Source organism: Sminthopsis crassicaudata, chromosome 3 (assembly GCF_048593235.1).
Source record: "Sminthopsis crassicaudata isolate SCR6 chromosome 3, ASM4859323v1, whole genome shotgun sequence".
Classification (NCBI taxonomy): domain Eukaryota; kingdom Metazoa; phylum Chordata; class Mammalia; order Dasyuromorphia; family Dasyuridae; genus Sminthopsis; species Sminthopsis crassicaudata.
Window position 1 is genome coordinate 572227185 of NC_133619.1, and position 144179 is coordinate 572371363.

General features: G+C 39.5%; 1 protein-coding gene and 1 non-coding gene across 3 annotated transcripts; one reads left to right on the forward strand and one right to left on the reverse strand.

Annotated features, from left to right (window-relative positions):
- The first annotated feature begins 17228 nt into the window (after positions 1–17228).
- TUSC3 (tumor suppressor candidate 3) lies at positions 17229–89190 on the forward strand. Of its 2 annotated transcripts, none has more exons than XM_074304820.1 (10): positions 17229–17579; positions 40807–40976; positions 42014–42131; positions 42960–43100; positions 43222–43362; positions 52813–52902; positions 68811–68874; positions 74562–74636; positions 76738–76828; positions 88733–89190. In XM_074304820.1, the coding sequence occupies exons 1-10, from the start codon at positions 17397–17399 to the stop codon at positions 88746–88748; spliced, it is 1089 nt and encodes a 362-aa protein (XP_074160921.1). In that variant the 5' UTR covers positions 17229–17396; the 3' UTR covers positions 88749–89190. The 2 variants fall into 2 exon arrangements, with proteins under 2 accessions (XP_074160921.1, XP_074160922.1); XM_074304821.1 differs by lacking the exon at positions 17229–17579 and adding an exon at positions 36957–37062.
- LOC141565198 (U6 spliceosomal RNA) lies at positions 39007–39108 on the reverse strand. Its single transcript, XR_012488885.1, has one exon. It is a non-coding gene; the product is annotated as a U6 spliceosomal RNA (small nuclear RNA).
- Positions 89191–144179: the final 54989 nt, after the last annotated feature.

A 144179-nucleotide genomic window follows, 5' to 3' on the forward strand; every position in this document is an offset into this window, starting at 1 on the left:
TTCCTGCTGTTCTTCAGTGGTGATCTTTGTTAAAAGATCTTCCATCTGGCTCTTTAACCTCTTTATATAATAAGCATTATGTTCAGCTGTGTCCTTGAGTCTGATCCCAGATTTACCTGGGTCCATATTGCTTCTCTGTCTTCCCTCTTAAGTGGCGTTTCTACCGGATCTTTCAGAATCTTAATTCTGAATATTAAATATTTTCAAAACCTGATAATTCCTGATGCGTCCACGTTGAGCGCCATTTGTAACGTGCTCTCCTGGCAGTTACAATTACTAGTCTGTCCTAGACCCACCAGAGTACCTTTGACCACTGTCCTTTGCAGTGTGAGCTCTACCCGGCTCGCCTCCTCTGAGGCCTTCTAAGGTCTCTGGCCACAATCTCTTGAATCTATAGCTTAGTAACCGGTAGCGCACTCAAGAACAACCACGTGTAATCTTAAAAGCCTTTATTATACCTACTCACATAATGCCTTAACTGATGCCCTGACTTGTTGGTTCCCTAGTGAACACCTGGTCAGAAGACCCATGTGTTCACTACCAAAACCCTTACCTCTTTCGGCTACCCATCTTGGCTTGGCCACCCAGGCTGGTGAGCCAGGGTGAACAGCAGGAGATTAAAGAGATGAGTTGGTTTTTAATTAATATCTTTTGTTTTTAAATCACTTGCATTTCATCCTGTATTTTTCTCCATTCCCTTATAACAAATTTTAAAAGAAAAAAAAAGTATCAGTAAAACAAATGAATGCATCTCTCCAAAATCTCACATTGTATGTAACATTTTACAACCATGCACCCCACTTCTGCCAAGGATCATAGGGATGTGTCTTTTTTTAAATCTCTTCTATGAAGCCAAGCTTGGTATGGAGAATTTTGTAACATTCAGCTTGGATTTTTTTGTGGTTGTTATTCTTTTCATTTACTTTATTATAGCTATGTTTGCAGTTTTCCTTGTTCTGCTTACTTCATTTAGCATCAGTTCATATGTCTTCCAGTGATTCTGTGTATTCACCATGTTTACCATTTCTTATAGTATTGTGACATTCTTTTGTATTCCTATACCATTATTTGTTTAGCGGATTCCTGATTGATAAGCACATCCTTTTTTCCCTCTGAGGCAATTGGGGTTATGTGATTTGCCCAGGGCCACACAGCTAGGCCGTGTTAAGTGGAGATCACTTCAGGGCTGGTGCTCTATCCACTGCACCACCTAGCTGCCCCTGAACACCTCCTTTGCTTTCCGTTTTTTGCTACCACAGAAAGTATGGCCATCAATATTTCACTGTGTATGGGGCCTTTCTTTTTCTCAGTGATATACTTGAAGGTCCTTTTTCCATTTTCATTACTAAATGTCTTTCGGATGACTATGTTTAGTTAAGTGCCACACATTTTTATATTATTGTTCTTTTTAATTCTCCATGACTTCTATCTGCTTTATGATCATTCTTGGTTTTGGTTTTAAATATTTTTTAAAATGAGCATATCTCTTTGATTGAACCAAATGAATCAAGTACTGAAATGGATAAGTCTTTTTGTTGCAGGAAATGAATTACTTTGATTAAACTTCTGCATAAAATTGATATAATTGTTACAAAGGTTGTTTCTGTTGTTCAGTTTACATTTTCCATAATTGCTTATTTAAATAGTTCAGCATTTAATTATTTAATTGTCTACCATACCTTCCTATCATATTGTTATCATTATTATTTCTAGCTTTTTACCCATTTCAATCTTTTCTCTGATAAGTTGGTTATATGCTTATAAAGTCAATTGATTCAGGATAAATCCCATACATATCAATAATGAGTCTTTTTCTATTTCTAAATAGACTACATCCCATCTATTTCCTTTCCTTTCCTTTCCTTTCTTTCTTTCCTTCTTTTTTTTTTTTGAAGCAATAAGTGTTAAGTGACCTGTTCCATTCATTTCTCAATATATCCCAATCTCCTCCAACACATTGTACTTTTCCCCAAACCAATGGATTAAAAAAAAAAAAAAGTCAGTAAAGACGGCTAACATGAAAAACCTATTTGGCAGCAGATATAACACTCTCTAGTTCCCAGTCTCTACAATGAAAAGCAAGTGAGATCTTGTCTCCTCTATTCTAGGGAGCCAACCTTGGTTTTGAATGCACACGGTGTTCAGTTTAATTGTATTTCTCTTCCTCTTTATATTATTGTAGTTGCTATGTATGTGATTTTGATGGTCCTTTTTATTTTGTTCTTCATGCAATCATGTGTCTTCCCATGTTCCTCTTATTTTTATTGAGTATTTATTGAGTATAGCAATATTCCATTATTCTTCTTCAACAGATTTGCCCCCCAAAAAAGAACAATATGTTTTCAGTTTAATAGAATTAAGATTAATCCTTTAATCTGCAATATGTTTTCAATTTCACATCAATTCAACAAAATTGAGCAAACATTGCATAAAATTTTGGTCAAGGCAGTAGGGATAAAAAGATGAAAAATACCACAATATTAGCCCTCAGGGACCATACAGTCAAATGGGAGAAGGCATACATATAAAATATACTGATTTGAATATAGCTTAGAACAGTATGTGAGAAGCCAAAAGAAAGAGTTAAACTCAAAAAACCAAAAAAAGTAATTGAGAGAGAAAACTTTTAGAATACAAGGCATATGCAGATATGGGGGAGAGGTGAGGTGAGTTCAGTCAGTCAGTTGCTAAATATTTTGCTATGTCCCAGTCATTAAATTAAGTGGTGGGAAAGCAATAAAAACAAATAGCCCATGCTCTCAAGGATCTTATGATCTAAAACTAGAAAGGAATAGTGGAGAAGGGTTGAAGGGAAGGTATCTGGTACAGAAGCATGATGAAGATTCCAAAGACATATAAAAACAAAATATCTGGCGGGAAATGGGGGAAAGACCGTGTTGAATCCCCTCTTTAAGGATTCAGATACAGATACCACCACAGTTACATATGGGCAAGGATTACCTGATTAAATAGCTTTCATCTTTGTGACCATTAGCATAAATATAAGAATATAGGAGAGTAAGCCATTTGCATCTTATCAAGATGATTAGTTTTAATAGGATGGCTATTCCTTGAAGGCCTGGAGGATCTAGATGTACTTTTTGCTTGCTCTTCCTATTAGATTACAATTGATTCAAGACTGTTTCCAAGGGAATTGTTCAAACAATAGCTCATCACGATAAGCATTTAGGTAGCAGTAGACTAGGATTTCTGAAGCTTGGAAATATAATAGAATTTGCTTCTGCTCTATGTGTTAAGCTTTCAAAGATATCTCTAAAATGTTTTCTTCAAGTACTTTTTCCCTATCTCCTTAAACTTTCATTCTGTTCAAAATATTTCATTTTTTAAAGTACCAAAATGTAGCTTATATGTACCCAGGAAAAAGAACATGTAATAGAGTGCTTTTATACTTTTAATGGAGAAAAAAATCCATTTTAACAGGGTGGAATGGGGGGTGGAGTTGAACGATAATATTGTTTACTTCACTGTGAGACCTCTTAGAGAGGCCCAGTTATTATTGAGAAATACTCTTCGTCCTACCAAATATCCCTTCTTTTATAATCTTTATTCTTTTGTATACTGTTCTATCTAATTCAAATAGAATAGTGGGTGTTTCCAGAGGTTATATGGCACTTTTCAATGCTGTAATTCTTTTTAAGTATTTGTACAATTAAATTTGTACATGTAATTTTCAGTACTTCCTTTGAAATTTTCCTCTCGTGCTGCCCTCTAGAGTACAGGTTATCCTGGACAAGAAAGCTAAGCCAGTAAAGCTCCAAATATTTCAGGTTCTACTAGACAAGAAGACATTTCCAGATGTTGTCCAAGGACTAACCTAGGTAGGGCTTGACTGAATGAATGAATATTTTGACTACATTGGCCATGAATATAACCTACTAACATATGAGAAATTATAGGCATTCATAAAAGAAGCACATACAGTGAGGAAATAATGAATCTTAAAAAACTGGAGGTTACTCCTGGTCTAATTCTAGAAATAAAGTTAGAAATAAATCCTCAGACCTCAAAATGTGAAGTCTGACTTAATATTTTCTCTCTCTCTTTTGTAAACTGTTTTTATTTCATTAAATATTTTCCAATTATATATTAAATTTTTAACTATCATTTTTTTTTCAGATTTTGAGTTCTTTATTCTCTCTCCTCCTTGAGAAGATAAGCAATTTAATGTCAATTATGTATGTGAAGTAATGCAAAACATATTTACCTACTAACCATGTTGCAAAAGAAAACACAAGAAAAATAAATATATAGAGAGTTTTAAAATAGCATATTTTAAGTTGCATTTAGAGTTCATTAGTCCTCTTTCTGGAGATGGATAGTATTTTTCATCATGAATCCTTTGGAATTGTCTTGGAACATTGACTTAATCACAGTAGTTGCCTTTTGCAGTTACTATGTACAATGTTCTCCCAGTTCTATTCACATCACTTTGCATGAGTTCCTTTAAGTCTTTCCAGGTGTTTTTGAAGCCATCCCATTCATCATTTCTTACAGTCCAATAGTATTCCAACATGATCATATACTACATCTTGTTCAGCCATTCCCCTCTTGATAGACTTTTCTTCAATTTCCAATTTTTTGTCACCCAAAAATGATCTGCTATAAATATTTTTATACAAATAGGTCCTTTTACCTTTTTTTTTTTCTATATATCTTTGGAATACATACCCAATATGGTATTGCTGACTCAAAGGGTATGCAGTTTTTATAACCCTTTGGATATAGTTCCAAAATGTTCTTCAGAATAGTTCCACCAACAAAGTACCAATAATCTTCTAACCATTAAATTAATATTCTTGACCTTTCTATAGTTTTAACCATCTTTTCCTCTTAGACATCATCTTTTCCCCTGGCTTTTATGACACTGTTCATTCTTGATTCTTCTCTTTCCTCTTTGCTTCTTTTCAATGACTTTTACTATTTCATCAGCCATTTCTCAACTTCTCTCCATGGATTCCCTCTAAAATAGATTCTTTCATAGACCTTTCTCTTTAGATTGAATATTCTTTTTCTTGGTTATCTCTCTAGCCTCTTTGGGTTTATTTACTAATTCTATGCAAATGTTCCCCAAATCTATATTCATTTCCCTAATATCTCTCCTAAACTCTGAAGCATGATTATCAGCTTCCTCATTCACTTCTCTGCCTGGTCATCCCATCAGCATTTCAAAATCAGTTGGTCTAAAGTGCTAAACATTATGTTCTTTTCACTCATTTATTTTTGTACATATTGTAACTACCTCACCCTGTCCACAGTAGAATCTAAGCTCCTTGAGAGTTGGAACAGTTTTTACTTTGTCTTGTTTTTTTCATCTCCAAGGTCTAACAGAATGTATAACACACTTGAAGTACTTGATAACTACTTGTCAATTGATTATTTGGAGACACATTTTAGTAGGCCTTTAATATTAGGCTGAGGAGTTTGTACTTTCTAAGACAAGAGAATCATTGAAGACTTTTGAATAGGGTAATAGTATGATCAGATTTGACTCTGATGCACAAGCCTAGCAAAGATGTGCATTGGAAGAGATAAGAAACATCTAGCAGTCCACTAATCTATTACATTTTTTAACTCCACCCCAAAAGCAAATACCTTATTTGGGATAGCTGAACAGATATACTATGTTCACCTTGACCTTGAACTACCCACCAACTCACAGAAAATATTTTGTTTGGTCCTTCCTTTGAAGCATAGTTTGATCATTCTCTTCTCTGAGAAACATTCCATTGTCTCCTTCTGAATGTCCAAATGTTGACTTCAGGGACTCTTGAACAACACAGTCAATACCAAGGCTAGAAATGTCAGAATTTCTGTTTACTAATGTATTCAGAATAGGAAACAGAAAGGTAGGAAAAGGCAGCTAGTACCTGTACAGTTGGGAAACTTGAGACAATTTCTGGCAAGAACACATCTCCAGAACACTGCTATGGGCTTTGGCTGCTGGGTATGGAACTGGTAAAGTGTGAGAAATTCTCTTCATTTGCTGAAAATCAAAGAATATGAAAAGGAATAATGGATTCCCAACTTCCTCTTTTAAAAAACAAACAAACAAAAAAACCCAAATAGCTGTTTTTATATCCACTGTTCCACGCCATAGGGTGGTATTGATCTTTGATTCTCAGTCATCAATCCTCTTAGATTCAAGTGCAATCAGGGGAGTTAACTTTGTCCATTACCCATTGCACATCCATGGGAAGGGTCTCTTTGTTCAAGATTTGTCTTTTCATCAAATGGATCGGGGGATATGGATTGAATCAAGATTCATCTAATTAGTTTTTTGTTATATATTTTAAACCAGCTTGGAGGAGATCATTTGTGACTCATCTTTGCCATCTCTGGAACTCAGTTGTCTTTATTCTTTCCTTAGGAAAAGTTGCAAGTCTCTGGAAAATAGGATCATAGAACTAAAAGGGACCTTGGGGATCATTTTACAGATCATATAATTGAGGCCCCAAAAGGCTAAGTCACAACCATATAGGCTGAAAATGTCAGAGGCTAGCCTTACACTCATTCTCTGACCCCTAACCCAGCAATATTTCTACTATATCACTTTATCATACATTCCCAAATCTCTTTTCTCTTGTGTTAAAATCATCCCTTTACAGACCAATCTACCTTATTTCAAGGGTAGCCAGGAATCAGTTTCTGGACCTATTAAGCAAGAATTAATGGAGGATTGGGAAAACAATCCTCACAGCTTCCCTTAAACCCCCAGATGTCATCAGACTTTACATCTTTGGTCTTAAATCAGCTTTTATCTTCTTTCACTTAAATCTAACTTTTGACCATTATAGAGGCCACTCAAGATCCCTAAGTCTAACACTTGATTTATATAGCAGAGGCCACCCTGTATGGTAGCAGAGTAGAATGAAGTTGGTAATAGTGCTGAGTGTTTTCTTAAGAATTCAATATTTACTGATTTGAATACCACCCTGGAATTTTCTCAAAGACATCCAATGCAGAAAGTTCTTCCCAAACATAATCTTTTCTCTCCTCTTGTAGTAGAAAAGCCCAGCATAGAAATGAAAATGTTGATTGGAACAGCACCATCTGACTTCAACTGTATAACCACAAACCATGCTCACCACTACCATGGCTATTTTTTACATTAAGATGAGGAATCTATGGGAAGGACTAGATCAGAATTTAGCATTTGAGATAGGTGGGGAAATGCTTTGTTAGGATTTTTTTGAATTTGCTTGGACTTTAAGAAAATGTTTAAAGTATATTTTATTTAAAACTTTTACATCATGGTCATTTATGGATATAAAGGGTTACATTTTTAAAAATCCAAGTTGCAAATTTTGTTTTCAGTTTGTTTTTGGTTTGCTAGAGAAAAAATGCAGATGAACATAAATGATAGGCAAAGGAAATTAGAAGCATTCATTTCTTTTCATTTGGTCAGTGGCAGATGACTTGGTCTGAAAGAACATGGATAGAAATGTAATCAAAGGCATCCATGCATAATTAGACAGTGACTCACAAGAAGCTCATAAGAAATGACTGTTGAGCAAGGGATTGTATAGCTATGAACATTTCACAGAAGAAAATGGTTAAAGAAGACAAAAACAGCTAAAGATATCACTGTCAAATGGCCTCTGAAGTGTGTTTTTTTCAAATATTGGCCAATGGGCCACTTCACATTGATTTCATTTTGTCAAAAGTGCTAAAAACCTTTACAGCATCATCATCAGTCCTTCACATTATTTGGCATCAGTCTATATAACTAGAGAATGGAGTATAAGGTTTATGATAATTTGATTCAGAGGATCCCGTCAAAGTAGTCATAGAATATCTTTGCTTCATCTATTACAGTCCTTAGGACCATTGCAAATTGGAATGGTCCACATTCCTGACAAATTATATGAATTGGGTTTTGTTATCATCATCCATGAGGAAACTAGTTCCTTGTATCACTACCCAGAGGAGAACTTTAACTTTGTATTCCCAATACTTACAGGTATTTTGTCTGGTTCAAAGTACACCTTTCATCAATCCTTTCAGAATGAATAAAACAACTTGAAAGTTGTATTTCCATTTTGCTGCAATTTCTTTATGTCTTTTTGTTTTGTGCACAGTGGGAATATCCACATGGTTATAGTTCTATTTATCTAATAATGTCTCATTTGATTAGTCATTGGATAGCATTTTCACCAACAGTTAAATGTTTATTGTATGAAACCTGTGGTTTCTAGCACCCCCCTCCAGATTTTAGGATTAGAGTAGTGAAAAAAGATTATACAGAACCAAAGGCCATTTTGGATTTGTACCTTTTCAATGGATCACTAAGACCAAAAAACAAAAACAAAAACCCACCATCACCTAGTGGCCTATTTGCTAGTGAGAGCCTCTATTTATCATTAAGCTATTATCATTAGGTAAGATAGAAATATATTTTGCATGACTTCATATTATAATGGATATTATATTTTTGTCCTCAATACATGGAGGATTGATTGAAACAAGGGATAAAATTCATAATTTTAAATAATTTTAAAGGAAAAACCAGTTTTATGTATAAGCTAGGTTGGTTTGCAGAAGCAGACATTGTCTTTGCCAAAACCTTACCTGCAAGTTTTCCCAGCTTAATAAAATCCGATAGAACTTGTATTCCATTGGCTTCATCATTGAGCACTTATGACTGTTTTCATATCATGATAAGGCTATTTATTGAGGATAGATAGATGATATTTTGGATCAATGAAGGCAGTATCCACATTAATGATACCTTAAGCCCACTGAAATATCAAAAAAATTGCTCAATGGCTTGAAAACTACTAAAGATGGGAGCTATCACAGAGCCATCAAGTTTATCCCCAATTATCTTATCCAACTAGTACGTGGGGCATGAGTCCTTTTGACACCATCCCTAGCATCCTAAATACCTCTTAGTCAGTTGATTTGGATTCAGGACATGAGTTGACTTTGCCATTTGCTGTCTTTGTGACCTTAGGTAGGTCCCTTCAATCTTTTGAGCCTCAGTTTCCTTATCTGCAAAATGAGGGAATTGAAATGTATAATTTCCAAAGTCTCTTCCATCTGTGATCCCAAGCTCCTATGAAATAACTATAAAAAGTAGGTATTGAAAGCTATGGAATGCACCAATATCAGTCATAGATAATATAATTGTGCATTATATATATATGTATATATATACATATATATATATTTGTACATTCTAGGGAAGAAGTCTATAATATGTACAAGTTTAAAAAATTTTAGAGCAAAATTAAAAAACCCACTAAAGTAGCTGCACAAAATATGCATTTTTTGATATGCACAACATTTCCCAGGTAATACTTTATTTTTGGAGGGAAATATGAAGTGACTTGCCTATGATCACACAGCTAGTAAGTGTTTGAGGCTGAATTTGAATTCTGATACCAGGGCTGATGGTCTCTAAGAGCGCCATCTATCTGCCTCTCCACCCCCCCATTCAATATTTTAGGAGAAAAAATGTGACTTGCATCCAAATTCTCATAAAATCTCCTTTCACACATCATGTGAAACACAGTGGAAAGCTGAATTTGGAAAAACAACATTCCAGGTAAATGTAACTGAGTCATAAGAGTTTTCCTTTATCATATTTCTTAGTTTTTTCAATAAGTATCTGAGTTTATGCATTGGGAATTTGATGTTACTATGTTAAGTCAACAAATTTTAAAATGCACAAATATTAAGTACATACTATATGCCTAGCACTGTGCTAAGATTGGGAATGCAAAGAAAAGTAAAATACAGTCGCTATCTTCAAGTAGTTCATATAGTCCAATAAAGGACTATAATATTTAACCACATCGCTGGAAAAAAATAATTCCCAACACACATTGAGATTTAGTCTGCATTATAAATACATTCCCCACCATTTTATTTAAATTTATAATCTCATCTCCCAAATTGGTAAATAGCCAAAGGATGTGAACAGCAGCTTTTAGTAGAAGAAATCAAAGCTATCTATAGTCATATAAAAATATCCTGAGTCATTACTGATTAGACAAGTGCAAATTAAAACATCTATTCATTATTGGTAGAGTTGTCAACTAACCTAACCATTCTGGAAAGCAGTTTGGACCTATGTTCAAAAGGCTATCAAACTATGCATACCCTTTGATCCAGATCTTAAAATCTGAATTCCAAAGAGATAAAAAAGAAAAGAAAAGGACCTCTGTGAACAAAAATATTTGTATTAGCTTTTTTGTGATGGCAAAGAATTAGTAATTGAGGGGATGCCCATTAATTGGGGAGTAATTGAATAAGTTGTGGTATATGATTGTAATGGAATAAATAGTATGGTGCTGTACAAAATAACAAGATGCTTTAAAAAAAAAACTGAAAAGACTTACATGAACTGATACAAAGTAAAGTAGGAAGAATCAGGAGAACTTTGTACACAGTAACAACAACATTGTATGATCATAAATTGTGAATAGTAGCAATTATCAGCAATGAGATGATTTAAGACATGATTAAAAAATGCTATTGACCTGTTGAGAAAGAATAGTCTGAATGTAGATTGGAGCATACTCTTTTAAAAACTTTATTTCTTTGTGTGTGTGTGTGTGTGTGTGTGTGTGTGTGTGTGTGTGTGTGTTTTGTTTTGTCTTTTCTTTCACAACATGGCTAATATAGAAATGTTTACATGACTGCATATGTATAATCTATATCAAATTACTTGTCTTCTCAAGGAGGAGAGGAGGGAGGAAATGCATTTGGAACTCAAAAAATTTCTGTGTTAAAAATTGTTTTCACATATAAGTGCAAAAAAAATTAAATGAGCCAGGAAAAAAGTTTATGTAATCAACACAATAAAATAAACCTTTATTTGTAGAGTATGTAAGTGTTCACCTTAGACTTTTTCACTGAAAATTTTAACAATAGGCAGGGACTATTGAAACTGGTTCTAAACTTCACAAGGAAAACAACGTTCAACTTGAAATGTATTTTTTATCTAGCCAGCCCAGATGTCAAGAGTTTACCACATATTAATAGGGATAATAGAAAGCGATAAAAATAGGTCTATACTTGTGATTTCTTTGGTAGGAATTCACAGATGAAGATACTCCCTATACCAATTCAGGTTAACACCTTCTCTGCAAAATATAGTTTTATAGAGTTATCTAGACTTCGGAGAAGCTAAGTGATATGTGGGATTTATACCCAGGTCCTCTTTGCTGGTCCACTGCACCATGATGCCTCTCAGAAGACACACATGTTGAAATACAATAAAGCAAAGAATAAGGAAGGGAAACATGGGTCAGGATTGTTTTTGGAAGAGGGGGAAGGAATTGGCCCAACGGAGAACAGATCAGAATTCATTCCTAATTCTTTGTTTAATATAGCTGATGAGTTACACAAATAAAAATTCAAATAGCTTTCATTAGCCTCTTGTACTAGATTGGTGAGGGCTTTTTTCTGAGAAGAAAAATCACAAAAATTCTTTGATAATTGGGGGATGGTTAAAATTGCAACTTTTTCAATATGCATGATCAATTAAACAATCAATCAACAAGTATTTATTAAGTGACTACTAATTGCCAGATCTACGGGTAGGCATTTGTGTACAAAGGAGGCAGGCAACATTACTTGATCTGTGCTTCAAGAAAATCCTTTGGCATCTGAGTAGAAAAGGGATTAGAGAGGAGAGAAATTTGAAGAGGGAAATGATGTAGGAGACTGTTGCAATAGCCGATGTGGGAAATAAGGTCATGAACAAAGATGGTTGCAAGGTATGTAGAAAGGAGGACACAGAGGCAAGAAAGGTTATGGAGCAGAAATGACAAGACTTGGCAGCTGATTGGAAAGAGAAGACAAAGGAGTGAAGACTGGAAATGTCTGCTATATTGTCAGTCTAAGAGATCAAAAATTTGGTGGTATCCTCAAGAAAAATGAGGAATTTGGAAGAGAGTGGGGCTGGGAAAGAAAATGAGTTATTTTGAATGTATTGAATATGAGAAGCCTCTAGGACAGCTGGTTTGAAATGTTAAATATTCTGTTGATGTAAAACATTCTCACCCTTAAAAATTGATGACATGAGAGATTTAAGCTCATGAGAGACTAGAACTGGATATATCTGTGCAAGATGTGTGACAAAGCTATCCCTCTCAAGTATATAATGGGAAGAATGGAGTGGACATAGTATTTTGTAGACATTGTAGGCATTTTCAAATGTAGCACTCTTACTTTGCTCCAAGTGTCTATTTTCCCTCCATCATTTACATTGTTTTTATAATAAAATAATTGACAATATAGAATAGGGACTGCCCTTCTTGGAGGCAAGTATAGGCCAGATATCCCCTTTTCAGAAAAGCTATAGTGGGGATCACAGGATACTTGGTTCTGTGAGTCCCCTTAATTGGAATTTTGTGTTGAAGGTCTATGGACTCTTGAGAATTAGAGTACTCTTATGAAACCTCCATCAGAGCCGTGGCTCCTCTCTTTGGGTGATTCTCTTTGGGGAATCCTTGAAAATACCTTCTTTCCCTCTTTTTTTCTCATCCAGAAAAGAAGGGGTTTATTGCTCTTTACACAAGTAGCAATGGTAGCCATAGCACACAGCAACAAAAACAGCCTAGGCTGTTGTTTTCTGCCTTTTTGTTTCCTTTCCTAAAGGAGGTTAACAGTAATCCAGAGAAACAAACATTTCTTGCTTAGATGGCAATTCTGTGTCAAATTTGAGAGATCCCAAATCAGTTGTTGACTGCTCAGAGAGAGGTGATTTCCATAAAAACAGGATACTCCTTGGAGAAGATACCTACCACAGAGAATTCTATGACTGAAAGGTGAAAGCCAAACAAAGGCTAGCCAGGCGTCATGTACCATGGACAGTTCCGGTTATACTGTCCTATAAAGCTAAATTTGCACTCCAGGGGGAGCATGGTGAGTATAATGGACCCTTGGAGATCTGGGTTTGCTATGTTTGTTAATATGCGCTTAGGAGTCCTTTAGACTTTATACAATTTTTATGGCAGAGGAAAAAAAAAACCAAAAAAAAAAAACCATTGTTCTGCACCTGGTATTCACACAGTATACAGAATACTGTTACTAGAAGGGATGCCATTGATCACACTTTGGGGACCCCTACCAAGAGAGACATCTAAGAGATTTTGGGAGTATAGTGGACAAGAAAGGATGGCAGGCCCTCTTTTTTCTGGGGATCAGGAATCCTCAGAATTAAACTCAGATCAGAACTGAATGCAGCCTTTTCTGTGAGCTCCAGGGGCATGGGTTACATCTGCGAATTCACAGTGCAAAGTATTTTAGGGGTCTGGGGAAGGTAGCATTATTAATAAGGGGGATTAGATCCTTCCTCATATAGGGGGTGGCATTTGAGCTGAACTTTAAAGCCAGCTATTTATTCTGAAGAGTGATGGACAGGAAGGAATTGCTTGTCTGGCATGGAGGATAGCTTATGCAAAGATACTTAGAAAGGATGTGGAATGTAATGCATGGGAAATAACCAGAAGTCACCATGACTAAAAGTAAAATATATGAAGTAGGATAAGCTACAGTAAACCTGGAAAACTAGACTGGAACCAAATCATGAAGACTATAAATACTGAGTAATTTATATTTTAACGGAGAGGTAAAAGGAAGGTCATGGGAACTTCTTGAGCAGGGGAGTGACAAGGTCAAAATTGTATTAGCTTTTCAGGAGTTATGGGAGGATGGATTGGAAGCAAGGGGGATGAGGCATTATGAGGGGATTACAATGGCCTAGGTGAGGTTTGAAGATATGAACTAGTATAAAAAGAGTGTTTGTGTGATAGGACTTGAGCTTTAGGAAGGTCACTTTGGAAGCATGTGGGAGATAAGCTGAAGTGGAGAGTCTTGAGGCAGGAAGGCTAAGAAGGAAGCTTCTGAGAAAGGATGAGAGCCTACACAAGGATTATTGTACCCATCTCAGTGGAGATAGGGAACGTGTGTGCTTGAGATGATCAGCCACTGTCTTAGAATTTCTACGGTCCCTCTTGAAGGCAGTTAATCTGAGGATTGTGATACTTTGATTTGCATATTTATATTTTTCAATCTTGCTACATGCCTAGTATGGGCCTGATAAATTTTCTAGAAATGAATTACCATTATTATGAATGTTATGGAATATTATTGTTCTGTAAGAAATTATTTCAGAGAGGTCTGGACAAACTTATATGAACTGATGCTACATGAAATGAGCATTATACACTTATACACTTCAACAACAATACTGTATGAGGATGTATTCTGATGGACGTGGCTCTCTTCAACAATGAGATGATCCAAATCAGTTCCAATTGTTCAGTAATGAAGAGAACCAGCTACCCCCAGTGAAAGAACTATGGGAAATGAGTGTGGACCACAACATAGCATTTCTGCTGTTTCTGTTGTTCTTTACTTGCATTTTTGTTTTCCTTCTCAGGTTATTTTTACTTTCTTTCTAAATCCAATTTTTCTTGTGCAGCAAGATAACATATAAATATGTATACATATATTGTATTTAACATATACTTTAATATATTTAACATGCATTGAATTACTTGCCATCTAGGGGAGGGGGTGGGGGGAAGGAGGGGAAAAGTTGGAACAGAAGGTTTTGCAAGGGTCATTGTTGAAAAATTACCCATGCATATGTTTTGTTAAAAAAAAAAAAGCTATAATAAAAAGATAAACAAATAAAATAAAAATAACAACAACAATAAAATAAATTATCATTAGTATCAGGTGTGCTTATGCCTTTAAAATGAATGGTACATCCTGATCTTTCAGGGATGTTTGGCTGGCCAGTTAAGGCTCTGGTGGGGGGAAGAGAGGGCTTTCAGAGTAGAAGGGTGTACCTGTCGCTTGCCCCAGAGGCTGACAAAAGCTTTTTTTGGAGATGGTTCTGAGATGATGTGTTGGGGGGAATGGAAGGGGGTGACCAGAAGTGGCGCTACAAGAAGTCTATGGCCAAAAGAACTCCATCCATATAGCATTGTTATTGCAGCTGTGTGTAGGCTGCTGACTCTTTTCTTACAGACTTTTATCATTTAGCTGTCTTTTCAATGCTTAGCATAGTGCCTAGCATATTTAATATGACTGATTTCTGAATGAACTTCTCACCCATAATACTTTGACACTCAATTATTTTAATGTTAGCATGGGGATGAGACCAAAAAAGGAAACCCCTCAACTTTCTTCCTTACTAGTTGAGCTCTTCAAAACCATGAGTGGAAGAGGGAAGAAGCCAAGGAGTGCCATCTATTAGAGTGTATGCTATTCAACTTCATCATTTGTCTCATCTTGTGAGCTCATAAAATTTCAAAGACAGAACACCAAGAGTGCATGGACAAAATGGCAGATGGGTGAGGAAGCAAACAAAAGCAGAAAACCTGCTAGGAGAAGATGGCAATATTCCAGGTAAGAGGTGACTGAGCCTGGGTCAGGTAGAATTGGAGAATTCTAGAACTGGAGACCTGAGTAATCAATCACTTAGATGATTCCATCTATTTCAGAGAAAAATAACAGAGGCTTAATAAGGTCTAATGACATTGAAAGTCACTTAACCCTTTGGGAGGCAATAAGAGTGAAAAGAGTTTTTAAGTTCTAGGACCTGGGGGTCAGGTTCCACCTCAGATTCACACTCCTGAATGACCTCTCTGAGCCTCAGTTTCCTTATCTGTTGGACTAGATGATCTCTGAAGGTCCCTTCTAGTAGTGTCATGGTCCATCCCATTCCTCTAGAGCTTCCTTTCCTTGGTCCTGTGCAGATACTTAGCTGGAGCGCGCACGTCCCAGGAGTCTTCATGGCGCTATGCCTGAGCTGGGGGATGATGCTGAACAAGTCACAGCATGGACTAACTTAAGCGTTCACAAGACCTCATCTCCCTGGGTCTCTGACTAAATGCACATAAAATTTGATTCGCCCCCTCATTGACCCTCCTACTCCCCTCAGCAGCAGAGCTAAACCTCTTCTTTCTTCAAGGCCCTGCGCCTGCCCACCCACTTTTCCCAGGCAGAGAACTTCATCTCCTATCTTCTGCGACACCCGAAGCTCTCTCGGCCCTTCTCCCACGTGCTCATAGCCTTCTTCCCTCCTGTATTTTGGGGAGGAACGTTCTCCCTCCATTATTCATTTTTTTTTTCTATATCCACTGGTTTTAGGCATCCACCTCCAAACAGCTCTAGGTCTTTCTTACCCTAAACAAACAATAAACAAAAACCCAGAAAATAAAAAATCAACTTGGTACCCCTCGAGCTACCATAACCCCCCCTTTTTCATATTTACTCTCACTAAAAAATCATCGATATTTTCTACCTCACCTACGTCTAGACATAGGATACTTTCTTCTCCTTCTCCCCCCCTTGTCATTGCAAGCTGGCTTCTGACGCTACCACCCAACTAAACTGTTTTCTGGGGGTTAATCGAAAACTGCGCCGCCAAACAGAACAAAACCCCCTCATGATCTTCCTTCTCCTTTGTCAGCCCCGCCCCAATCCGCTTCCCATTGAGTGTACCCTCATTCTCCCAAGGCCCCTCACCTCCGATTCACTTAACTACTTCTCTCTCCCTCCCACTTTCTCCTCCCAATCAATCATTGCCAGATCTTGCGGATTTGACGGTTCCTTTGAACTACATCCGTCTCTTCACTCACAAGACCACGCCCTTATCTCTTCTGGCCCAGACTCATGGTAACAATCTGCTGATTGGTTGATGGGCTACACAACCTTTCTTCCCGCTTCTGCCACTGGTCTGGGTTTAGGTCCTTCCAGAATTGGGCTCCAACCAATCTTTCCAAACACCTTCCATTCCTTCCCTGTGGGCATCCCGTGTTCCGTAAAGTGCACTGTATTTGAAGCAGTTTAGGGGGTTCTTGTCTCCGATGCCCCCAAGAACATAGCTCTCGGACTGGAACGGTCAGAACTGGAGGGAGGTGAAATCAATTAGTGAGAGCCACACCCAAGGGATGGGGGAGGAGTCATCCAAAGACTCAGGCCCAGAGGTCTTTCTCTACAAAAACGTGGGAAGGACAGACCTAAGGAGCCACACCTAAATTGGGGGAGGTCCACATAAGGGGTGGAGTCAGAATTGGAATGATGGGGGCAGGAGGGCGGAGCCGGAGGTGAAGGGGCGGGGGCGGGGGCGGGGCCGTAGAGGAGGGAAACGAAAGGGGAGGAGTCAGAGAGCAGCGGGGTCTCAGGAGGCGGAGCCGGGGAAGAGGCACATTCTCAGGGGGCGGAGCGGGAGAGAAGCCAGGGCCGGGGGCGGGGCTTGGGTGTGGACTGCGCAAGTGCAGTTCCTTTCCTTCAGTGGCGCGGCGTGGGGCGGGGCAGCGGCTGTCTGTGCCGGGTGTTGGTCTGACGGTCAGTTCGGGACTCTCGGGGAAGCGGTTGGCAGCAGCGGGGGCACCGGAGCACGGGCGATGGCGGTGTCCAGGTCAGAGGCGGCGGCAGCAGCGGGACGGGCCCCGCGAGGCGGCGGCGTGAGCATGCCTTCCCGGAGCCGGTGGCGGTGGGGCCTGGCGGGCGCGAGCTGCGCGCTCTTGCTGCCGCTCCTGCTGCTGCTGTTGTGCGCGCCCCCGAGCGTGGCCCAGAAGAAAAAGGAGGTACGGGTGCGCGCGTGGGGGCGCGGCTGGGCTGGAGGGGTGCGAGCTGCGCGTGCGCAGAGAGGGCTCGGGGAAGCAGCAGGTGCAGGAGCGGTGGGGGTGGGGTGTCTGGCGCACCGGGGCCGCGTTGCCGGGCAACGCCACGTTTGTTTCCGCGCTTCGACCTCATCCTCCTGTTCTCATGGCAACAGCAGCGGACACCCCCGCGCGTGCCCACACATACCTTTTCGTTAAGCCCCGCCCCGGGGCGGGACCTGTTTTTCCCTAGCTGGGAAATGAGCGGGAAGAACTTGGAGAAAGTGGGTTAGGGTGACTTATCCATCCGTCTCTTGAATGCAAATTAAGACCACTTGCTGCCCTGGTCTCGGGGAGCTACCCTGGGGTGGGGCCGAGCCGAGGAGCCTGCAGTGGGCTGCGGACCAGAGCGTGGCGGCTGGGACTGCCTCACAATCTGCCTAGTCTGTAACCTAATTGGGGTGAGGAAGGGGACGTCCAAGGCTGCCTAGAAGAGTCTCGTGTCATTTCACAGGCCCTGGGATTTCCCTCCAAGGATACCTGACTCTCCTGCGGCCCCCTTCCCCATTTGGCTTTTCTCATTGGATGGACTGCCCATCCCGACCTCCCTCTCCCACAGGAAGTGTCCTTCTGTGGCTTTTCATACACCCTCTGATGCTATCATTACGCCACTCCTGGCCACTGCTTTGTAAGAAAGTGTCCAGCTTGTTCAAGGGCGCCAGCGTGCTGGTCATTTCTGCGGTTGGTTACTGAAACTAGTTGGAAGTTATTTGTGGATTTGTTACCTTTCCCCGTGAAATTTCTCAGTGGCAAAGATACAGAATGTTACCCACCAGTCAGCGAGCATTCATTCAGGGCCTACTGCGTGCAGTCCCTCTGCTAAGCCCTGGAGATAGAAAGAATGACATTTTCTCAGAAGGAGCAGTGTGTGAGAGGGGAAACTGCATGGAAACAGCTTGTTCATCTATTCCCAAAGAAAGTGGTCAAGAGAAGGCACTAGTAGTACTAGATGGTGAAGAGTCCAGGGGGACTCTTAGGTTGTGGACATGAAGGACTGGGAGGATTGGGGTGCCTTTGACAGTAATAGGGAAGGGAGAGATGATGGGGCAGCTCAGTGGTACAATGGATAGAGCCAGGCTCTGGAATCAGAAAGACCTGGTGAGTCAGTTAACTCCAATTGCCTCCCCCCACCAACCCCCAAAATTAAAAGAAAAAAGGAAAGATGAGTTCTGTTTTATTTTGGATGTCTTGAGCTGGAGTAGTGGGATATGGGAAATTAGAGGTTAAACAGATTGGTGCAGGAGGGGTAGATAGGAGAATCATGGGATGAAAATGAAAGCATTGGGAGCTGATGAGATCACTCCGGTAAAGCAGTAGAAGAAAAGAGGATCCAGGACGGAGTCCTGGGGGACACTGTAGTTAGAGAGCATGGCCTGGGTGAGGATGCAGGAAAGGAGCCTGAGAAGGGCTTGGCCAGAGAGGGAGAACGGGGACAGAGGGGGTGTCCAGAAAGCCTAAAGAAGAGCATAGCAGGGAGGAAGTGTGATTAACAGGCTCTTCCCCGTTGTGTTGATCAGTTTGAAATGATTGTATATAGCATTTAATTCTTTACACAAAAAGTCTGTTGTTTCATCTTTCTGATTGTGAGATTACGTTTAAAAAAAAAAAAAAAAAAAAAAAAAGAAAGAAAGAAAGAAAGAAAGAAAGAAAACCTTAAAAAAATTTTAACATTGCTGGAAACAGCCACATGATAGCAATAGAGAAAGGTCCTGGCAAGGTTGTTTTAGGCTGCCTGGAGCTGGGGACACATTTGTGGGCAGATGCAGAGGAGTCAGGAGTGAAGCAGTAGTGAAGATAGTGAAAAAAGGAGAGATGTTGGTACAGCCAGTGCTGGGAGAGGCAGAAGCCCTGCTGTGGGCCAGGCCTGGAAGGGAGAAGGCTTGGCCTTAGTAGGGAATAAATACATCAGGAGAAAGGGGGGCAGGGGAATGATGCAGAGAAAGGAACTCATTTTATATGATGTCAATGAAAATGCAGGCTCTATCATGTGCTGGGAGGGGATCCTGCCAACAGTTTGGTTAGGTTTTTGTACAATTTTTTTTTTTTTTAAAGAACTCTTAACTTTTTAATTTTTATTTATTTTTATTAATTTTATAATTATAATTTTTTGACAGTACATATGCATGAGTAATTTATTTTTTTTTACATTATCCCTTTTATTCACTTTTCCAAATTTTCCTCTCCCTCCCTCTACTCCCTCCCCTAGATAACAGGCAATCCCATACATTTTACATGTGTTACAGTATAACCTTGATACAATATATATGTATAAATACCATTTTCTTGTTGCACGATAAGAATTGGATTCCAAAGGTATAAGTAACCTGGGTAGATAGACAGTAGTGCTAACAGTTTTTTGTACAATGTTTTAATTCACCTTCAGCATTTAGTGCTTGTGACTCAATGTTAGATCATTGAAACGTGTGTGTATATGAGACGGAGACACACACACACACACACACACACACACACACACACACAGAAATATGTGTGCAAGTGAAGTGAATCTTAAAGACTGAACAAAATAGAGAAAGCCTAACACTAAATGTAAAACGTAGAAGCTGCCAGGTTAAAATATAGTCTGCATTCTTGTCCTTAGATGGTTCCTTCTCCATCAAGAGGATTCCCTTTGTTTTTATGTTACCATACATCTGGGCAGTTTACTTCTAGAGGACAAAAATGGGGGTCTTGAAATTTACTGTGATGTGTCTAAAAAGTGCCTTTCCAGACCTTAGGAAGAATGTTTTTACTTATTTCAAATAACATTTAATCATTCTCTACTCTTCCTTTAAGTTCTTTTCATCTAAATCTCTTGTTTTCCTTGGTACCTTGCTATTGGCAATGTAGCACAGCCCTGTCTGTGCCAAGCTTACAGAAGCCTGTAAAGACTCAGCTTACAGTAATAAGGACACCTCCAAATAAACCAAATAGAAGATGGATGGTAATGGAGGTCAGAGTTATACATGATGAGAAAGGAACGAGTCAATACAGTAATCGCAGCAACCACTAATGACGATGTATTCCTACCCCAGCTTGTTATCATGACCGTCGACTAGAGATACAAGTCATTTTCTCCATTAGGATGTAACACAGATATCTTATAGTTTGGCTCTCATTTTACAGAGAAGGAACCTGAGGCCTAAGTTGTGAATAAGCTGAGCAAGGTTACTCATGTGGTCAGAACTCAGATTTGAATCCAGAGAACAGAGATTTCCCTATTGCACTGTTGCGGGTGAGGGGGTGGGGGTGCATGTCCCTGAGCTCCCCAGGATTGTTTTTTTGGGCAGACTACAGTTAGGGGCTCTTACTGCAGGGTTAAAGGAAGGCATTTACCAAACTGAGGAAGAAGGGGCAGTGCTTTAGGGTGGCCCACTCTTTTAACTGGGCTGTGTGTACAGTTAATCTGCCCTGCTATAGATACTTAATCCTCCTGTTGTCCTCACACTTCTCAACGAACTTCCTCGGTCTAAAAGAGAATTTAAGTACATGAAATCAATGACTTCATTCTTGTTATAGTCATTGGGGGAAGGGGAGAAGGAAGGGGACAGATGGAAAACACCTTTCTTCTGTAGACTGAATCCTTCCATGTAAGAAAAACAATGGAGCAAAAACCCCACACAAAGTGATTCTATAAGATGATGTATGCTATATGCTATATTGAACATGTATTGGTCAACCTGCTATCTGGGGGCGAGGGGGGGAAGGAGGGGAAAAATTAGAACAAAAGATTTGGCAATTGTCAGTGTTGTAAAATTACTCATGCATATATCTGGTAAATAAAAACTATTAAATTAAAAAAAAAATGATGTATGCTATATTCTGTCCCAGTAGTTTCCCTACCTCTGTTGTAAGGGAGGGCACATTGTATTCCATTCTTTGTTTTCTAAGTCCATCATTTGTGTATATTGATATTCTTATTCTGCATTTCTATTCTATATTGATTTATACAGCTTTTAGGCAGATAGATAGTCCCTTGGTCCTGGAGTCAGGAAGACCTGAATTCAAATCTAATCTCAGATGCTACTACTTATATGACCCTGAACAAGTCACTTAAACTGATGTCTGCCTCAGTTTCCTCAGCAGTAAAATGGATTTAATAATAGCTTCTCTGCAGGGTTGTTGTGAAGATCAAATGAGATAATATTGTAATGTACTTTGCAAACTATAGAAGTGCTTACTAGCTGTTATTTTAAAGAACCTTTCTATGTTTCCTTCTACACAGTAATATTCCATCACATCTGTTTATCCTAGTTGTTCTTTCTCTTTCAGCCATTATCCAGCTGATGGGCATCTGGCCCACTTTGTTTGCATTTGATGCAGTCACTAAGTGCTGCTCTGAATAATTTGGCATGTTCTTTGTTTCCAGAATGATCTCTCTTGGAGGTCTTTGCCGCAGAGTACCAATCATCACCTTCAGTTTACTGGCTTTTGGCTCATTTAGGGTCTGGAAGCTATAGAACTGGATTTGAACACAGATCCTCTTGACTTTAAACCCAGTGGTCTCTCTCTCCTGTCATCCATTCTTTGGTATTTTAGTGCTTGCTGGTGTAGCTAATAGGCCTTTACCCTGTCCTCTGCTATTCTTGTCCCTGTCTTTCTGGCAGTCCTTCCTTGGGCCAGTGCCCTGGAGGCCTTTCTTTGATACTTTTTTACTACTCAGTGAGTCCCTATGCAGCACTCAAGCTGTGTACCTGTCACCTCATGGGATCCTTACTCTCACCTTGCTAATTGTTCCTCACCAGTCAGGACACAAGGATCATCTTTGATGTTTTCTATTTGCCTCCCACTTTTCTCATATAGTTTGGATTTTCTGAGGTTGTGTTTGTTCCATGACATCAGGGTATGGGCACTCCAACCATGTACTAGTAGTGCTAAGTATTGCAGACTACTATTCATTAGTCTTGTAGCTGTTGGTTTTAGTTAGAAATAGGGATTCTGCAGTGAGTTGATTACATTACATATGCTGCTGTATGATTGCTCTTCAGCTTTGGGAATTAGAAGGGTCTGTAAAGGGCCCATCTGCCATCTTCAGGGATCTCTCTCCCAGTTTGTCTTGATAAATTCAGGCTGGCTCTTTGTAAGAACATCTTTTGGGTCTAGAAAGTCACTGCTGGTTTCTTTCTACTCTGCTGCTGATATTATGGGGTCCTGGGTTTCTTTGTAAATCATTACATCCTGCTGGCTGCTTCCTGGAGTCCTTGAATGCCCTGTCCTCTCTAGGAAGTGAGGGACTTTCCCCAATTGTTCTGCCCCCAGGAGAAGGCAGCTGGTGGCTGGCATGGACTGGGAAGAAGTCTAAAAGATTCCCAAAGAAAATCACCTGCCCTCTTCTTTGGCCCCTCTTTGTGGAGTGGGCCATTGCCCATTATCCTGACTTATGTCTTTCCACTGTGACTGAGAAAGTGACACCAATGACTCACTTAAATCCAATTCACACCCCAGGCAAGACCTTTCTCTCCTGATGTCATTGATCCTCTCTGAGAACAAAGAATACACAACAACAACCATAATAATGGGCAAATTGTGACTGGGGAAGAAAAGGAACTTTACTTTCTCAGTTCCTGAGCCTGGGAACTCCTAAATTCAGGGCTTCTTTTCTTCTGCACTGCTTAGCACTGGACCTGTCACAGGATGGTTATTGTTCTGTATTAAAAGTAGTCATTAAGGGCTTGTTGACTGACTGAGAGTATAGTTTCAGGGTTTGCCTTCTAATCTTGACTTTCAGTATTTTTATTTGGAATATAAATTTTAATAAGGATGACTCAGTCACTTAAAAAAAATGCTTTACCTTCCTGCTGTGCTAAGCATAGGGGGATGCAGAGACAGAAAGGACACTATGAAGGAACTTGCACATTATCTTCAGAGAGACATAAGCTCCTGGGATGAGCTGGGCCTTGGGGGGCAGAGCCACTGCTGCTTTGTTGGACCTAGGCAGGCTGGGCTGGGCTCTTTCTGGACCTACTTCTCTGCCTGTTTCCCACCTCCCTAGCTTTTTCATAGGCAGATGCTATCTTTACCTTGCTTGGCTTAATGTTGCAATGCCTGGTTATAGTCTAAACCAGGGTTTTCTCAAACTATGGCCGGCGGCCACATGCTGCCGCCGAGGACGTTTATGTGGCCCTCCGGGTTATGGCAAATGGGCTGAGGGGCGGAGACAGAATGTGAGTTTTTGTTTTTACTATAGTCCAGCCCTCCAACAGTCTGAGGGACAGTGAACCGGCCCCCTATTTAAAAAGTTTGAGGACCACTGGTCTAAACTCTCTTGTTTGACTATCTAGGAGGCGTCAGGCAAAAATTGGGAGAGATCTGGCTTCTTCTGATGGACCATCCAGTTAATCTTGGTAAAGAGCAAATGCCTTCAGTTTGGAGTAGTTTGCATGCATGAGCATTGCACAGCATATTTAAAGCCTTAAAGCCCTTTGACTGTATCCCTTCCTTTGGTTCTGACCTACATATATGCAGAAGGCTTCTATTACTATTGATTTTCCAAATAGACATTCCTCCCAAGAAGTGAATAGTGTATAAGGCCAGAAACTATCCTGTAACTAACTACTGTTACTAACTTTTAGAAGAGCTCCCCTTTTCCTTTTGGCTGTCAGCTTGTTATTCTTTCTAGATTCCCTTTGGGTCCTTGGGATAGTGACTAGAGCAAGGTCATTTATCTCACATATTAACAACTAATAGGCTTCTCCCAGGCTGTGGGGTGAGTGGTTAAGCCCACACCCTTTCTGAGTTGGAGGATTTTTTCTTTGCTTCTTATAGAGAATCTAGCCCCCTTCACCCTATGTCTTAACAGACAGCCTTACATATGACATTCTTAAGATGGAGGTGTTAGGTAATTGTGTTTGACAATGATTGTTGATGTTCTCAGTTGCCATGTGTTAAATTTTTTTCTTGATATGGACCTGGACCCTAACCAAGTTAGTGTGAAGTGGATCTCTCACCCTCCCTCTCCTGCCAAGTTAATAGGCATCTCCAAATCATCTAAAGGCATCCGACTTTTTCCTTCCCTCCCTCACCCCCTCCCCTAGATGGCAGGCAGTCTTATACATGTTAAATATGCTATAGTAAATCCTAGATACAATATATGTGTGCAGTACCATACAGTTCTCTTGTTGCACAGGAAGAATTGGATTCAGAAGGTAGAAATAATCTGGGAAGAAAAACAAAAATGCAAACAGTTCACTCATTTCCCAGTATTCCTTCTTTGGGTGTAGCCGATTCTGTCCATCATTGCTCAATTGGAACCGAGTTAGATCTTCTCTTAGTTGAAGATATCACTTCCATCAGAATACATCCTCATACAGTATTGTTGTTGAAGTGTACAGTGATCTCCTGGTTCTGCTCATTTCACTCAGCATCAGTTCATGTAAGTCTCTCCAAGCCTCTCTGTATTCATCCTGCTGGTCATTTCTTATGGAACAATAATATTCCATAACATTCATATACCATAATTTACCCAACCATTCTCCAATTGATGGGCATCCGTTCATTTTCCAGTTTCTAGCCACTACAAAAAGGATTGCTACAAACATTTTGGTACATATAGATACCTTTTCCTTCTTTCATTCATAACTCCACCAACAATGCATCAGTGTCCCAGTTTTTCTGCATCCCCTCCAACATTCATCGTTATTTGTTCCTGTCATCTTAGCCAATCTGACAGGTATGTAGTGGTATCTCAGAGTTGTCTTAATTTGTATTTCTCTGATCAATAGTGACTTGGAACACTCTTTCATATGAGTAGAAATAGTTTCAATTTCATCATCTGAAAATTGTTCATGTCCTTTGACCATTTATCAATTGGAGAATGGCTTGATTTCTTATAAATTAAAGTCAATTCTCTGTATATTTTGGAGATGAGGCCTTTATCAGAACCTTTACCTGGAAAAAAATGTTTTCCCAATTTGTTGCTTCCCTTCTCATCTTGTTTGCATTAGTTTTGTTTGTACAAAGGCTTTTTAATTTGATATAATCAAAATTTTCTATTTTGTGATCAATAATGATCTCTAGTTCTCCTTTGGTCACAAATTCCTTCCTCCTCCACAAATCTGAGAGATAAACTATCCTATGTTACTCTAATTTATTTATTTTTGCTTTTTTTTTTTTTTTTTTTTTAAATTTACAAGATATATGCATGGATAATTTTTCAGCATTGACAATTGCAAAACCTTTTGTTCCAACTTTTCCCCTCCTTCCCCCCACCCCCTCCCCCAGATGGCAGGTTGACCAATACATGTTACATATGTTAAAGTATAAGTTAAATACAATATATGTATACATGTCCAAATAGTTATTTTGCTGTTCAAAAAGAATCAGACTTTGAAATAGTGTACAATTATCCTGTGAAGGAAATCAAAAATGCAAGTGGACAAAAATAGAGGGATTGGAAATTCTGTGTAGTGGTTCATAGTCATCTCCCAGTGTTCTTTCGCTGGGTGTAGCTGGTTCAGTTCATTACTGCTTTATTGGAACTGATTTGGTTCATCTCATTGTTGAAGATGGCCACATCCATCAGAATTGATCATCATATAGTATTGTTGTTGAAGTGTATAGTGATCTTGTCCTGCTCATTTCACTTAGCATCCATTCATGTAAGTCTCTCCAGGCCTTTCTGAAATCATCCTGCTGGTCAATTCTTAATGAATAATAATATTCCATAACATTCATACACCACAATTTATTCAGCCATTCTCCAATTGATGGGCATCCACTCAGTTTCCAGTTTCTGGCCACTACAAAGAGGGCTGCCACAGGTTCCTTTCCCTTCTTTAGTATCTCTTGGGGGTATAACTCCAGTAGTAACACTGCTGGATCAAAGGGTATGCACAGTCTGATAACTTTTTGAGCATAGTTCCAAATTGCTCCCCAGAATGGCTGGATGTATTCACAATTCCACCAACAATGCATCAGTGTCCCAGTTTTCCCACATCCCCTCCAACATTCCGCGTCATCTTTCCCTGCCTGTCATTTTAGCCAATCTGACAGGTGTGTAGTGGTATCTCAGAGTTGTCTTAATTTGTATTTCTCTGATTAATAATGACTTGGAGCATCTTTTCATATGGCTAGAAATAGTTTTGATTTCTTCATCTGAGAATTCACCATTTATCAATTGGAGAATGGCTTGATTTCTTATAAATAAGAGTCAGTTCTCTATATATTTTGGAAATGAGGCCTTTATCGTAACCTTTGATTATAAAAATGTTTTCCCAATTTGTTACTTCCCCTCTAATCTTATTTGCATTAGTTTTGTTTGTACAAAGGCTTTTTAATTTGATGTAATAATTTTTTTTTTTTGTGATCATAATGATCTCTATTTCTCCTTTGGTCACAAATTCCTTCCTCCTCCACAAGTCTGAGAGGTAAACTATCCTATGTTCTTCTAATTTATTTATGATCTCATTCTTTATGCCTAAATAAATCATGGACCCATTTTGATCTTATCTTGGTATATGGTGTTAAATGTGGGTCCATGCCTAATTTCTGCCATATTAATTTCCAGTTTTCCCAGTAATTTTTGTCAAATAATGAATTCTTTGGATTCTCTTAATTTCAAGTAAATAAAAGTTAAACAGAATTCAAATAAATTTGCTTTATGAAAGACAGATTTTTGTCCCCAGATGGCAGAACTGAATGCAAGTAAAGCAGGACAGACTGTGTATGCTTTTGTTCGCAAGAAGGTGACAAAAAAAAGACTGAACAAGTTCTGTCAGTCAGCAAATATCTGTTAGGCACCTCCTGTGTGCCAGGGACCATATTGGATAGTTGGTGACAGAGACAAAACTGATACCTTCCATTGCTTTCATTCAATGGTGTAGACACCATTAGGGAAGATATCTGGTACCTAGACAAAATAGATAATAAGAGGTCAACTTTTAGAGGTGATAATTTTATTCACTATAAGCAGTTCTAAGTTGTAGTTGTGGGGCAGACAGGAACATTAGTATTTTTGGTTACCAGAGAGCAGGGGCTCTTCCTGAGTAATAGTCAAAGTGCAAAACAAAAACAGTGACCATATCTTCCTCCAGATCACACCAGCTTGGAAACACTGAAAAGCTGCAGAGCTTTAGAACTGACTTTGAAAACAGGAGCATAAATATTCAATGAAGAAAAGAACTCCTTAAAAGGCAGGCCGACTTAGAGGATTCTGGGGAAATGATGGAGAAGATCAGAAAATTTCAAACTCTCCAGATTTCCACAAACAAGACAAAATAGTGCCTCAGGACAATGTAGAATGGCTAAAAGCTAGAGATGGGACATAGCCATGAACCTCCTGGGAACCAGTAAAAAGATCTGAAGAAAGATAAGACAGAAATTTGGCTCTTGTGAAGGGTAAACACCTCCAGGCTAGTTACAGTGAAACAGCAATCTGTGAGCCGGGAGCTAGCTGTACTGGGAGATAGCCCCTGTCCCAGCCACAGGAATTTTCATCTCCTGGACATTGTGGGGAGTTTGGCATGGGAGCCTGGAAAAATTGAGGGAACTTATGCTAATAAGGCCCAGCTGTTCTGCTGAGGAGTGGCCCTGAGTGAGAAGAAACCAGTCCACTGTGTGTGTGTGTGTGTGTGTGTGTGTGTGTGTGTGTGTGTTTGGAGTGAGGATGTTGCTGGCCTACAGGAACTTATAGGAAAGTGGAGTTCTCCTTCCTCATCATAGAACTAAAGGTGTTTACACTAATAAATTGCTATAAATTTGAAAAAAAAAAAAAAAAAAGCCAAAGGAAGAAGAAATTTACTATAGGAATAGAGAAGGTTGGTTTTTTGACTATCTTTATAGGAGGATATTGAAGTAAAAAAAAAATATATATATATATACACCCCAAAGAGTAATATCAAACCTGCCTAAAAAAAAAATTCATGGATCTCAAAAGAGACTTTAAAATTACAAGATATGTAGGAAAAACTTAAAACAAGAGAACACCTAGAAAAATAAGGTTATGGAAAGAAAGTCAAACAACTAGAAAAGGAGATCTAGAATCTTAAGGATGAAAATGATTCTTTGAAAAATAGAATTGGGCAAGGGGAAGCCAGCAAAGTTGTGAGAGGCAAAGAAATAATAAAACAAAATATAGAGAATGAAAAAATAGAGAATGTGAGGCATCTCTTAAGAAAAACAACTGGTCTGGAGAATAGATCAAGAAGAGAAAACATAAGAATAATTGGATTACCTGAAAGCTGTGATTAAAAAAAAAAAAAGAATCTTGATATAATACTAAAAATGATTAAAGAAAATTGGCATCACCTAAAAGAGATCCTATGCAGGGAAAACCTACAGGAAAATTATAGCCAAATCTAAAACTGTAAAGTCAAGGAGAAAATATTAAGATCAATAAGGAAAAAAACAAAAATATAGTGGAGTCACTATTAGAATTATACAAGAACTTAGTAGCAGCCATGTTAAAAGACTGTAGATTTTGGAATGCTGTATATTGCTGGAGTTGTGCTCAGAATTGTACCCAGCAAAGTTAAGTATAATCCTGAATTTAGGGGAGAAGGGAGAAGGTGGTATACCCTTCAGTAAATTTCCAGACTTTCAGGATTTTGTTGTAAAAGAAGGCCTAAATGTAATAGAAAATTTGGCATGTAAGATCTGAGAAAAATATAAATATCAAAGACTTAACTGCAAGGGATTTATTGATGACAAACTATGTTTTTACACATGAAAAAGCAAAGTGTATGTCTAAGATTGTCATTAGTTATTGGGTAGTTTTAAAGAAAGATTGGGTTAGAGTTGAGAATGATGTGATTCTAAAGAGCAAAACTGTTGGAAACAGAGGAATTAGATGGGGGCAGAGGCCTGGTAGTTCTGGAACCCTATCTTATCTTAAATTATTAAGAAAAAAAGATTTAGCTAGCTAGGAAGAGAGATACAAAAGCTCTTATCTGGAATGGGTTAAAAAGGGAACAATACATATATAGAAGGGTATAAAAGTTTTCTAAATTCAGAGACAAATAAGGGGGAGGGAAGAGATGATTAGGGAGGGATTTTAGATTTTTACTCTCATCAGATCAGGGTTAAAAATTGAACATATACATTTAGAAGGGAATAAAAGTCTTATAAAGAAATAAGAGGGTGAAGGAATAGGATAAGGGGGCAGGTAGAGAAGGGCATGTAAATGAACAGGAATGAGATAAAAAGGAAACAATATGTATATAATATATATATATACACACATTTGAAGGTTATGAAAGTCTTCCAAATTAAGATAGAAACAAAAAGAAAAGTGGAAAGAGTGGGAAGAGAGATACAAAAGCTCATTGAAGAAAATAATTGCTTAAAAATTTGAATTGGGCAAATGGAAGCTAATGACTCCATTGTGACATGAAGAAACAATAAAATAAAGTCAAAAGAATGAAAAAACAAAACAAAACAAAATGTGAACTATCTCATTGGAAAAATAACTGACCTGGAAAATAGATCTCAAAGAGAGATAGTTTAAGATTATTGGACTACCTGAAATCCATGATCAAAGAAAGGGCCTAAAATCATAGTTCAAGAAATTATCAAGCATAGCTGTCTCAATATCTTAAAAGACCCAGAGAGTAAAATAGTAGAATTGGAAAGAATCCTCAAATCACCTCCTGAAAGAGAATATGAAAACTTAGAAATATGGCCAAGTTCAAGAGCTCACAGGTCAAGTTTGAGAGAAAATATTGCAGGCAGCCAGAAAAAAACTGCAAATATTATGGAACCATGGTCAGAATTACACAGGATTTAGTGATTTCCACATTAAAGGAGTGGAGGGTTTGGAATATGATATATAGAAGGCAAAGGAGCTAGGATTACAATCAAGAATAATATGTCCAGCAAAACTGAGTTTAATTTTTGGGATAAATGAATATGTAGTGAAGTAGAGTTCTTTCAAGCACTTCTGATGAAAAGATCAGGGCTGAACAAAAAATGTGGCATTGAAAAATGAGATGTACAAGAAGCATAAAAAGGTGACCATGAATAAATCATAAGAGATTCAATAAAATTAAACTGTTAATATTACTAGAACTTAGAACTCTGAAGAACTTTATTATAAAGCCTCCTCTTTTATATAGGTCCTATTATAAAGGTCCTCTGTGTAGGATCATAACAGAGGACACTGGTTATGAGTTGATTATGATGGGATAATTTTTTTTTTTAATTAAGGGATGAGAGGAAGTCACTGGGAGAAGGGGAGGGAGAGGTAGAGTGGGGAAAATTTTCAAATGTTTTTTGTACTGGAGGAGGAAATGAGAGGCATGGCAGTCAATGCTTGAGCCTTACTTTGATCTTATGTATATACATTACATATACATGCATACACAACAATCTCTTTCCCTCTCTTCCTCTCCCCCTCTTTCTTTTTTCAATAGGGTATAGAAATTTTATCTTATACCCAAGGCCACTTCATGTTGAAACCTTGGAATTGGGTTCTGTAGCAGATGAATGCTTATTTGTCTTTAAACAAACAAACAAACAACAACAACAACAACAACAACAACAACAACTTCAGTTATCTGTCTCAAATAGATTGTAAAATAGGAGGATCTTTTTTATGTCTTCCTCCTCCTCCCCAGTGTTCTATATACAGTAGACATTTGATACAGCTGTATTGAATAAAAACTATCACCTTGTCATTTTAAATAAAAATCTATCCTTGAGACTAACAAGAAAAAAAAGAAAATGTTACCCAATAGGGAAACAGGAGAGGGAAACATAAGGTGGATGGGGGGCAGTGATAAAAGGGATTGAGAGAGGGAGTAAGTAGTCAGAGATGAAATAGACTTTTGAGAGAATAAAAAGACAGGTAAAAATAATAATTATAACTGAATGTGAATAGGACAAATTTATCCATAAAATGGAAGGAGATAGCATAATGGATTAGAAAACAGAATCCAAAAATATGTTGCTTACAAGAGATACACTTGAAACAGAGACATAGAATTAAAATAAGAGACTGTAGCAGAATCTGCTTTGCTTTTCATTGTTGATTATTACAACATTGCTGTTACTGTGCATAGTGATCTCCCAATTCTTTTCACTTTACTTTGTATCAACTTAGATTTTGCCTTTTTTTCCCCTGAAATCAAGTAAAAAGAAACAAGTATGAGGTAGTAAACGTGATTTCAGATAAATAAAAACAAAATAAACCTAAAAAGAAATAATTAGGGAAACTTCATTTTTTCAGAAGTGTCATAGACTATGATATCCAAAAAATGGATAGCATATTTCTTTGACAAAGTTCTTATTTCTCAAATATATAAAAGAGACATTTAGTAAAGGATTGATGATCAAAGGATAGAATGCAATTTTAAGAAAAAGAAAAATCTATCAAGTCATGGGAAAAATACCCTAAATCACTATTGATTAAAGAAATGCAAATTAAAAACAGCTATGAAGTTTTATCTCACATCTATCAGAAATGATTAGTGCTAGAGGAACTGACCGAAGATAGGTACCCTAAAAAATTGGGGAATTGTGAATTGATTTAGCCATTTTGGAATTTGAAACTGTAGCCAAGGATCGATAAAATTGTGCATATCTTTTGATGCAGCAATACTACTATTAGTTTTATATCCCAAAGAGAACAAAGGAAAAAGAAAAGGACCTATATATACCAAAAAAAAAAAAAAACAAAAAAAGCCAAAAAACTTAGAGAAGCTTCTTCTTTTTTTTTTTTTTTTTTTTTTTGTAGTAGCAAAGAATTCAAAGATTGAGTAAATACTCATCAAATGGGGAATAGCTGAATAAGTTGTGGTAGATTATTGGGATGGAATTCTATTATGCTATAAGAAATTATTGAGGTTGGGAAGGGGACCCCAAAAGTTTGGGGTCACAGACCAGTGTCATGAGGTATCTCAAAAAGATTTGCAGGCTTGAACCCATTTCCTTGTCAAGGGTCAGAGTTTATTGTAATTGTAATGCCAATTACAAGCTGAATAAATTCCAGGAGAATTTAGCAGAGAAACAGAAGCAAAGCAACCCCTTTATCCAGCTTTCTATCATTGGCATGCTAATTCTATGGCCCAGTGGGCTCTGGAATTTGGTTTTCACTGACCAGATTATCACTGACTAGATTATCAATCAGCAATAAATTGAGGAGTGGTTTATTCACAATCAGACAGAAAGGGTTTGGGAGTTTTCTAAGGTAGACTCCAAAGCCAGAAGATTTAGGATTACTGATTTATTGTTAGAACAGAAACCCCCCCTAAAGTCAGGGGACCACAAAATCATTGCTGTATTACATTATTTTCCCCTCTCAAGCAGTTTGTGCCCCAAATTTATTTGGACAAAGGGATGGAGATATCATCTTCTGGAGCTGCTTTATGCTGACCGGGGGTGTAGAGTTGTTCCTACTCAGTGGTGCCATCAGAAGGATGCTCGGTGTCAGAATCAGCCAATGGTATTCAGGATGAACAAAAAATTGGAAGATCATAGCTTGAGCCTGGAGGAAACAAATCTTACTAGTAGGTTAAAAATGCAGGGGCCAAATATAAGCAAAAATAAAACTAATTAAAATTGAAATTCAGTAGGGACAATAGCCAGGAGGAATGGAGGGGGGGGGGGGGATGAGTCTATATCATGAATGCCTCTTGTTCAAACAGCTTTTCCTATGATAAATACCAAAGAATGTTCCCCCCCCCCAAAAAAAAAATTGATTAGGGGAAGGAATGGTTTCAGTCAAAAAAAAAAAAATCATGGTTAAACCCATATAAGCTGATATAAAGTGAAGTGAGAAGAATTAGGAAATTATTATGCACAGAAACAGCAATATTATAATGATTATCAACTGTGAAAGACAATTCTGTAGAACTCATGATGCCCAATGTTACTATCCATTGCCAGTGAGAACTGAAAACCTTTGAGTGCAAATTGAAATATACTTTTTTCCCATTTTGGGGGGCGAAATGGCAAATCATAATTGTTTTTATGATTTCACATTAATATTTTGTTTGCCTCATTGGGTGAAGGAAAGAATTTTGAACTCCATTTTAAAGAAAAAGAATGCTAATAAATAAACTAGCAAACAAAAGAAAAATCTCAGAGGGATTTATCATCCTGAAAGTTAGCTGTAAGGAGAAAGACACCTGGAAGCATAGCGAGGTGATAGAAAAGACACCCTGAGGCCGAGTGCAGTGGGAGGCTATAATCAAAAGGGGTTCAGCAAAGATGGTATAGGCCATAGAGTTATTTAATCTCAAGGGTTTGACAAAGTAGGATTTCTGATGGAATTTAGCAAAGTGGGGCTGCCCACAATCTCCATTTGGGACTTTAAGATAGAACTAATCCCCATCAGTGCCCTTCCCTACTTGCCTCAGGGAGTAATTTTATCAGTACTTCTGGCTTTCTCTATGAGCCCCACCTAGTTAATCAGGACCTCTTCACTTACCATGTTTTTGCCTGGATATATTTGACTAAGAAAGAGTTAAACAGAAATGCAGTTGTACCCTTAGAATTAAATTGTTTAACCATTTTCTGCCTCAGAGATTCCCTTTGACCTCTTCAAGAATAGAGGCTAGATTAGCAGTTTAATTGTCTTCCTCACTCTTCTTTGACAGTACTTTTCCCTCTTTTCAGTGGCCTCTTCTAATCTATCCTCTATCTCTCTGCTTGAAAAGAATTATTTAGTTTCATACAGTTTAGTCACTTCATATCTGTGTTAAAAACCTATTTCCTGGCTTTATATCACTCATCAAATCCAGTTCAGAGTCTTTGACCTTACTCAGGCCCCTCCAGTCTCTATTCTATCCCTCTCCAATTTGTCTCATGGTGTTCCCCTGTCCACCCACTGGAGCCAAGTGAGCCTGCTGATTTTCCCTAAAAGAGCCTTGTGTCTTTTCTACCTCCTTACCTTTGCAGTCCTTTTGTCCTCTTTGTGTGATGAGTTCTTGCCCATTAAAAACAAAACAATTTTCCTGATCTCTCTCTGCCAGTAAACCTTCCCATATGTCCCTCAGGGCTTAGTACAGAACTTGGCATAGAGTAAGAAGTGCTTCATAAATGACATTTGATAGGGAGAGATTGAAAATTTGAGAACAAGATGGGGATAATTGAGAATAGCAATCTGCTAGGAAAAATATAGGTGCCTTGTAGAGAGAGGGGTTGATTTTAGGAAAAAGAATAATCACCTCTTTGTCAGAGAATAGAAAGAGGAGAGAAAGGAAGATGATTTCAGAAGGTTTTGAGATGAGAATGAGAAATCACATTGAATGGTCTCAATTTTTTCCCCCTGGAATAAAAATTGAGGTCCACAGCTGGGAGAAGGGGAAAGCAAAGGGGAAGGTGGAGAAGTTTGGAATAGTGGAATAAGGGGAGTGAACTAGGGAAGCAGGAAGGAGAAATAAAAGGCCTCTTGTTACTGCAATGATCCACTTGAGATTGTTTGGCACTTAATCAAGAATTATTGTATGTCCTGCTTTAATATGAGTGAGAGTGGAGAGGCTGGATAATAGGGGTTATTGGGAGATGAGGCTTCACAAGGTGTACTGGTGGAGCGATCAAGAGGACAAGCAAGAGATTTGATAGTAAAAGACATTGTAGACTTGAAGGTTGAAATTGGAGAGAGGGAAATGAAGTTAAAATGAGGATAATGGCCTGAGAAAGTCTTGGGTAAAGGAAAGTGTGAATTGGTTGGAGGGTTGGTTTCCATAGTTACAAATAATTAAATTGGAGAGTTGCTTGCAGAGAGATAAAACTTAAATTTCAAAAGTGAGGTTGAAGCCTAGGAAATGGAGGCTGGGACAAGGAACAAGGAAACAACACGAATAAAAGCAAAATTTATTCGTGTGGGGGATTTGGACTTGAAAATGGAGGGAGATTTATTATAAGTAACACTGTGGTAAAATGTAATTAGAAGGGGGGGGGAAGGGAGATATAATGATGTAATTTGGAGGGGAGACTCCTGGGAGAATCAGACTCCTTAGGCCATAACCTTTATAGTACTCAAGGCAGTAGGGAATCAGGTGAATGCCAAGGGAAAGTGTAATGGTGGATGTAGTCAGGGGTAGAGATTCAGGTGATATTATGAGCTCCAGATTGGTTGAGACCTCTCTGGTCCTCTGTCAATTGGGTGTTGGAGGAGGGACTTGTGTTTTGGGTATAAAAAAAAGGTTAATTCTAAGTGTTCCTGTTATATAGTATGCCCACTTCTGCAATTGTCTAATTAAAGAGACTTATCCCTCCCAAGTCCAATGGAGTATTTTGCATAGGAGGGACTGGATGTCCCTGACGCTAAAGGATGGGGGCCATAAAGTGGTGGTCATTTGGAAAATATCAGAGCTTTTATTTGGGAAGTAGATTTCTTGTGTGTGTTTACTTATGCATTTTCTGAAGTGGATTGAAGGAATGAATCATGAGATTTTTAAGAGGTTAAAGAATTGTTAGGTTAGGAAATCTGAAGGAGGGTTTATGTGAATAGTAAAGCATCTTCATATGACGAAGTAGTTGGAGAGAAAAGTCAGATACTAAACTCCTTGAGAAAGTAGGGTGTATAACTTGGGATTTGGTATATTCTAGCTTCCATAATTTGGATTAGGTGAATTTTTTTTTTTTAATGAATAGAAATCAAAGGAAAAAAATGAAAATATAAAAGGAGAGTTTTGAAGTGACCTTGGGGAATAGGGAACATTCTGACTATGGATGTTGCTTTGATTATTTATATCAATGGAAGTTACAAAGTTGGAAAACTGGTTTTGACTGTGGAAATTGTTTGTTTGCCACAAATATTTACCATGGTGATGGAAGAATTCCAGAGAGCATTCCAAGGTGAAAAGAGATTTCCTATAGATGGTGCAGTCATTCAGATGCATCTCTTTGCACTTGACATGCTGATGGTCTTAAAGCTCAGAACACTGTAGAACATCCTGGATGATGCCCTCTATCTACTCAAAAAGGTTTGATTTAATCTCAAGTGGATGAAAATGGCTCTTATCCATGCAGTGACATTAATTTAGATGGGAAATGTATATTCAGTCCATATGTGCATATAAAGATCCATCCATCTAGCCTGCTAGCCCTCTATCTCTCCCTCAGATGCTGCAAATGAATAACCAGCTGTCTATCATTAAAGAGGAGAATAGTGGAGTAAATGATCTATGGGAAACTGTCATTCCTGTAAAGACTCCAGACATCTCCTTGGAATGAGGGAATCCAAGGTTCCTTTGGTGGTGGCACTCTGAACCACTACCCCCATCAAAGAATTAAAGAACACCTTATTCAAAGGACTGGTGTGAGCGGCCTGGTGAGTGTGAGCCAGCAGCTACACACAACAAAGAATGAACTTGTGACTATTGGGTGCAAAAGCTTTCTTTGTCGAACAGTGAGGTAGAACAAGGTGTGGTGCTGGTCACTTGGGGAGAGCTGGAGAGGAATTTGATGGTGCCTTCCTCAAACAGAGGACAGAAATGGAAAAGAAGGTGGCCAGCAAGTGTGTGCAGAGGTAGCGAGCCTTTTTCTTCTTGTTTTCCAACTTTGTAACTTTCAGACTCATGCCATATTTGGTTCATTTATCCTAATGAGATTTCAGATGACTGTTATTTTAATTAACACAGTTTCCAGTCCTCTGCTTCAAAAATGAAACCATTTTCCCCAGGTAATTGTTTTGTGGTGGCTGTTCCTGACAGAATGCTTGTAGAATCAGAAAAGCTTTTTTGAAGTCAAATAAATTGTAGGCAGGAAACAGTGGAGTTTACTGCTGCAGAGGCCCGGAGTGCTTCCTTTGAATCCTGCTTCATGCCCTTGCTGGTTGTGTGGCCTTTGAGCGGGTTTCTCACTTGGACTGAGAAGGAGCAGTGAGAGAGAGGAGGAAACTAAGAGATCAGTGCCAGGAAAAACTCAAGCAGGATCTAGTGCTCAGTGGTGCCAGGCATGGCTAGGGGGTCCATAGATGAGGCCCGAGAAAGACCATCCATCAATCAAGTTTGGCCGTGCCAGTGGTGAGATCAGAAGAGGAGTTGTGGGATGTTGGCAGCAGATTTTCTGGGGAGTCTGCATGAATCTCAATTAATGAAAGATCTGAGGATTGCTTAGCTCCAGAATGCCCAGGTGAGGTTTGTTGACATAAATTAGCAGTTTGCCCAATTATGTGATTTCTTCCACCTTCATTTATCAGCATCACTGATTGGCTTTCGAAAGTGCCAGGCCTGTGATCTTCATTTTCTCAAGAATTTATTATTTATAAAACTGAATGATTTGCCAGTTCTGCACATACTTCTCTCCACTTTTCCTGTGCTGCTTGGGAAGGTTCAATTAGAACTAAATGCCAAGCACTTGGTTTCTAAATAATTGGAAATTGGCTAATGAAATTGCTGACATATCCTTGGTTTGGAAGTTGTAGAAAGGTAACACCAGTCTTTTGAGTCTCACAGGTTTTTTCTTTACTTATGTGTTTGCTTTTATTTATTCAAAAAAAAAAAATCTGCAGACACAGCATAGAACTAAATTGGAAGAGCCATTGCACTCTAAGGTGAGTGCTTTGGCTAAAACCCTTGGAGTGAAAAACTGAAGCAGCAGGATGAATCTTGGCACAGCTCCTAAGGAAATAGCCTCTCCCCATTGATTTCTGATAAAATGTATCTGTTCAGTGATGAGAGAAGCTAAGTACAAACAGGGATTCTTCCTTGAATCTCATCCTTTCATCCTTGCAGGACTAAGAGTTTCCAACTGTATGGGTCCCTCTTTCCTGGCATCCATTTCCAGCCTGCTGAACTTGGGGAGATGGACCTATAAATCTCTGTACTGAGGCTGGTTCCCAGACCATTCTGGAGTCCCTAGCCTTATCCACTGTGTCAAAATGACAGACAGGGTTTTCCTCAGAGAGGCAGTAATTTTAAATATTAATAATAAATGAAATAAATGAAAAGAAGGCTGAAATAATCAGTGTCATTTGTATGCCAACTACATTAGTCTTGTGTTGGACTATAAAATACATCATCACTGGGTAAAATTGGGTATAATTGGAGAAAGAATATATTCTGGAGCAGTGTCCTAAACTTGTTGATAAGAATAGATTGTTCTAAGAATAGTCACAGATCTGTGCCATTTTATTCAATAGGTCATGCCAGGCATTGTGCAAAGTGCTTGAAACAAAGAACCCTTCCCAATACAAACTACAATATTGTTTCCACTTAATTTTTTATTTATGCTTGAAAGACTTTACTGAATATAATTTTACATTATGGTGAGAAAAAGATGCATTTAATATTTCTGTCTTTCTTGCATTTGTTTGTGAGGCTTTTATGCCCTAATAATATACAGGCAAGTTTTGTGAAGGTGCCATCATGTCTGAGAATAAGTATACTTTTTTTTGTTCCCAGTTTTCTTCTGAGATTTATCATTATCATTATCTATTCATTTCCATAATGTTCTTATTTTATGGGTAAATGAAAATATGGGATACTTTAAGAACTTACATGTCATTCTTTTTCAGGGCCATCTTAATCTCTGTATCTTTCCTATTTTAATAGATATGTTGCTGAAGGAACACTTAGTCATTTATTTCATTCATGCCTAGTTATTTACACATCTCTCACAGGAGACGGTGTGCTCCATGAGGGGACGATATTTGTGCCATTCTTTGTATTTCCAGCACTTAATAGTGTCTGGCACATAACAGCTTAATAATTGCTTGTTGACTAACTGACTGAAAGTAGAATGTAGCTTTATGGCTATAATTTGAGATTTTTCTGTTATGTTTTATTTTATTTATGAGTGAGCCTTTCCCTTTCACTCCTTCCTTAAAATATTTCTTGACATTAAAAAAAGTAGTTGCAAAGTATATATAATTTCAGCATCTAAATATGTTATGGTAACACATGGGAACAAGTTACTATATTAAACATTATTCAGATTAAGTTTAGATTTTTTTTAATTTTGAAAGATTTCTACATTATTGTTAGCAATCTAATTTTTACAATACTGTTATATAAATGATTTTTTAAAAAATGTTATTTAGACCCTCTAAATAGTGAGAAACCGTTTGTGTTCTGAGAACATGCTTTGTTGGCCTAGAACACCATTCTCTATTTAATTGGATGTAATTTACCAGAATGAGTGAACATTCATGTTGGATCGATGCTGATTGCACAAGCATCATGATGGCCCTCTTGGAAGCTGACCTGGTTTCTGATTTTGGCATTCAGGTCATTCACTGAAAGCATGTGGGGAAGCTTGTCTTCTTGTTCTTTCTGGAGTTCTTGCATCATTATTTATCAAAAAGCAAATGTGATCTTGACTTCAACGGGGCTAAATTACCCCCCAGTTTGATAGAAAAATCTAAATATTTGAATTATGTTGTTATTAATAAAGATTTGATTGTGTGGAACACCGCGTGTAGAACTCTTAAGGCCCAAGTCAAGTTGACTGCAATGAAAATTCTATAAGAACAAGAACACAATTTCTCCTTGAATACTTAGATAACTTAGAATTGGGTTGTTGGGTATAACTCAACTGAGAGGAGGTGTGACTTAAAAGATGTTCCTGCAGGATTGCTATGGCTAAACCCTTCTTTGAGCTCCTTTTTGGTGTGTTATCAGTCATCAATCGACAGATGTTTATTAAGCAATCCCTTGTGGCAAGCATTGTGCTGGTCAATTTTGGGGATGCAGACAAAGGTCCAAATAGCACTTGCTCTCCAGCAGCTCCCAGCTCACACATAAATCAATGTAACATTAACAGTGATTTGAGAATGCGATCACTTTAAAGAGTTGGGAGCCAGGGGCACTGTCTTTGGAGGGGTAGACAAAGGCCTTTTGAAGCAGGAAGCATTACACTGAACTTTGATGGATACGAGGACTTCGAAGAAGCAGAGGAGAGAAGGAATATTGTAGACTTGGAGGGGGTCAACCTCTAGGCAAAGGCATGGTGATTGGAGAGGTCACATGGGGTGTGAGAACAGTGTGCTAGCCAGGTTAGCTTGAAATAGAGTGATGGGCCCTAAACTTTGGAAAAGGAGGCTGGGCCCTAAACTTTGGAAAAGGAGGCCAGAGGGAGAAGGCCAAGTGCTTTAAACGTAATAGAACAAGTGAGTATTTTGTTTTGGAGGGATGGAATGACATAGTCAGCCCTGAGCATCAGAAATCTCACTGGCAGCTGGAAGATGGTTTGGCTGAGCCAGAGATCTGGTGTGAGGGGGCTAATTGTGTTATGACATTTCTTAGAGTCGAATTCCTGCATTTAATTTCAGAACCTCTTGGCTGAAAAAGTGGAGCAGCTGATGGATTGGAGTGTGAGACGCTCCGTTATCAGAATGAATGGGGACAAGTTTCGGAGGTTTGTGAAAGCGCCTCCCCGAAACTACTCAGTCGTGGTGATGTTCACAGCCCTACAGCCACAGAGGCAATGCTCCGTGTGCAGGTAATATTTTCTAAGGTCATCCATTTTTCATGTTCTTTGAAGATTGCTTATTCTCTATCAAAATTCTTAAATGAAGACACTCTTGGGAAAGAAGGTGGAATGTTCTGAAATCACTTCCATGGGAAATACATGCACCTCTCTTGAATTCAGTAGATAACTGTTATAATTCCATTAAATTAAATATTTGTCGAGGGTCAGACAATAGGTTATGGTATGCATCAGATAAAAATGAAATGGATCCATGCTTAAAAAGTGTAGTATGCTTACTGTGATTTATATTACATTGATGTCACCTGTCTGAACTACCAATCTGAGTGTTGGAATTGTTCAAGCAAAGCCGCTTCACTCATGCTTGTCTTCTATTCAGATATTTCTGGCAGAAGACAAATTAGATCCCTGAAGTTAACATTTTAAAGTGCAATTTACCCACTTTAAGAGGAAAAAAAAAAGTTTGATTTTTAGAAATTTGCTATAGGTATCCACTAAAAGGAAAGTTTATATACCTGGATATAATAATATTTGTGGATCAGGACCCTCAGTTCTCCTAGGCTAAATTGTGGCCATACGTAGAAGGACACCAGACAGTTACGTTAGCCTGTCAGTATTAAAAGGGAAGACATCCTTGATGGTATATGGAAAGCATATTTTATAGAAGAGAACCTGTGTAAAAATAAGCTTACTAATTCTTTGCACTAGGAACAGCAGCTTAAGGAAAGTAGTTGGGATGATTTAGTTTAGTTTTATAAAAAAACAGCCTTTTGCTGTAGTATCAGATCCACAAGCATAAAGTATGCCTTTCTGTGCAGGCATCTTTAATTGTGGTGCTAGTTGGTGGATTCTCCATGAGGAAATCCATATCCTGCTATCTCCTGGGACTAAGAGGATATTTGTGGGAGTGGGAGGTTGTCAGTGATGAGCCACTTTTCTCTAGGACTTGGCTGCAGGTTTCTCTTTGGAAAAAAGGGCTCCCTTCTGTCCTCAAGCCCCACTAGGTGTCATGTCGCCCTGTTCTCACATCAGTGCCTTGTTTCTCACAGGCAGGCCAATGAAGAGTACCAGGTGCTGGCCAACTCCTGGCGCTATTCCTCGGTCTTCTCCAACAAGCTCTTCTTCAGTGTCGTGGACTATGATGAGGGTGCAGATGTTTTCCAGCAGGTACCTGCACCTAGTTACGCTTTCCATTGTGTCTAGCCCACTGAGTCCCAAAATGGGAACAATTCCCTTGTGATGTAGGCAACTCAAGTGAGCATTTTAGTTCTTGTGACATGAATGGTTGCCAACAGTGTAGGACCTGTTATTGTAGCCTTTGGCTGTGGCATTGGGGTGACTTGAGGGCCACAGCACATTCGAAGTTTATCCACCCTTCAGACCCTAGGAGATGCAAGAAGCATCTGCCTTTGGCTTTGTTATTCATTTTAAAGTAAATGTTTCCTGTTGCATTCATTCTGTGTAGAAACCTGGTCCCCCATCTGTTCCCAGGTGTAGGCATTTTAATAATTGTGACATGCTACCTTAGCCAGTACCCACCTGCCCCCCCACTTTGTATTCCCAGAACTTTCCAGGGTATCACTGAGGGGAGGTCAGGCTTGCTTTGGCTGGCAACCAGTGTGGGAGGGTTAGAATGAGATAGAATTGAAGTCTGAGAGAATCTTCAGGGACCCAGTTTCATCCTTATAACAGTCTGATGTCCTCCCCCTGCCTCCTTGGATTTCTTGGCTTTTTACTTCCCAGACTGTCCTGGTCAGCTACAGTCTGAGACTGGGTCTTTTGGATCTTTTTATTCTCTTTGTCCAGGCACTGACCTGACAGGTATGTGATTGCCTTTAAAGCCCGGTTTTTGATCAAGGGTTTCCAGTTGTAGGCTATACAATTTAATTCATTAGTTTTGCCTTGTGTGCCACAGTTTAATGCTAGCTTCGAAGTCTTTGTTTCATATCCCAAAGGGTAGCTCTTCACAGAATGTAACTGTGCCCTCTTTTGCAGCTCAACATGAACTCAGCGCCGACTTTCATGCATTTCCCTCCAAAGGGGAAACCCAAGCGTGCTGACACTTTTGACCTACAGAGAATTGGGTTTGCTGCAGAGCAGCTCGCCAAGTGGATTGCTGACCGGACAGATGTTCATGTAAGTTTCTGGGGATGTAGATATGGGGGAGAGAACTTCCTGGGGAGGGAAGGTATCAGCAGTGCATTTGGAACCTCTTCATGGACCACTGATGGGTGGTCTGTGTCCCTCTCCTTTTCAGATCCGCGTTTTCCGCCCCCCCAATTACTCAGGCACCATTGCCTTGGCCCTACTGATCTCTCTTGTTGGAGGGCTGCTCTACTTGAGGAGAAACAACTTGGAGTTCATTTATAACAAGACGGGCTGGGCCATGGCTTCCCTGGTAAGTGAACATGTGTGTGCATGTGTGTATGTGTGTGTGCCTGTGCATGCACATCAGTTCATGTTAACAGATCAGGACTAGTAAGGACTAAGATCTTCCCCAAGGGAGAATCTGACCATGGAGAGCCTTAAGCAGGGTTTCCCTGCTAGGACATCCACCCTTATAATCCTGTCCCAGTAGGGCTTCTGGCCTTCTATGCTGCTTAATGTCTTTCTGTAATGATGCTGTGCAAATAGCTGAAAAAAACTTAAAATCAACCTTATATGGAGCCTTTACCTTTAGGAAAGAGAAAGAAGGGAATAAGCATTTATATGTAATAAGCATACAATTACTGTGCTTGGGGCTTTTTATAAATATAACCTCATTTGATCTTTGCAATAACCTTGTGAAATAGGGACTGTGTATGATACTCATTTTATAGTTGAGGAAACTGAAGCAGACAGAGGTGAAGTGGCTTACCCATCCTGTGAGGAAGTATCCAAAGTCAAATTGAACTCAGCACTTCCTGACCACAGGGGCCCCAGTTCTTGCTTTCTGGTTGGTGCTTCTGGTGACCATTCTCTTGGGTACTTGGGTCTAGCCTAATAATTCAATAACCCCCAGAGATACAACTCAGTCTGGATTCTGCTCAACAAAGTCAGTTTGCTCACAGTAATATCCAAATAGTTTGTGTTTTTCTTAGATTTTGACATACATTTTGTGGCATTCATAAATGTAAAATAATAAATACAGTTTTAATTTTGAAAATAAACATTGTTTCTATTTTAACTTACTCTTACTGGAAAATGTGCCCCATAATCAAAAGTTATTTTGTCATAAGTTTGATTCTCTGAAATAAACTTTTGAAATATTTAGATTTGGTAGCTATATTAAGAGACATCTATATCTACATTTGGATCTGTATGTATTTCAATAAATACATGTTCACAAAAATCATATCCACATAAAAATGTCCATAAAGGACATAGAAACTCAAAAAGGCAGAAATTTTAAGCATTTCGTTTATATATCATACTTCAGTACAAAATAAATAAGAGGAATATAATTTAAAAGATATAGATATAAATTCTGACTAAAAGCAACTTGCTCATTAGAACCTAATGTGTATCAAAATTAAGATTTTTTAAAAATTAAAGATTAATATAAATATAAAGCCCAAATTAAAGAAATCTGAGAAAATGTTCAGCAGCAATTAGAAATCTATGGATTCAGTGGCATTTATGAATTAAGTTGCAATTAAATTAAAAATAACTTGCTCTTTAGAGCCTAATATGCATCAAAATAATATTTTTGAAAAATTAAAGATTAATATAAATATAAAGCTCAAATTAAGGAAATCTGAGAAAATCAATATTCAGCAGCAACTAGGAATTTAGGAATTCAATAGCATTTATGAATAAGTTTGCAATTAAATTAAAAATGCACAAATTCATATACCAAAGGAAGCACAAATCAGCCAAATAAGGAATATTAGGAAGAGAACAATATAAATGATAAACCTCTAGCAAATTTAATTTTCAAGAAAAGAAAAGAAGAAAAAGTTAAATTAAAAAAACTTTAGAAATCAAAATAAGACAAAGTGACAGAAACAAAAACTTCCTTCCTTCCTTTCTTCCTCTCTCCCTCCTTCCTTCCCTCCTGAAGAGCTCACCATGGGCCTTAGTACTTTGCAAAATTCTGGGCAGATAAATATAGAAAAAAACGACACAGCCAAGAAGTTTACAATCTAATATGGGAAGACAGCCCCCCCAAATGAAGCTTAAATGGGGTGGGCAGGAAAGATATTTATTATGGAGATATATTAAAGATTTATATGCCAAGAGAATGAGAATCTTGAAAAAAGTTGTTATTTATAGAAACATTAAATACTTACATTGAATAGATATGAATCATATAATCTATGCAAATAATTACAAATATTACATAAATTGTTTTCAGGAGCATGGAAATAAGTCAAATAAAGACTTAATATCCATACTTGGTAGTGATATGCCAGAAAAAGAAATGCAGATCAGTATAAGAGTAATTTCATTAATAGAAATAATCTAGTATTTAAAAAGTTTGTTGGAATTAGAGTCAGGTATACTTGGGCCCAAATATCAGTTATTTATAGGTTGTTTGAGCCTTGGCAGATCTTAGTTTCCTCATCCGTAAAATATATATATTAGGGTCATTTAGGATTTGTACACAGAATGTAAACATGGCTCAGTATTAGGAAACTAGTAAGCAAAATAAATTGCATTTTAAACAAAACTGTTAGCATCTCAACAGATGCATTTAAAAAAGTTTGGAAAAATATAATATCCACTTAGAAACCAGAACAAAAGGTGGTATAAGATTAAGAAAATGTCATTTAACTTTAAAAATGTGTAATTGAAGATAATAAGAACCCTTCAGGGTGGACTCCACTTTCCACTATTCTTAACTGAATAGTTTTGGGAAGACCTGCTTTGATAACTTTGAGAAAAAGAAAAAAGAAAAAAAGCCAAACCTAAAGGAATCAGCTTAATCAAATAAGAGTTTAAAAGCTTTCTCTCTCTCTCTGAAACTGAGGTTTATGATGGTTTATTTAGAAAACTCAGGAGGCTTACCTAAACAATTAATTAGGAGAATAAATACTCAGATGCACCTGTGATCTTGTCCATCTGGATCCTTGCCTACTCAGCCCATGGGACTCTTTTAATGTCTTTCTGTAAGCTTGTTGCAAGGCTCACCTGCATGCGGATGACCTCCTATACTTAACTATTGGCCACATAATACCAAAGAATGGTTGGCCTTTCACTTCTCTTTCACTTCTCATTTTTATGCTAATAGACATTTTCCTCCTAGCTTTTTCTCCTGTTTTCTTTAGAGATCCTCACCGATTCTGTGTGGTAGCTTACTGACATTCCCTCTAGCCTCTTTCTCTTACTTATTAATTGTTCATTTTCTCCTCTCCTCTCCTCTCCTCTCCTCTCCTCTCCTCTCCTCTCCCCTCCCCTCCCCTCCCCTCCCCTCCCCTCCCCTCCCCTCTCCCTTCTCCCTTCTCCCTTCTCCCTTCTCCCTTCTCCCTTCTCCCTTCTCCCTTCTCCCTTCTCCCTTCTCCCTTCTCCCTTCTCCCTTCTCCCTTCTCCCTTCTCCCTTCTCCCTTCTCCCTTCTCCCTTCTCCCTTCTCCCTTCTCCCTTCTCCCTTCTCCCTTCTCCCTTCTCCCTTCTCCCTTCTCCCTTCTCCCTTCTCCCTTCTCCCTTCTCCCTTCTCCCTTCTCCCTTCTCCCTTCTCCCTTCTCCCTTCTCCCTTCTCCCTTCTCCCTTCTCCCTTCTCCCTTCTCCCTTCTCCCTTCTCCCTTCTCCCTTCTCCCTTCTCCCTTCTCCCTTCTCCCTTCTCCCTTCTCCCTTCTCCCTTCTCCCTTCTCCCTTCTCCCTTCTCCCTTCTCCCTTCTCCCTTCTCCCTTCTCCCTTCTCCCTTCTCCCTTCTCCCTTCTCCCTTCTCCCTTCTCCCTTCTCTCTGGCTGGGGTTAAGTGATTTGCCCAGGATCACACAGCTAGGAAGTGTTAAATGTCTGAGATCAAGTAAGAACTCAGGTCCTCCTGAATTTAGGGCTGGTGCTCTATCCACTGTGCTACCTAGCTGCCCTGTTAATTGTTCATTTTCAGTCTTTCAGTTATACAACTGTAGAAAATAGAATGTTAGTATTAGAAAGATATCCTTTTGTCTGTGGGAAAAGCTTGGGGTCATTAAAAGTGCCTAACCTGTCCATCTACTTTCTAGTCCAGATGTATTTACTAATGGACAAAGTTGCCCATGGGATAGATTAGATGACCGTGTGTGTGTGTGTGTGTGTGTGTGATAATCTGGGTCACAGAAAGTTTATGTTGAGGGACTCTTAAGTTTGACACCAAAACTGAGAGTATAATGCTATGGAGGCAAATGGACCTTTAATGAAATATAAGACTTCCAAGCATTTCTGATGAAAAGCACATTGTTGCAAAGGAACTTTGGAGTTCAGACACAGGAATGAAAAGAAAGGTAAACATGAATGAAAATGACAAAGGACTAAAAAAAATTATTAAAAAACAAAACAAAACAAAACAAAAACCTGATAAATACCAGAGTAAGAAAAGAGAGTACTGTGTGATAAGAAATGATGGAAATTTTAACTGTTAAATAAAAGCAAAACATAAGTCCTTATGCCATTAGAGAAAAATATTTCAAGATCTGTGTATGTTTTCCATGGCATATCACATTCTGTGTTTTTCTAGTCCTTGTTGACTCCTGTGAACAATACCTTAACTTTATGGTCCATTATAATTCTTGAAAAATACCTATCTTATTCTTTAGAAAGGTTGGGTAGAAACAAGTATGTCTAAGACATACTGTTTTTGTTAGCCTTGAGAAGCAAGGCAAATTAAATTTCAAGACTGAATTTTTAATGCTTTTGTTATGTAATTTCTATCATGATGTTGATGGTGAGGGACCCTTTGATGTATCTTCTTAATCTCTTCTTGTAGAGGAATTAGAAGTCATTATACTTCATTTGTCTGAAGATAATTTTTGGTTTTATAACTTAAAAGTGGGCCTTATAGCTCCCAGTGATAAAAATAGGCTGGCTCCAGGTGATCCCTGTACCTTATTTTGTGTAAGTTTGGTTTCTCAGTGTAGAGGAGCTCAGGTAGGACCAATAAACCTCCTCCAGGCTTTGGAAAAGGTTTTTTCTTTTGTCTAACAGCTGTTTGCAGAGCTCTTGTCTCATGGAATTATACCTTCCACTTGTCCAGTTCTGGCTTTTAAGCAGTTGTGTTTTTTTTTTTTTGTTTTGTTTTAGTAAAATTTTATGCCGCCTTTAGCAATTTGTTAATTCTGTTTTTATAACTTTCTTGCATAGTTCTCATTTCTTTTCCCATGGCTTCCTCTGTTGCAAACCTCCTCCAGGCTTTGGAAAAGGTTTTTTCTTTTGTCTAACAGCTGTTTGCAGAGCTCTTGTCTCATGGAATTATACCTTCCACTTGTCCAGTTCTGGCTTTTAAGCAGTTGTTTTTTTGTTTTGTTTTAGTAAAATTTTATGCAGCCTTTAGCAATTTGTTAATTCTGTTTTTATAACTTTCTTGCATAGTTCTCATTTCTTTTCCCATGGCTTCCTCTGTTGCCTTTTTTTTTTTTTTTTGCTCTTTTTAAAATCTTTTCTAAGACTTCTTGCTGGGGTTTTGTGACTGCATGTTTCTTTATGACTTTGCTTGTAGAGATATCTTCAGGTTATTGTCTTATTCTGAGTTTGTATCTTGGGCTTCCTTGTCCTAAGAATAGCTCTTTGTTTTGGGTTTTTTTTTTTTTTTTCTGTTGCTTATTTTTAACAACCCACTTACTCACTTTGGACTTTGTGTTGGACTCAGCTGGCCTCTGAAGGGGGATGCCTTAACTTCGGCTACTTTTAAAGCTCAGTTGAGGCCTGCCGTCTTGGTCTGTGTTCTTCAAGTTCCTGACCTGGTTCAGATCTGTTTGCTTGTCTGCTATTGAGGCTACTGCTGGACTTAGTCATTATTAGCCCTCTGGAAGGTTTTGCTGAGTCAGAGAGACTGAATTGCCAGCTCCCATTGATCTTTGTTTCCTTCCCTGGTTAATTTTTTTGCAGCCATATATAGAACTTATGACTGGAATTGAGTACCGTGTTTCCCCGATAATAAGACCTATCCTGAAAATAAGACACCCACATACTCTTTAATATTCCGCTAAAATAAGCCCTCCCCCGAAAATAAGCCCTATCGAACTTACTATGAAAACGGTCATCATGGTGATCCCCTGCGCTATATGCTGCGTAGCGGTACCTTCAGTAAGCAGCGCCGCCCTCCCCTCCCGGGTGAAACGCACGTCGCGCTCCGAGCTGCATCCAATCAGAGCTGCAGCAGTGAGCGCGTCATCCTCTTCTTCCCTGGTGATTTGCTTGCTGGCGCTACTGAGAGCAGCGCCGCGGAGTAGAGCTGAGACCGGACCATCTAAAAACTCGGTAAGTTCAGTAAGCGATGGAGAATAAAATAAGCACTCAGGGGGCATGATGGAGGCTAAAAGGGGCATGATGGAGGATAAAAGGGGCATGATGGAGGATAAAATAAGCCCTCCCCTGAAAATAAGCCCTCTGGTGTTTTTTAGTCCCAAAAAAATAATAAGACAGTGTCTTATTATCGGGGAAACACGGTATTTGCTCTGCTCTTGGACCTCATAGCTATAGTTCTGAGACTTTTTCCCCTGCTCCATGCATAGGTAGGACCTCTCACAATGCAACTGTGACTTCTCTACCCTACCCTGGAACTGTGACCTTTGGTAATGGGGGTTAGAGATATCAGATCTTGTCTCTGTACTGGATCTGGTGACTGGGAACTGGCTAAGATAAAAACTGTTAGATGGTACCTGTTCCCACTCCAGGTCTGGCGCAGAGGTCCCATGGAATCTTCTTTTGCCCTCATGCTTCTTGCCCTGTTGTTCAGTCTCAGGCCTGCACTGTTCCCTGGAGCTACAGTGCTCCTTACTGTTGTGCTGCTCTCCTAGTACCCTCTTCAGTGTCCACAGATGTATCTGTTCTTCCCAAGTTTCCATGTGCTGGAAAAACAACTCCTGTGACTCTATTTGTTTTACTAGAGTTTGGTGTGGTTCATTTTTTGGGTTATTGCAGGGGGTGTGGAAGAACTGGACAGAAATCTTGACTTGCTGCCATTTCGATTGTTCCAAAACAGGGATTATCCATGTCCTTCTCTCCTTTGAGATTCTGGTGAAGCCTCTGGTTACTTCTCAGGAGTAATATTTTAGTCCATTGCAGAGTATTGGTTGGAGAGTGAGGCTTTCCGCATATTCTTGTGTATAGATGGGAATGGAAGTTGGCTTTAGCTCCAGAACTTTGTAGAGTCTATGGAAGAGATCTAGGATTGTAAAAAGTTTGCCTAGTCACAATATAGAGGCTAAATGGATAAGGAGTATCTGTGCCCCACATTGGGATGATGAACTCATCTTTATCTGGGAAAGTGCAAATGATGACAGATTGGGCCCAGGATTAAACAGGGCAGGATGGTTATATTATATGAAACTTCTTTTTTTCTTAAGGAATGGAAAACTTCCCCTTCCCCTAACTTTGGGGAGAGCATGGAGGTGAATAGCACAGTGGACAGAGTACTAGCTGGAGTCAGAAAGATCTGAGTTCAAATGCAACCCCAGACACTTTCTATCTTGCTAAAGTCACTGAATCATTGTCTACCTCTGTAAAATAGGGATAATAAAGCATCTACTCCCCAGCGTTGTGATTTTCAAAAGAGTACAGTGTCAGGCATATAGTTAAGTTCTGTAAGATTATTGCTACTATTATCATCATAATCCATATCAATAGTAGTATGATTATTATTTAGTGAGCATCACTGGATTGTGATGGATGTTGTTGGAAGAAACATCTAAATCAATGCTGTCTAATCATCTGGATCATTTCATTAGGGCATATGTATTCTAGGGTTTTAGAGACTGTATTTGGACCCTGTGACAAGACTGACTTTTGGAGGTAACACACTGAAAGACAGAGAAGATGCCAGATGTGTCTGGTTCTTCAACATGGACATGGAAGATAGAACACAAGTTAGAAGAGCATAATGAAGTTAGAAAATAATGTTCAAAGGCAAAAATGATGGGACAAGTAAGATTGAAACTATCTCATTTTATAAAGTCTTGTTCTTTTGGTCAGTTCTTTGTTTTAGAAGCTGCCTGACTTCCCAGTAACTGGTTTTGTGAGATGAATTTAGAAGGCAGACTTCTAGAATATGAGGCTTTATTGACCTTTGCTTTGTATGCTTTTTTCTCATTGTGTTATTCCTTGGTTTGTGTCTTCTTGATGCTTCCAGCTTGGATTTTTGTGGTAGATTTTATAAGACCAAGGTTTTGATTTGTGTTTGCTATATGCATTGATGCCTCCTGAAGCAATATGAAGCCTTCACTGGTACATTCTGGAAACAGTGAAGATCTCTTCCTGTAGGGACAGCAGAAGGTGGCAAGTATGTGGATAATTTTTAGAGCTAGTATCACTGAGAATATAGACATTTGATCCTTTTTGCTTCAACTAAACTGCTATGTTCCATCTCCTATCTTTTTTTCCAGATGTTCTCCTAGTCCCTTTCTGCCTAAGTCAACCCTCCCTTTCCTCATCTTCTCCTTCTTCCCTTCCTCCCCTCCTCCCCCAATCCTTCATTGGGATTGATGAAAGAAAACCTGGCCACCATTGTCTTTCCTTCCTTAACCTTCAGAGCCATTGCCCCTTAATCATGCATTTCCTTGTAGCCTCTCCAGTGGCTTTTGCCCATTTTCTCTCTCAGTTCCAGACTCAGGATCTACTCATGCAGACTCAACTCTTATTCTTTAAGGATTGTCAGGCCTGTCTGTCTGTTGCCTTCTGGTCTGTGTAGCTGTCCTTTGCTGCTCATATCTGCTCTCCTTGAGGGATCTTGGGCCATCCTTTGTGGGAATGCCTGAGTAAGCACCATGCTGAGGATGCTCAGGGCCTTTGTGCATTTTCGCATTGCTTTGGAATCAATTATTTTAATTATAGTGAGATCATGGGGTTCTTTGAAGGGAAGCCTTGCAGTCCTACTGGGGGAATACTGCTATCCCAATAATGAGTTTTCGAGGCAGTGAGCAGATGGCAATCATGAGTAGCCCTGGACAGTCCCAAATGTGATCTAGCATAATCAGTCCAGCCAAGTGTGCAGAAAGTTGGCCGCTGTCATAATTATTCCGGTCATAGCATCCCATGAAACAGACGAATATCCCATCATCCCACATCTTCTCTTTAGCTTGGTCAATGACAATGATGGTACTTCCAGAGATGGGGCTATAAATTAAGCTTAATATTGTTACTTAATGTCCATTCTTTTGCTGTTAAGCTGTACGTTCTCCAAGGGCATGTATCCTCTAATTTGTATTTTATTCATCATAAGTCAAGTAGAATGTAGGTTGGTACTCATTTAATGTTATTTACTTGGACCACTAAATCTATCTTTGCCAGAGAATTCATAAGTAGAAAACCTGACGTAAGTCTGTTAGTTCCTACTCTTGACAGATTTTTAGATCTAAAATTCTTTTTTTTTAGGGGGGAAAAAAAAACCACATTTATTTTGTGTCTTATGTACCTTGAGAAGGCCCTTTTCTCACCCCTAGAATTGCAGAGACATAAATAAAATGATTCCTGCCCTCTCATGACTGACATTCTACTAGGAATGGAGACACTTTTTCACATGGTCATGCTGCCAAGTCAGTTTAGTCCACATGATCTTATAACTGCTTTGAAAGGTAAAAAGTTAAAGAATTGTGATTGTCTTTAATAAGTAGTATCTTAAATCTTTTATGGATTTTAAAAAACTTAGTGTGCTGGATAAACTAATTGAATTCAAGTAACATTTGTCTTTTATATTCTCTGCATTTCGGTCATTTGAATATATTCTATTTTTCAGTGTGTGGTCTTTGCTATGACATCTGGACAAATGTGGAATCATATTCGCGGACCTCCATATGCTCATAAGAACCCTCAGAATGGACAAGTGGTAAGTTCCTGTCCAATGATTCACAGATTCAATTTGTATTTAGCCTATAGGAAAAAAATGAGTTCTACATTTATTATTTAAAAATGTTCATCTGACCATTTTCCCTCCCTCCAGTATCCTGGTTTGATTGGTGATGGTCTAATGTTATAGAGGCATGGCTATGGTCATTGAGCCCAAGAGGAGACACAGATACTGAAGGACTCTGTTGCCCATTTTCTCATAAGGTTCCATCTCTTGATCCCAGCATGGAAATGAAGGTTTATCCAGAAAGGGATATGCTGCAGAGTAGATAACTCTCTGTGTCAGGGGGCACCATTTTGTATTGGCTGGTCTGATTTCCTCTCTAGGGAAGAGAAGCTATTCTCGGTGCCATGACTGGGGAGGTTTTTTGCTGTTTCGAGCGTCAGAGGCTCAGCTGTGAAGGAGTTTGTGCTCCTGGTTTGAGGGGAATGCTTTAGCCTTTGCAAGAGTGATTTTCTGGCCTTCTGTGATTTTAACAGTGACACTTGCTAACATTTGTATGGCACCTGTTCCGGGCTGGGCTCTCTGCTGAACACTTTACAAATAAGATCTCATTTGATACCTATTGTGAACCCCATTTGAGGAACCTGCTGCAAACAGAAGGTGGTGACTTGCCCAGGCTCCTGTAGCTAGTGAGAGTCTGAGGCCAGACATGAATCAGGTCTTCCTCGCTCCACTCTGCTTGCCTGTGCACTCAGGTTTGCCCTGAGTCTGTCCTTATATCTTTTTCAGGTCTTATATCTGTTCAGGTCTGTCCTTATATCTTTTCTCTTGTCCTCTTTGCCCCTATCCTAGTGAAACTCTTGGCCTGTGCCCCAGCCTTGGCCATTGCCACTGTTCTCCCCCCCTCCCCTGCTGAGTGAAGAGGGGCTGACTGGGGACTCCCCAGATTTATGCCACGTCACTTTGATACCTTCATCTACCCTCTCCATCTTCACTGATCTCATCTTCTCTTTGCCAGAGCCAACCCCTTTACTTGCACAAGTGACCCTGTTCCATCTCTGCTTCTCCAGTAGATTGCTCTTACCTTCTCTCTGTCCCTGTCTGCTGTGGTTTACAGAAATACCTCCATATCTCCCACATCCTCCATCTGTGCATTCTCCCTAGCCATCTTGCTAAATTAAATCTCTTCCCCCATTCTTAGCTACTCTGAAGATGTCTGTCTGCTGCAGGAGCCTCTAGCTCCTCTCCTTTCACTTTCTTCTGAAGTCTCTGCAGCCTGCTTCTAACCTCCTCATGTGCTCCCTCCAGATTTACCAGTGGTCTCTTAATCACCAATCCCCGGCCTCTTCTTTGTCCTCATTCTCCTTGACATCTGCAATCTGTGACACCGCTGAGCATTCTCTCTTTCCTGAGAGCCTCTTCCCTCTGATTCTCCTGCTGCTTCTCTGACCATTCCTCCTCAGACATCTCTTCCTGATCAAGTCCTCTGACCTTAGGTGTTCCACAAGTCCCTGCCCTGGGCCCTCTTCTTTGGACTGTTTTTATTACTTCACTTAGGGCTGAGCTCATCAGCTCCCACAATTGGATTGCCCTTCTATTGTCAGGTATGAGATTAAAGAGTGGCAGCAGCCTGTGCCCAGGGACAAAGATTGTGCCTGAGATTCCCTGCACCTTCTTTTTTTCTTGGCCTCCCCACCTGTGTGTGCTGTCTTCCCCTTTTAGCTCCTTGGGAGAAGGGACTGTTTATTCCTAGGGCTTAATGCAGTTCCTGGCGCAAAGTCAGATCTTGATGCATTTCTGTTCATTTGTTGGCACACATCCCCCCCTCCTTTTTTGAGTGTAGAACAATTTTTATTAGTTTTTGACAGGACATTTGCCAAATCTTTTCTTACCAGTCATTGTTGGGTGGGCTTCTTCTCAGGCCACAAATTTGTCAGCCCTGTCTTTAATAATGATTAGTGAATCCTATCCTCTTTTCAAATACCATTTCCTTAGCTAGATGTTCATTTCCCAGAGCAGTTTTTCTTCTTCCATCTTTTTTAATTCAAGGAACAGACATGTGGAAAACTGTGGGCTTCAGTTCATTACCCCAAACTTCATCACTGTGGCTCCTTGTGACATGATCATTTGCACCTGTGGGGATCTGCCTGAAGGGGCTGCTGGTACCTTCCGTGTATCATTACTTCGATGGTCTCCTGACTCACAGTGGGGTTCCTGCCATGCTGGGTTTTTAGTTAGCCAGAGTACAGATGCTAGCACTAGCTCTGAAGTAGACTGTGCTTTTGCTTACTCCTACCACAACAAGTTATCAAAAGCTGGGTAGAGTGGCTCCAGATGAATTCTGTTCTCATGGACTCATAGGTCTCATGATCCAAGTCCTTGTTAAGTCTGGAGGTCCTAACCTAAAGTCTGCCTCTCTTCTTCACCCCAATTATAAATGATTTTGAGCTAGACAACAGGTAACCTATGGAAGAAAGGTCCTTGTCCTCTCTTCCCGTGATCCAAATGCCTGCCTTTATTGTATTTGCTAGTCTCCAGCCAAATCTTCTTGTTTTGATCTGGGAAAAGCCTTAATTTCCTTACATTTTTAAATAATGGTATGTTACTGTAGCTGTGGTCAGGAGTTCAGTAAGTACCAAATTAGCCCCGACTAGCCTCTTGATTTTAGGGAAGTGGGGACTTCATGGGGATCTCTACATGCCCTGACCCAAACTCAGTCTTAAAATTCAGCTCTGAATCTTTCTTCAATACTCACTTCTTGAAATGTTCTATTCAAAGGAATGAGCTGCAGTGGTTTTGCTACAGCTGAGATTATTCTTGAGTTTTGGCTCCTCTCCAAAGTAAAATAGGAGAGTTAGGAGTGGGGTACACATAAGAGGGAGAGCCACTTCACCTGGAGCAGAGCTCTTCATTCTTTGAAGTCATGGGAATAAGAGGTGATTGTTTTTGACAGTCTGGTAGATATTTTCATATGTTGGAGAGGCTTATTTGGGGAAGAAGGACTTTTTGAATGTTTTCACCCTTTTTCATTCTCTATTTTTGTGCTCTACATTTACTGGCTGAAAATGATAGGACTCCTGGGTAAAGGGGTATGGATGGCACTGAGTGGGGGAGGGACCCAGCTTACTCTTGTCTGTAAAGGAGGGAACTGCTGTTCATGAATACCCTTAGGAATTTGAATGGGGCCCTTTGTAAGTCTCTTTGTAGTGATGTGCACATGATGCAGTCTCAGTGGGCCTCCTCTGCTGACAAATTGACTGAGCCTTTTGGGGCTATTGGATGGAATGGAAGCGGTCAGAAATGTATACAAATTACATTAACGAAAGAATTTTTATAGTTTAGAAGGCAGAAATGTTGGTGTAGAAGACCACCCAAATATTTCAGCAGAGCCAGTGTGAAGAGCAAGCATCTCCATTGTTTGTTTTTTACCAAGTGGATATGGCTGAACTATGATGGGGGTTGTGTGCCTGTGCACACATATACTGAAAAGGGTAAGCACACTATTGTGCATGAACTTTAGGACGTCTCCTAGTCATATATATAAAATACTGGAGTCTCATTCTTTTGAGTTTGGCACTGACTTTCCTACTGTGACAGGAGTAGAATAGTTCTCAGAGCTTTCTTTGCTGTAATTGGCCCTTCTTTTGTATACTCTGACAACTTAAAGGTTAAAAAAAACAAAACAAAACACAGTCTATTTGGATTTGGATTTTGCCTCACTGATTTAATTTGAATAACAAATAATCTTTTCTCCCTCCCCTCCCCAATATATAAGCAATAAAGTATGGGGTTTAAATTTTTTTTTTTTTTTTTTTTTTTTTTTGTAAATATGGATGCAGAATTTCTATTCGCTTTAATTGCTTCAAAATAGCAGTTACCTTTTGAAAAGTCTAATAGAGGTTGTTTTCTTCATCACATCAATGAAATTTAAAGGTATAGCTTGGAAAATAGGAATCCCCTTAGGTGGGACTGGTGCTAGACCCCCTTACCCAAATTAACTAATCAGAGACATTTTCAGATAAAAAGAGAAAGCATTTATTTAGTCCCTGCGGGGAAAGGCCCAAGTACACCCAGGAGACATCTCAGCTCCCAGCATGTGCTTGACCTGGCAAGCCAGAAATAGTAAAGCTGATTAAATAGCAAAGACCAAGTCTTTTCATTAGATGGACTAAAAAGGAAGTAATCCTTATTGACCAATGGTCACCAGTATTGTTTGCTTCCTGGGAGTCATATCACTTCTTGTCACTTCTTAAAGCTTAGATTTAGGTTTTGACTTTTCTTGCCCCAGAGACCTCTAGGTCTCTGTAATCTAGACCTAAGGTCGGACCTTCTGTCCCTGGAGATCTCTGGGAATAGGGATCAGATAATTTAGGCCTAAGGTATGACCTACTCCATCTCAGGGATTTTTTGAGAAAACTTCACCAGGTCTCTTTCACCCTTTATATATATTTTTTTCAGTTCTACATATTTTAATTGCCTTAAATTTTTTCCTTTATTTAGTGTTTTAGTTTTCCTCAGTTACATGTAAAATAGGTTTAAGTTTTCATTTTTAAAACTTGAAATTCCAGATTCTCTTCCTTCTTCCTTCCCTACGCCCTTTACTGAGAAGACAAGCAATTTGATGTAGGTTATACATGTGTATAACTGCCTTTTTAAAAGAAGAATCACTGCAGTTTGTATTTTATATATTCGACAGTAATGAGGACATTTAGCCCTTTTCTAATGTGCTGAATACAGTGACAAAAGAAATATTTTATGAATATAAATAAAAGCTTTTGTACCTTTTCATGAAGGCAATGCTGCAGTGACTAGCCCTAAGAGGTTTTGTAACTTATCATTGAGCCTGCTGTGTATGTTCATAAGGTACTTTGGATTTGCATTTCCCTTCTTCTTTTCTTCAGCTGGCACCCAATGAGATTCCCCTTTGGAAGACAATTCATAAAGTTTCTTTGATTCCCACTTGGCTGTAGGAGAAAATATAAACTCCTCCCCTTAGTGTGGAAAGCTCTGCCCATTCTGGCTCTGCTCTGTCACTCCCAGCTCCTTGGACATTTCTTTGCCTCAGATGCTCTGTGTTCCACCCAAATGGCCAACCCATTATTTCCCATAGGGGCCTTTTTTCTTCTATCTCTGTGCTTAGTATCTTCTCTGGGCTTCTTCTTGATGGAATCTTGAGCTGTTTTTCTAGTTTGATTCAAGTGCCACCCTTAAGTGCCTTCTTTCCCACCTTTTCTTGGACATTCCTTGCCATAGTTTAGAATTCATTTACCTGTGTTGCTCTCCTCCCCAAAAGAGCAGAGACTTTTGGCTGGAGAAACTTGTTCATTTTTACCTAGCCACAATACTCAGCCCACAGGTGTTGTTGAATGAATGATTGAGAAAACATGCCCTCATGGAGGTTGGAGGGCAGTACCCACTTACCCAGACTGCTCCCATGCCTGTAAAGGGGGTGTGCTTCTTAAGATTATGTGATCTCTGACGGCTTTTTTGGTTCTAATGGGCAATTAGAACTTGAGTCCTTAAAGGAATAGATGGGAAGTAATCCAAGGTATCCTCTGGAGACCCTGGGATGTACAAGAATGATTATGGCTTCATCTTCTCTGTAGTACATTCTGCCAACATTTTCGATGAGAGTTGTAGAACTGGGGGTATTGGGGTGGTCATAGATAATGACCCTTTGTGTTCCCTCAGGGCTAGGTGGGGTGATGAGACTATCCAGATATGTAGTAAGGCATCTATCAGAAATCTGGAACCTGAGCAGTTTTGGAATTGAGTATCTGGGAGAATCAATCACTCTACTTGATGTTGAGTGCTTTGAGGACCAGGACCTAATCATCTAAACTTTGAATCTGACTCCAAGCAAGGCACAAAGTCTTACAGTCTTATATGGTTACATAGTTGATGCTTAGTAAGTATTTATTGAAATAAACTGGAGGTCATATAGCCTAGGGGGGTATTAAGCTTAAATAGAAACTCTAAATTTGCCTACACACTTTGACTTAAAAAACAACAAATTAGCATTCATTCACAAAAACATAAGGATAAACAAATGTGAGTAACAGTCTCTCTTCCCTTTTTTTAAAATTAGATGACTTTTTAGTATTAAAGTCATTTATTATTTGGAGCTTATTGTAATGTATTATGTGAGAAATTGATCTATATTATTTCTGTTTTTTTTTTTTTTTTCCAACACTTCATTGTCCAATGGAGAGTCCTTCCGTAATAGTTTTGTTCTTAAATTTATTGGACGTTGAAGTTCATTTTCTACTGGTTCTACCTTACCTAGTGAGATCTTAAAACTTTTTCAGTTTTGCAGCCCTATCAGTTTGAAAAACAAAAGAAAAGAAAAAGAAAAAGAAATTGAGCACCAGCTCACCCCAGTACTTTAGTAGGTTTATTTTTTAGATACATGCATTACGGTATATGTTATATGTGTGATAAACTATATGCAAAAATAAACATGGAAAAGAATGAGATAAATATTAAAATAACCAATTTAAAAATGTTATTATCATTACAAAACACTTTTTGGTCCCACTAAAAATATTTTTCATTTAGAGTGTTGTGGTGTATGTGATTTAATACTTTGTTTTAATGGCTATTGAAGTTGAAAAAGACATTCCTTCCACACAGGAGTGTAGTACTGATTGGTCTTACCAAGTTAGGGTCCTCATTTTTCTATCTCATCAATTCATTATTCAGAGGTTTTTGTTGAAATTTAAAGAGTAGATGAGCGGCTTCTGTGATGTCTGTGAGCGGATTGAGAGGTGGACTTTGCAGCTCAGACACAGCATCAGGAGTTGCCTATTCCAGGGGGAAAAAAGGGAATACCGGCGGGGGAAAGGGGAAGATTGAGGAGGTAGGAATAAACATTTGTGTAGTACCTGTTATAAGCCAGGGCCTGAGCTAAACGCTTTCTAGCTGTTATCTCATTTGATCTTCACTACAATCTTAGGAGATAAGTTCTACTCTGGTTCCCATTTGATGTCCTGGGTCATCCAGGTTCTAAGTGTCTTAGGAGCTTTGAACTCGGCACTTTCAGGATTTCCTGGCTCCAGACTAAGTGCTGCTTAGTGCCATGGCTGCTTGCTCCCTCAGATACTTCTTTCTGCATTTTCCCCTGGGCCCAATATAAGAAAAATCTCCCTTCTTGTGAGAGTAGGAGGGTGGAGAAACATCCCAGGAAGAAGCTGGCTGCTCCTGTTCTCAGGAGGGCCCCCTTCCTGAGCAAGCCCCATCAGTTTTGGACTGGAATTGGTTAGAGATGTAAATAGGGATGGAGTTAGAGAAAGATTGGTGTTGGAGTGGCAGGAGTCCAGAAATGATTGACCTTGCCTGCATGCCTCCTCCCATAAAGCACAGATATTGGGAAGCCAGCATCAAAGATGTCACCAGCCTGGTGAACTCAGCACCTGGTCCAGTTGATTCCCATCACCATGACAACGGCCACAATGCTGGGGTTACACACATTAAAACTGCAGTGATCAATAGAGGTTTTGAGTAGAGAGAAAAACTGAGAAAGAGAATTGTGCCACAGGCAGAGCAGAGCCCAGAGGATTGTTAGCAACTGTTGAGAAAAAAAAACAACAAAAAAAAAAAACACTTAAATTTGTTTGTCCTTGGAACGTTCAAAAATTTTTTTTTGAAACATAAGGAATATAATTCCCTTGTAAATTTATTTGAGTTTTGTCTCTCTCTCATTCTCCCTCCCTCCCTTTTCACTTTTTAAGTTCAGTTTTGACTCACTCAGTTTCTCCTTCTGATTGGAGTTGTTTAGTGTGTTGCTTGTTTAGTTACTTTGGTTATTTTAAATATTTTATAGGCAATCATCTTTTCCTTTAAATTAGCAGGGGTGGATTTTTTTTTTTTTTGGCATATAATGATCTGTACTTGTTGACAGTCTTTGTAATCACTCTATTCATTGCTAATTTACCTTGTTCAGGTAATTTAAAAAATTTCTCACTCTTCCTTACCCTTTTCCTCCTTGCCCTTTTTCTACTCTCTCCCCCATTCCCCAATTTTCTAGATATTTATTTTGTACATGTTCTGGGGTTTATTTTCCATTTTAATTTTTAAAATTGCATGTTCAATAAATTAATCATTTTTTTCTTCTCTTTCTTTTTTAGAAATGTAAATTTTTCTCTGGGGATTCCTTTTGCTGAAACCCCAAAAATATTTCTATTTTTTCATTGTTACTACTCCATTTTTTTCCCTATAATTTGGTTTTTGCTATACTCATTATTGTTTGGACTCCAGGTTATTATCTTGATTTTCGTTTCTTCTACTCCAAGAATGTTGATTTGTGATATTATAGTCATTATTCCTTGGACTAGGATTAGGTCATCATCTTGAATTTTGTTTTTTGTACTTTATTTGCTGGTTTCATGGACAACATAGTCCTTCAAAAGTAAGCCCCAGTTCTATTGGTTCTATTGGTAAATAACTCGGATTGTACAGGAACAGTACAACTCAGAATTAGGAAGGATAGTAGGGGAAGGAATCAACAAGGGAATAATGATCCCTCCCTCTTAAAAGAAACTGCAGAGGGGTCATTTAATTGCAATTGTTGGACTTTACGCTGGAGAGCTGAGAAAAACTCCAAAGAAAAGTTCAATACTTCACCAGCCTTCATTAGTTGTAATTGTTCTTCATTTACTTCAGTCATATATAACTCTCTGTGATCCTGTCTGAAGTTTTCTTGACAGAAATACTGGAGTAGTTTACTGTTTTCTTCTCCAATCTTTTTACAGATTAGGAAACTGGGGCAAACAGGGTCACATAGCTATTAAATAGCTGATGATGGATTTGAACCCAGATCTTCCTGATTCTAGACCTGCTACTTTATTCACTGTGCTGCTTAGCTGCCCTTCATGAACATAGGCAGGTTATGTTAGGGAAGGATTAAATTCTTTCATCACAGAGAGAAATCTGAAGACTCTGAGTGAAGAACCTTGAGGGCTAACAGCAGAGAGGACAATAGAAGAAAACAAGGCTAAAAGGTTACAGAGAACCATAGAAAATTGGAAATCGGAGTGGGAGATCAGCAAAATTTTTATTTATCATAATATAGAAACATTGAACAGAATCTTAAGCTGAGAAATACCAAAGGTACCTGTGACTTAAACAAATTTATTTTTTAAATGCATTGTCTTTCAGAGTTGTTTTAATTGAAACTTGAGAGAGGGTGTGTGTGTGTGTGTGTGTGTGTGTGTGTGTGTGTGTGTGTGTGTGTGTGTGTGTGTGTGTGTGTGTGCTTGTTAATAGAGGACAAGATTGCTCCCACTCATAAAGAATCCGTTACAGAATAGTCTGTAAGGGAAAACCTCAATTCAGATTATCTGATAGTGAAGACTTGAACCCCTTGCAGCAGTCAGGCAAACAATTTGGCTGATTGGAGAGCCATCTATAAAGCTCTCTAGAGTATTCTTATTTTCCACTAAGTATATAGTTTCTCTTTCTAAAAGAAGTGTTTTATTCTGAATATTTATGCGCACAATCTTACGAAGAAGATATATTTTTTAAAATCATAAATCTTATTTGAACAATTATAATTCAATGGGGGAGGCAGCCATTAAGGGTCTTCTGTTTCCAAGGTGCTGTGGTTTTACAAAGCTTGATGGCTCTTTATTTTTTGTTTGTTTGTTTTTTGTTAATTTTTATAATTATAACATTTTCTTTGACAGTACATATGCATAAGTAAAAATTTTTTTTTTACAACATTATCCCTTGTACTCCCTTTTGTTCCGAGTTTTTCCCCTCCTTCCCTCCACCCCCTCCCCTAGATGGCAGGCATTCCCATACATATTAAATATCTTATAGTATATCCTAGGTACAATATATATGTGCAGAACCGAATTTTGTTGTTGTTGTTATTGTTGCAAAGGAAGGATTGTATTTGCAAGGTAAAAATAATCTTGGAAGAGAAACAAAACAAAACAAAACAAACAAAAAAAAGCAATGCTCACAGTTTACACTCATTTCCCAGTGTTCCTTTTCTGGATGTAGCTGATTCTGTCTTGATGGCTCTGTATGATGTGAGTGTTTCTCAGAAGGTTTTGTGCACTTGCAAACTAGCATGTGATTGCGATACTGAGGCTAGAAAGATGAGGCTTGTGGATAGAAGGTCTCTTTCATTTTCATTTGTTTCCATCCTTTAGACTTTAATTTGTAGATGTGGATTTGGTAAATGAATGGTTTACCCTCCCTACTGTAGCCCTCATCTGCTGCTCCATTATGACCCCTCCTGGACAGTGGAGTACTGGTGCTGATAAGGCCAAAGTGAGTCAGACAGGGTCAAGGCTAAAAGGATGAGCCAAGCCTGTACCACCATCTCAATGAGCTCATAGATCCTTGATGTCTTGAAGATTCATCTGTCCTTTAACCTGAGAATGAGGTCTAGCTTCTTCAATTCATCATGATTATTAATATCCTTGTCCACATAAACTTCCATTGTTAGTTGTCTTATAGTTTATATTTACTCAGCAGTTATACTTTCAAAACAAATATTCTTAAAGCATTTACTATGTGCAAATGTTGTGTTCAGTTCCCTTTTTGTCATAGTAAAGGCTGTTATATTGAATACATAGTGAGGCAAAACAAATTCCTGCATCAATCATGTCTAAAATATTTGTTTCATTCAGCATCTATGGGCCCTCATCTATCTGTCAGGAGGTGGTCAGCATGTTTTGTTCAAGGATCAGAGATCTAGAGTCTCACAGGTGACTACCATGTAGTGATCTAAAGACCAAAAAAATGAAGCAATACATTGATTCAGAATTTTAAAAATACAAAGTGGTTAGGGAGGGGGAAGGCATAAGCATTTCGGGGAATCAGTAAAAGTAGTGCCGGAGCTGAGGTTTGAAATAACTGAGGGATTATGTGAAGTTGGAGGTGAGGATGGAGGGTATTCAAAGTCTGGAGAATGACCAATGCAGAGAGATGGAGATTGGAGATGGAGTGCCATATGTAAAAAACATAGAGAAAAGTTGTTTGGATGCATTAGAATGTAGAAAAAGAAGACTGGAATGATGGGTGTGAAAGGCTTTTTAAAGGAAAAACTTGTGTTTGATTCTAGAGTCAATAAGAAATGACTGAAGTTTCATAATAATATTAATAGCTCACTTTTATATAGCGACAGAAGTAGAAACTCCAAGGCCTACCAGAAGACTTAATGTCACCAAATTAAAGAGCTTCTTCATGTGTGAACAGTTCACTGCAGCCTAGAAGAGAAAGTGGAGCCAATGCACGGTTGGCAAGAAAGTAGCAGAAAAGAAGTGGGCAGCTCTCAGAGATCTGGTGTATAGCACTTCATTTACTCATCTACGTCAGAACACTTGCAAATATCAAGATTGGGTTGAAGAAAATGATGGGAGAAATTCAGAAGCTGCTAAATGAAAAATGAGAACTACACAGAGTTTGTCAGCAGGATAATTTATCCATCTCTAAGAAGGCAGTGTTTATCTCCATCAAAAATAAGATGCAAGTGAAACTCGGAAATTGCAGGATTTTTGGCTCAGTAAGAAGGGAAATGAAATTCCATTTTATGTGGCTACTAATAATCTAAAACACTTTTATAATGCTCTGAAGGCTATTTATGGGCCAAAGCTCTATGGTGCATCTCAGCTATTCAGTGCTGATGGAGCCACATTGATTAGTGATAAGGACATGATCTCTTAGAGATGGGCTGAACACTTTGATTGTGTTGTCTACATAATGTTATCAGTCATGCTGAGTCTTTGACTATATGTCTTAGGCGGAAGTTAGTTCTTTACTAGTCAAGCTGCCAACTCAAGAACTGGTTTTGAATGCCATCAGACTCCTCCTTTGTGTTGAAGAGTCTGGAGCTAGTTCTGTTCCAGCTAAGATTTCCCAGGCTAGTGCTCATACAAAAGCTAACTAAAATTTTCCAGGTTATATGGGAAGAGAAAGTTATTCCTCAAGGGTGAAAGGATGTTTCCATTGTCCATCTCTACAAAGGAAAAGGAAATAGGTTGCCCTATGACAATCACAAGGGGAATCTCCTTAAACATTGATAGAAAAATTCTTACTAGAGTCTTCCTTAATCAGCTGATCCTTCACTGGGAAGATGGTCATCTACCTGAGAGCTAGTGTGACTTCAGAAAGGGTCAAGCAATGGTCAGTATGGTTGTTCACTCCCCAACAACTTGAAGAGAAATGCCAGGAGCAGAAGAGAGAGGGGTCTGTAATACAGTGTTGATTTGACCAAGGTCTATGATACTGTCGGTTATGAGAGCTTGGGGGTGAGCACAGTAAAATGTGATGGTTTGGCATCATATTTTTGTTTTAAGATGAGAGATTGTGACCAACAGTTGTGTTACTAAAATAATTCCTGGAAAAGCCTGATTGATGTATATCCCAATGTTCATACCTCCTGGGGGAAACCTAACTAACTTCATACATCAATTTGTGTTTGCATGCATATGCATGTATATATGTATGTATGTTGAGCAATTGTTAGATCCTGGGGGCAGGGAGAAATCAGAACAAAAACACTGACTAATTCTATGGGTGTTCCCAATGACCTTCTCTTAACAAACTCAGTGAAGATGCCAGTTTTCAAATATTTTGTCATGGTTCTAACATGATGCTTCTGGATCAATGTGTCTACCATGCCCATGAACAAATAGTTGTTGATAATGAGATTCTTCTCTCCTTTTCCTGATCCCTGTCCAGATCTCTCCGGTCTTTGATTCTCATATTAGGGGGACCAGTTTAAAAGCCCCAAACAACTGCAGCTAATAGAGATACTATTGCATCTCTACATTCCCCAGTGGGGAATGAGGAGATGGGGTGGTCAAGGTCCTTGAGAGCATTGTTGGGGATTCCCGTTCTTCCACAAAGATCTTCATCACAGCAGCCCTGTTTCAGTCAGCTTGAATTCGGTTCAACCCTTTGCTTGCTCCTTCAGATTATTGCAGTCTTTTAAGTTTTTATATTGTTTGTAGTTTTCATATTATTGACAATGATAATAAAGGTAATGCCAATCTAGCTTTAAATTTTGCAAGGTATTTGACAGATAATATTTAGAAGCTCATATTTTTGAAATCTAGGCAAGTGCTCTTTGATTTAAAACCAAATATGTTTTATATTGGAGGCTTCCTAGCTTTTTTTTTTTTTTCATTTTCATTTTTGTAGATTGTTGGGACTTGGGGGAAGAGAGACCCTGAGGGTGTGTAATGTGTCACCTCTAATTTAGTTTTTTTTATCTGTGAGTTTAGAGGTTTTTTTCAAAAAATAACAAATAGAAAATGCTGTGGTTATTTAAGCAGTGCATTGATGGGCCAGCATCTGGGATTCTGTTTGCCCTACCTTCTTTAGACAGGTGTCATCCATCTACCTAATGCCCTATGATTCTCTCTCTAAAAATTCACTTGATTTTTATGAATGGCTAACCAGATGTCCCTTGTGGGGAGGGGGGTGCAGCAGAGAGAAGGAGAAATCATCTAGATGGGGGAAAGGGGAGCGAGATATACTTGGGCTCCTTTGTTAAAGGAATCCTTAGACTGTAGGTATTTCTTGAGAATAATTATCTTGGCATCTTAAAGTTGATGTTACGGTACTTTGCTGATCAGAACTCTACAGTGGTATAATTTGTTCTTATCTTCCTTTGATCCCTGATAGCTAGGTCCCTGCTGGGAGCTCCTTTGGCTCCAGTGTCTTCTGCCTTCCTGCCTTTGCTCAGCTGTCCAGTCTTCTCCCTCTCTTTGGGATTACCATTAAAGGGCTAATTGCTAAAGTTAATTTAGAAGTTGAGTAATGGTGACTCTGTTAAACATCTCTTAACTTTCAAAAGAAATGTTATAAACTCGTTGTTTCTAAAGTCCCATCAATTTTTTTTTTTTTCTTTTTCTGTCTTTTAAAAGTATTATGCATTCCAAAGATCAGGAGTTAGGAGCAGAAAGTAGACATTCACTTCCCTAGGCCTGTATGCAAGGCCCTGCTCCAGCTGTTAACTATATTAAAACAGAAATGGAAACCAGTTCTCTTCCTCAAGGAGCTTATATTCCTGTGTGAATTACAACAATGAATAATCAGTCCCAAGATACCTTGAGGAAGAAGAGAGAACCAAGAGCGAGGAGGATCAGGGAAGGTTTTCTTATGAGTTGTCACCTGAGGCAGTCAGGGACTTCAGAGGATGGAGCTGAGAAGTTAGTGAAACCTAGGAGCAAGGAATAGATACAGATCTTGACTGGGCTATGTCTAGCAACTGAATTTGAGCTCACTATTGGGCTAGTGAGAAGTCTTCTCTCTTGCTGGCCAGACCTTGAGGGAGGCCTTTCCCAGGGCCTCCCCTCTCCTGAGTCAGCTCCCAGCTCTGCCCTAAATGGAAAAGGGTTTTCCTTTCAAACAGGCTGTGGGAAGACATTGGGAAAGAGGAATTACCCAAGATGGCTGCCTCGGCAGTCCCAGCTCCTGGATCTCTCCCAGCCTTCTTCCCTTTACCCTAAAGGTTTCTGTTCTCATTGCTTAGGAACAAGTATGGATCCCCCTTTATAAACTAGAAGCCCATCATTCTTTCTTTGGTTCATTTTGGAATCGCCATGTCAGGAAGGTTCCTAACACTTACCTGAGTGTTTGTACAGGGTACACACAGATCAGCACTTTAGGACTTAACAGCTTCATTCTACAGAATCCAGGCTCTTTGGTGGCACTTGGGAGAAGAAAACCAGCTCTTCAAAAACAGGGGAGAGCGAGCAAGGGGGGCAGAGGCTAAGATGGGTAAGAGGCCTCAGTTCTGTTCTCTTCAGCATACATGACTGTGGTGGGGCCCATTGGCCTTTCCTGGTTACTCCCTCAGCTTTCTATTTCTCTTTCCTGGGGGGGTAGGGGGGTTACCATTATCATGGACAGTAGCCATGGCATCTTGCTTAGCATTTCCTCTTTTTTCCCCAGGTCCATGCACTCCCTCCAGCCTGTGCCTCCTCCCTCCCCCTTTGGAATGGAGGAGGGCTTTTTATCTGTCATGGGGGCTCTTAGTGGGTCCACACTTAGTCCCCAGCAGCTCTTGTTTTTGTGTCCTTGGTATAAATAAAATAGTAATTTGAAGTCTGGAAAGGAAGTGGCTATCTAACAAATACAAGATGTGAAAGCTTATCAGCCAGGCCCCACTGCCCTGAGAAACAGGGTCCAAGGTATGGGGAAGAGACAGTGCAGGATGTGGGACGAGCACCAGCTGGCTCCTGTGTCAGAGGACTCTGCCCTTTCCTGTAACCTTTGTGATTTGGCCTGATTCCCCTTTTGTAAAGGAGTGGAGTTAATCTAAATGCCCTTTCAGGAGTCCCACTTTGTGAGTCTTGAAGTTCTTGATGAAAAAAAAGTGCACTATTCAGAAAAGCCAGAGGAACTTCTCTGAGTGCCTGTAAGTGGGCCTGTAGGGCACTTGGAGAAGCCTAAGGCCCCAGAGCCTGGGCAACATCCAGTTGTGAAGCCAGCCCTAGCTCCCAGTCTGCCAATGAGGATTGAGAGTCTGTCTCTCATTCCAGCTCCAAGCCCAGGTAGGACTCACTCAGACTTAGCAGCAGAAAACGTGCCATGTGGCTCTGCTCCCACATCCAGGAATGTGGGAAGGCTTGAACCTGGCTTTGGCCCAGCCATAAGGCCTCTGCTCATGCTAAAAAGAGTAGAACTGATTATGTAATCAGAAATAGTTGGCCATTGTGGCATAATAATGTCAAATCGTCGATCCCTGGGAAATAGCAGTGGACTAAGGCCCTCTCTTGGGTAAAAGGAAGTGAGCTTGGTTCTCCCCAGGATGTTTGCTTGACAAGCTCGATCGTTGTAATGTACCTATTAATTCTCAGAGATTGGGTATCTCACCCTTCTGGAATTACGAGCAAGCAGCCTTCTCTGGCAGGGCGCTTTCCAGGTTGTCTGTGTGGCTAGGAGTTTTCCTCTGCTCTAACCCTCTGTCCTCTCCTTTTCAGAGTTATATCCACGGGAGCAGCCAGGCTCAGTTTGTGGCTGAATCACACATCATTCTACTGCTGAGTATCCTTTAAATTACCGATGGGGGAGGAGAGACAGACCGAAGCAAGGAGCCTGATGGGGAGGGAGAGCCCTCAGCTGGCCTTGCAGTCAGGAGCCCTGAATTGGGCAGCTTGGGATCCAGCTGACCCGACCTCAGTCAAAGCCTTCCAGTCTCTCATTGGTGAGTGAGGGAAAATGACTACACCTGCAGCTCCTTCCTGCCCTCCTGCCCACTAAGAGTCCCCTGGGCTGAGACTGGTAATTTATTGCCCCTACCTTAGACACACACATGACTCTTTTCAAGTACTGTGTCAGAGTGCCCATCCTTTTGTGAGGTGTGATCCTGGCATCTGTCTCTTTGCTGTTTTCTTTTTTTGGGGGGACCAGGTCATTTCACTCTGCCTTCTTCAATAGTGGTCTTCCAGAGTACTCTATTCTCAGATTTTAAAAGTGTTATTCCTCCTTAGGCTGGGCTGCTAAGGAAATGCAGTGGAGTAACAGATGGGAGAGTGGTTTAGGCAGGAACAAAGGAAATGGGCATTTATATACAGTCTGCTATGTGCCAGGCACTGTCATAACCACTCTACAAACACTATATTGGTTGATCCTCAGAACAACCCTGTTATGTGTTTGCTGATATTGCCCTTACTTTACAATTGAGGAAACTGAGTCAGGCAGATGACTTGCCCAGGACCACAACTGGTCAATGTATCATGACAGATTATTCTCAGAGAAAACTTTTTTTTCTTTAATGTGCTCCTCCCATGGGTAGACATACTGTAAGTTAATATGCAACTTGAAATATTTTTTTTTTCACTTTTAGTCTCCCCATAATGGTCTAGTGTTGTTTTAACACTTAATTTCATTTATCTTTAAATTGACAAAATCTTTTCCCCCTTGTCTGAGAATGTAACCTCTTAACTGGCACAGTTGACAATAGTGCTGTGTGTAATGTTGACATATTTGTTACCAGTTCAGGAGACTGTTCACAGCTTCTCGATATTGTTATTAGTTTATGCAAATAAGAGCAGCTTTTTTGTGTGTGTAACTCAAATTTGTATAATGCAATTTTTATTTATGTAGTAGGGAAGTGATGGATAAGTTAAAAGTGAAACTATGAAATGACATCCAAGATTTGAAAACATTGGAATGAAATTATTGGAGTATTTGGAGCTGCCCATGAACTACAGCTGATTAGACTGATGTGGGAACATTAACTACATTTCTGTCCGAATGTTAATGATTACTTTTGAATCAAATGAGTTCAACTAACAGTTTATTTTTTTACTTAGAAAAGAAGAAATGGTAAAATGAAATTGAGTTTTGCCAGTTTCCTAACCGAGGTAAGGAGAGAGAGAGAGAGAGAGAGAGAGAGAGAGAGAGAGAGAGAGAGAGAGAGAGAGAGAGAGAGAGAGAGAGAGAGAGAGAGATTTTGAGTTGTTTAAGAAGAAAGAATCACAAGGGAAGATGATCAGTCTGGAGAAGTTTGAAATTGTGAAGAAGCTAGATTGATTTTAGGGAGAAGCTTTAGGAGAGATGGAAGAAAAACCCCAAAGATTGGGTTATTCTAAAGGAGACATCCAAAGAAAAAAGAATAAGACTGATGTGGAGAGAAGGAAGAGAGAGACTCGGGCAGAGGGACCTGAGGAGGAGAAGAATCCCAGAGAGCAGGAGAAGCTGCTAAAGGACAGGGCCGGGGTGGGAGGTGAGATGGGAGGGTGGGGGTGGAGAGAAGAAAATGGCTTCGGAAGAAGGTGGGAACTGAAAAGAAGTGAGAGGTAACTGTCCAAACGCCAAAAGGGAGAGAGGGAGAGGAAGCTCTCTAGTCTTTCAGGTTTTTGTTTCTTTAGGGATTGGTCCCTTCTACTTCCTCCTTTCCATTAACCCAACTCTAACCCCATACTATCCTACCCAAGTTCTTTCTACCTCCCTTGAGGCCTCTGGGTGATGCATTGGATAGAGTGCCGGGCCCGGAGTTAGGAAGCCTTAAGTTCAAATCTTGCCTCAGACACATCCTTTCAGTGAAACTTTGGACAAGTTACTTCACCTTTAATGGGGCTAATATGAGCAGCTGCCTCTCAGGGTAGTTTTGAGGACCATTTGAGCCATTGGCATGGTGACCAGCCCATAATAGAGACTTAATAAATGCTTTTTCCTTTTCCACTGTGCCCTCTGAAACTCTTACTCCTCACGTAATAAATTTCCTCATTCCATAATTAATAAAACTCCCTTTTAAGTTTCTTCCCTCCTCTGGCTCTGGCTCCCCCTTGTGGCATCCCTGACTGCCCGGTCCGGCCCTGGACTTAATATCTCTGATTGATTGATCAGGTTGGGGGTTAGGATACAGCTCCCTTCAGCACATCACTCAGAAGCCTTACCTTGAAGCTCATTGCAGCCCAGTTGGTCTCTCAGCCCTGTCCTGGGGACTGTTGTCTGCTGACCCCTGAGCTATTCTGTGTCCTTTCTCAACATGTTCTGTGCCTGGGCCTTGTTTTTGTCACCACCTTTCCTCTGTAGATGGGAAGTTGCTCAGGAACACTCTCATCTTTGTAATCCCTTTGCCTGGCGCAAAGCAGGTGTCTCAGAAAGATTTTCTTTTTTTTTTTTTTTTTTTTTTTTTTTTTGGTGCTGAGGCAATTGGGGTTAAGTGACTTGCCCAGGGTCACACAGCCAGAAAGTGTCAAGTGTCTGAGGCCAGATTTGAACAGAGGTCCTCCTGACTTTAGGGCTGGCGCTCTATCTACTGTGCCACCTAGCTGTCCCTTCAGAAAGACTTCCTGAGTGTCATGTCTGAGTCAGAGCGCCCCCACCCTCTTCTCCCCTACCCTGCTGATTGCTGACTCAGAACCAGGACATGGACACCCATGTATCCTATTCCTTCTTGGGAAGATGCCAGGGAGATGACCTCACACAGGGACTTTCGGGCCCAGACACCCAGTGGAACACCCAGGGTATAGGGAAGAGGTGGCAAGAATGCCAGTTATAGGCCTTTTCTGTACTGTTTGTTCCAGGACTGGGAAGGTGGGTACTTTCTCCTGTGGCCCTCTCTGGTCCCCCCAACCCTCCATCTCTGTGAGTCAGAGCCATCTCCTGCCTAGAAGGGGGAAAGGGAAGCAGTACAAAATGTCCTTTTCCTGCTGCTTCTTAGCTCAGTCCCACCCATTTCCATGCCTTCCCCTCTTGTGCCCTCTGGAGCCACTTCCCTATTAAAAACTGCTCTCTCTGTCACTCTCTGCAATGCCTTCTCCCCCTCCCCCCTGGGTCCCTCCCTTCATGCCCGTGCACACTTGGCCACTGCCTTCCTTCCCACCCACAGCTATTCTGCTGCTGCGCCCCTTAGGTTCCCTCCCTCTGCCTCTGCCTCGATCAAGATGCTTGCTCTCATTCTGGTCCCTTCCATTCTGTCCTCTTCCCACCCCCACCCCCAGCCATTCTCTTGAACATTTGTCATGGAGGCATATTGGCCTGGCATCTCATACAAAGTGGCACCTGACAAGACTAGAGAGAGACCAGAGACTCAGAGAGGTGGGAAAGATGAAGGAGGGGACCCCAGGCTTGGGCACCACAAGTGCAGAGACACAAAGATGGAGAACCTTCTGGAGGAGACGGGCCCCCTAGACTTCAGGAGGGAATCAGATGTAATAAGGAAGGACCAGTGGGTTGGGAGCTTCCCCAGCACCTTCCATCCCCAGCACCTTTCATGTCTCCATTAAAGCCCCACATCCTACAGGAAGCCTTTCTTGAACCTCCACAGTGAACCTCATTGCCCATGCCTTCCATCTGTACAGAATTCTTTCCATGATTGGGAACTCTTCAGGAACTGGCTCTGCCTTTCTTTGTATCCCCAGTGTTTAGTACAGTCCTGGCACAGTGTCCTCTGCAGCAGTAGCAGCATCCAACATCTGCTCCTTTGACCTCTCCCAACCTCTGAATCAAACCTCTTCCATACTTGTGATGCGTTTTCATCTACCTCAGCTCTGGGCTCTTGTCAAGCTCCAGAGCCACATCATCAGCGCCCATTTGGACATTTCAGATGAAGTTTCCCAGAGACATCTTGGACTCTTTTATCTTTTTCCAAAAGCTCGCCCATCTTCCAAACTCCTCTCTTTCTTCAGGGACATCATCTGGGTTTGTGGCCTTGACCTTCCCTCAGCTCGACCCCCTGTCAGTGTGAAGTCTTGCCGTTTTTAGTTCCATGATGTCTCACTGTCTTGGGTCTTCTCCAGGCTGTCCGCCACCATGAGTTTAGACCCACATTACCTCTCTCTTGAGTGCGTCTGCATCCTGGCTTTCCCTTCTCAGTTCTATTCCTTACACCTTTGGCTAACTTTGTCCTGGTGCTCCCCTGCTTAGCCAACTTCAATGGCTCATTATTACCTCTAGGTTCAAATAGAAAGCTTGCTCTTTGAAGTTCTTCATAAAGTGGATCCAACCTATTGGTCCTTCCTTATTACATATGATTCTCCATAACAGATACTAGGGGCCCTGGCTCCTTTTCAGAAGGCTCTCCGTCTCCATTTCTGTGTCTGCACTAGGTGGTTCTTGTGTCTGGGGTGCCCTCCTTCATTTTTCTCGCCTCTCAGAGTCTCTGGTTTCTCTCTAGTCTTGTGTCGGAAGCACTTTGTACATGAAGCTTTTCAGGATTCCCCCCAGCTGCTGTTTCTGCCCCCTCAGTTCTATTCACATGTTGTGTGTTCTTACGTTCTCCCCATTGGATCATCACCTCTTTGGGGCTGGGAGGGGCTGCCTAGTTCACAGAAGGTTCTGTTAATCAATTGAGTGTGAGCCCTGAATCCCTCCTCTCAGAACATGCTCAGTCTAGTACTGTCTCCTGATGGTTTTTCTTCTGTTCTCACACAGCCAGGAGGGAAGCTCTGGTCTGCATCCTGGCATCTGGTCCATGGAACTCCCTGGGGGTCCTCATTTGCATCTGTAAAGCTTGAGAGGAGGCCCCAAGAACCTGAGTCCTTGTCCCATGCCAGGATCTCCTTCCAGGAACAGACCCCCAGGGCCTGGAGAGTTTCAGAATCTCAAAGGCTTTGGGGCCAAGTCTGGGGAAGAGGCATCAGGCTGGTCGTGTGATGAGAGAGTCTAGCCCTTTGTTAGTCGCCAGAGACCACCCTGTATTTATTTGCTGTGGCTTTGGGAATACGGCCATCTGTTTGTTGTTTTGGAGATTTCTTTTGAAGGAGAGTGTCATCCATAAGCCCCCTTTTTATGAATTCTGAGGGATGGATAATATGCACATGTCTGGCTGAGGATCTTGCTGGAGGCCCAGGACATGGTTGTCTTTTAAAAATGTTTTTAATGCCCATAGTATAGCATCACTTTTTGTTGTTGGGTTTTTTTTTTTGTTTTTTTTTTTTTTTTGTAATCTCCTTTGTTACATATCCCAAAACATGATTCTGAGGAGGCGTCTGCGGGCTTCTCCATTTACTGGATTGATGGGATCCATGACATTAGAGGCTTCAGAAGCCCTGATGTCCAGACAAATCCAGGTAAGCTGATCAGAAGAGAGAGAGAGAGAGAGAGAGAGAGAGAGTGAGAGAGAGTGAGTGTGTGTGTGTGTGTGTGTGTGTGTGTGTGTGTGTGAGAGAGAGAGAACATTTCAGCCTCTCATTCTGGGGCTGGCAGGGAGAGTCAGTGACACATAGGCGTGGCTCTTCCTAGTCTCTGCTCTTCTGCTGTTTCCTTGACAACAGCCCTAGATGCTGCCATCACCATGGGGATGGTCCTCCTCAATGAAGCTGCCACCTCCAAAGGGGATGTGGGCAAGAGAAGAAGTAAGTAATCTCCCACAGAACTGGTTGGTCCTTAGAAGCCTGGGTGGGGGAGGGGGATCAAGGCTGCTTCCTCTTCAGGGTAGTTGGGGACAACAACTAGGAGCCGAAACATCTTCAGCAGAGCCTTGGCTTAGCCTTGGTTTACCCATTTGCAGAAATGAAGGATAAGAGTGTAAGTGTGGCCTGAGAGAGGCCCTGTGGGAATGCATCTTAGCTAGAATTCCTGGGGAAATTGAATCTACCCTGCCGGCTTGTATGAGGTGACACAATTGATATCGGAATGTTGGGTGACAGCAATAGAAAGCCCATGGCCCTCTGAAGTAGTAATGAGTCACAATAACAAAGCTGGGCTGACAGCTCACTAGGGCATTGCAGGCAGGCCTGTGGGGAAGAATGGATCAAGAAGCATTTATTTAGTGCCTCCTGTTTGCCAGGCACTCTTCTGGGCACTGGGAACACACGGTCCCTGCTTCCCAGAAGCTCACAGTCAAGGGTTGGCCATGTGCCAATGACTTATACACACCAGCTATGGATAGTGGACCTCGGAAGTCTGGGATTGGGAGATGCCGGGTCTCAGGAGGCCAGTGTCCCTGGCCACAGAACACGTGAAAGGGAGTGGCTTCATGCCATGGTTTGAGACTCTTAAGGAAATGGGCCTTTGCCATTCTGGGGGAGTTTCACAGAGACTTGAACTGATTCCTAATAGAAGTTCACAAAAGAAATCCTCACAAAGTAGTCATTTGTTCTTGAGTCAGCGATATTAGTTGTTGACAACTTAGTCTCTTAAGTCGGATGAAGACAAAGGTGAAGGTCCACAGTGACAAAGAAACTGAACCATCTCCATTCTCTTCAGTGAAGTTTCTTTGTTGTCTTTGGATCTCCAGTGTCTGACACTGCGTGGCACACAGTAGGTGCTTACTAATGCTTTGGTTTACATCACTGATCATACATATATGTCGGCACTTCTGCTCATTACATGAAAGCTGAGAGTCCACCTCTGATATGATCGATTGTCCTGGAAGAAAGATATTTTGGCTTAGAAATCAGATTTACCGAGAATCTCACATTGTGTCCCTCGGTAAGTTATGTAGGGTCCTCCATGAATGGTAAGAAACAAACCTCCATCCACTCATGGCCTTCTGGGATGGGCAGCTAACTAAAGCCAGTAAACCCTCAGCAGCCCTGGCACAGTGTATGGGCAGAGAAGGGGCTGAAAGGGGCAGTTGGTTCTGTTCTGGCCAGGTGGCCAGTGGCTCATTGTCACCTCTTCTTTAGAAAAGGGGGCTCTTCCTGTCACCATGAGCAGGTCACTATCCCAGTGCTTAGTTCCCTTCATCTTTAAAGTAAAGCTAATATTATTTGTCTTATCTGAAAGAACTTTTTGGGATAAAATGTAGAATGTAATTGCTCATAAGATGATAGATGTAAAGCTGAGAGGGACTTCATAAGCAGCCTAGTCCTGTAACTCTGTTTAGGAGATGAGGATCTTGAGGCCAGAGAAGATTAAATGACTATCCTTGGTCCTACAAGTCACGAACATCAACATCAGGGTTTGAAGCCAATTCATCTGATTGAAGTCTGAGTTCTTAACTTAATGTCTGCACTTTAAAAACAGTTTGATAACCGCACTTCAGTATAATTTGTTTCCTCTGTAATCCTTTGTCTTTTTTTTAATTTTATTTTATTCATTGAAAAACCTTATTCTGAAAAATCCAAGCTTCACTTGGCCGCCAAAGGGAGGAGTGACAACAGAAACATAGGTTAAGAATCTTTATTTATCTAAAGACTTTGTAAACCTCCCATGAAATGTTTTGTTATGAGGAGGTAATTTGGATCTTAAAATGTTGCATTCATATCATATTATATTTCCAAACAAAATGTGGTTGCTCCCTTTTGTGTAGATCTGTCTTGGATCTTAAATGCTTGACAAATAAGTCAAGAAGAAATGTCTTAAATTAAAAGAAAGAAAGAAAAGAAAAAGAAAAGGGGGCTGTTGTGGGCCTGGCTGCCCTCCAGATCACTCCACCCCTCTTCTTTCTCTCTCTTTCCCCCTTCTCTCCCCACATGTCCACCTGCACTTATCTTTTCTCTCTCTCTCCAGTTATCTGCCTGGTGGGCCTGGGCCTGGTGGTGTTCTTCTTCAGCTTTCTGCTGTCCATCTTCCGCTCCAAATACCACGGATACCCCTACAGGTGAGCCTCATGCACTGCCCACCTTCCCCCTTCCAGGGCCCCGGCTTTGCTTTGAAGCACAAGCTCCTCCAGTGAGACATTCAGATCTGCTTGATCCAATGCCAAGCCAGCCTCATTTCGGCTCCTTCAGCAAGCGCATGTGCTGGATGTTACAGACGGTGCAAATCCCTACTCCCCCAACACACCCCACTTCCAGCAGCACCCCTGCCTGCACAGTGCCCACATCAGGGTGGGTGTACACACGTGCGCATGCACACACACACCAAGAGGCACCCGGCTCTCTGAAAGTGTGTGTGCCCACTGCTTTACCTTGTAGATAGCTATGGCTTGATATTTGGACAATCTGTGATTTCCTGAGTTTTACTCTGCCAATGAGGGTTGCACCTCCTTTGCCTATCGTCAGCATTTGTTGGACCTGAAACAGTCTCTCCCCATGCCCAGATTTTTGGTCACAAGCCTCTCCACGAGTGAGCTCGTTGGAATTGAAAAAGAGTGAGCAAGAGAGCGAGAGATAGAGATTGGGGGGCGGAGGGGGGGAATGGAGATAGACCGTGATCCAGATGGACAGAGGGCCTTGTTGGTAGAACAGCCGGAAGGCTGGTGTATCTGGATTAAAGAGTATGGATTGGGGGTTGAGGTATAAGAAGGCTGGACAGGTAAGAGGGGATAGGTTATGAAGGGCTTTAAATACTCAGCTGAGCATTTTGTATTTGATTCTGGAGGCAATAGAGATTCACTGGAGTTGATTGAGTAGGGGCAGTGACAGGGTCAAACAAATCACTTTCATGGATGTATGGAGAGGGGACTGGAGTGCAGGAGTGCAGGTGTGAGATGATGTGGGCCTGCACCAGGCTGGCGCGGTGCCAGAGAAGAGAAGGGGGTCTCATGGACAGGTGTTACAGGTGAGATCTGCAGAGAAGCAACAGCCCCTGCTTTGAGTGTCCTGAGATACTGGAAGGATGGCAGTGTCCCCCCAGTAAGAAAGGAGACAAGTGTTAGGGGGAGAGAAAATATGCTCTGTGAGGGTATTTATTGAGAGTAGACAAGTTTTGGTGAGTGAATTGCAGAGTGCTATGGAAGAAGTGAAGGAAGTGAAGTGGAGAGGTTGGGAGAGTGTGCAGGATCAGCAGAGGCCTTGGCTACATGTGATGGCTGTTGGAGCCAAGGTGCTGAGGATTCCAGGGAGTCTGCTGAGCCAGGTCATCACATTCACCTATGGCCCATGCCATTCTCATGAAGGGCAGAAGAAACGCACCCTTTGTGTGGAAATGTCTGGGTGCAGAGCCCTGCGTGTGCCGCTGCATCCAACAGGCTTGCTGAGGTGCTTGATTGTTATCAGTGGAAAAATATATGTGGTCAAACAGAGATGAAACCCAAAGGTCCTAAAAGGAAGCAAGTCAAGGGACTCCTTGAGTTCTAGTCTCATGGTTTTTGTTTTTTTTTTTGTTTTTTTTGTTTGTTTGTTTATTTTTTTTTTTTTGCGGAGATGGGACAGATGTGGTTTGGTTGCTAGACTTAATGCAAGCTAGGAGCAAAATAAGAAAGAAAAAAATGTTTTCAGAGTTCAAAGTGATAGAAAAACATTTAAATTAAAGAGTAGAGAGGGAGGAGACAGATGGGGAAAAAAGGCATGGTGAGAGGGGAGACAAAGATGTGTACAGCAAGAGATACAGAGACAAGGCAGAGAGGGAGATGGATAGAGAGGGCAGGAGTGGGGAGAGAGGTATAAATACATAGAAAGAGAAAGACAGGCAGAGATGTGGAGGGAGAGGGAGAGAGGGAATACCATAGGGAATAGACAGAAGGAGAGGAATGAGAAGGTGAAAGAGAGAGATTTCATATGGGGAAGAAAAGGATAGAGGGAGTCAGACAGTGGGGGGGGCAGAGGACGAGAATGGAGAAAGGAGTCCCCATCACTTGGGTGACTTGTTGTCACTACCCTGCCTCCAGTAGCAGTTTGCCCTTCCTTTTGTGCCACTTTGGCTCTTGCCCTATGTGCTGTCCTCCCTGTAGCAAGGCCCCCTTCACCATGGAAACTCCATTCCCCCTCAGCCAAAGCCTGGCCTTTCAGAGGCAGATTCTCTCCCCCACAGTTCCCACCCCGGGCAGCCTCCATGCTCACCTCTCTAACATTTGTGCTCCCTCTCCTCCCGTATTTGCATCTCCATTTTCCTTCCCGAGCTTCTTGCTCAAACTTGTGGCATTCTAATCCTGTCTCTGTAAGTGGGTTTGTCTCATTTTTGAATAGCTTTCTTAATGTTCTTTCCTTATCCATTTCAATGAAATGGACATTTTTATAAACACTTATGAGAGGACGGATTCAGCTTTGGGGTGTAGCAGCGAGACTGACTAGGGTCCAGATTTCCCAGAGCCTCCGTGCTCCTGGGTTAATATGACCTGGGTAAGTGCACAGATGCTCCCTTGTGGCTACAACAACCGGGGAAACAAATTAAAACAACGGCGTCTGTCCCCAGTGCATCTGAAGGCTTTTCAGGAGGCAGCCTGCCCTGAGGGGAGTGGCCACAGTCCCAGATGCCTCTGTTGGGACCTCCCCAGGAGGGAGAGCAGAGTGCTACAGACAGCAACCACGACACCGTTTGGGAGGCCTAGAAAGTGTTAGTGGGAGTTATGTAAAGGAAGCTTGGAAAGATGGGCTTTAAATATCACGCAGAATCTATTCTGTAAAATATTCGTCCGGGGCAGGGCAGTGACACGTACACAAAGATGATGTTGTGTAACTGGGTAGAGAGTAGATTGGGGATGACAAAGGTTGAAGGCAGGGAGGTGAGAAGGGAAGGATGGCCTGAACCGGGTCAGGGTCTGTAAGGGAGAGGCAGGATGTGGTGGAGACAGTCAGCCAGCCTGGACCAGTGATCGATACCCTATGAAGGGTGAGTGAAGGCCAGGAGTCCAGGATGGCTCCAAGGTTACCAGCCTGGGTGGGATAGGAAAGAGGCGGTGCTCCAAATAGATCCCTATGGCTGAGGGGCCATGGCTAGGGGCCCAGTGGCACTGTCTGTCTTGTTTAGGTGACTTGGGACTAGTCCTTTACTGCAAAGGTTGATGATATCCAGGGTTACTGGGGACAAATCACACTGAAAATGGAATTTAAACGTTGTGACTGCCATGGCTGCCTCGCTGTGCTTAGCCCGGGTGCCCTTCCAAGGTCTCTGCTCCCATGCATCTTTAAGAGAGCCACATTGAAAAGAGGAGTTAAAGGTGTTTGAACTGAAGCCTGCAGCCCTTCCCTCTCCAAGGACCCAAGGGCTCCCACGGGGCATCAGTGCTGATAAAGAGTGGGCCAAGAAAAACCTGGCCCTTAGGGTAGCGGCCACTTAGCTTTTGGCTTGTTGCTTCCTGTACACAGATGAAGCCCAAGGCTAAGCAGATCCCAGATGGGGGCCGAGGGGCCTTGCAGCTGCCTCATTCAGGATCGGGCACTGCATATCCCTAGGGAAGGTTATTTGAAGCACCACATCCTCTGGCTATAGTATATGAAATCCCAGCATCAAGGAAAGAACATTTTTTGAGGGATTTGTGAACTTGAGCATTCTCCAAACCCTTTCAGAACTGCACTAACCCCAGTGCAGCAACAATAAGTGGGATCTTCTCTCTTTTTCAAATGTTTAAATTTGGGACACAAGAGATTGTGCCCTTAGCCTTTTTCTCTGAAAGTCTTCATTACCTGCTTTTCTAATGCCAGGGCTTTGAATCAAATCAGAAAGGTCTTCCTTTCCTGATATCTGTGGTACTGTAGTGTGCTAGAGGCCTAGAATGAGAGACAGCTGACGTGGTCTGGAGTTCCAGCTCCATCACTTCCTCGCCGTGTGTCTGGGCTACAGCTGGTCACATCACTCGGGGCCTCAGTTTTTCCCCACCAGCACTCATCACTCTCCCAAAGGTTTGCTGGCTCCCCCAGATGTCCCTAAGACACATCATGCATATGTCTCATGTCTCCCTTCAAACTGGTGCCCGTTATTTTTCACCAGTACTCATCCTCTGTTAAGCTTCTCGATTCTGTTTGGGCACCATTGTCCTGGAATCCCCGAGGAGTCCTTCTTGATTGTATCTTATGCCTCCTTCCCTTGCCCGGTGAAATGTTCAGACCAGTGAGTTGTGCCTTCTTGGCTCCTCTGCATCCATCCCCTTCTCCCACTCACATGGCCTCCAGCCTGGTCCAAGCCCTTATCCGATCCTCTTGCCAAGATTGTTGCCGTAGCCTCCTATGGGTCTCCCTGCTTCCAATCCATCTTACAATTGCCAACATACACCTGAGTCTGTCCATCCACTGCTCAGGAAGTGCATCGGGCCTAAGATCCAGTCTCCCCTCCCAGCCTTGAGTGCCTTGGACAGTGCAGCTCTTGCCCACCATTCCCCCGCTGTTGGACGCGCTCTCCATATTCATCATGTCGACCCTCGGCTCACCAGATGTCATTTGGGACTCGAGGTTCCCATGCGCAGAGCATGTCTCTTCCTCCCCCCTGCCCCTGGTGATTCTCCTATTTACCTTCAGAGCACAGCTCAAGTGCCTGCCCCCTGCTGCTCAGCGCCCGCCTCCAAGCAGCCCTTGCCTCTCTCACACACTTCCTTCCTGGGGTGTGGAGCCCCCAACCCCCTCTGGATGGTCAGTCCCTCGAAGGCAGCATCTTTCATTTTTGTCTTTTGTTTCTCCAGTGCCTAGCCCAGTGCCTGGCTCCTAGGTGAGTAGCGCCTTATCACATTTATTTAATTTAATTCAGGCTGCCAAAAGGATTGCCTCTAAAGTTTCTCCAGCTTTGAAAGCTTTGTGGCTTTATTCTTGAGCATGATTCCATCAGTAGGATATTGGAGGAATGGGATGGGTTTGGGTTATTTTTGCTCATTATCACATCAGAGCAAACTCCTTGTACCCTCCCGTGTTCCAGAAGTTGGCATTCATAGAGCTTCCCAGGATGGCACTTGAGGGAATTGTGGGATGTGTTGCCCCTCCTAGAGACCCCTGATGTCATAACAGCAAGAAGCCCCTTGTGAGTATTCAGTGCAGGACTGCCCAAGGGAGCACAGACACCGGGAGGAGGATGGCGCCCAAAGGCGCTGAGCACTGAGAGACAGTGTGCGGGCTAGAAAGCTGAGTGTGTTCAGCCCAGTCGGGTGAGGAGGCCTTTCTCATTCAGGCTTCCAAGAGACCCTTGTCTTTGCAGTACAGAGGGACACAGGCCTTGGTTCATGTGAAGCCCTTCTTTGTCCGTCCTGGTGGTGGTCTCAGGGAGGGGGCACTCTGACTCCCACCCCCACCAGAACATGAATAAGAGGGGTGCAGAGGACTGGGAAGAAACATAGAAGAGATGAAGCTCTCCATCTTGAAACTGAGCAAGCGGGTGGAAATTCTGCAGTCCATGAGAGAGCGTTGGCTCTCTGAAGGAGGTGGGCCTGGACTTGAGGTATGAAAACAGAAGAAGTGAAATCCATTGAGATCACATCTCTGCCTGGTCACCTGCAAATGCCCTATCATGTTCAATACTTCAGGAGGAGAGCATGTTATCATCAGGATTACCATGGAGTCAGAGAAGCTTTGGCAGTGGTATGGGTTACTGAGATGGCTGGGCTGGGACATGCTCCATTTGGGTGCTCAGATGTTTCATTCACATTTCTTTTTCTTAATTATGCCCGCTAGAAGAGAGGACGGTATGTGCAATGGTGTGTCCATGTTTCCTCTTTTTTCCTGAATTGTGTGAATCTATTAGAACCCAGAAATGGAGTTTGGTTAGGGATGTGCAGGTCGGGCCAGGTAGGCGAGGTGTTCAAAGGGAGGGTCATGGTTGGAAGACAGGAAAGGACCACCAGCCGGGGATGCTGCCATGGGACAGTTCTGAGGATGCAGGCCTGGAGCCCCAGTGGGGATGGTAGCTGGGATGAGGTGATTGAGAGGAAAGCAGAGGAGCCAACTTAGAGCTTGGGGTCAGGATGGAGAGAAGCAATTGGTCTTAGGGTTAGAGGAGACCGTGGAACTGGGAGGCCAGAGCATTGGAGCAGATGTCAGTGGGAATGTTGAAGTTCCCTCCCCCAGGACAAGGACAGCTAAGAGTGGCTGTGACCTGAGGACAATAATATTCCTGGTCCTGAGGCCTTGAAAGGGAAATAGATCTGAGGGAAGAAAGACTGTCCGGAAATGATAGTAGAGATAGCAGGGGGTCACTAAAGTCATGGGCAGCCATGGGGGTGAGGAGGGAGGCAATAAACATGGAGGGCCTGTCAGTCTTGTAGGTATTGGTCCTGACCAGATCCAACCAGGGGAAATGTGAACACCAGCTTTTATTATGGACTATTTCAGTGTCCTACCCTAGGTACTGTGCTGCCACTTCCTTATACCAAGAAGCTCCCATGGTTCCCGTTACCTCTGGAGGGTTCTGGCCCTGCCTTCAGCTTCCCTTTCCAGCCTTGGTTCCCAATGCAGCTCTTCATACTCACTCTCGCCTATTCCTTGAATTAACTAATTCCATCTGTATGGAAATGAGAAAGTCCAGCTACTTCACTGCTGCTCTGAATCTGATATGGCCAGCTCAGGGTCATCCCTTAGGGGAGGACCAACATTACTTCCAGTTGTGAATGCCATGCCATCTCCCTCCTGCAATACCTTGTCTCTTAATATCAGGCTGTTTTCCATGTCCTCAGGAGAGTGGAGCAAGCCCCTAGAGGATTTGTGGGGACAATTTGAGTCTTACCTTTGTTTACCCAACCCCATTCCTTGTGCTTGGCACAGAGGTGCTCTTTGTTTTTTTGAGTTGAATAGAGGGGGAAGATTATACACATTGTTAAAAGGTGCATAAAAGAATCTTTCTAAAAGGAGAATACTCCACAAATGGAGGGAGCTTCCCCAGGTGGAAATGGCTTCTCCCCGTCCCCTAGTGGAGCAGAACCACTCCGAGCAGAGTGGCAGAACCAGGAGCACCAAGGAGTCGTTGCAAAAGGACTAGTTAAGATTTGAGGTCAGGGAAAAAAATCATTGGTGAGACCCTTTGGAGCCCTCAGATACTGTGAAGTGATGGCGGTACTGGAGGAAAACCAAGAAAGATTGGGCTCTGAAAGAGGAGGGTGGAGAGTGTGTGGCAACCCAGAGGCCTAGAAAAGCAAGATAGATTCCTCCCCATTGTCCAATCCAAGAAACTCTGTGAATAGGATTGTATAAAACTAGATATACTTTGAAAATAAATCACACTTTTTACTTGTCTTTTTACTGGGTTTGTGTGCCATTCAGGCATTTCATGTACTTTTATGAGTTACATTAGGAGATATTAGAAGCATAACTCTGTGAGTCTTTGGTTTCACTGTTAGAGTCTATCTATCAAAATGATTAGACAAATAAATGTGGTGAAGAATCCATCATACCCAGATAAATAGAAAAGAATGATTGTGTATCTTTAGTAAGTTTAACAAATCTAAATCAGAACACACCTTGAATTTTAAATGATTGTAAAATACAAATAAAGTCAACCTTGAGATGGAATCATTGTCCAGATGGATAAGAGGCCCTTCCCCTGTGTAGCCTCCACCTCCCAGCCCTACCCAGAGCTCCTGAGTCTTAAAAAATGTATGGACTGAAATTAAACATGTCTCTTGGAGCTAAGAGTACAGGAAAGAGAAGTAAGACAAAAATGATGAACATTTTGTGATCCAAGAACTGGATGTTGATTTGGAGACCATGATAAGGGTTGCAGAGAACTTTGTGTACCTTATTTTATTTTACCTTCATGCACTTCCAAGGAGAGTGGTACTGGGCGATTGTTCTGCCTTGGTTAACACTGGATAATTCTTGCACATATAGCAAGGACTGGTCAGCAACAGTTTCCTTTCATGAAACATTTGGTCCAAGCTGTAAGAAAGACTCTCAAAAGCCAGCCCTCTCATTTTGGGAAAGAGGAAACTACTTTTTCTTAAAATGATCAGTACCATCTAAAACCATCAGTAAGCATCATATGTAATGGGGACAAACTAGAACCATTCCCAATAAGATTAGGAGTGTAATAAGATTGCCCACTATCACCATTACTAATCAATATTGTATTAGAAATGCTAGCTTTAGCAATAAGGGAAAGAGAAAACTGTCCCAGGGTAAGTTAAGTGGCCAGGGTCATTCACGTAGGAAGTGTCAGAACTGTGATTTGGTCCAAATCTTCCCTGATTCTGACCTAGGGACCCTTCCATGACACCACACCACTGCAGGAAGCATTGACAAGGATGTAGCTGTCTTTGGCTTGGCAGAAGAACTAGTCAGTTCTTCAGGGTGTCGTGTGATCCAGGCTCTTGGTCTAGTGCTGGCACTCATCCTTAGATGGAGTTTACTTCTCTCTTTGGGGTACCCTCCAAGGATCCTGTCAGTCTTATTCTGAGTGGAGGCTCATAGCTGACTGTGGCTACTCCTTCAGGGAAGGAGTGACAAGCAGGGTACCCGTCCCCTATTTGGAAGTAGTTTAGACACATTGAAGGCAGTCTCCTCATTGGATGGAGATGGCGTGTCCCTCAGAGACTCCAGTCTTACAAAAACCTATTCCATTGTTTCATCATAGCTGCATCTGCTTTCCATGGCCAACTCAAGTTCAGCTTGGCTTGTCTCTTGGAGGCTGGAGTGTTGGAGGTGAAATGGCCTGGAGGCCCTTCATTGTCCCCTCCACTTCTACAGTGACCATACCAGAAGGGCAGAAAGGAGACAGGGCCAGAAACCGCACAGTTGTTCAGCTATGTAAGAAGCATTAACTTAGTGTTAACCCTTTAAATGTGCAGTTCCTATACAGTAACTAACACATGGTTACTGCCTGCTAATAGGGGAAATCCAGGACCAAAGGGAGTGGGGGCTAAATGGAAGGAAGGCAAAGACCATGCTGGTGTGATTGGGCATCCAGGGGCATCTAGAGCTACCTCTTCCAGATACATTGGCTCAGTCTTCTCAGAAGACTCCCCAGCAGATAAAATGCACTGAAGCAAGATAGAGAACAGGTGTCTGAAAGCTGATGAGCTGTTTGGATGAAAACACAACCAGAAAAAGTAATCTTGGATGCTTAGGTGTAGACATGGGAATAGGAAAGGACAGGTAACATGTTGAGAAACTTGGTTCTGAGGAAGGAAGGAGACCGATCCCAATGCTTTGCAGGTAACTTAGAATCCTCCTCCCTGCACTGCTAAATCCTGTCTTTGAGAGGAAAAGTCAGAAGGCGATGGGCATGGAGCCCCAAATCCCACCACTGAAACTGGCACACAGAGGAAGCATCTCTTGCATGATGTGGTCAGAGACCTTGAGTTGGAAAGGAGAGTGCAAAGAAAGGTGAGCCGTTCGAACATCTTCAGTCTTACACCTTCTTAAACAAGGGGTTTGTGACTAGAACACTTTAGGAAGTGACTCCAGGTTTAATTGTTCTGTCAGCCCTCCTGCACGGGGCACCAGGAGAGTGGACACCTGAGCACCGCCCTCCATACTCTGCTCTCCAAGTAATCAAAAACAAGGATCAGCAGATGGGATATGAGCCGTGCCTCCAGCAAAAACATGAAATAAGAAACAAAGAGGGAAAATAGGGGCTGCCACCAGGAAATGAGAAGGGACATCTTCACAGTATCAGAAGACAGTGACAGTCCTGAGGAAACACAGAAGGGGACCACCAGGAAGAGCCAACCATATGGACTCCACCAGGCTTTCTGACAACCACAAAACACTCACCCTGGCCCTGAAGGCCCGATGCCAGGCAACTCATTTGAGTTGCCACTTTGGATGCCCTTTGCAGAGGAGCTGGTTTTGGGCAGCACGCTGCTGCATGGATGCAGGGCCTCATAGGACTAGGAGAATGGTGTTTACCAGCCTTAGGTGAGCCAGAGGTCTTCAAAGGGGAGAGCAGCAGGGAATGATCAGAGGCTCCGATTAAGTACTGAGATCCAAGAAGTGTACCTTTAAATGAAGCAGCTGGACCTGACCAGATTTTCTCTGGCGCAGGAGGAGCCTGTGTGAGGGGGATATGAGGTCTTTTTGTGCCCAAAGGCAGGTAGGTGCTTATGTGGATGATTAATCTTACAAATAAAAGAAAGAGTTACATGACAGCTGGACCAGAGTAAATGTTGTTTGGTGCCAAAGACATCCTTGCTAGGACCCACAGCAAAGCTGAGCAGCCAGTTCCCTTCCCTGAGCGATCGATTGACCCACCAAGCCCCATGATAAGGCTCTTCTTGCTTTGTGATGTTGGTGTTTTTTGTGCGATTCACTGGGTAACATTTAAACACCCTTGAGCCAACCTCTAGAGTGAAATTAGGGAGTTGGGCCTGCCATATGTGGTCAGTGGCCAGACCTCTGGCCCAAACCTCTCTAGGTTGGCAGGGAGCCTTTTACCCAGCGACCCAGGGTAACCCCCATACCTTAATAAGTTACTAGCATATAACGTTATTGTTGGCTTTAAGCACATAGAATTCATTTCTTTAGGTGGGTATGACATTATTCAAGCCAGGGGTTCTGCACTGGGGTTTTTTTATGTCTATCTTTCGGCAGTCTAATGAAGCTAGTGAACCCTTTCTTTCTTTTTTTTTTTTTTTTTTTTTTAATTTTTGGCTGAGGCAGTTGGGGAATTGGGGTTAAATGACTTGCCCAGGATCACACAGCTAGGAAGTGTTAAATGTCTGAGAGCAGATTTGAACTCAAGTTCTCCTGAATTCAGTCAGGGCTGGTGCTCTATCCACTGTGCCACCAGCTGCCCCCGGACCCTTTCTTAAAATCAGGTTTAAAGACAAAATTAAATGAGAATTCTAGAGTTTTGAGACCAAATATATTAGAATGTCAATGCCAGATATTTTTAAACAAAAGTGCTGGCCCTTTGGCTAAGAACCTATCATCAAATCCAAATTCATCTTACAGTTGGGGAAATTGAGAACAAATTATGTAAAATGATGTGCTGAGTCTTTCATTTTTAATGAATTAGTCTTTGTAAATTTAATTTTTGAACCTTTGTTTGAAAAGGGAGTATTCAAATATAGATAGGAAATTCAATAATAGGGTGTCTCTTCTTTTTTATGGTTTTCTTTTGTGGAATTTATCTGGATTTTGTAGTTTGGCAGAAAGCTATATACTCCAAACTGGAAAATGAGTAAGCCTTCCCATAAATTTGTTTTTAGTAGTTCATAAATTCAAAAAATGTGATTTATACATATATTCAAGCTTTGTGAAGAAATTGAAAATTCATAGATGTTACCTTCTCCTTTGATTCCTGCCAATGCAAACATCGCCTAAATGCTCCTGTCTTTGTGCTAACCCTTAAGTATGGCAGACCCTTAGCCAGTGTTTATTGAATTGAGTTTATGATGTTTTGTGTCTGTGTCCACATGGAGAGGCTTGGATCAATGGATGACTCCAGACAAGAAGAAGGTGCCTCAAGCTGAATGCCTAGCCCTTCGTATGCTATTGACCACCATGGGCCTTGAGCGTTGAGTAGTACATGTCCCAGAAGATAGCTATAGGCAATAGAGAAGGAAATTTTGGAGTCCTTGAAATGCATATTCATTCCTAAAGAGTCCTATTCAGGGGCTTACTCCAATGCCAGGGCCTTCTGGGTACCTCTCCACCTGCCAGCCCAATCTCCCTCACCCATCTCCCATAATGACCTCTGTCTTCCTTCTGATGGCCCAACTGCTAACCTTCCATGTTTACCCTATCCTACCCTGCCAGAACAAGTAAAAGGATTTTGCCACTGGATTGAATGGCCCAGATTTAACTTTTAAATGTCATTTATTCTCTACAATTGCCTTCTATTATATCCTAAATACCTTCATTATTAGCTATGTTTTGACATTTTAAAAAAATGTTTAATATGGTAAGTTTGAAAAGCCTTATTTATTATGGGGTTTTGGGATAAGGCTGTCATTATTTGCAGCATTTAATATTTTTTCTCTCTTTTGCAGCTTTTTAATTAAATGAAATCCTGCAGGATTTGCCCACGATGAATGTTTACCATGAAGATAAACTGTTCCTGATCCTGATACCAACATTATGTTCTTTAGAATTTTGGTGGTTTCATCAGTAACTGTGATAAGTTAGACTCATATGTAATTACTTGTGCATTCTGCTAGTGAAAATAATAGAGCATTTCATTTTTAGGAAGACAACGAAGATAAACACCACTTTTACAAAGGACACATCAAATAGCTGTTGGAGGGTATTATTTATTTCTAATACATGGTACAGGATTGGAATGAAATTAACAGTTACTGGATTGTTCAAGAATTAGTCAAGAAACCCAAATGTAATCTGTGTAAGTGTTCTTGCCAATGTCCCAGACACAAACCATATGCATGAAATTTATGTCCTATGTGTATGAATTAGCCCTGTGACTGTGATAAAGTGAATGAGCTCTCGCAAACAGTGTGTTTGTTCTTTTGGGGAGAATAAAGTCTTTGGTGGCAGGGTCTGAGCAGTTGATGATGCTCCCAAATGGAATACCTTGTTGGGGCCACCACTGTGACACTTACCCCAGAAGTTAACAGGGGTCTGGATTGAGCAGGAAACAAAGGCCTTCCTCAGCTTCAGGATCCTTCCTTAGAGTCCAAGCTCAACCCAGTGCCTGCCCTATAGAGATGTCCACTACAGTATGCGGGGATTTGTCTAGAGGCTGATTTAGGCTGGACTTCAGGAAATGCTTCCTAAGCGTTGGAGCTATTTGAGAGTGGAAGGGAGGCGGTGGCCTCCTATCTGAGAACTTCAAGCAGAGGCCAAGGCATGGGTTGTGCAGGGGAGTCTTATTCAGGGCTGGCTTATAGACTAAGGGCCTTTGTGGAGTGGCTGAGAGGGCAGAGTAACGGATTCTTAACTGAGTCAGCTTTGGGGGTTGGGGGGGCTTGGGAGAAACACCCCCTTGACTTCTTTAGTAAGCTGGTCTGGGGCTTATTGCTTGATTTTGATTGATTGGCTTCTGGACAAACACTGTTCATTTGCCTCAAACATTTGTTCATTGGCCAGGAGAAATAAGCTATCCACATTCAAGCAGAGCCCAGATGGGGCCCTGTTTAATTCATTTTGCTGAAGGAACCGTACAGAGCTATATATTTCATCCAGACTCCTGCCCGATATGTGACTTCTTTTGGTCCTAGTCGCTTAGAACCTCAAAGCTCATTAGGTCCAGTACCTGCATGAATAGGAAGCCATTCTGCTACACCAGAGGAAGTGGTTGTCTACCCTGTGAAGTGAAAAGGCACCTGAACACCTTGTCAAACAGCCATTCCTCCTAGTCATTACAAAGTTTCTTTATATTGAGGAGTCCACCTACCCCAACCCAACCCTCTCCCCACATTTCCAAGCATAGCTCCTAATTCTCCTAGTGTTGTCCCTGGGGTCATTTTATGAAATAATTGCTAGTCCTCCCACTCTCTGGATTGCCCTCCCAGGATGACTAGATCCTGGGATCTAGTGTTTCTGCTTCTGAGTGTGGCCCACCTAGGTGAGGGGGCCGCAGGATTGGTCTCTCCCAAAGTTCCCTTGTTTTTGACCGTGTCATAACATTGCTAATCATATTGGGCTTGCTTGCCTCCACTTCTTGTCCTGTGGTCCCTTAATTATCCATTTCATAAGTACAGCCTGGGGGAGCTGAGAAGAAATGGCTATTTGCCTGGGGAAGGGGGGAACAGAAAAGGAAGATAGCCAGCCATTCTAGGATAGACTCTCTTTGAATTGTTTCTCTGGGAGGTGGTGGGTATTCTAACCTACACTGGAATAATGCTGCTGTCCTGAGTTTTGGGGATGGGAAGGTCAGGGGATTCTGACCATTAGACTAACCAGGAACTACAAATCCAACAACAGGCACTGAATTGTCACAAAAGAAATCTTGGGAAATCAAGCAACGTAATCTTCCCCTGCGCCCCCATCCATATATGAATTAATAGGGACCATTCATTTCCTTGAACCCTGGACACTCGTGCTCCTTGTGCAGCACATGGTTTGGACACCTTCCTGATCTCACTGCTCAGCCTTGACCACCTTTGCTGGCCACTGAAGCCATTCCATCAGCAAAGATGCCATTTGTGGCTTCCCAGCCTAGTCAGGATGTTTTGAACATCCCTTGACACCTGGCAATATTCTGCCATAACCATACTTGTTACTTCCCAAGTGGAACCCCCACAAAAGAGATCAAGTCTAGTGGGAGTGGGGAATCAGGGAGGCTAGATGGAGAACTGATGACCTTTCCCCTTTATCCCTGCTACCTCCCCACATAGGTCCACATTCTCCCTCCCCTGAGTAAAATAATCCTGAGCTATTAGTTAGCTTGTGATTTTATTGGGATTGTCACAGCCATCCTAGGAGATAGGTACTGGTATCCCTATTGCTATTTACCATTTGCAGTAGGATTCAAACTCATCTCTCTGCTCCTAAATCCAATATTCCTCTGGTTCTTCTAGTAGTTTCCTTGATATGAATCATCCCTCCACTCCTAGGAGAAGACGAATTAGCTGAAATTATGTGGCAAGAAGAGGAAACCATCACCTTTGGTTCAGGGAATCACACCCACAGACTCATAAATCATTGGACATTGCTACTAGTCTCCGTACACGCCATGGAAAAATGATTCCACTATAAATACCGAGCCTAATTCTTTTACTATAGTGTTTGTGTTTGTTTCTTCACTCTTTCCTGATACATTCAGAAAGTACATGTTATTTCACATATAAACAGCTATTACTTTTTAAACTTGTTACTCATTTCTTAAAGCTTAATGTTATTTAATGAGACCTGAATCTAGCCAGTCCTATGACTCCATGCCTGTTAGGATAGGCAGTAATTCCCTCTCTCATGTTAAGCGATTTTAACTAAAACTCCCTTCCCCAAGTTTAATCCCTGTTAACAAGAAGAAATTTGATTCTAGAAGCTGTAACCTATCTTGAATTGACTTGTATCCCTTTAAAAGCTCCTAGGCAGTACTTGAGTCTGAGTCTGTCTTTAAGCTCTAAAATCAAAATATTTACCAAGCCCCTCCTATATTCTAGGCACCTGCTAAAGCACTTTGACAAGCAAGGAAATGCTTGTCCCTCTGAATTACACATCCCAGAATGTCTGTTGGTTCTTTGGCCCCTGAGATATTCCACCTTGGGATATGGAATTTTGCAATCCTAAGAGAAAGAATGAGTCAAGAACTACAAAATAGACAGTGACTTGGGGAATCATATGGAAACAACTGGAACCGTAAGGTCAATAAATGAAAATGGAAACACATGAGTGTGTAATCTGGCAGAGTCTTAAGAGGGAGATCAGGCGGGGTTACATATAGAGCTACCTTGGCCCAAGGACGTAGGCCCAAACTATCAGCAGTATTTACCTCAAGGACTGAGGTAAGTCCTTCCCACAGAAAAACAATCTCCCCAAAGCTGCTCTTTGCTACACTTCTCCCTGTGCCCATCTAGTAACAAAACTAATGCTTCTTTTACCAAATATTTCCTGTATTCAGTTTGTCTCAAATACAAAAAAGCCAGAGATCAAATGAAGATTAAATGCATTTTATAAATTAGAACAAAGGCTCAGACCTCTGGATCAATGTTGAGAATCTCTTAATTATGGGCTCCAAGCTATTGTGGTTTCTTTGTATCTCTAGCATTTCACACAGTGCTGGCAATTAATGTTTAAATAAATACCTGCATTAATAATTTTGATAAAAATTCTTCAAAATAGGTATTATGGATGGATGGAGGATACAACTCCATAATTAATAGATGACTTATGGATCTGAGAATCATTTTATTGCCCATAAGCTAAAAAAAAGTGAAATTAACAGCATAACAGTATGCTTGAGTTTAATTACTTTTCATGGGTCATAAAAATCATACCTTAAACCATCCCCCAGTGAAATGATAGGAAGGGCCTGAAAGGAATTCAACTCTTCTGTCAAGGAAGGTGAAACAGAGACCACATATCAAAGTCATCAGCCATCACAAGAAAATGGTATTTACACACATATATTGTATCTAGGTCATACTGTAACACATGTAAAATGTATGGGATTGCCTGTCATCTAGGGGAGGGAGGGAGGGAGGGGAAAATTTGGAAAAATGAATACAAGGGATAATATTATAAAAAAATTACTCATGCATACATACTGTCAAAAAGTTTTATAATTCTAAAATTAAAAAAAAAAGTCATCAGCCATCTCTACTCTTCACAGCAACACCCTCTGGCGTTAATAATACTTGTATCAATCACAACACAAGATTTTTGCAGGGAAAACACATCAACCTTAAAGTAATGTTGAAATACAGATTATAATAATAGTTATCCTCAAGAATGTTAAGTAACAAAAACTAAGTTTTTCAGTTTATTCCAAAGATCTCTCTAAAGACAACAAAGTGCTCCACACTCCCCATGTTGCTGTCTCCCACAACTTCCATAAGCCATTGAAATATGATCAGCTCCTCTCTTATCCCAAAACCCAATATTCCATGACACACGTACTCAAAGGGGTGAAATTCTGCTGGGCAGATGAATCCCAGCTTATCTTGACTCTTCTGCCCTGAGGACATGCTACTATCCATTATGGAATTCCAATGTTGCACACCATTGGATGCCCAACAAATAGCTTAGGTCTTTTTGAACTTGTGATATGTTGTTGTTCTAGTCCACTGCAGTTCCCTTGCTGAGAGTCTGGTCATCTACTCACATTTGTACCTTTTCAGTCTCTTGTGCCCCTACATTGGGTCAAGCACACACACTGCTGAGAAGATAATAGTGAACATTTATCTAATTCATACTATGTGGCAGTTGTAATTACAAATATTTCATTTGATCCTAACTACAACCCTGGAAGGTATGTGCTGTGATTATACTTTACAATTGGGGAAACTGAGGCAGGGAGAAGCCAAATGACTTGCTCAGGGTAACATAGCTAGTAAATGTCTGAGGCTGGATTTGAAATCAAATTTCCTGACTCCAGGCCTAATGTCCTCTCCCCTAAGTCCCCTAATGCCAATGACTGACAGGTCTTTTAGGATTTGTTAACCTAAGATCTATAAACTTTTAAAGTTGCATATTATGGTAACTATAATGAGTCTTTTTTTTAATATCTGAAAGCAGTCAGAAAGATGCTTGTAGGTTTCACCAGAATGCTCAAGGTAAACCATGATGAAAAAAGAGGATTAAAAGAACCTGTATTTTAAATAGTTTCCTAGGTCTTCCATATTTGAGAAGACAATCATCAAATCTCTCTTCAGTCCCTGTTGAGGTGGAGGGAATCCCATAGTCCATAACATTATCATTATTACCTTCTCTCCTGATCAGTTTCTTCCCATGGATGATGTTAGGGAGTCTAAAAAAGGGGCCAACTTTCTGTCTTTATTCCCTTGAAATGATTTAACTGGTCCAGATCACTAGTGTCAGGTGTAAACACCATAGATCTGCCTTCCTTTGGATACTCACCACTTAGGGAGCTTCACACCAATGTAACTAAAAAGTGGATAGCCCTTGCTTAGTTCATAAAGTAACCATTCAGTGGATTCAAGGGCTGATGAACCTTGAATAGACTGAAGATATATCATCTGTAGATGTCTCAGAGGACAACTAGAATATAAACTTGTAACCTATTTCACATGGCCATGCTCAAACCTATGTCTCCAAAGTCATTTGTACAAGGTTCTATTTATTCAGAAAGGACCAAGGAAGAATGAGTGACAAGTGGACTCTTAAGGATGTTTCCCATTTTCTAGTCTGATGACATTTAACTTCAGCTACACGAAGGGCTGATCCTCCTTTTGAGTGAACTCACCACTTGTAGGAAGGACCTTCTTTGTTTTTTTGGAGTTACTGAAAGTTTTGATCCACAAAATACATATACATGCAGAGTTCATTGCCAATCCAGTGGGTTCCAGGAGCCCAGACCATTTGATTCAGAGCACCCACAGCTTACTTACCTCTAGAGAGTTCAGTTTTGATGCTCTTTACTTGTGCTTGGTCCAGGGGGTTGGTCTCCATGGGATTTCAGTTTTGCATGAAAAATAACCTCAGTAGAATGGAGAGAGCCTGAGTATTTGGAGTCAGAGAAGCTGGGCTTTTGACTTCACCTTTCTGACTGACTTACTGTATAACTTCAAGCAAATCTGCTCTCTAAACCCAACTTTCAAACTCTTTTTCTATAGGGAATTTTAGTTGGTTTCATCTTCCTGCCAGTTAGAACTTTGCCTCCCAGCTGCTTCTGCAAGAGAGACTCAAGTTTGGCTTAACAACTTGCTGCCTCCATGACAAGGACTGCCAGTTGGTACTAATCTTCCCTCTGGGGCCAAGGAACAAAGGACAAAAATCAACCCCAAACTTCCACAGCCTGAAAAAGGAATTGTATTGTCAAAACCCTTTTCAAAAACCTAGTACTCATTAACCTTTACTTTCATGTTCTCAGTGTTCATGGATAAGAACAGTAGTAGGTTTTTTACTTCTCCCAGCAGAAGGGACTTTGACAGATTCATCTCTTATTGTTTTTTCTTCTAAATCTTCCACCCACTAATAAAGGAGCATCTGGCTTCCAGTTAATAGTCTGCAAGAGGAAATTACTTGGCTCCTCCCAAATATGAGGGTGCTTTCCCGTGTAATAACTTTTAGAAGTCTACTCTTACTTTTAGATGAAAAGGGAGCACCCAAGCATGTCTATAATTAGCCATTTTATGCTACATTTAGTTAATCCTGAGCATGGATAGTGCACACAAAAATAGCCACTCTTCAGTGCTGTGTTCAGTCAGCCACGTCAGAATATTGTTTGTTATTCCACGGATGTGGGTTTCACTACCAGAGTGTGAGCTTGATGCTCATCACCTAGGGGTCCTTCTAAGCAAGAAAAGGGACTGATAGTTTGTATAAAAGATATAAGCTTTTTCAACACAATTTTATATAGAGAAGTGCAAATCAAGTTTTCAAGTGCCATTATTTGTGAGCCTGCTGATATGATATGCTATGTATTATAATATAGTAGTATAGTATGTATAATATAGTAGTATAATATAAAAGAAATTATAATGCAATATGACATGATATAATACAATATATTAATAGTGTTAACATTAATACTGCATTTCAAAGTTTTCAAAATTACTTACATGCATTATGTTATTTGATCCTCAGTACAACTCTGTAGTGTTGATCCTATATTGTCAACATTTTATAGATGGGGAAATTGAGTCAAAAAGAGGTTAAGTATTTGGCCAAAGTCACAAAAACTAATAATAGTTGTTTCATATAATGCTTCCTAATATCATCTAATTGATTCTCAGAAAAACTATGAAGGAAGTGCCACATTATAGAAAGAGAAATTGAGACACAGAGGTTAAATGACACATCCTGGATCACATAGCCATTTACATGGATTCCCCTGTTTTTAGGGTGACTGACTCATTTGGTTAGAATTAGAAGCAGTATTTACTGGTTAGTGAGGAAGAAAAGGGTGGCAACTTACAAGCAGCAAAGAGGAAGGACTTTTAGTCCATATTGGGAAGGAGGAGCATAAGAAATGGAGTAAGGGAAAAGAGGAGGGAGGGAAAGAAAAGGGGGAAAAGGGAAGGGAGAGAAGGGAAGAGGAGAGGAGGGGAAAGAAGAGGAAGCAAAGCTTTCAACGTTTCTACTCAGCAATTCAATGAAAAAAATGTATTTTCATTAGCCACATCTGTCATTTTATCTTGCAAACTCCTTTCATACCCATTGTGGTAGAACTCAAAGACCAGGCTAATGTTCAAAGTTGGAGATGGAAGTTTTAGTGAGATCTGGATTTAAATGAACCTCTCTTTTGGGTTGGGAAGTACCCTGGGACCATGCTACTCTATGGTTTATGAGTGAGTAGATATGATTCTTGATTGGTTAAAAGACCACTGATCACGGCATTCATGAGAGAGACTTTTAAGATGGTTAGAGGAGCTCAAGAGAGATGGCCCAGAGGAGCAAGTATGGACTTTTTTTCATTTGTTTTGTTTTTCTTCAAAAGTATTTTATTTTTCCAAAGACACATAAAGATAGTTTTCAAGTTATTTTTGTAAGATTTTGTGTTCAGAATGTTTTTCCCTCTCTTCCTTCATTCTTACCTCCCCAAGACAGCAGTCAATCTGATATTAAACATGTATAATTAAACATGTATAATTCTTTTAAACATATTTCCATATTTGTCATGTTGTGCAAGAAAAATCAGATCAAAATGGGAAAAAAACATGAGAAAGAAAAAGCAAGCAAGCAAATAAACAAAGATAAAAAATACTATCCTTTGATTCACATTCGATCTCTATGGTTCTCTCTCTGGATATGAATGAGATTTTCTATCCCAAGTCTATGGAATTGCTGTGCATTGTTGAATTACTGAGTACAGTTAAGTCTGTCATAGTTGATCATCATAAAATCTTGTTTCTGTATACAATGTTTTCCTGAAAATAGCTGGCAGTATTGGTCTGGAGCTTCATGAGGGTACAGGGACTAAAGATGACTACTTAGTAGTCATATGCCTTGAAGCAAAAGGTATAATAGCAGAAAGGGGAAAAGAAATAAATAACAGAGGGATAAAGCCACGATGTTAAAATAAAGAAAGGTACTTAGCTGTGCTTTCTAAAATTCCTCTTCCAATATTAAAATAGTACATCAAATGAATTCTGAAGCAGCAAAATCAGTGAAAGAATGAGGTAAAACAATTTTCTAGCCCAAGTCAGCTTAGAAGACTGGTAGGAAAGGCTTGTCTCATTAGGATGAGAATAAAGCCTCCTTGCAATCTAGCAACAGGCCTTGGGGGAGACTGAAGCAGTGGCTTTCAGAGCTCTCAGTCCACTATTTGTTAGTAGAGGGGTTGGGCAACTAGCTAGAAGATTACAAGGGATACTTTGATGGCACTGGAAACAGAACTCTTATTATATTGTCCATACATGGATCTGGGTTGAAGTTCTAAGATAAGTTCTAATAGGAGCAGGGACTGCTGTCAAGATTCCAGGGCAGAAAATTCACAGACATGGCCAGGAGAACCATGACCATACCCTTCCTTAAATCCTATCACTTTGAAAGAAATGAAAACTTACAGACCTTCAGAACTAGCTCTAAAAACAGCATAAAGAACCTGAAGCTTGAAATTAAGAAAACTCTGAAGTGCCATTTCACACCTCTCAGATTGACTAAGAAATATGACAAGAAAAGATAATGATAAATGTTGGAAGAGATGTGGGAAAACTGAACACTAATAACATTGTTGCTGGAGTTGTGAATTGATCCAACCATTCTGGAGAGCAATTTGGAACTATGCCCAAAGGAATATCAAACTGTGCATATTCTTTGATCCAGTCTTCCCTCCACTGGATCTGTATCCCAAAGAGATGGTAAAGGAGGGAAAAGGACCCATATGTACAAAAATGTTTATAACAGCTCTTTACATGGTAGCAAAATATTGAAAATTGAGGGGATATCCATCAGTTGGGGGATGGCTAAACAAGTTGTGGTCTATTATAATAGAATACTATTGTGCAATAGGAAATAAGATTTCAGAAAAACCTGAAATGAATTATATTAACTGATGTAAAGTGAAGTGAACAGAATTAGGAAAACATTGTATAAAACATCAGCAACATAGTGATATAATGTATTATGTATGATTTAGCTCTTTTCAGCTACACAATGATCCAAGACAAGTACAATGGATTCACAAAGGAAAATGCTATTTATATCCAGATAAAGAGTTAATGGACGCTGACTACAAATAGAAGCATATTTTTTTCACTTATTTTGTTCTTTTTCATGTTTTTTTTTTCTATTTTGATCTGTTTCTTCTTTTATAAATGTGTCTAATATGAAAGTATGTTTTACATGTTAGGACATCATAAATTGTATTAAATTGCCTACCATTTTCAGAAGAGGGGAGGGGAGGAGTGGGAAGGAGAGAGAAAAATTTGGAACTCAAAATCTTGTAAAAATGAATGATAGAAATTGTCTTGACATGTAGTTCATAAAAAGTATTACTAAAACAACAACAACACATAACTATCACATTGGCTACTATGACAGAAAAGGAAAATGGCAAATGTTAGAGGGAATGTGGGAAAATCAGGACATTAATGAATTGTTGATGGAGTTATGAACTGTTGCAACCATTCTGGAGGGCAATTTGGAACTATGCCTAAAGAGCCTGTGTATACCCTTTTATTCAGACTACTATTATGCCTGTAATCCAAAGAGGTCTTTTTTTCCCCCTGAGGCAATTGGGATTAAGTGACTTGCCCAGGTTCACACAGCTACAAAGAGATTTTTTTTTTTCTAAAGGAAAATATTTATTTATTGTGTACAAAAATATTTATGTGTTAGTATAGAATTGACTGAACAAGTATGGCACGTAATTATGAGGGAATAATATTTTACTACAAGAAATGATGAGCAGGATGTTTTCAGAAAAAAAAATCTAGGAAGGCTTATATGAATTGATACAAAGTGAAATGAGCAGAACTGGGAGAATATTGTACAATGTAACAGCAACAATGTATGATGGACAATTGTGAATTACTTAGCTATTCTCAGAAATAGTTTTAAAATGGTGAACAATATTATTCACCTTCAGAGAAAGAATTGATGGAATCTGAATGCAGATGAAAGTGTACTAATTTTTTTTTTTTTTTTTTTACTTTCTGTATGTGTGTGTCTTTTTTGTCTGTGTTCTCTTTTACATCATATTTAGGAAATATGTTTTTTTTTCATGTTTGAAAAATGTATAACATATCTAAGTTCTTGCTCTCTCAATGAAGGGAAAAGAGAGGGGAAAGGGAAAGGATTTAGAATTCAGAATTTTTAAAAATGTGGAAAATTGTTTTCATGTAGTTGAGAAAAATGTAATAGTTAAATTAAAAGAAAAAAAATCACAAGAGAACTGGGATAATAGATATATAGCTTCTTTTAAAATTGGGAGGGACATCTTCATATCATGTAGCCCAATCCTTTCATTTTACAGACAAGAAAATTGAGATCCAGGGAGGGGAAAAACCTTGCCTTAATTCACATAGATTGTACATGTCAGAGACAGGATTTGAACTTGGGACTTCTGGTTTCCAAGTGTAGTGTCTTCCCCACCACGTCATTTGTAATTTTAAACCGCATTTTCCAACAATGACTATTAGCTGTCAATTCATATTTAAGTGGTTTAGATATGTCCCCCCCCCTTCTCAATATCACAGAGTCTTCCAAAAATGGCTTTTGGGGGTACTAAAGGCTGTGGCTATAATTGGGAGCTAGGTAAAGGAGACAAATGAGATAGATTTTGGAGAAATATGTTCTTCGAAGAAGAGCCTCCATTTTCCATTTCATTCTCTGACCTTTGTTGATAGAAAGCCCCTCCAGGGAACATGTGGGAATCCAGGGTCTGAAGGAAGGCTTCCAAAAGCCAAACTTCATATTCAGGCTTCGTGAGTAGAGGGAAGCCCCAGCAAAGTTCATTCATTAATAATGTCCTGTTGTCTTCCCCTGGTGACAAGAATGAAAATTGTGGGTTAAATAATAGCATTATGAAAGAGAAATGCTATGTAAGTGTTGATTTAGAAGACAATAAACTCATTTTTTATGAATTTTGAATGCTAGAACCAGAGGGGAAGGAACAGTGGGTGAGCAAATATATTTGAGGCAGCCCTGATATGTGGTGAGAAAAATACTGTCCTATTCTTTAGGAGACAGGAATATGAATCCTTTTTTTTTTTTTTTTTTTTCTTTTTCTTTTTACAATTACTGTCTGAATGACTACTCTTCCCTAAGCCTCTCTTTCTTCATCCATATAATGGGGACAAGAATAGTGTTATCTGTGGCCCAGTGGGTACCCCCTCCCCCTTATGGGGGAGATCTGCTCTGATCTCACAAGGACTAAGCTGAGTTCTGAATCTTAAGGAGTTTTTCCCCCTTCTTTTTGATTTATTGAACTCTGGCTCCAAAATTATGGGGAATTTTTTTTAGAAAAGGTTTGTGTGGCTCATGGCATTACCAAAAGGGATGAGCAATGTTCTTTCCAGAAAACATAGTCAATGTACAGAGTAATAAGTGTCAGGAACAGGACAGCTTTTTCCTCTGCTATTGAAAGAAATGCTGTTAATATCAGAGTCTCCTAATTATGCAATAACACATACTTCAAACAGGAACCAGTAAATCCTCATTTATATTCTGATCTTCCATAAGAGGTAGGAAAGACTTCTAGGAGACTTGTGGGAGTGCTGAGTAGATTTCACTGTGACTGCAGCAACCCAAGGTCCAGGTCTTCTGGCCAATCTCTGAAAAGCTTCTCAGTTCCAGAATGGTTATCTTCTCCTCTGAGAAGAGCAGAGTTTCAGACAGTACCCCTGCCTCATCCCAGGGCAATCATCAACCTTCAGTGAAATGACTTCTGGTCTCTTGAAATAGGTAGTCAAAAGGACTGGAAATTTCCATTTCTCAGTTTTAGTGTTCATGTTCTGGACTTAGGAGGAGATGAAGAAAGTGAAAAGGCTTAAGAGCCCTTGAGTTCCATCTCAGTCTCACCTGAGTTACATGTTTTCTCTGTCTTGTATATGTGTTGCTATAGCTGCTGCAAGCATGGAGAAGGGAAGAAAAACTTATTACCTTCATAGCTGTTGGTTATGTCCATAATGGAGCTCCCTTTTCTCATTATTTAGAGTTTCGTCAGCTCTTCCTAACTTTGTCACCAATCATGTTTGATTCAATCCCATCTTGGTTCCACAAATTGCAAGACCAATGAGGAGAATGAATGTCCCTTAGGCAAGGACATGACCTCACCTGGAAAGCTCACAGTCCAGGGCCATCCCCCCACACAGGGCATGAGGTGGCCCAGTCCTTCAGTAGCTTGTTCAACTTTCTGTGATTTGTGAGGAAAGGACTTTGTAAACCTTAGAATACTGAGAAGCCTTTCATCAGTGTGATCTACTTTCACAGAGACTTTATCAAGGCTATGTGACTTGGAAATAGATGCTACCTTCCTCTCTGGGGAAGTTGGTTAGACTTTTAATTAGGGAAGCGTACAGCTCTGGGTTCTGGGCTTTAATTTTTCAAGTGAAAGAAGCTGAGTTCTGAATGTGGATGGTGAAGAGAATAATGTCCTTTGTCCTTCTCATCTACTAGAATATCTACAGTAACTCCCCACACTCTGAACAACTTGAAACAGCTGGGGATTCAGAATTAAAAGACCCCCTTCTCACCTCACCACTATCTCGTGGATTCCTGGAAAGCTCAGTTCAAGTCCCACCTTCTTTAGGAAGCCAGTCCTCCTCAATCTTAGTGCCTTCTCTTCTCTCTCTGGCTTGTTTATGTGGAATTGTGGCCTGTGGTTTCTCCCATTAGACCATCAGCTCCCAGCCCAGAAACTGTTTGGTTTGGATTGGGCTTTATTTTGGCCTTCCTTCACATTCCCAGTATTTAGTACAGTATCTGAATTATATTTTGTGCCCAATAAAAGCTAGGTGACTGATTGGTTCTAGATCCTAGTATTGGTGTAGTCTTGGACTATACATTATTATATATTCTCTAGAAGCCTTAATTTTTTTTTTTTTGTTAAAACGAGGAGTTTGGAATAGAAAAATACCTGTCATATCCCTTCAGTTCCAATGATCTTGGGATGAAGAAAGCCATCTGCACCCAGAGAGAGGACAGTGGGAACTGAAGTGGATCACAACATAGAATTTTCACAATTTTTGTTGTTGTTTGCTTGCTTTTTGTTTTCTTTCTCATTTTTTCCCTTTTTAATTTGATTTTTCTTGTGCAGCATGATATTTGTAGAAATGTGTATATAGAAAAATTGCACATGTTTAACTTATATTGGATCACTTGCTATCTAGGAGAGGGAATGGGGGAAAGTGAGGGAAAAATTAGAACACAGGTTTTGTTGGGGAATGTTGAAAATTATCCATGTATATATTTTGAAAATAAAAACCTTTAATTAAAAAAATAATTTGAAAATCCACTTTATACTCACTCTCTATCCCAGGAGCCTCTACACATTCAAACACAGTTTTCCTGTGTTTCTAGTATCCCAGATTTGATGATCATTCCTGTTCACTCTATCCTTAGCTAAGCTGAGTTTTAGACAACAGATACATGGCTTATCCTTGAGTTTGGATGGGATGTCTCTGGCTTGGCCCAAACCCATGTGACTATTCCACTAGATGCTCCTGATAAGTAGTTAACTAAATGAAAATGAAGTCATTCTTCCAGCTTTTCCTTTTTTGCTCAACCCTGCTTTGGCTTTTTCTCAGCTTCCCAGAATTCTCTCTCATAGAGAAATCTGGTCTGCCACACATGGAACCATGAGGCTTCAATGGGACACATGCACCCAGAAGCATTTTGGATACATAATTCTAAGGTATAGACATGATAACACATTGAGGAATTGAGGAAACTTTTCAGTTTATGCCCAGGCTTAGACATTTTAAGGAAGGTTACTCTCTTACTCTTAAAACTTGGTGCCAAATGGTATTAATGGATAGAATTCTCTTCCACTGAGATGAGAAAGGATGGATGAGTAGACTGTGGTAAAGTAATAGAAAGGTGAGTAAATAGACTGTAATAAAGTAGTTGGGAAACATTTTTTGTCTACACTGTACACATCTGGGACTTGGCCCAAGCAGACTGGCCTGTTTTATTCTGAAAAAAAGGAACCTAGAAACTAGAAGCGGAGTCCAAACACCATCAAGACTCCTTCCTGCTCCTCACCATGGCATCAGCAGGGACCAGAGGAATAGCATGGGCCCTGCATATGGAAGTTGTGTCTTCTCTTTTCATTATTTTATATTTATCCTATCTATAGTTTATTCACACATATGTTGCCTGTCTGTTATCTCTTTCTTTATATACCCAGTGTTTATCACAGGCAATAGGTGTTCAATAATTGCTCACTGAATATTGAACAACATGATATTAGCTGAGGACATCAGAAGTCTTGGGCATGAGCTGCCCTTCCATTCATAAGCCCTGGCTACAAGTGTGAGCACTGTGCATACCCAGTCTCCTCTCTTATGCTAAATGTATTTTGGGATGAGTGGGACCCAGTCTTATTTTGGTTTTTCTTACTATACCATTAGCTTTGAACTAATTGCATCTTGGGGTAGCTAGATAGCTAGCTGGAGATAGAGTGCTGGGCATGGAGTCAGGAACACTGCTCGTCTTGAGTTTAAATCCATCCTCAGAAATTTATTAGTTGTGGAACCCTGGGCAAGTCACTTAACCCTGTTTGCCTCAGTTTCCTCATCTGTAAAATGAGCTGGAGAAGTAGATGGCAAAGCACTCCAGTATCTTAATTAAGAAAACCTCAAATAGTATCACAGAATCAGACATGACTAAAGGACTAAACAACAACAAACTGTATCTTCTCCTGACTAGATGAAACAAAACAAATACACCAGTGGGGACTTTAGGTAATGGAACTGTTCTGGGATCCCTTGAGAGAAGGGAGTGGTGCACCAGGTGCTACATTGCAAATGTTTGTGCAATATCTCCATGTTGGCTGCACATACTTCAGTGGAAGACTCAGACTATGATTAGACACCAGGATTTCCTGATTTTTTTTTTAATTAAAAAAATAAGCTTCTTATTTTAAAATACAGGCAAAGGTAGTTTTCAACATTCTTCTTGCAAAACTTTGTGTTCCAAAATTTTCTCCCTCTCTTTCCCTCCATTCCCTCCCCTAGACAGCAAGTAATTCAATATATGTTAAATATGTGCAATTCTTCTATATTTCCTCAATTATCTTCTTGCATAAGAAAAATCAGATCAAAAAGGGAAAAAATGAGAAAAAAACAAAAAGCAAGAAAACAACAATAAAAGTGAAAATACTATGTTGTGATCCATATTCAGTACCCACAGTCCTCCTTCTGGGTGCAGATGGCTCTCTCCATCACAAGTCTACTGGTATTGGCCTGAATCACCTCATTGTTAAAATTGGCCACATCCATTAGAGTTGATCATATAACCTTGTTGCCGTGTATAATGATCTCCTGGTTCTACTCCCTTCACTCAGCATCAGTTCATGTAAGTCTCTCTAGGCCTCTCTAAAATCATCCTGCTGGTCGTTTCTTATAGAACAATAATATTCCATAACTTTCATATATGATAACTTATTCAGCAATTCTCCACCTGATGATTATCTGGTGGTTTTTTAAAGATTGGTTGACATAAAATACCTTTTCTACCATATATAATGAATGGATCAAAGGATTTTTATTTATCACTGTTACTCAAATAGCCACATGGGCAAATTGCAGACTAGCTCTGTGTTTAGTTGCTGCAATGGCTGGATAGATGCCATTGACTTGATGCTCTGTCAGAGGAACTGGTCCCACCCCAGGATTCCCTCCTGCCCGTGGCCTTTAGACTGTACTGTGATACTATTTCCTTGTGATAACACATTGAGAACATATTGTTTGTATATTTATTTGGGGGGGGGGTGGAGTAAGGATGTAAGAAATGTAAGAAATATGAGAATAGTAGAACAGTGAATGGGGATATTAAATATATATACCTCTTGAAACAATGATATCTTCAAGCACCTCCCAAACATAACTGTTAATGAAACTCTTTGGGATTTGATGGCAATGGCTAGAAATTAGTAAGAAAGTTAGATATTTTCCTGGCAAGTTGTTGCAAACAAACTGATAAGCATCCCCTATGGTGATTCATATGTCTTCTCCAACAGACCATGCTGCAAGGATAGCACCTTGCTTAAGGATAAAGTAAAGAAAGAGAGAAGGGTTCAAACATTTACAGAGTACTGTGTGCCAGGAACTGTGCTAAGTGCCTTTCCAAGTCATAATTTATTTTTATCCTCATAAAACTCAATCAAAAACTCATCTATTATTATCCCTATTTTACAGTTGAGGAAACTGAAGGAATAACAGGTTAAATGAATTGCTCTAAGTCCTACAGCTAATTAGTGTCTAAATCCAGATTTTCACTCAGATCTTCTTGATTTCAGACCACTGGCCTTTCATTAGCTCTAATGCAGAGAACTCAATATAGAAAACTATAGTACTGATACTCAAGCCAGTCATATTTTTATTTTTCTTCATGCTATCCTTTGTCTCTGGGTAACTCTTAATTTTTCAGACTGTTCCTACTATATCACAATTACCTCTTCCCTCTGGAAATTCACTCTACCTCCAGGCTTCTTGTCTTAGAAGTACCTTCACATTGGAAAGTGTGGCTTCTTCCTTTGATTGGCTGTTCCTTCCAGAACCTCCATTTCAAGGAAAAAGACCATGGTAGTCATATGTTCCTTCTCCAGGCTGCTCTTGAACTTTGCCTCTATATACTTACTTTCCTTCCCAATCTCTTCTTAGTTCTCTATTATGTGTCATCTTTCCTTTTAAAAATGTAAATCCTTGAGAAAGGGACCCACATGTGCAAAAATGTTTATGGCAGCCCTTTTTGTAGTGGCAAGAAACTGAAAACTGAGTAGAGGTCCATAAATTGGGGAATGGCTGAATAAATTATGGTATATGAATGTTATAGAATATTATTGTTCTATAAGAAATAATCAGAAAGATAATGCAGAGAGACCTGGAGAGACTTACATGAACTGATGCTGAGTGAAATCTGCAGAACCAGGAGATCATCGTACACGACAACAAGACTATACCATGATCAATTCTAAAGGGTATGGCTCTTTCCAACAATGAGATGATTCAGACCAGTTCCAATGATCTTGTGATAAAGAGAACCATCTACACCCAGAGAGAGGACTGCAGGAACTGAGTGTGGATCACAATATAACATTCTCACTCTTTTTTTTTTTTGCTTGCTTTTTGCTTTTTGCTTTCTTTCTTATTTTTTTCCTTTTTGTTCAGCAAGATAATGGTATAAAAATATGTACATATATTGAATTTAACAAATATTTTAACATGTTTAACATATATCAGATTACTAGGGAAGGAGTGGGGTGAAGGAAGGGACATTTGGAACACAAGGTTTTGCAAGAGTCATTCATTGTTTTTGTTTTTCCCTGAGGCTGGGGTTCAGTGACTTGCCCAGGTCACACAGCCAGGAAGTGTTAAGTGTCTGAGACCAGATTTGAACTTGGGTCCTCCTGAATTCAGGGCTGGTGCTCTATCCACTGCAGCACCTACCTGCCCCAGGAGTCATTGTTGAAAAAGTATTCATGCATATGTTTTGAAAATAAAAAGCTTTAATAAAAAAAATAAAATGTAAACTCCTCGAGGACAGAAAGAAGACAGAAAACTACAGTTGTTTATAGAGAAGAATCTATGTTCACTTAATAAGTCTTGACTGGGACTGATGAGATTTAGATGTGACAGGAGCTGGGCAGAGAATTGTGTGTATGAGTAATTATGGCAGAATCTCAGGGGTCCTTCTTAGGATGACCTTCATATACAGAAAAGATAATGCAGAATTTCAATATCTGAAGTGCTGGAGAGTCAAAGAATGCCAATCTTAAATTATTCCTTTAGGAGGAAGAAAAGGCTTCTGACATTGGGTCAGAGTTGGAGGAGCTGCTACAAGTGATGTGATCAGAAATGAAATGTCACTGGAACACATGGTAGGATGGACCATATCAGACTCATTCAGATTCTCATGGGGTTGTACATTATACCTAATGACTGACATAGCTGTAGCTGTATGAACTAGAGAAAAGCCCTCCAGGCAGTCAGATCTGGCAAAACCCAACAAGCAGATGTCAGAAGAAGAATCAGTGTGAACAGGGAGCCCATGCTGCTGAAACAGGAAAAAAGCAGGTCACCTATTGAGGGAAGTCACCCTATTGCAGACAAACAAGGCAGGTCTGCTGAGGGAGGGAGTGACCCAGAGAGCAGTTACAAAGAAAGGTTGGAACCAGAGCCTAGGTGACGTCAGGCAAGGAAAGCAATGGTCAAATGAAGCCAAATTTGATGATGAGTTTGGTCTTTAGACGCACATTCAGTCATTAGGCCATACTCAGAGTCTATCCATCTAGACAGAAGCTGTCAAAGTTAATGCTATTCTGCCTATGATTTTGAAGATTACGAGATTACCTGTAGACCCCACTGAAGTTTTAGATGAGGACGCTAACAATAAACCCATGTCCTATGTCATGAAGATTCATCTCTCCCCATTTAACCAGCGATAATGATCTCCAAAATAAAATAAAACATTTCTAATTGGAGATGTGAAAGTTTGTATCAAAGAATGAAAACTGAAAAATTTTATTAGACTACAAATATAAATTTCCCCTTATGCCAGCTTCAAATAAAATTAATGGGAAACTCTAGGGAGCATAAAGGAATAAATAACAATAAATGTTTCCAGGGTGTTTACACTGGCTTCTTTTCAACATGCACATAAATCAGCTTATCAATATGTGATTAAAATAAAAGCCCATTGCTCCTCATCATGCAGATTAGAAACAGCTTGTTTCTGAATGGGTTTCTCTGCATGCCAGTTACTACCTTTCCCAACACATTTTCTCTACCCAATAAAACCTGTTTCTCCAGAAACCTAATAAAAGAACACACTCTCTCTGTTGCCGAAATAACTTTATTCTGCTATTATTTCATAATCCTGAGTGCTTAATTTAAATTCTTTAGCACAAGTTAATAAGAAACTAAATCATTAATGACTAGATAAAAAGATTATGTAAAAACTCTGAGCTGTTTAGAATTTTAGTAGACTTCTTCATACATGCTATTGATGTTAATAATTAATAAAGGTACTAAGAAAAATGGTTGGTAAAGAAAAATAAAGGGGAAAGAAGGGAGGCTTACAAATCCCCTTTACATACTAAATTCTGCTGAAGGCTGTCTTGCTTTTCTTTCTGATTTCTATCCCCTCTTCCCTCTAAAGGCCCCTCCCATATTGATTGTATTTCAACAGCTCTTTTATAAATTGGTTGTATGGAAATGACAATTCATTTTCCCTCATAAAAATGTTATTGTTAGTTTGTATATCATATTATATTTATTTATGCATTATATGATATGTAATATTTATATTATATTATTATATATTATGAAAATGATTGTCAGCTTCCTAAATCAGCCCCAAAATGTTGGACCATAGAGATTCTGTCTCTATTTTTTTGTATCTATCATCTGTGATTGGGGGGGGGGTCACATCTTTCCCATATATGGCTCATGTCACTTTCCTGGGTTAGCTACCAATCATCTTTGACACAGCTTCCAATCATAGGGACCCTAACGATCAGCAACTAAATAGGAGCTTCTGGTCAGGTATACTTGTCTTTTACAGTCTACCAGAAGAAGGTAGAACCCACAACTCTCCCCATCCATGCTCCATGAGATATCTCATGTTACATCATTAGGATGGAACTGATATTTAGTTTTGTCATATCAGTCTAAGCAAACACTTCTGTCTTTCCTGTACCTTCCCATGAGAGAGCAGTTAAGAAAAACTGTCCAATATAATGATGATTATTGATGACATAAGTGAATTCCCACACTTGTGGAAATTAACAAAAAGGCAGGGAAGGAATTTATTGTTCATTTTTTGTTTATCAGATTTTTTTGCTATTTAAAGTTATATTAGCTTCATAGTAGTATTAATAGTAATAATAATAACAATATTGCTAGTATTTACATAGCACTACTATTTTCTAGGCACTGTGATAATCACAGAAATCCTGTGAGGTACGTACTGTTATTCCTATTTTAAAATTAGGTAGGCTCAGCTTTCCCCCCCTCCCCAGTTGCATCAATTCATAAAATTCTTCCAACATTTCTTTGAATTCTTTACCTTTGTCATTCCTTTTGGTGTCATTTGCAAAGAGTTGTGTACACACCTTCCCTTTCCTCTCCTTACTCTAGTTTTTTATTGCTAAAAAATAGTGCTGCTGTGAATATTTGGGATCTTTATTTTGCTATCTTACTCTTTTTTGGGGTCTGAGGCTATGAGTAGAAATACTGGATCAAAAGATAAAAGCAATGTGTTACAGTACCATCATTTTACAGATAATTATTTCCAAAGATGTGTTTGAACCCACTTCATAGTGGTTAACCTGGTGCTGAAATCTTGGACTATGCTAAGAAATTACCTTTGCCATGATTCCTTGGAACAATTCATTTTCTTTGGAACATCAAGAGCCCCAAGAGAAGCCAGGCAGTGGACTTGCTTAATGATGAAGCCTATTTGGATGATGACTGTGGATCACAAGTGGGGAGCCAAGGGAAGTTCTTTGATCACTTTGTCAAGTTTCTGTGTCTCTCTCTTGCTCTGTATAACAATACAAATCAATAATTTGTATTTTGTTCAGCACCAAGCCCTTATGCCAGGAAAAGTCCTGGCAGTGCAAATCTCTGTTTTTGTCTCTCTATTTCTCTATGTCTATCTCTGTTTCTCTCTTTCTTTTTATATGAATGTCTCTCTATTTCTATGTCTGCTCATTCTCCATCTCCATGTCTGTCTCTCTTTATGTATCTCTCTATCTAGCTCCATCACTTATCTTTGTCTCTTTCTGTCTCATATGCTTCACCATCTATTGCTTCTATCTCAGCTACATTTGAATAATAAAACACATAGATGAATAATACAATGGTTAATCACTTTATCATATAGAAACTGACTTCTAAAGCAATAATGGAATAGAGAAATGTGGTAAGAACCAGATTTTCTGGTAGGAAAAAAGCTCATGTCTTTTCTGAAAGAACTTGAGAGGAGTGTCTATTGCCTGAAGGGGATAAGAATTTGTTAACAATTTCCTGTGTGCCACACACAGTCCTAGTACATTACAAAGAATATCTCATTTGATCCTCACAACTGTCAGAAATAGTTACAATTATCCTCATTTATATTTTAGGAAATTAAGGCAGTCGGAGATAAAGTGACTTTCCCAGAGTCACACAATAAGAAAAAAAAAAAAAAGAGGAAGAAGAGGAAGAAGAGAAAGAAATTCTCTGTAAAACAACTCAATCCATTTAAAACATCTGGTGTTATATGCCATTTTCCACCCCTGTGGCTTCTCTCACCTCCCAAAAGGAGGAGGAGAAGATGTCTTCTGTCATTTCTTCTTTGGGGTCAGGCTTTACTCTTTTCATTTCTGTTTATTTCATATGCTTGTTTACCTTTACATGGTGTGGTCATTGCCATAATCTACTGATTCCACTTTGCATCAAAGAATGAGAGCATTCTTTATTCTCACATGCTTCACTTCATCTAGTAGTAGAGATAAACTGTAAGAGAAATAAGGATTCTTGCAAATATTAATCGAGTTAATTTTAAAATACATCACTCCCTGTTTTATTATACTTTTAATTATTTTGTGAACTATTTCTCAGTCATTCCAATGTGGATGACATATTCCTTCGTGTGCCACTTGGTTGACATCTCTGTCTTATTGCCCAGTAATATTCCTTCACATTCATGTACATAACTTAGCCATCCCCCAATTGTTAGGGCAGTTTTGTTTCTAATTCTTTGCTATCACACAAAAAGTGCTGCTATAAAGTAGTAATTATGAGGCCTTCTTTTGGTCAGTGACTCCCTTGGGATTAGCAATACTTCCATTGACTTCTCTCTTCTGGCTACTCTTTCTTCTCTGAGTTTTTGTGATATTGTTCTCTCTTGGTTTGCCTCCCATTTCTCCAATAGCTCCCTAGACTCTTGCTGGCTCATGAAAGTTTTCTGCTCCTTAACCATGGGTATCCTATAATTCTCCATCCAGGGCCCACTTCTCTAATCTTCTTATGGTATCTCTCTGGACCTTATCAGTTCTCATGGATATAATTATCTTCTCCTTGCAGATGACTCATAGTTCCACTCAGCCAACCCTAACTTCTCTCCTGAGCTCAGTCCCATCACCAATGGCCTATTGAGCATTTCAAAATAGATGTCCTAGAGGCATCTCAAAGCAAATTCATTATCTCTCCCCAAAACCCTTCTCTTTCCCCAAATTCCCCTTCAATGGAGGTGCAGTCTTCTTCCAGCCATCCCAGTTAACAGTTTCACCATCAGCCTTTTCTGCCTCTATAACTTTTCTCATTTCTGACCTCTTCTCTTCACTACTATAATTCAGGCTATGGTACCCTCTCTTGCTTAGTTAATTTTAGTAATCTCCTAATTGGGTCCCCTGCTTCTCATTTCTTCCCTTCCAAGTCCAACTTCAATTCACTTGCCAAAGTACAAGTCCTACTGTGCAAGTCTGACTCCACATATCATTCCCTTGAATAAATTAAAATTTTCTAAGCCACGGAATGCCTCCATTTGTCATTTAAAACCCTTCATAACCTAGCTCCAACTTTCTTTTCATTCATATTATATAAGAATATGTTACATATAATATATATCTATATAAATAAATATATTTATTTCCCTTTGTGTACTCTATAGTTCATCTAAATTTTTATGCTTTCTCACACATGGCCCTTTTTTCCCATCTCTATACCTTTGCACAGGCTTCTGTATGCCTGGAATTCACTCATCACTATTTTTACATTCTCTTATTATTGTCCTTCATTTTTGAAGAGAATGATATCATTAGGAAGGTAATAACATGAAAGTGAATTGGATTTCAGTGAGAGAGGATTGTGTAAAAGCCACCAATCTCACTTTGTTTTTCAGTCCATCTGGTACCAGTGGCGAGAGATGGTACTGGATACAATGGGAAACCTTGGCCTTTTTAAGCTTTAACAATTTTTAGCTTGATTGAGACAACACCCATTCAGTAATTAAGGCTAAGTGAGAGAGAAATGAGACAAAGAATGGTCTTTTTAACCTACTCTGTTACTCAGTAGGTGATTCATAAATGTATCCCTCTCCCCCATTACTCTTTTTTAAATTACAATTTTAAAAAATTTATTTTTAATTTATGGAATAAAACAAACTTTCCATCACATTGGACAATAAAAAATATTGTATATGAAACTGCAAATCTATTGTACAAAACTTGCTATTCGTTTCGCATATATAACAAAATTGCTATGTGAATTTTTTTCTTCCTTCTTCCCCTCCCTCCTGCACTAGAGATGGCTACAATTAGAAATATATAAATACACATACATATAAATTATTCTTTTCTATACAGACTTTTAATGAAGTCCTGAGTAGCTTAGGTGTGGTAGCAAAGAAAACCTAAAGATAAGATTATAATTCCTTAAGGCTAACAAGGAAGGGCACTGACGGGATCTGTTCAGATTTGCATTCTCTGATTCCCTTCCACCTCCATCTTACTGCCATGGCTTGTATCATCTTTGCTCAATAACTTTTAGGGATTAGTCCACCATGGTGTCCTGCCTCACTGTGTCTTTCTCTTTGCTATAGATAACTCTTTTAGGGTGCTAAATAAATTTTAGGGCAAGTCCACCAATCAATGGCAAAATCCCCTTCTTGTGCTTACCCCTTTTGGGGTTAGTCTGCCAAAGTCTTCTATGGATATAGTTGACCAGTTAATGGCATACTCCCACTTCTCTTTCTCTTGGTTAATTGTGAGTTTCTCTGGGGAACTTGTCTTTTCCATTGTTAATTGTTAAAACCCCTTTCCTTGTTAACTATAATCTTTTTGTTGCTTTCCCAAATCTATTTCATATTTGCTACTCTTGGTATCTATTTTACCTCTTCATTTTGTCTGTAATCTTTTCTTGTAAATAAAGGTATATTTTGGCAAAGAGAATACCAAAGTGAATCCTTCACATTTGTACCTATTGCTTCTTTTTCTGGGAGTAGATAGCATCTTCCTTCATATTTCCTATATAATTTATTTGAATATTTATAAGGTCAAAAGAGATAGTTCAAGATAAAAATAATTAACAGGAAATTCTTGTCTGAGGAGGGGTTAAAGGAGATAATTTGAGATACAAATGATTAAGAGAAATTCCTGTCTTATTTACAAATATCTCCAGAACCTCTTGGATAACATCTCTGTGCAAACGTGGTTTTGATGACCCTAGTTATGTATGAAAGGAAGTGCTGAAAAATGGGATCCTTGCACTCGGTCTACACCAGCCTTGTACCTGCCAATTGGCGTCCCCTTGCCAGGCAGTTTGGTCTTCCTGGAGGCCAGATGCCTGTCTCTCCCTTTACTATCAATAAAGACAGCATTGAGTAGCGAATTCATTTGCTACAAGGAGAGAGGTTAATCAGACCCAGGAGGAGAAGAACTGATCTATCTGGGCTTAGAGCCCCAATTTACTCCTTATCATTAGTCACCCAAAGTTATTCTGAAAACAACATTGCTGTTCTCTTGAATTCCTGTCACTCACCCTGCCACTCATACTCTTGTAATTATTTTTTAAGAATATTGTATGTAGATGGTGTCTTTCCATAGCAACATAAACTCCTTGAGGGCAGGGATAGTTGTGCTCTTATCTTTATGCCCAGTAGCTCTTAATAAATATTTATGGCTTGCTAGGGGTTAATTGATTTTGCCACAGATTGTCATCAAAAAAGGCTTTCTGAAACAGGAGCTCTTAACCTTGTTTATGTCAATGGATGCCATTGACAATCATTCTGGTGAAGCTCATGAAAGTCTTTTCAGGTCAAAAATTTTATATGCATAAAGTAATGCACAGAATTATAAAAGAAACTAATTCTATTGAGAGACTGCTTTCAAAATATGAAAAAGCCAAGTTCATAGACCCCAGACTAAGAATCCCTATGTAAATGTAGACTTCTTCTCTTGACTGAGACAGAGGCAGGCTTAGGAATATTCTGTTCCCTCTTTCTCACCAGTGATTGACAGGACCATGTCCAAAGGCAGGGCTGATGTAAAGATTCTGCACACTATTGTACTGCTTGGGTAGCCTTTTCAAATAGATTCTTTGTGCCTTTTCAGAGCTTCCTTTGACCTTCAAATGAATAATTGTGCCTCCATTTGCCTGTAAAACCACCTTCAGATGTCCAACACTCAACATTAATTCTCACTGGATTAACCAAATTGAATGTCCTTAGATCTTTTGACTGCACTGCTGGAGTCCAATCATTCAGTGCTTTGTCACCATTCAGCCTTCCCTGCTGACAGGTAATTAAAAATGTGCCTCTGAATGCAAGAAGACCTTTCATTTCCTAAATCTTTTCTGATGAATGCTAAGGATAAGGAGGGAGGATTGCAGCCAACTGGGACAACAGAGAAAGAGCCATGGGCTCTGCTTAGGGGCACAGAACTAGGACAGGGGCTGGGTGCTCCTTGTCTTTGTATTTTCAACACTTAGGAAAGTTCCTGACACTTAGTAAGTGCCTCATATATGCTCATTGTTGCTGAAGACCAGCAAGAAGCCATAATTGGTTATTAGAGACACAAAAACATTGCCCCTATTTATCATGGTAAGAGTCTGACCAGTTAAACTCTACTTTTATTTCACAAATAAAGACAGAATTGTTGATGACTGAAGTCTGTTTGCAGTCCTTTGATGGATCCATGACCTCACCAATGTGTATTTTCCCTTTTTTGAGGTAGAACCTAGCTCATCAATGCTTGTCCATCCTGTGGGGGATGTCTTCCCATTAGCTCTCCACAGGAGTCTCCTACATCAATACCAGTGCTGTAGACATCCTGTCAGTCATCCTTTGAGTTCATTCTTTAGAACTAATCCACATCTTTTTCTTCACAAAAAACCCAAATGTATGGATTGTTCTAATTGCCTACCTCATGATATGTAACAGAATGGACAGCTCATGGAGACAGTCAATCAGAATAGATCCTTAAGTGCATAATGAACTAGATTTAATTTAAGAAGGATGCATTTGATGACATTTGGAATTACACATTGGCAAGAAAAACTTTAAATTTCTAACATTGGTATTCTTTGAGTTATGTGATCATGAATTATGCGACATCACAGTCTCTAAAGAATTAGAATTGTGGATGACAAAAGGATCAAAATGAGAGAGAGAGAGAGAGAGAGGCAGAGAGAGAAAGAGAGAGAGACACACACAGATAGCTTTCAACATTCATCCTTGCAAAATCTTGTGTATCAAAAATTTTTCCCTCCCTGCTCCCTCCTTCTTCCCTAGACAGCAAGTAATTGAATATATGTTAAATGTGCATTTCTTCTCAACATATTTCTATATTTATCTTGCTGCACAAGAAAAATCAGGTCAAAAAGGAAAAAAAAAACTGAGAAAGAAAAAAAAAAGCAAGCAAACAAAAACAAAAAAGATGAATATACTATGTTGTGAACCACATTTAGTCCCAACAGTCCTTGTTCTGGTTACAGATGGTTCCCTCTATCACAAGTCTATTGGAATTGTCCTGAATTACCTCATTGTTGAAAAAGAGCCAAGTCCATCACAATTGATCATCCCATAATCTTGTTCTTGCTGTGTACAATATTTTCTTGATTCTACTCACTTCACTCAGCATCAGTTCATGCCTTTCTGAAATCTTCCTGGTGATCCTTTCTTATAGTACAATAATATTCCGTAACATTCATATAACATAATTTATTCAGCCATTCTCCAATTGATGGGCATCCACTCAGTTCACAATTCCAACAATGTATTAGTGTCTACCACATTCCCTCCAACATTTATTGTTATTTTTCCCTGTAACCTTAGACAATCTGAGAGGTGTAAGGGGTTCCTCAAAGTTGTCTTAATTTGCACAAAATGGTGCCTTTTATTTAATGAAAATACCAACCAACTCCTGCAGTTCTATCTTTCATATCCTAAAGCCAAAAGAGGATTTATGGTTACAAGGTGCTTAAGTAGGTGTAAGGAATGCTTAATATTCAATTGTGACTATTTCATAGTTGGAATGTTATATTTAGCCCTTTTGTAAAGGACATGAACAAACCACAGTGTTTTAAGGAAGGTGTCCAGAAGGGTGAAGGAGTTTAAGACCCTTTCTTACAAGCATAGATTGAAGGAATGAGGGACAATTATCTCAGAGAAGACTTAGGAGAGATGTGATAGCTGTCTTCAATGGCTTTTTCACTGGCAAATTTCTAGAAAATTATATTATGCTTGTCTCCACCACACATTTCAACTCTTTTCAATCTTCTGACTCCATCACTAAATAGAAATCTTTCCATAGTAATCTTTAATTTCTTAACTGCCAAATATGACAATCTTGTCTTAGTCAATATTCTTCTTTCCATTTAATTAAGCAGATTTTATCTGATTATCTACTCTGTGCAGTACTCTCCAAAACTAGAGACAAAAACAAAACTGGCCCTGATAGGGAGAAATGTGATTGTATCCTACTTGAGAAGGTTCATAGAAAATTAAGAATAAAATATATTCTCAATAACTAGGGATGGGAAAGCCACAGATCTAATAGGATTGTCAGTTTGTTAATGACAGAATGTTCTAGGGGAACTATGGAAGTGGGAAAGTGGGAAAGGTACACCTGAGAAGTGGGGCTGATACAGAGATATGTAATAAGGAAGGAGTCAGAACTGCAACTGAGGGATCCATGCAGCAATAGAATTGTATGCCTTCTATAGCATCATTGAATGATATTAATTTGATTTTATGATCTAGGAAAGAGAACTTTAATTTCTCTCTGGATTTTCATGATACTGCTCACTTTTGATTCTTTTCCTATTTGCATAATTACTCCTCATTCCCTTTTTCTGAGTCATCACCAAGGTCCTATCTCCTCAGTGTGAATGTGCTCCAGACTTCTGTCCTGGGCTCCCTCTTTTCCTTTCTCCATGCTCTCCCACTTAGTGACCTCATTAACTCAGAACTTCATTAATGTACATGTATCTCCAGAGTTTAGCACAGTGTCTGGTACATAGTAGATGCTTAATCAACATTTGTTTCATAATAAGTGCCACAGGTATAATTCCCATTCCCATTTGATAGAGAAATTGAAGCAGAGAAAGACAAATTATGGTCCATGGTCACTAAGTACCAGAGACAAAATTCACATTCAAGTTTTCCTCATGCCAAAATCCTATCATATGATCATCCCCATTTATTTTACATATCCCTTTTAAGGACCAAAGCAAGATATGTTTGCAGCAAGGGATGAAGACTTCTATTGTTTTCCCATGTGGATGCTCCTAACTAGGCTAATGAACCATTTGAGTGGGCTGGTCAATAGAGTGTATATTTTCTTGCAAGTTTTATAAAAGCAATGTGGTGTAGTGGGATCCAAGTCTGGAAGACCTGGGTCCAAGCCAATTTGACTAAATTATTCTGGACAAGTCTGTTAAGCTTTCTATGCCTCTACTAATTAGCCAAGACTTTTAAGTTGCCAAGAAGATTCTAACTGGCACTGGGTGGGGAGGAAATTTCTTCACATCCATACCTATGAATTTACAGGACTGTTTAAAAAAAAAAAAAAAAGACAACCCAGAGTACCTTCTGGGAGACCAGGAAGTGAGAATGCCCCCAGCTGGGAGGAGTGCCCGACCCTTGAAATTCCTGTAGGTAGAGCTTTCATTTCTAATGCGTTCATGACATTTACCCATGTAAGGTATGCCCTTGGCACACTGCAATTCTCTTGTGAACATTTTATTTATTGAAAGGGCAGCAGAAGCATCTTTTATGGGAAACACATGAAAAGCAGTTTAAGGAGAAACACACACAGTTCTAAGAATACCAGAGAAAGAAGTAACCCCTCACATAAAAGGGCTTGAACAGAGATGTATTAAGATCTGAGAGGAACTGAATGAAAGCATAGCCCCTGCCCCTGCACAAAGTCTTTAAACTTCTCAGTGAGCTCTTGTGAATGAGTTGGAGAGATTTACTCTAAGTCAAACCTCTGCTGGTGAGCATACTGGATCTGGGGTCTCTCTCACTCTCTTGGCCCAAGGCAGTTTCCAAACCTTCTAGTCTGGCATCTGTGCAGAGGACAAAAGCTTTGCTTTGCTAAGTCTGAGAGGCCTGGATGCAATAGTTGATTAGGTCTGTGAAGGTACAGACACTTTTGTCTATCCATCAATATTAAAAATAGAGTCTATTTTGCCAGTCTGGTTTTCAGTCGCTTTAATCATGTATGCTCAGCTGTGGCCAATTCAAGTCAATAAGAACAGCTGATTTGTTTATTAAATTGCTTTGTTTCCTCCTCCATTTTTGAAGAAGATCAGTAACATCCTTGGAGATGTCTTGCTTCATGTGTGAATTGGGTGCAAGTGAGGTAGAACTATACAAAATCATCAACCTCACTTTCTCTTCCAGGGTAATCGAAGTCCAGTGACAAGACAAAAATCAAGATGATTGATGATGGCCTGGTAGGCAGTGAATGACCCGGACAACTTCAATGTCTGACCAAGCTCTAAGCACTCCACAGTACCCACTTCAGCTGCCTTCATGATTATTGGAACAAATTGTTCCCATCTACCTATTCTGCTTGGGGAACCCAATTCAATTTTTTTTATTTAGAAAATTTATTTAATAAAGAGCAAGATTAATTCATAATTATTAAATAAACTCTACTTATCAGTGCCTGAAAAGAGCTAGATAATATTAATCTCATTTTTAATTGAAGCTTTTTTATTTTCAAAACATATATAAGGATAATTTTTCATCATTGAGCCTTACAAAACCTTGTATTTCAATTTCTCCCTTTCCTCCACCCCCTCTCTTAGATGGCAAGTAATCCAATATATATTAAACATGGGAATCCCAACTCTTTGATAGATTTGAGGCTAGTTGTTTACCCTCAACATGGATTAGATCATCTGCTAAGACAGTTTCCTGGAGTGTGGCCATTGTGCATACTACAGCTTCTTGGAGGTACAAATAAGAGTTAGTGGACACCAAAAGTGAATAAGCATCCCTAAAAAGGGCTCTGAAGCCCTTACACTAGAGTTGCTAATACTCCTCAAAAGCCACTTATTAAGTACCTATTATGTGCCAGACACTGTGTGCTGGGAATATAAGGAAAGGCAAAAGGCAATCTTTGCCTTGCAAAAACTTGCAGTCTAATAGAGGAGACAAGCAAACGATACATGGGAAGATAAAAAGAAAATAATTAATAGAGAGGAGGCCCAAGAATTATGAGGCATTGGGAAAGCCTTCCTATATAAGATAGAATTTTTATGGGTATTAAAGAAAGCTAGAAGTCAGTAGAAAATTGCTTACATCTTCTCTGGCTCAATGCTCACGCCTTCTTGGGATTATGCTGTGATCCATGTGCAAACCTGGCCCTTGTCAATTAGTGATTTCAGATAATGAAAACACTAATGAAACATTTTCCTCCAAGTCTCTTTATGCTTTTCCAATCTCTTTTCAAAGACAATAAAGTCATCAAAATATGTCAACACTTCTACATAGGTTGTATTACCAACTCTTTCCTCCTTAGTTGTTGGAAAGTGAAAGGTCCTCCTGAGAGCCTGGGAGCAAATGCTCAAATGGTCAATCAACAAGCATTTATTAAGTGTTTCCTCTATGCAAGACATTGATTTAAATCCTGGGGATAGCAAGAAAGGCAAAAATATTGTCCCCTCCTTGAAGTAGTCCATGTTTCAATGGGGAAGACAAGATGCAAACACTTATGTATGATCAAGATACATACAATTTTTTCCTCCTCTTTTTCTTCTGTATCACATTCTCTCTACCTTTTACCTTCCTAAAAAGGTAAATATTTTTCTCAGGTTCACTAAATCATTTCCCAATTTTTGTTTTGACATTATATCCCTTTTCTCATTTTAAAAGAAATAATTTTGCTAATTCTTGTCATTGTTCATAAGTTATTTCAGTCATTTTCTAGTCTTCATGACCCTATTTGGGGTTTTCTTGGCAGAGATACTAGAGTGGTTTGCCATTTCCTTTTCCAGGTAATTTTACAAATGAGTAAACTGAGGCAAATACCTTAAGTGCCTTGCCGAGGGTTATACAGCTAGTGTCTAAGGCTAGATTTGAATTGGGAAGATGTTTCCCCAACTCTATCTTCCTGACTCTATTTAAAGCTGTAGATACCTAGCTGTCCCAATTATCACTAAAAAGTGACCTTTAATGTGACAGTGCCTTAATATTTACACTATTCTTTACAATGAATACTTCCCTTAAATCTCAGCAGCACTGAGACATTACCCTTCTCTCCCAAGGTCACATAACAAGTTAGTAAAAGAATTGAGGCTTGAATCCAGGTTTTCCTGACTTCTACATATTGAAAATTTCTATAAAATAATAAATCCACAGAGGTAGAATGGCTTAATGAACAGAGTGCTAGAACTGGAATATAGATACTTGGATTCAACATATCTATCAGATTGACAAAGAAAAAAATTACAATTGTTGGCAGGGATGTGAGAGGACAGGCACACTCAAACATTATTGGTGAAGCTGCAAGAGGGTCTATCTATCCTGGGGGGAAAAAAAATCCAATATGGAGCTATTCTCCCAGTAAAACCCTTTAACCCAGTAATATCACTCAAAGATATATATTGTATGAGAGAAAGAAAAAAACACATGGAGACAGGAATATTCATAGCTGTACTTTTATTGTAGCTGGGAACTGGAAACAAAATGAGTGTCCATCTGTTGGGAAGTGGTTGAATAAATTATGGTACGTGAATATAATAAAATATTCTTGTATTTGAAGAAATGACAAATATGGATTTAAGGAAAGTTGGGAAGATGGATATAAATTGATACAGAATGAAAAGAGTACAAGTCAGAGAACAATTTGCATGATGATATAAATTTACATGATAATATAAAAGAAAATGACTTTGAAAGATTTTAGAACTTTGATTGATGAAGTTATCAATTGTCACTTTAGAAGACTGATGATGAAGCTTCATCACTACCTATTAGCAGAAAAGTGACAGTCTGGGTTGCAGAATGAGACAGACCTTCTCAGATGTGGCCTATATGTTGATTTGTTAGGTTTAGCTTGACTTATTTGATACAAGTAGGTTTCCTATCTGGGAGGGCTTAATTAGTGGAGAGTCATAAAGCTGCAAAAGAAAAAAAGAACATCAATAAGACAAAGTACATGCAGACAAAAACAAAAAACAATTCAAAAAAGCATACAAATATGATATGCATTATGTCTGTTTTTCCCAAAAACTATATGTGATAGTTACATATATAATTCTTTAAAATTTTTTGGTTTTGAAATATTTGCATTTGTTAATGATTAAGTTAATATTATCTCATATATTCACATACATATATGTAAACACAGTGTGAATATATAAATATGCATATGTATATGTGTATGTAAACATAAATGTATATGTTGTGTTGTACAAAATAGCCTTGATTTGAAGATAATTGATAGTGTCTTCAACTACCTTCCTTCAAGATCAGTGTCCATCTGATAAGTGTACTTGAATAAAAGGCTAATAGTAATAAAGGTACTAGGAAAGAAGGACAGCTTCTGGGAATGTGTTCCCTCAGGAAAGGATTGTGATAAAAGGAGAGACCTTGCCTAGTCTGCTATTTTATGGAAAGCAGGTTCTAAAGGGCATTTGTTACCATATTCCTGACTATAAATTATCAGACTGGGAGTCCCTTTAGCTCAATTAAAATTTCTGTTTGCATTTTCCATTAGTCACAATTGTTCCCTATCTTGACATCCATTAGCACTGATATGCAGATAGTATTCCAATTTATTGTTCCTCTGCTCTTAAGATGTTTTAAATCCTAACCCCACAGAGAGCAATATGTATGTACTTCTAGATCAGGTAATCAGCATTTCGACTTCTAAATATTTGACATTCTGGTTCAAAATTAAGTATTTCAAAGGATCTCCATGTTTGTAATTGAGTAATATCCTAAAAATTAATTGATAACTGATTTCATTTAGCTATTCTTTGATATACAAGTCTATGTTCTAATCACTGATGCTGAAAAGGCCAACATTGATAAGTTCTATAAAGACATACTACATCTGGTGGATGGGGGGGAGGAAGTTGCAAGTATCTCCTAGAAATAACCCCTCACCACCAATTGCATATTTTTCACAAGAGATTGGAATGCTAAAGGAGAAAATCAAAAGATAATTGGAATAAAGTCAAGTTTGATCATGGAATACAAAATGAAGCAGGGTAGAGACTAAGGGATTTTTGCCAGCATAGTCTGTTGATCATAACAAACTCTTTTTCAACAACCTAAAAGGCAGATCTACACAGGGATCTCACCAGATGATCAATATAGAAATCAGACTCATTATATATTTTGCAGCCAAAGATAGAAAAGGGATGTACAGTCATTTAAAAAAAAAGACCTGGAGCTGACTGTGGCTTGAATCATGAGTTTCTTATTGCAAAATTCCCACTTAAATTGAAGAAAGCAGGGGAAACCATCAGACCATATAGGTATAACCTAAATAACATCCCTTATGAATATGAAGAGGAGGTAATGAATAGAATTAAGGGATTAGATCTGGTAGACAGAGTTCCTAAAGAATTATGGACAGAAGTACAGGAGGCAGCAACAAAAGGTATTCTAAAGAAAAAGAAAAGGGAGAAAGCAAAATAGTTGTTTGATGCTTTACAAAACACTAGCATTTAGTAGGTGCTCAGTGCCATTCTTTGTACTCTTCCAGTGCATTACAGTTTATAAAAGACTTTTATGTACTCACCTAACAAGATTCCATCTTCACAAAGGTAGTTTTCCCGTTGAAGCATTCCAGAACAATTGTGCTACAGATGAGCTGACTGCTGTGATTTCCCCAAGTGCAGGGAGAGCTAAAATGGGGTAAATTGTCTCATATAAAATAGGCACAAAAGAGCTTTTACAGTGGTGGGGAAATTGGGGGGAGTTACAGGCAAAGTTTGAACCTTAATCTCATTGGAATTGGCTTAAAGAGAGATTAACATACATATTCTGTTGAGTTATAGAAATCAACCTTACCCTATAGGAAGTAAAAGAGGAGGGAAATAAGAGGGGGAAAAAAAAAAGAGAGCTGATAGAAGAGAAGGTAGATTAAGTACTTGGTGATCAGAAGCAAAATGTTTTTGAGGAAGGACAGGATGAAAGGAGGTGGGGAAAGGATAAATGGAGCAAAATAGGATAAAGGGAAATGCATAGTTAATAATTATAATTGTGAATGTGAACAGAATTGAACTCACCCATAAAACAGAAGTGAATGGCAAGTGCATTAAAAACCAAAATCCTATAATATATTGTTTACAAGAAATATACTTGAAACAGAGATACTGACAGAATAATGTTAAAAAGCCAGAGCAGAATCTATTATGCTTCAGCTAAAGATAAAAAATAATAATAATAATCAAAGGTAGCAATCATGATTTCAGAAAAATCAAAAGCAAAATAGGTCTAATTAAAAGAGCTAAGCAAAGAAACTACATTCCACTAGAAGACAATAAGATAATGGTACTAAAATATTTAAAAACCAAATGGTATAGTATCCAAATTCTTTAAAAAAATAATTAAATGAGTTATAGGGACTTCTACATGTGAGGGACTTCTCTCAGAACTATATAAATCTAATAAAAAATAAACAAGAAATAAGTTAAGGAGATGGATAGAATTTTAGAAAGTGAGATGTGATAAGACTCCTGGAGAAAATTGCATAGGAATAGTAAGGATTAGTGGTACATGGCACCTATACAGAAACTGACCAAATATTGGATCACAAAAATCACAACCAAAAGCAGAAAACTAGAAATATTTAAACATCCTTTTTAGATCATAATGTAATAAATTACATTTAATAGGAGGCTGTAGAAAGATCAAAAAGTAATTGGAAACTAAATAATCTAATTTTAAAGAATGAGTGTGTCAAAATATAGAAGCAATCAGCAATTTCATTAAAGAGAATAACAACTTACTCAAAGGATACAACATACTAAAATTTATGGGATACAACCAAAGCAATACTTAGGGGAAAATGTATATTTTAAAACACTTAACACCAATAAAATAAGGAACAAATCAATTCTCTCTCTCTCTCTCTCTCTCTCTCTCTCTCTCTCTCTCTCTCTCTCTCTCTCTCTCTCTCTGTGTGTATGTGTGTAAACCCATCAGATCATCAGCATTTCTATATATTTCCAACATAGTCCAGTAGCAAGAGAGAAGAGAAATTCCATTTAAAATGATTATAGATAATATAAAACACTTGAACTCTACCTCCAAAGACAAACTCAGAAACTATATGAAAACGATTGCAAAATGTTTTTCACACAGTCAGATCTAAACAATTTGGGAAATAATAATTTTCATGGGGTAGATTATGCCAACATAATAAAAATGAAAATTCTATCCAATTTAATTTGTTTATTCAGTGCCATACTAGTCAAACTACCAAAATCATTTTAAGGAGCTAGAAAAGTCAATAACAATATTCATCTTGAAGAATAAAAAATTAAGAATATTAAGGGAATAAAATTTTTTTTTAAATGTGAAGGAAGGTGAATTATCCATGCCACATCTTAAACTATATTAATGATAATCACCAAAACAATCTGCTACTGCTTAGAAATACAGTGAAAGACATATTGAATAGATTAAGTATGTAATACATAATGTTAAATGACTATAGTAATATAGTGTTTGATAAACATCGAAATCCAAGTTTTTGGAATAAGAACTCACTATTTGACAGAAATTGTTGGGGTGCTCAAGCAGGTTCCTCTAGGTATGTTTTAATTTCTTTTCTGTATTTGTAGAGCTATGAATCTATGTCTGATATGTCCTTAGCTTCTGATACAGCTAGTGCTATCCTGAGGGACAATACTAGAATATTGATGGGAAGGTAGGAAGTTCAACATTTTCCCACTTTAAGACCAGAATGAATGTGGAAGGCAGAGACCTAAGCTGGAGTTGAAATGTTTATCACCACCTTCCCAGACATTTCTATTTAATGGGGTAGCTAGAATGTTCATTTGTCATTCACTGGAATCTGAATCACTGGACTAACTCCAATTCTCAGCTAGCTTGATGTTTTGTAGATGACTTTAAGGATGAGACTAAATTTTGTCAGTCAATTCCAACTGTTTTCTGTCAATTCAAATCTCACTCTAATTCCAAGGACTTCCTTTTCTAAAGCTTATCATTGGTTGCTTAATTGAGACTTAGAATATCTGGGCAACTTCTTATTTAGTTTACATGAGGTGGGAGGTGACTTAAATGATTATTAAACTATTCCCCATATCTTTTAAGATTTATTTATTACATGAGAGGAACTATTTATAATAAATATTTTTATAATTATATTATTTAATATTATTATATAATATATAAATAAACTATAATAAATAGTTTATTTATTATATGAGAGGAACTAGATGATTACAGTCAATAAGGGATGAACTCTGAAGTGTCTTCTATCTGTGAAATTCTTATTTCATGACTGTGTGATTCCTCCTTACCCCCATCCAGGTCTGCACAGGAAGGCTGACTATTTCTTTCTCAAGGTCATTGTGACTTTGTCACTGGTTTTGCAGATAGTGAAGAATGTGATTTACATGCATCTTGTACATTAGTCACCATGCTAGAGATTCTTTTTATGCCCCTAGCCTAGTTTATTATAAATTAATGAAAAGAGAAATGGTTTGATGCCATTATACAGGCTATCTCTCCAATGAGATAATAGGTTTTCCTTTGTATTTCTTGCTTTTCTATTGCTTAGGTAAGGAATGATTTGTTTCTGCTTACTCAGATAAGCATGTCTGTCTCATCAGAAAGTTGGATAACCCCCCACTCTGGATAGCTGTCCTATGAATATCAACCAAAGCATGTGAACCAATTTATCCCAAGGTCTGATTTTTACCTCAGTACAATTTAATTAGGCAGAGGAAATGATGACAAATATCCCTGCAGTGATCATAAGTGGTCCTGATATTTTTCCTGCTTACTCCTAAAAGCTTTTTTTTTTTGCAGAGCCATATCTGAATAAACTGGATATCCAATGGCCACTGACAGTGACTTAAGGGAACTAAAAAGAATTCTAAGGATATTGTTAAGCACACATCTATCTCTGACCATTAGAGGTAAATGACTCTAGAGGGCTCTGTCCATAAGACAGCTGCAGCACAACCCGCTGCAGAGACTGAGCCAGGAGTCCAGAAGACATACCTAAATGTGAGGAAGAACATCAGGTTCTCCTTAAGCTGCATAGTACTGACACTAAGTGACAACATCTCAGCTCTCTTAAAACCCACTCTCTGGTTACTGGATAGGACATCCCACTTTGGGCCTAGGAATCCTATAACTGATTGAGAAGAAAGGACAAAATTCCATTTTTTCCCTTCAAGAAATGAAGCCTTGGCATCTTCCACAAATCTGAATTTAAAAAGCTAGCATTTGTAGAGCACCAAAAGGTTTGCAAAGAAATTTATAAATGTCTCATTTTTTTTTCCTCCCAACAACTCTAGAAGGTAGATAATATTATTATCCTTATTTTATAGTTGGAAACACTTAGGCAGACAGAATGTCTTGTGACTTACCCAGGAACATGGATCTACTAAGTAGTTTTCCTGCCACCACATCCATCATTCTATCCACTGGGCTTCTTAGCTGCCTCTTCTTCCAGTGCCTCAACTCAATCAGAAATATTGAAGGCTGTCTTCAGGACTTAGTCTCTTAGACAAGGTTCATTTGTACTATTTAATTTTAGTCTGTTTTCAAAAGCTTTCCCCATTCCTGTTTATTGTCTCTATCCCAAATGATTTGATTTTACTTAAATGGATAATTTCTTTCTCTTTTCATTTTTTCTTCCTTCTTTCCTTCTTTCCTTTTCTTTCTTTTTTCTTTCCTTCTTTTTTTCTTTGTCCTTCTTTTCTTCCTTCCTTCCTTTGCTCTTCTTCCTTCCTTCCTTCTTTCCCTTCTTTCCTTCTTTCTCAATATCTCCTTTTGTTCTCTTTCTTTCTTTCTCTTTTTATTTTTCTTTCTCTTTTTCTTTCTTTTTCTTTCTCTTTCCTTCTCTCTCTTTCCCTTTCTTTTATTTCATTCTTCCTCTCTCTTTCTTTCTTTTTCCCTCTCTCTCTCCCTCTCTCTTTCTCCTCTCTGTCTTTCTTTTCTCTCTTTCTTCCTTTCTTTCCTTCTCTTTCTTTCTTTCTCTTTTTATCTTTCTCTCTCTCCTTCTCTCTCTCTTAAGAATAGGAATGTAAAGACATTACTAGATCTAGCATTACAAGGGTAATTTAAAAGAGTGGCAACCCATATTACATTTAATAATAATAATTTCTGCCATTATATTAACATTTATACATATACACACACATACACACACATATATACACACACACACGCATACACAGGCATACACTTATATACAAATCCACATATAACATAACTATTTAGAGCAGCTATGTGGCACAGAGGATAGAGTGCTAGGCATGGAATCAGGAAGACTCACCTTCCTGAGTTCAAATCTGGCCTCAGACACTATAGCAACAGTATGACTCTGAGCACATCATTTGTCTCAGTTTTCTCATCTGTAAAATGAGCTGGAAAAGAAAATTCCCTCCAGTGTCTTTGCCAAGAAAATTCCAAATGGGGTAATGAAGAAACAGACACAACTAAAAATGAATGATAACAGCATATTATATATACACACACACACATACATATTCACACATTGTGTATATGACATATAAAATTGACTGGTCATATATAGCATATTTGACAGGAGCAGAACAGAGAATTGTTTGTAGATTTGTAGATCTGGCCAAGGTCTTTGATACTGTCAGTCATGAGGGCTTATGGAAAATCATATCAAAATTTGTTTGCCCAGAGAAGTTCAGCAGTATAAAATGATAATTTCATGATGCCATGCTTGCCCAGGTTCTGGACAATGGACAATGCTCTTGAGCTTTCCCAGTCACCAATGGAATAAGACAAGGCTATATACTTATCTTTTAGCATGGTGTTTTCAGTCATGTTGTAAATTGACTTCAATTAGGACAAACATGCCATCAAAGTCTGTTGTGGAAATGATGACAAATTCTTCAACTTGAAAAGGCTACAAGTCAAAACTAAAGTGGAGGAAGTGTTGTTTGTTTGCAGATGATTGTGCACTCAATGCAGCCTCTGAAGCCAAGATGCATCAAAGTGTGGATCAATTCTCTGCAGCTTATGCTAATTTTGGCTTAACAATGAACACCAAGAAAGCATGGGCCTTCCATCAGCCAGCACCATACCATCCATATGTAGAAGCATCAGTTACAGCAAATGGTGAAGTTCTGAATGCTGTGGATAAATTCATTGACCCTGGCAGTATACTTTCCAGAGATGTCCACATTGATAATTAAATTGACACATGCATTGACAGAGTTGGCTCAGTATTTGGGAGGCTCTGAAGAAAAGTGGGGGAGAGGAGAGGGATTAGACTGACCCCCAAACTGAAGGTCCACAGAGCTGTTGTGCTGAGTCATCATTGTGTACACATGGAACCTGGCAGTGTACCAGCACCATGCCAGGAAACAAAATCACTACGGTATGAATTCTCTCAGGAAGATCCTGAAGATCATCTGGCAGAGACCAGACCCTGAGGTCCTTTCTTGAACTAAACTGCCAAGTGTCCCAACTCTACTGCAGAGAATCCAGCCCCATTGGGTTGGCTCCATTGTTCAAATGTCAAATATGCACTTGTCAAAAAGACTATTTTGTGGAGAACTCACTCACACAAGGACTTTCTTAAGTTCTCTTAAGAACTTTAGAATTGATTGTATGACATGAGAGACACTGGCACAAGACCACCCAGCATGGCATACCCTCATCAGAGAAAGTATTGTGTTTTCTGAACAAAGTAGAATTGTTTCTCAGAAGAGAAGCATCCCAAATGTTTATAGGGACCATTTATGCCTGACCAGTGGCAGAGCATTCCAAATTCTTATTAGTCTGATCAGCCAGTCAGGCACGCTGTAATTTGATTCTAACATAGTGATGTCATTTTGGCTCTCTTCGAGAACAAATGGCAACAGTCAACACATATACCACATTTGGTATGTATATGTGTATGTATATGTATATGCTGTACATATAAAAATGCATATATAGCACATATGTATATAATAAATCTTTATGTATTTATATATACACACAATACACACATTGTCTATGCAATATTTACATATAACTGACTATATGTGTGTATGTGCGTGTGTGTGCATACATATATACATATATACAAACCACTCCAATATACTTTCCAAGAAAACCCCATGGACAGTATTGGTGAGCTATGATCCACAGGGTCAAGAAGAATCAGGCACAACTGAACAATAATAATCTATGTTATGTAGAAGGAATTTCTTCTTTATGAAATTAGTGGATTGCATTAGCTCATCTATACAGCTCTTCCTAAAGAATATGACCTTAGGATTCTAGCGATGGTGGATGAAGCATTTGAAGAATATCCTATTGATACTCATGTAGCAGTATTTATGTAGCAACCCCATTCTACCCCAAACGAGAAATGAAATTAGAGAGGAGGGGAATGGGATGGAAGTTCCTGTGACTATGTGCTAAATAGCAGCTAAGAATAAGAGGATCACAAGTACATGCCTCAGATTAGCTAACACCTTCCACAATGTCCCCAACACGCCTATTATCGATTACCTGGAAGACAAACGAAATTGGAAATGTGTATAGTACTATAGAAATACTAGCTATTATTTCACTTTCCCTTGGGCCATAAGAAAAAATAGTTGATCAGATTCCTAAATTTTACCTTTTCTTAAGAGATGAAAAAGAATTTTGATATGTCTTTGTTGCTAAATGTTTGAATAATAGTTAAGAAGATTGTCAGAGCATGAAAAAAGAAATCTCAGGAGAGTCTCAGAGTTAATGGGTTAACTCTTTGTTGAGAAAACCTTATTTGGAAGTTGGGTATTTTGTTTTATTTTATTTTTTAAGATTCCTAAATCTTAATGAAAGGTGGCAGGACTAGAATTGTTCCCTCACAGTACTTCAGGGAAGTTACATAAAAGCAGATCTGAGTAGTCAGCTTCCACGAGCTCATATCTTTTTTCTAATTACTTTTCCTAATAATTATCAGGGGAGATACTATTTATTCCAGATCTACAAATAGAACAGCAAGAAATTTAAAATTGATTTCTTATATTTTTCCTTTCTCTAAGCAGCTGGCTTTTTTAGTATTCTCTCTCTTCTTTCCTCTTTCTTTTCCTCCCTCCTCTCCTCCCTCTACCCCTCTCCCTACTTCTCTGTTTTTGTCTCTGTCTCTGTCTCTTGTCTCTGTTTCTGGGTCTCTCCCACTTCTGTTTCTTTCTCTCTGTTTCTGTTTTTTCTCTGTGTCTCTTTCTCTGACTCTGTCTCTGTGTGTGTCTGTCCTCCTCTCGCTGTGTCTTTCTCTCCCCCCTCTCTCTCCCTCCTTCCCTCTCTCTTCTTCTTTTTCCCTTTCTCCCTCTCTTAGAGAAGGAAATAAGCAGAAGCCTTTTTGGCCAGTTATCCCATTATATTTGACACTGAATTTTTTTCTGAATCTTCAAGATTGTGAAGTCAGTGAAACTATAAAAATATGCAAAATTCAATTCTATCTAAGTGGGCTGTATAAAGCAAATCATCATTTCCTTTCCAAAAAAATAATAATGATCATAAAAGTGCCTTTAGTAACTTGATGACAGACTTAGACAATCTGAACAGCTTGATGATTTTTCCTGTGTGTGACATTTTCAGTTTTATGTCTCAGGAAAGCCAGGACAAGCTCCATATTCTCTCAACTTCTCCCAGTGTGTAAATGGCTTCACCGGGAGTCAGTTCAGTGTGCCATGGAAAGCATGGACTCCTTCAGGGCACTTTAATATGAAGGAAACTACTGTGAGATTGAGACAACAGAGACTAGGGGCCCCAGGGTGGGTGGGCAATGATCTGTCTTCCTCTATACCCCTCTGGGGGAAACTTCCCAGATGGAAACTCCAGAGATTTGGACAGGGGAAAAGTTCAGCAAGACTCTTTAAGTATGAATAACTGCTTGTTGCTATTTTGTTTTTGAGTAAAAGCTAATATTTTATGTAATGCACATTGTGCTGTTGAAGGCATATGTCTGATAAAATATCTTTAAATTATAGGACAATATCTCAATGCAGACCCTATGAGGACATTTCCCATATTAGAATGCATTCCTGAATATCTCCTGTAATGCTAGTTAAAAACAAGTTATTCTGAAAACTCACACAATGAGGGAAGTAATGGCCTCTCCTGTCTGCCCAGGTCAGCCCACACTTCAAGTATTAGCTCAATTTGGGTCGCCTTATTAACAAATTCAGTATCCAGAAAAGGGTGGCCATGATTTAGAGTAAATTAAATTATCATTTATTAAGTACCTATATGTTCCAGGAATTGTGCTAGTCATTGGCAAAATAAATAAATAAATAAAGCATCCCTTGCTTTTAAATAGATTACTTTCCACTAGAAAGAAATAGTACCTACACAGAGAAGTAAATTTAAGATATATTCAAGGTAAGTGTAACATAATTTCTAGTGGGAGCAAGTACTGAGAGCCATCTAGAAAGGCACTAAATAGGAAGAGGGACTCTGCTGGAGAGCCACATAGATGCCAAGGCATCCTGTTTCTGGGCTTGTTTAATGAAGTGACTGTACTTCACTTAGGAGCTTGCACAAGAACTCCATGAGTGTTTCCTGTCCATTTACCTTGTGGAAAATTACCCATGCATATGTTCTGTCAATAAAAAGTTATAATTAAAAAATGTATATATGGAAAAAATGCTAGTTGATATGTATAACCAGAAACTTCTTCTCTGTAACTTCAATGTACTGTCTTTGATCCTGTCTTTGAATATCAAGAAAAATAAGCTCAATTACCCTTTAAAATAATAACCTTTAGTATACTTAAAGATGATATTCATACCCATCTATTCCTGGGCAGATGCTTAGTACATGAGTGCTGATCACTTGATTCTGGGTTCTTCTAGAGAACTTGCTAGTGCCTCTTTTTATGTATGGTTCCATAATGATTTCCATCCTCTAGACATGTTTCAGCCCAGAATCCATCATTTTTCAGAAGCAATTTGAAGGTCAGGTTGAACTAGATGATCCATGAAGCTCTATCTGATACATGATATGAATAATGAGAAATCTATTTCTCATCTTTGCTATTGAGAAAGTACTCAGATTTCCTGGCTTACCCAACTTGTGCAAGGATGATGAATTCTGATAAAAGTTTCAGTCTTAGCCCTCTTTGTAGTGGCTAGAAATTGGAAACTATCAATTGGAGAATGGCTGAATAAATTATGGTATATGAATATTATGGAATATTATATTGTTCTATAAGAAATGACCAGCAGGATGATTTCAGAAAGGCCTGGAGAGACTTGCAATGAACTGAGGTTGAGTGAAATGAGCAAGACCAGGAGATCAATATATATACTTCAATTACAATACTATATGAGGATCAATTCTGATGGACATGGCCATTTTTGACAATGAGATGAACCAAATCAGTTCCAATAGGGCAGTAATGAACTGAACCAGCTACACCCAGCGAGAGAACTCTGGGAGATGACTAGGAACCACTACATAGAATTCCCAGTACCTCTGTTTTTGTACGCTTGCATTTTGGATTTCCTTCACAGGCTAATTGTACACTATCTCAAAGTCCGATTCTTTTTGTACAGCAAAATAACTGTTTGGTCATGTATACATATAATGTATTTAATTTATACTTTAACATATTTAACTTGTATTGGTCAACCTGCCATCAGGGGTGGGGGGGGAAGGAGGGGAAAAATTAGAACAAAAGGTTTGGCAGTTGTCAATGTTGTAAAATTACCTATACATATATCTGGTAAATAAAAACTTTATTAAATAAAAATAAATAAAATAAAATAGTAAGGTCAAAAAAAAGTTTCAGCCTTTTGGTTCTAAACTAGGTCCTCAGGATCATTGATTCAGAGGATAGAGGTCATTCTGTCAAACTCTCTCATTTTCAAGATGAGGAAACTGGTCTAGGGATGGATTATAGGATCATAAATATAGAGATGGAAGATGAAAGATAGAAGATAGAAATCATACAGGTCCACCCACTGATTTTACAGAATAAAATTACCAAATAGTTTTTTTTTTGTTTTAAAAATAATTTTAACTCTCCATAGAGCATCCCTGACCTATAGTGGATGGGAGGGAGCTTTAGTTTGCCACAGGAATCTAGAGAGTTAGCTTGTTCAAACCACACAAGGCCAAGATTTGGTGAAACTATATAAAAGCCTTGTAAAAGTTAAAAAGTTATTATGCTCACCATGCCTTCCTCTAAAATATATTAAACCAGCAAATATGGTATCAGGCTTAAACTCTATTTATGCTTTCATCACTTGACTTGCTGCTATTCCTCTCAACAAAGGCTCTGAATTCAGGGGCTCTGAATTATCATGTTCTTGTCCATTAGCACTTTCAGTAAAAATAACACTGTCCAGCTACATTGTTAGTGAGGTATCCTGCCAATTAACAACTTGGATAATCTCCTGACCAGAAACACTTTTCAAAAAATATGGTCACAGAACAGCTTCTTGGGTCTAAATCTAATAAAACTGACAACTGTTTCCTAGAATCCTTTTCAATGGATTATTAAACATTTCAGCTGCCTCTCATCCCATTAGCACAAACCCTGATACCTTTAAGGCTTCTCAGGAGGCTGTCATCTCTCTCAGGCCTTCCTGAAAGACAATCAAAAACTCATCTATTATCAGACAAATGGAAATCTTGTATTTTTAAAAACACATTAATGTGCAGAATGAAAACAGACTTTAAAATCTATCTGAAGCATAAATTCCCAAGCCATATTTCAGCATCATCATTTGCAAATGTTCAATGAAACAAATTAAGTTTTCATATTCATATAACACCTCACTGGCTTAGAACACAAACTGAGCAAACAAAACAGCAAATAGACATCATTTCTTTATCATTATTTTTGAGCTTATCCCTTTCTCATCTTTCTTCAGGCTTGCTAGTTTCCATTATTATTAATATTATTATTTCACATTTTATTAACTTGTCTTTCATATAACATATGACAAGAATTCTCTTCTTAATGAGTTTATGTTCCAGAGAAAAGGAGAGACGAAGTTATGCTCTTGTACCTGGTGGATAACCTTGAGAGCATATCACAAGACAAGCTTAGTTAAAATTCTAGTTCAGCTTTGATATATAGTTAGCCTGTATCTCTCCCTAGCTCTTGTGATAAAGGAATGTCTGATGGCTTTTCTTTCTAGAAATCTCCTCCAAATGGCTTGCTGTTGGGTTTCTCTAGGCTCATTGTGTATTTCTGCCTATTCCCAAAGAATGCACCCTTCCCCTAGACTGGTGGTTCTCAAAGTATGTTTTGGGGTGCCCTCTAAGGTTCTGGAACAAGGTCAAAACTGTTCAATACTGGACCATTTGAATTTTTAATTTGATAAATATTAATAGAGATAATCTATATAAACAAAAACTCTTTTTTTGGTTAGGTTCCTCAATGATGTAAAGACTCTTAAGTGATACTGAGATCAAGAGATTTGGGAATCACTAATCCTAGATATCTTGTGAGATTGCACTTAAAGCTTTATCAATACCATCTATGACCTTTGATCCAATAATATTCACTTAGCATCATTTGGTACAAGTTGAAACTGATACTCATGCAAGTTTTCCCCAAAGGGAAAAAGAACAGATACAGTTAACAATAGCAATGTGTCACAAGTTCAGGGCTCCTTAAGGCTCAGGACAACATGGTGAGGTGTGAAATGCATGTCATTATCCCCATTTTACAGGTGAATGAACTGAGGGTCAAAGATGTAAAGTGGCTTGCCAGAAGTCACACAGTCATTCTGCAGCAGAGTCAGATCTTGAACCCAAATCTTCTAAATCCAGTATTAACCCCACCTGTGTGGTCATTCTGGCAGTAACGAAACTTCTAGCCAATGCCTCTTAGTGGAGTGGTTCCAGAGAGGGATGGACAATTGGCCTAACTAGTCCAGTGTTCCCACACAAACAGACCTGCCCTGAGGAAACTTTATTCTGGCCCCTTAAGAAACTTTCCTTCTTCCATTCTGGTTGCTGGTTCAGCTGCATTGGGATTTCCTCAACTATACTAACAGGGACATTTCTAGGAATGTTTCTGAACAGAGTCTCAGGAATAGCTCCAGTTCTTTTGGCCATTTCTTCTAGGATCAAGTCATTGCTTCCTGTCATTCTGGATTGCATCAGAAACTCCTTTTCTCGAAGCAGAGGGTATCAATGCATCTCAAGAAAATTAGAGATGGAAGGAAAATCCCTTCTTTCCTCCCTCTTCTCATTTCTCCCTGATTTGTAGCAGGCTCTCCCCAAATGATTTGGGGTCATAGGATTACTAAAATTGTAGAGATTTTTTTGCTTAGCTATGGATTGGACAAGTTAGTTTCTGAGGTTCTTTTTAATTGTAAGATGTAATTCTTTGATTTGAAACTAGACAGAAGAGGTCCTGGCATCAAATTGAGTCTTCAGGGAAGTACATTCCTTCCTTGGGTTTCAGTTATTTCTTCCATGAAAATGAAGGAGTTGGACTCACACACCTTCAAGGTCATCTCTAGCTCTAGAATGAGGATGCTATAAGCAAAGGTCCTTCTTTTTACAGAGGGGAAGCTCAAAGGATGTAGAGGATCTGGCTAAGGTCACTTATGTGGCAGCTGAAGCAGTGCCTAGGGATTTATAGGAACTAGTCTTGTGTTATCATCATGGTACCTTATAAACATTGCCAAGAAGCTTAGTGGAAATGTTTAAGGACAAGACTATTCATAGTCTACCTTTTTCCCAATCATATAATTGAGATATTATGGATCTAGGCTGCAGTGTTAATGCTCATCACATCTTTCCCATACAACTGGGGAGGATGTCCTCTATGCCCCAGTGGATCTGTGGAAGTCATCTCTTCAAAAGTTGATGAGTCAGCTTTTTAATCCACAAAATGGATTTAGTTGTATTATCCTACCAAAAATATTCACGTACTTAAGAAAGACTCATTTGGAGACTCTGTTTAATTAAGCATACAACATCCCATTACGTTTCTTTAAAATGCTGTTGGAAAATTCAAACTAATATCCTCCAGGGGCAATTTCCTCCCATTGGATTCTATTCCCCTTAAGCAGATAGAGAAGGGAGGAGGGAATCAAATAAGATATTGTGTCTAATTTTTCTAATAACTGATGATTATATAACTCTAATTTTGCATGAATTCATATGCTGTTGCCTAATGAAATAAAATGAAGCAATTACTGGGAAACATTCATTAGTCCTAGTTAGAAATGCTTATGGGCTGTTGAAAAATTATTCTCTGTTTCTCTGGATCCATTCCATCCTAAGTTGAGAGGGTTTCTGGCTCATGAATCATGGCAATCTGACATTAACATAGTTTTATTTGCACCTGATGGGCTGTAATTCTGAATTATACAGGCCTTTTGCTCATTTTCTTGCTAATTGCGGGGATTCTATACAGTTGGTGAAAGAATTTTCAGATGTCGAACCTTATCAACAGAGTTATAAACTGAAGTTTGGCAAGTCTTCCAGTTCCCTCCTTCTAGAGAGCTATGATTTCTTTGGTGGAAACATTCCCTTCTAGAGTAAAGCTTTTATCCTAATGGGATCTGAATTTAGCCACCACTCTCCCCCCCAAAAAAAGTTATCACCAGGAGGAGAATTCTCTGGTGGGGAGCCTTGGTGCCCTGAGGTTTGGAGGCAGTGACTGAGTCCATCTGCAGCTCTGATTGCAAAGCTATTTCTATGTGGTAAGGAACTGTTCACAATTGTACTCTGCTAGTGTGGTCACTTTCCCTTCAAACTGAGGCATCTTGGGAGGAAAGAACAGAAAGAGAAGCAGGAAGAGGTAGTTAGTCCAGCTTAGCACAATGCCTGGTATATGGTATGCACTTAACAAATGATTAAGTGAAAATAAATACAAACATGAGCCAGCTTCTAACTCCAGGGAGCTTACATTTTAATAGAAGGCGATAACACACATGGAAGAGTAATGGCCAGGGAAGAGAATTTTGATTTAGAATGAAACCATAGGGCTACTGATTATGTTACCCTCTTAGTAAAAATGGTAGGTAGTCTACCATCCAAAACCATGGTTGGGCCTAAGAAGGTGAGTCTAATTACTGGACTCAGGCTAACCTAGACAGAATATTGCTTTACTGGCTCAGGTTGGAACTGAGGGAGGGTGTAGTCCCTCTCATACCTCCTGGGAAGTTTTAGAGTTACATAATACCCCCAGAAGGATCAAAATAAGAGGAATTTTGAGGAAGAATCACACCCTCTAAAATGTTCACTTAAGTCATCAGTTTCTCTCATTCAGCAGCCAACTAGGGGATTGCTTTCACTTCCCTAAGGAGCTTTAATCAGAAGTAGAGCAGTCAGAGAGCTGGTTATCCCAAAGCACTTCTATGGAAAACCAGAACCTAGCCTACCACTGGTGCTGATAGGACAGCTCTACACATGCCCTTTCAATCTTGGCTCCTCCAATGGCTATTCCCAAAGCTCATCAAGTGAAAGGGAAGGTAAAAATGTCCCATAATAACAGAGGAAAGGCAACTTGTTCAGGCAATTCCTGGTTTATTGAAGAAGGACTGGATGGGATGACTATGTCACTGGTAGATGGTAGATAAAAATCCAGGGCTAATTTTTTTTTTTTTTTTTTTTTTACAATGAGAAAAGAAAGTTTTTTTTTTTCTTCACAAGAATTTATTAAGTATTATTAAGAAAAATGCAATAATAATAACAAAACAAAAACAAACTCTATAGCAACAATATTTCTGTCTCCCTTTAATGTTTATATTTTTTTGCTATTTCTAAATTATGTCACCTGCATTTGGATTATCCTCCTATCCCATTCTCACCAGAACAAATACTCTTCCCTTGGGAATCTAGCCTCTCACTGGATTAGAGTAAGAGTGAGAATTTTACCTTGTTCTAATAACCAGCCTCTTGGTCATTTTTTCTGACCATTTTCAGACTGACCACCCCCCTGCAAGTATTCACTCACCCCCATCTCACTTTCTGGCTCCTCATTTCATGATATTTTTCCCCATTAAATTTTTTTTTTTTTTTTTGCTGTCTTGTATTTATATTCCTAGCACTTAGTACATTTCCTAGTACACAGTAAGAGTTTAATAAATGCTTTTTTTTCCTTTTTTTTATTCAGTCAATCACAAAACACTTTCCTCACTACTGATCAATGAAGTAGAGAATGCAAAGTAAGGAAACTGACTTCCACACAATAAAATAAACAATAACCATTAGACCTGTGCTTGAATCTGTCTCATAACATGGAGACCAGATGCCTTTTCTTTTAGCCCTAGAAACAAAGAATCCAATCAATCCATTAACAAGAATTTATTAGGAGACAAGCAATGCAATCTGCTAAATTCTGAGGATACAAAAAAGGGAAAAAATCTCTGCCTTAAAGAGCTAACAATTTATAAAACACATGCACATATACAAAGTAAAGAGTGAGGGGAGTTTGGGATTGATATTAGGAGGGAGTGAAATCACAGAGTCTTCAATTTTGTGTGTGTGTGTATGTGTGTGTGTGTGTGTGTGTGTGTGTGTGTGTATACACAGGCACATACACATGCACCAACATTCATACACACATATAAAAAGGGAAGAGAGGGAGGAAGAGAGAAATGGGTTAGAGAGGGAAGCAGAGAGACACACAGAGAGAAAAACAGAGAGAGAGAGGGAGAGAAAGAGAGAGAGAGAGAGAGAGAGAGACAGAGAGAGAGAGAGAGAGAGAGAGAGAGACAGAGAGAGAGAGAGAGAGAGAGAGAGAGAGAGAGAGAGAGAGAGAGAGAGAGAGAGAGAGAGAGAGAGAGATGGAGATGGAGAGAGGGTGAGAGAAAGAAAGAAAAAAAGGAAGAATTTCCTATGTGTAAGAACTACCTCCTTTAGACTTTTGAGTCTACTTGGTCTATTGGCCCTATTATTAAAAAAGTTCTTCATGTTTCCAGGATTGGCCTTCTGAGATGCATTACAGATGTTGGTTAGTTCTTTCTGTCTGTAGGTCAGAACTATTCCTAATGCTACTCAGGCTCTCTTTTAAGACCTGACATTTTAGATAGTTTCTTCGGTAGCAAATCCCCTGAATCTTTACAAAGCTAAAAACAGAATTTGCACACACATTCTGACAAGTTCCCTAAATAGAGAATGTGTTTATGTTATACATCACAAAACAAAAAGTTTTTAATCTTTGTGAATATAGACTTGTTTTGACAGGGCATGTATTCCTTGAATATGTGTTATCTGAAATAATCAGTTTCCATTCTTAAAATAAATTGATTAATGATGATAATATTGTGGATTAAATTTTTTCTGCTCCACCAGTTGTGTTTTTTTTTAATTTCTTCATTGAGATAGCTAAATTCTGAGTCACATTCATTTATATTTTCTTTTTTAGTTATAATTTCTATTTTTAATCATTCTGGAGTTTCTTATTTCATTTCCTTTTAGTAATCCACAGACTTCTACATATCCTCAAGTGAAGGATCACTTGCTTTTGTCTTATGTATTAAGAGAGCTTTGTAATTTGTTGAGGATTTAATGCTCATACTTCCTTGTAGTTTTATGACCCTCTTTAGAACTTATCTGTTTGTGCTTTGGGTTTGTAATGTAGTTTTTCCTTGCTAAAATCTTTGGTGTATCAATATCTTATGAAATATAGTTTTCTTATCACCCGCTTTATACCTCCTCCTCCTCTATTGCTGAGTAGATTGAAAGGCAAAGCAGTAAATGTGGTTCACCTTCTTTTGCTTTGGGGGAGACATGGGAGTGGATTTAGAATGTATCAGTCTGGGTTCTTGCCCTAAGGAGCTTCTTGGAGGAAAAGACTGATTCTATGTGGACATTAGATCATCAAGCTCAGGGCAAATGATCACACTGGCTGAGAGTCCAATTCCTCTCATAGCTCCCTTGCCTTCTCAAAACTGGGCTGAATCATCACCTTTCGCTATTTACAAGGTTGGTGAGGGTGTGGAAGAGTTTCTTAGCAAAGTCTCTGCAGTGATGGGAATCCTTAACCTCGGTTTGGATTTTAGTTAAAAGGCAGAATGCTTTTGGTTCCACTTTCTTCACAGGGTTCAACAGAGTCAATATCTTCTAAATGTGTGTTTATGTAGGGGGACTACAGTGATGAGGTTGTACTAGTAGAGTAACTTTTCAGCAGAGAATAACCCAAGAAGGTCTGACATAGAAACTCACTATGTTCCTTTGATTATGGGCCAGAGTATGGAGGCTAATTACTGAGTAAGACTTTAAGGATTAGAGTTCTCTGATGATAATTCTTTCATTTTCTCTCTTCTGGGGGTTCTCTTTACTGAATTTCCTGTATTCAGGTGTTCTCTGCCTCAAATGTATAATTCCTCTTTGGGAAGAGTTTTGAGAATTAAAGAGATCTGGAGAGAGTGTCTCTTCTGCCATATTGTTGAATATGTTCATGATGCTAATATTGAGCAAATCAATAATGCTAAATAAACACGAGAGATGTAGTATTATAGTATTATACAGTAATAAATGAAGCAATAGCAAATAAAACTGGAATGCAGATATGCAAATTAGTGGCAATACAAAACAACATGCACAGGATTATGGGAAAGCAGTTACAATAGCTATGCTCATGTACTCAAATCAGTTGTAACTAGGCAAAAGTATCCATTAAATCAGTACCACTTTCACATACACACAATCTCATCAAAACAAATACTCTACCTATTAATCATCACCATAAATAACAGCCACTTTGCATTTATGAATTCAGTGGCTCCATCATGAAAGAGAGAGATACCTCTGGGAAGACAAAAACAAAACAAATCATAACAGAACAGAACTAGAAAATAGGATTAAGAAACATTAGGGGAGGAAATAAATAGGTGAATAAACATGAAAAAGTTTCCAAATAAACATCCAAAAAATAGAAAAGGAAAAAAATAGAATTCTTCCAAACTCTTCCCCTCCCATCCCAGATAGAATACTGGACTGACAGCTCATAACACATAAACCTCATAGAAAAGAAATCATCCAGACCAAGGTGTCCTATGTCACTAGCTTTAGTGTCATTGAAACAAATCTGTCTGAGATAAAATATGAAAAACAAAAGGAAGAAAATGAAAGAATATTGGATAATTCTGAAAGCTGAACAAACTGATAAATTTCAAAATCTCTGGGCATAATGGGGGTGGGGAGGGAAGGAAACAATCATTTAAAAAAATGTTTGCTAGGTGCTTTATAAATCTTTTTTTCATTGTCCCTATCTAAGGCTTCCCTTTCTCTTGTGGGGGAGTGTAGGTGTTGTCTGAGTAGGGCCCATGATGAACAAGGCTCCATGCAGCATTTGTGCCAGGCACCTACCTCAATGCCTACAAAAGAAAGCAGCAGTACTCTTGGGGTGGTCCTATTTCTGTGGATTTCAGAACTTTGCCTAGAATATCCCTCTTCCTCAGCTGCATCCACCTCGTGAAACCACCTTCCCAATGAAGTTTTTCCACGATCCCACCCTACATAGTGATTCTTTCCTCCCGATTTGGCATTTTTTCTCTATGTGAATGTTTTTTCTTCTCACTAAATATTAGCTCCTAGAGGTCTGAGTGAATTTAGCTTTGTTTTGGCATTTTTTTCCCCATGTCATTCCTCTGTTTAACTGGTGCTTACTCTATATTTATTTATTTGAATTAAATGTTAGACTTGCACCTTCACTGATGTACCTCAGTCAGTAAATGAACATTTATTAATTGCTTACTGTATACCATAGCATTGGGACAAATGGTATATATGCAAAAAAAGACAAAAGCAGTCTCTACTCTCTAGGAGTTTATAGTCTAATGGGTAAGACAACCCCATTAACTTATGCTTCTCCTCTCTACCCCCTATGATGGAGCATTGATGATTTCCCCATTGGAAATTGTTGCCATTTTCCTTTGAAGGCTCACTGAATAATATGGAAACATGTTTTTAAGCCGTGAGCTTGTCATCTCTTTTGGCCACTTTGGAGTCTCAGCATTTATGTCCATCGGCAGTTGGAAGAATTAATCTTAAAATTACATTGTTCTCAACTTCAGCTCCAATCTGCCTATCTATTGAGTTTTTGTGATGTACAGCAATGGGGCAGGTCATGGCACTCGTGATTCCTGTTTCTAAGCAACAATCTTCTCTGAGTCTTAGCTACTTTATTGAGATGGAAAGCTTCATAAGCCCTATGCTTTTTCTCCTTGGTTGTTTATGTACACTGAATGGACACTGTAAGGACACCAGAAATAAAACAACCCACTGATTACAGCTGGGTCCTGATTAGTGCAAATAATAAATGCTTTCAAGTGATTCCATTGTTTCAATTCATACTGCCTATTTCCATTGGGTTGGAACCAATGATCATATTTTACATAATCAGCTTGGAATAGTATGAAAAATACCTGAAACTGTTTTGGGGGACTGATTCACACTAATTGGGACCAACCTACAGATCATTCAGTCATTCCATCTTCTCTCTATGCCAGGTGCTGTGATTGCCAACGAAGATGAAAAGTTGTAAATGAAATAGTCCTGCTTTCAGGGAAGTAGAAGGTATCTGATCAGGTGGGTGGGTTATCATAATAATTTATTAATTTATTTAATCTTATTTAATCTCACATTTGATTCAACAAACATTCATTAGGAACAAGCAATGGGCAAGGTGGCATTATAGTAGGCGAAATAATGAGTGTATAGACAAAATGATTCTGGAGGATATTAGTGTTTAGGGAGTCAGGAAAAGAGGAGACACCCAAGAAGAGGGAACCAAGCTGAGTCCCAAACGATGTTAATGATTTCGAGATAGGAAGCCAAGAAGGGAAGAATGAGAGAACAGTTGAGACATAAAGATTAGCCTACAAAGAGGAACAGTTACTGCTTCTCTCTCCTCACTTCTCAATCCATCCTGCTCTATTCAGAACTTGAGGAACTGACATTTTGTCCATAGAAACTCTGGCAGATTTTCTAATTTCTAATTTTTCATTCTTCCAACTCCACCTCACAACGCCTTTATTCTTTTTTGCTGCCTCCCAACAAGTTTCAATTTTCTTATGTTTGAGAGAGATGTTGTTTATATGGGTCACACGGGAACAACACAAAACAGACAGGAAAGGGAAATGATCAGAAGGCTGCCAAGAAGGGAGAAATCTTTCACTTATCATCGACACTTGGCTAGCATTCTTTCTCTTCTTTAAACGAAGATAAAAAAGGACAATACTCATTTTAAAGCACTACTGAACAAGTGAGTTAGGTGTTTGGGCCAAGTCCAGTATGTTTGATTAATGCATTCAGACAAAATAGAAAACTTTCAATCATGAAATATCCTAATCCTCCCCCCAACTACTAGTACCCTCTTTCCCTCTTTAACTATTTTGTACTTAACAGCTTTGCAACTATTTATATTCATTTACTTTACTGCTACTTGTATCTATTTTTGTATCTACTTGTTGTCTCTCTTGTTAGGCATGTAAGTTCCTTTCCTTTCTTTGTTTCATTCTTTATACTTGTATTATCAGCACCCATGTACCACTACCTGGCCCAGGGCAAACACTTCATCAATACATTTTTGATTAATTTGATTGATAAGGGAATATTCTCTCATAATTGAGGAATTGGCTAGGAACAGGAAAT

Coding starts and splice junctions, on each gene's coding strand:
- TUSC3 (XM_074304820.1), top strand. CDS start 17,397: ATGGCGGTGTCCAGGTCAGAGGCGGCGGCAGCAGCGGGACGGGCCCCG. Junction 40,977..42,013: donor AGGCAATGCTCCGTGTGCAG/GTAATATTTTCT, acceptor TGTTTCTCACAG/GCAGGCCAATGAAGAGTACC. Junction 74,637..76,737: donor GGATGTGGGCAAGAGAAGAA/GTAAGTAATCTC, acceptor CTCTCTCTCCAG/TTATCTGCCTGGTGGGCCTG.